Here is a 142,257-nt window from a genome sequence, read left to right on the forward strand (position 1 = left end):
GTCCCACTGCACCCTTCCCTTGCTTCATGCACCTCCATGTTGAGAGAAACAGGGAAAGGCTGTTTAATTGTGGGAGAAAGTTCACAACTGTGGAAGGAGTTCACAAGTTACACAGAGCAGCAAGTGATTTCTAAGCCTACTGGTGATGTGGTTTGTCGTTCTGGCTGGAGGGGAGGCGCAGGCTAGGGCAGAAGCACTTTAAAAGAGACTGAGGAAGTGAACCTGTGATGCCCACTGCAAAGCAGCCCTTCGGAAAAGCCAATTACCTACCCAGCCTCCTGGAGATTACAAGGAACAGCACCTTAAGGTGAAACAAAGGAGAGATGAGGTGGATGGCAACAAAAGGACTTGGCTGTTCATTTTCAGTGCAAGTGAGTACTAATTTGGTTATGTCCTCAAGGGTTGGGTGGGAGGAAACAGCACTACAAAGTACAAGGACTCCAGTGCACTTTGTATGTCTCTTTGTGTGTTTAGTGACGGTTCCTTTTGTTTATGGCCAGACAAGTATGTGTACCAGCTCTGTATGTCCAGACACACAGGCATCCCCCAAAACTGTTAGGAGTGGGAAAAAATGCTGTTCTTCTGAAGCTGTAAAGTGATTTTCATAAGCAATTTTATCCATTTCTGTTAATACAATATTTACCTCTGAAGAAGAAACTTCCTTTTCTGGAAGTCTCAGTGCTTTTTATCCTGTCTCATCTTGTATCAATGTTCCTACGCCTTAGTCCAGGCTTCAGACCAAGCTACACACATGGGAATTACTTGGAGTTTTTTACTAAAAATCCTGAAAAACCTCACTTCAACAAAAAGACCCACAAAAAAAGATATTCACAAAGTGTAATCAGAAAAAGTGGATAGGCTCCATATGCAATAAATCTGACTTGAGTCATGGCTGATGATCATTATTTAACATGTGCAATGCCATTGGTGTTCACTCTCCCTCCTCCTCACTCTCACCCTTCATGCTATGTAAATCAAGTATGGGAAACTTTTCAGAGAGAAATAAGTATGTAAAGTGAAGTTCTTTTTTAGCTTGATCAGAATCTCAGTTTATTTCAGCAAACAAAATATTCCTGTAATTGTATTAATTGCCTTTAAGTCTTTAATAACTACTCAGTAAATCAGTAAATGTCACTTTGATTTTTTCTTCCTTCATACAAGCACAAATCTCTAAGTTAAGCAGAGGGAGATAAAACCTTCTCAATTTCTTAAAATGTTCTAAACATACAAAGTGATAACACACAAAGAAGTAATTCTAGGGCTTAAATCTAGGTGACATTGTCTCTGTCTGTAGCAATATGTAGGCTATTTGTCCTCTCTCCTTTTTTGGAGTTCTTTCAGAATTTGGTTGCCCTCCCTTCTGCCATCTTTGAAAAAATTCTCTTTCCCCTCAGAAAAAAACCACCCCAACCTCTGAAGAAACCACAACTTTTAGACATGCTGACTATGAAGAGAAATGTGGTGAGAAGTGAGAAGGAGGAAATCAGCCTGAGTCTGACATCCCAGAATGAAATTGTGTTGCTTCCCTGAGAGAGGGAAGCTCTTTCTGGGATGCAGAAAGAGATGTGGGTTTCAAATGAAGAGCACCAGGAGCAGTGAGATGTGAGGGTGACAGCAACAGATGAATAAGTATCTTACAGGCTGTGCTTCACATGCAGTTGGGTTCAGCTGCCCCAACTCTGCCCCAACCTGTCTGGAAGGAAAGAAAGATCTCATTTATTGTAGGATTTGACTCATCCAATTGGAAGAAGGAGAGAAGTCTAGGGTTGGGGAGCCTCTTCTCTGTCTCAGGGCTGTGTTTATGACCTGTCAGTGAACCCCAGCCCAGTAGAACCAGTTTCTGAGGGACAAAAAGATCAGGAAATGGGTTTTGCTCAATCTCTTAGTACAGACAGTAGTGCTTTCCACTTGAATGCGGGAAAGCATCTCTATCCAGTCAGAACAAGCAAGGAGAAAGCTTTCCCAGGTGTCTCTCATCCGGAGGGCATATGAAAACAGCAGTCAGAAAGAGCCCCGGGGCTATGCAAACATGGCCCTTGCCCTGGGTGCTCCAGAGCAGAGAAAGATCTGGGAGTGGCTGCAATAAAAGCATGCTAGAAATACTTTGCCCTAGTTTCCTTCTCATAACTGTCAGCAGTTGTAAATGAAATAATCCCCAAGAGAACAGAAGCCACCCCACCATGTCACAGCGGAAGAAGTGAAAACACACCTTGCTAATGAACTCTGGGAGCCCACAGAACAACCCAGTCGTGGGGCAGAGCATGCAGACAAATGAGAATTTAGGCTAAAAGCAGATCCCTGTGCCAGCTGTTCCATGGCACCCTGTGTAATTACCTGAATGGCACCCCAGGTTCTTAGTGCAGTGACAACACCACCTTTTGGTGTTAACCCTGTGCTGTTATTTTCTAAGGACACTTGTTCACTGCTAGTCAGGATCCGGCATGCTCAGCTTCCTCTGGTGTTCACTCACTCACCTAGTGCACAGGGCTGCACGCTTTTCCTGTCTAGAAAAGTGGGTGTTCACAATCAGTTTGCAACTCAGGGTGGAATCTAGAAATCCTTTGCTCTGTCCTTTACACATTACACTTCCTTATAGATCTAACCTGGACAAAGATACGGCAGAATGAGGACCCAAAGTTTGTTATGTGGCAACTTTTCAGATTAATCCTCTCTAGGGAACAGTGACTCAGGTTTCAGAAGCAAACCTTCAGCACCACATGCAGCATGCCCCTCATGGGGTAAGCCCTCCTCCTCTTTCCTCCTTACTGCACCACATTCCTCTTTGCCATGGGAGCACCTCTGAGCAGCACTTCCTTCCTTGCCCGTTACAGATCTCCCAAATTATTTCCACAAATCATGGTGCCATTAAAAAAAAACCCACAAAAACACCAAAACCTCAAACCAACAAACTGTTAGGAGACAGCAGGTGTTTTTAACCAGGGATTCTCACAGGCACGAAGGTCACCTATGGCAGGGCAGACATAAATGTCCAGCTCAATTCTGAGAATAACAACGACCTGCCCACCAGGCAGTGCTCAGACATGATGAATTAAGAGCAAGTCAGAGGGAATTCAGTGTAAAATAAACACCTGCCCTGCACCCTGCATGCTTCCTCAGGGCACAGAGGGATTTCTGTTTTATTCAACTCTCAGCTATTCCTGTGCTCCAGAGACAGGAGCTGGAGTTCTTTGAGAAAGGTGACTACTACCTTACTCATTAAAAAAAAAAAAAAAAAAAAAAACGAAGAGCTTTACTTCCCCTGTTTCTTTCAATCACTCTTTGCTTCTCTAGGTTTTTCTGTTTTCAGGGATGAAAAACATGAACAGTTTTTGATTCCCTAGCACAAAATGTCACTTTTCTATGGATTTGGATCGAGGCAAGTTATTTGACAGTTTTCCTGATCCTTGAAATTTGACAATATCAGTTTGTTAGTTTAGCCTGAATCCTTAAGACTGCTGATGCACTTGTAGTATCTGTTTATCTGTCTCCCTCTGTACATTCTGAACTGTCAAAGGGTGTCAGTCATGCTGAAGGAGGGCTCAGGAAAAAATAAAACATCTTTCTAAACTCCATGGCAATATAGGAGTAGGTGAAGAAGAGGGAAGCAAGGAACAGAGAGCAGAGTTTAGCTCTAAACCATCCTGTGCAGCAGCTTCCCAGAGAACACATCAGCTCTTCCTCAGTGGGGAATGGCCTGGATGACAGGGAATGAGGGGTTATTGTGGCATGTAAGGAAGCCAAAGAGACTACCATGGAATCAGATGTTGTTATTTTTGCTGAGTGCAGCATTTATTCTCTTCCCAGTTCTGGTGTCTGCTCATGCCCTCACTGTAGAAGCACCTACAAGGCAAATCCAAGTGGCAAGAGGAAAAGATGTTACCCTGCGCTGTAATTTTAAATCAAACTCAGTTCCTGACAGAGGAGACCTGGTTGTCTGGAAGAAAATCAATAGCAAGGTAAACTGAGCTGCATAAAGAGACAGATGAGAGGGCATCCAAGAAGGGGCAGGAGATGGAAGCTGTGAGCGGGAATGGATGTTCACAGAAAAAGACTTCTTCCAGACTTCTTTAAATCCCAGAACTGTGCAAACAGAAATGCTGAGGCTAAATGGAATTTATCCCAAATCTACTGTATAACTCTAGGCAAGCCCACCCCTCTCCTCCTCTCTCTTGGTCTTACAGGTGTTTTCTGAGGATACATCACTGTATATACAGTGGGGTTCACATCTATTGAAACATGTGAAACACTCAGATAACTTTTAAAAACGTGCATATATATGAACATATATGTCTAATACACATTTCTTTATAGTTTTAAGTTGATGATACATGGAGAGATTCTTTAGGTCTCCTACATCCATTTAAAGGATTTGGGAGTTAAGAAACTTTTAAAAGTTCTCCTTGATTTCTTGGGAATTAGTGAGAGGGCAAGCAGCCTTTGGAGATTTTCTTGCAAGATGTGCCAAGGGTTTCTTTTCTGGAGATCCTTGCTGGGAGAGCTTGTGTGACCAAAGGGGAGTTTGACTGACACGGGACTCAGACAAGTCTCATGCTGTCCTCTCCTCATAGTGAGGAAAGGTGAATAAGCCCCAGTAAAAGGTATCAGCTCTCTCTGATTTCAAATAAGGTGGGAGAAGGGGATTCCAGATGGAAACAGAGATCCTTCTGAATTTTTTCCAAAATACTTTGGCTTTTCTCAAACTGGCGCGTTTAAGCTTCCAAGCTGCTCTTTAGGAGTGGCTGATTCATGGAGTTACACGGCAAGACTCCCAGAGAAAAAGCCAAGCCTGATGGCCCTCCCCGTGCCAGGTGGATGCTGTGACGCGCTATTTCGACGGGCTGGTGCAGTACGGGGAGGGCTACGACCATCGCATCCAGTTCAGCGGCGATGTTGACAGTGGGGACATCAGCATCACCATCAGCGCTGTGACCATGGAGGACAACGGCACGTACGCCTGCAGCGTGCGCCTCCGCGAAGACCCGCCCCGCGAGTCCTCACTGCTGGATCTGTTCGTCCTGGGTGAGGTGACACAGGCACTGCCACACCCCTGCCAGGCACACCTGCCCTTCCCCTAGCGCCCACACTGGTGTAAACGACAGATTCTCTCACAGCAAAAATCCCCAAACCCACCTTTGGTCTTTTCCTACTCCCATAGAAGAATGGTGGGATGTGTAGAGAATGCAACTCCCTCAGACACCTGCCTTTAGAACTGTACAGCTCCCTTTCCTAATAATCCAGGCATCATTCCAGCCCTTGCTAGCAAAGAATAGAACCCACAGATGCAGATGGGCTGAAACAAGAAACTGCTTCTGATTAATACAATTCCTTTTTTCTTCCTTCAGTTGCACCATCCAAGCCCGAATGCAACATTCTGGGGACAGCACAATATGGTCAGAACATCAACCTAACCTGCGTTTCCCACGAGGGCTCCCCAAGGCCCACGTACACCTGGAAAAGCTTCAATGTGCAAAATGAGCCCCGTGTGCTGCCACAGACACAAGGTATGGGGAACCCAAAGACACCAAGGTGTTGGGGTCTCTGCAGATTAGGGCTGGAAAGATCTTAAAAAGCAAATACAAAAACACTCTTAAGGCTTATTCTAGGATGTGCTCTGAACAGGATTTTGAAGAGTTGTCCTTTTGACACAAGACATGCTCATGAGTAACTTAGCAGGGGGAAAAGGACTCTTACCTGAAGTAAGAATGGTCAGCAAGACTTTAACCTCAGCTCTCCTCTGGTGAGAAAGTTGGACAGCTCTGGAAGCAGCCAAAAATAATTATTTTTCAAATGCAGGGGGTAAGGCATAGCATGAGGAACAACATTGAGTTTTCTAACTGTCTTTACATCCCAGCTTGCTTAACAATGAGCAGATCTCTTTCTAAATTGAAGGAAACAAAAGCTGGCTCTGGAAGCTTTCTTCCAGCAATGACCCCTCACCTAGAGGAAAGGGATATGAGAAAGTTACACCATTCCTGCTTTGAGCATGAAAAACGCTTCTGTTCTTCAGGACTGACACACAGGGCCTAGTATTTTATTTGCTCTTATTTTAAGTCTGAATCTGGAAGGAAAAAGGAGATGAATTTCCGCAATAGGACCTTGACAGAACTATTTATACAGCAATTAGGGTTTAATACTCTTTTAGGTGTATCAGTGACAGAGGACTCAGATTTATTTCATTAAACAGCTTTGTTTTTTCCTGGCCTGTCCAGCTTCAGGAATAGTAAGTGTCTGTACCTACCCTTCCCTAGTTTAAGGGAAAGTAAACTAAAGATGATGAGACTCCACAGAATATTCTGTACTCATGAGATAATTCTTGCATAAAATACACACAGTATCACCAGGGGCAGGAACTTTACATTCATTTCTCTGGCCACTAAGTGGTGCCAGCGCATCACGCACAGCCCCGAGCACAGCAGGACTTGTCACAGCACAGCTTCTGCTGTCACCCTGTCCTTCCCCGGGACAGGAGTCTCTGCTGGCCCATTGCCACCTCATTTCTGTTTTCATGGGAGCACCCACAGCCAAGCAATGTGCCCGCTGTCCCCTGTGCCCCAGGCTGGCTGCGCTCCCTCCTGTCACTACAGGCAATTTCCTTCTGTGCTAAGTTCCCACTGCTGCAAAGTTTAGAGAACCCCTTCAGGAGACACTCCAGAGCTGACAGTACCTGACTCACATTTTTCTTCATTTCACTCACTCAATTACTTTTGATTTATTAAGAGGATTTAAATTCCACTTCTAGAGTGAGACTTTAAGAGTTTGAAATTCCACTTCTAGATGGAGACTTTTAGAGGTACAAATATCACACCCCGCTGCCCCCCCCCCCCCAAAAAAAAGGAGGGAGACAAGTAAATACAAGGAGTATGTAGAGACACACACACAAAAATAAAAATCAAGCAAGTATATGGTCTGTCATTTCTTAGTTTGCATGCTCTTCTACTATATGGCACTAGGTGCCAGCAAATCCTAAATATAAAAAAGTGAGATCCTAGGGAAACAGTGAAGTCATTAAAAAGTATTCAGTCTCTTGCTTTCAGAGCAGGGATCTGGACCTCTCTCACAGGCAAAAAGCATGGACTACACACACCCACATCAGCTGGAGAGGCAACAGAGTGCCTGAGCAGACGGGCTAAGCTTCAGCCTGTGGTTCTGAGCTGTGTGAGGCTGGACAGAAAGCATCAGCATCACTGCAATTGTGTGACTGCAGCTCTCCATTTATTTACACAGCCTGTGTGGCTTTTCCCAGACTGGAAAACTATTCCCCCACTGGTAAATAATTCATATCTGACATCCTAAGAGCTGCAGGACTGAAGAGCTCTCTCTTGTTTAACAAGTTAATTCATCAAGATGGCCAGTTCTCAGAGCCAGGTCCTGATTTGGGCATCTGACATTTCTCAAAATCCAACACCAAAAAGAAAAAGCTTTCTCTAAGCACAGACACTTCTCTACCCTCCACCTACAATTTTGTTTCTAAAAGGAATGTTCAAATACCACATGTTCCCTGTAATCAAAACAGCACACTTCTGTTTATCCTCCCACAAATCACTCTAAAACCTAGGGATGAGCACAGCAGCTCCTGAGCAAGACAGAGCAATCCATCAGCTTTAATAACCTCTCATCACTCCAGCCACCCTGGGCTGCAACTGGAGGGCAGCTGCTGCCACCTCCTTTCCTGCTTTAATTCTTCTCTTTTTTGGCCTGATTTGTGTTTCACAACAGGGTCACAAATAACTCTGAAGAACATCTCAGCAGACACCTCTGGCTTTTACATCTGCACTGCAACAAACATCGTGGGAACGGAATTTTGCAACATGACAGTCAGCGTTGTGCCACGTAAGAGATGGGGCTGCCTCAGCAAAGAGAAGTACCAGAGAGAATGTCACAGCTCAAAGTATTAAAGGAGGGGAATGTTATCATCTGGTTTCTCCACACCGTTAAGAGAGACCCTCTCCACTGGTAGAGCAATCACCAGCTCATTGGGTTAGCTCAGAAATGACAAAAAAGCTCTACAGAGGCAGACAGCACTGAATTTGTGCTGGACAAAAAAGAGCAGTTGTTCAGAACCAGGGACTCCTCCCTATCAGTAGCTAACTGCTCCTGTACTACCCAGTACAGAATTATTTCCAGTTGCTGTAATCAAGCAAATGTGGCTTCCACTCAGTCTGGAGCTGGTGGGAGGGTTTGAAGTGCAGTGAGTGTGCTGATGCCATTTGACATCATTCCCCCTGCTAACTCCTCCCTTCCCACACAGCATCCATGAACATTGGTCTGTATGCTGGCATCATTGGGGGAGTTGTTGCTGCCATTGTGGTGATTGGGATCATTTCCTACTGCTGCTGCTGCCGGGAAAACAAGGACACTGACTATGAGATGACGTGAGTACCTCTCCCCACAGCAGTGAATGAACACATGAAGGGTTCTCCTTTTCCCTCCTGCCTCAACAGATGGGAGTTGAAAGCTGGGGAGAAATCTGGGAAAGCATGCACTGCTTTCTCCTTTCAGTGGGTCCCATCTCTCCTCAGGGGACATGCCAAGAGTCCCAGACACCTCTCTGTCTCTGAGTAGAATCAAATTATAAAACCTTGGATGTAAATTAGCATAAACGCTATGAAAAAAAAACCAACAACAAAACAAGTAGCTCCCACAACTCTTGCATCATCAGCAAGACTGAATTTGTGGACTTCACTTGGGTACAGTTCTATATCAGCTTAGAACAGTTTAGAAGTATCCTAACACAAAATCGCTTCAGAGAGGCTACTGGCTGGTTTTGACTAACATCTCTACTCTTGAACAATGTTTTAGGGAGCAACAAGACAGAAATGAACCCTCCAGGGAGATGCCAACAAGGCACGAGAGCACAGAGGAGGATGTGGAGAATGTGGAGTATGCATGAATGAAGCCACTGCCATCTCCAGGATCTGTTGAGGCACAGACATCACTGTAGAAAAGAAATCAATCCCTCTTTCTTCCTGTAAGGAGCTGAATTATAAAATGAAAGCCAAAGGCGCTGCCTTCAAGTTCTGAGAGAGAACATTATTGTTTCCCTGGAAAGAAGTGCTTGATGTACAGTGAGCATTAACACATACTCTGAGAAAAATGCACGTGGAGCACTGCTGCATCCAGAGTCATCCAAAAAAACAGTCTTCCAGACTTCCAACCTTCTGAAAAAAGAAACCAGTCAGGTTTATTTGAAGAACAGAGGAACAGAGCTGCTGATGTATCCCCAGATCCACAAAAGCTTTCAAGGTCACCAACAGCATTTCATCAAGGAGGGGTGGCCTTGTTTACTGAGTCATGCAAGTGTCACAGCTTTCACCACTGCCCAACACAAACTTTTTTTATGGAGGTTGAAGCAAGATGACTTTTTAAAGACTTCTAAAAAAATGTGTTCTTTGTATATATTATACATGCACATATAAATAAAGATATGGAAAAAAAATCGTCGATGACCAATGAGTGTCCTGTTTGGGACAAAAGTGCATATTTATGTCACAGGTAAGGTAACAACTCAGATGGGTAACTGGTAAGAACTAGAAACAATCTACCCTATTTACTGTCAGACTCCTGAATTTCTGAGTTCTAGCTCCCAGAGCTCCTGATTTTCATTACATTACTCTTTCCTCCTGATTGCTGCATATGCAAGTCAGAAATAGTCCATTGCTTCTGAAAAAACAACAATGCGAGAGCATGTACATGGCAAGTACATCCTTAATTTAAAAAAAAAGGAAGGGGGAAGGGGAAGAAAGAAGGAAAAATAACTTTTTATTCAAAACTGTAACAATTTCATCAGAAGCACTGCATTGTATGTGCAAGATTTGTGCAAATGTGGAGGGAACTCCTACCACTGGTATCTTTGGAAGAGAATAGACTGTCCACCCCAAGGACTATCAAACTTAGAGCAATGCCTCTCACATATCCTTTACCCCCTAACAGTTACTGAAATAAAAATCTAAAATTTAGCTTCAAAGTAGAACCAGCCATCCTCCTACACATGACCAGCATTTTCTAGATTTCAAACTATGAAAATCACCCTACCAGAACTGCAATTCTGGCTTGCTTTCTGGCTGCCTTTGTTTTACATAATACTTAAAATACAATTACTCATTTGTAGTAATAACTGCAAAGATCAACAACAGGAGTTCTTTACAAAAAACACACAAATCTAAATCTCTCTGGCAATGGACAACCTGAAATGCAAGACATTCTGAGGACCTTTTCTCATGATGCATGACAAAACACTGCAAAAATGGATGGCTAAAAAGAACACTGCACAGAGAAGCTGAAGGCAGATTAAAAAAATGAAGTGCATAGCTCAGAAGCAGAGCTGTAACAAACAAGTATAGCGTGAATTATCTACTTACCACTGTAACACATTTCTACTGTGAAACAAAAGCTATTTCTTTTATAAATGTTACAGACATTAGTCAGCACAACCTGTTTCCTCCATCAAAACCCTGTGGCGGAAGAAGGCTTCTGCTGAGGAATAACAGTGTGGATTCTAAAAGATCTTAACTGGAAAGTCCAGCAAAAGGACTTGAAAATTATCAGCAGAATAATGCCAGAATATAGCCAGAAACTGGCTGTGGCCACTAAACCATTCTAACACTCTGCTACCTGTCCCACACTCTCACTTTTAGGATATGTGAAGTTTCTGCAAAGTTCTACAAAGAAACCAGCCACAAAATACAGAGGTGTTTACAAAATGACCCCCAAACCCATGAATTTATTTCTCTGTAAGCAGATTCTGTACGAATGAGATAGGAAAAGCAAGAGAGTCCAACTTGACATTTAAAACAGAACTATTTCAAGTTCTGCAATGCTAAAGCCAATTCTGCACTGAGAAATAAACTAAGTGATAGCACATGGAGATATGGCTGAGATAATTCAGTGCTGCTTATCATTTTTGACCTTTTTCAAAATACCTTGGAAGTAGTGCATTTATCAGAGTGCTTTATGTGTTTTTCCTCAACTAATTCATTCTACTCTACAGTCAGAAATACACAAATACACATATTCAAACTCATGCCTTATTCAAATGTTTTCCTATGACTGAATTAATTTCCTGCTGTCTTGTATGTCTTTTGAAGCAGGAATAACGCCAAGAGTTACCTGTAGTATAGTCACAACCTTATGCAAAATTAAACCAGCAATAATGAATTTGGACAAATTTAGCTAGTGATACTAATTCCCAAGAGTTAATGTATGTATACTGAACTTCAATAGCCACTTCCCTCAAAAGGCAGGAAGGAGGGAGAAAATGTATGATCAGGTAGAAAAGTAAATTCCTACTTTATACTTTACATAGCAAACGGTAAACTACTGTTTAGTTATGTTCAACTTTCTTTACTCTCAAACTCAGCACAGAAAGCAAACTGGCTGCTCAGGAATGATTTTGCATTGGCAAATCCATGCTCTTTCCAGTCCCCCACTTCCCCATGCACCCAAAAACACATTCCAAGAGGGCTTGCTCCATGATTTTTCCAAGGAGTGCAGTGGAACTGAGCAGCCCAGGCTTTCCTAGATCACCCTTTTGACAGATGGGTGCAGTATTTGCCTCCCATTCCTGTGACCTTCCAAAGGTGAGAGAACAGCCTCAAAAAGGTGCCAGTGTGAGCTTCCTCAGCATTCTGGGATGCAGCACATCTGGCTGGAGGGACTGCAAGGGTCTGGAACTCCCAGGGCTGCTGCTCTCCTCCCTGAACCCTTCCTCAGTACAGATTTGCTTTTAAAACAACATTCCCACAGCCCTGGCCCATGTTTATGGATTCTTCCTTTGTAGCCCATACCTGCTTCTCCTTCCCTTACACCGCACTAGGACTAGGATGCAACCACAAGGTCCCTGTGAAAAGTCTTCCCAACCAATCTTCCTGCATTTCTGGATTGCTCTGGTGCTCAGGAGACACTGCCCTTACTGAATTGCCAACCTTAATCCTCCTGTACCCCACAGAGCTGGCCCCAGGGGTTCCACCCCTCCCCATTTCCCACACAACCACCAACATCTGCTCCCAGTGCCTTCCCCACTCTTCTCAGGATCTTGGCAAGTATTTCCAGTATTACAGACACACAAAAGCTGGTGCTGCCACAGCCCACTTTAAGATTCAGTACAGTGCACAATTCACAACTTGTCAGAAAGACAAGAGTTAATTACCTCACCATCCTTGTTGCTAGAGCAACTGCACTCCTTTTCTGTTTATTTGTATCAAATGTTCCAGGAAAGACACCGAGGCAGTGTTCCTGATGAAGTTCACACTACAATGATCAAATCTCCAAGATTAATTCTGGATGTGTTGGAGCTACTACTAAATTTATTACAGCCCAACATAAAGGAATTTGTAACTTCTGCTGCACTTCACCTGTTCACTAGGGATTGAAGGGAATTATTTGAAGATAGCAGTTAGAGGAGTTTATAGGAGCCTCTAAGAACCACAGAAAAGTGAGAGAACAGATAATACAGGGTTAGATTAATAGAAGTGTTTGCCAATTTCTTCATTTTACTAAATCATTGCAATAACATTTATTGGCTGGCCACTCTAGGGTGACAGTAAGGAATGATATTTCTGCAGAAGTCATCAGGAGGGCAGAACCTAGATAACAAACTTGTTTTCCTCCTGCTCCATCACAGTACATTTACTCTGCCAAAAGGAATGATGTTGTTAAAGCCTTTGCAGTCAGCTGCAGCTACTTCTATCAACCAGAAAATAAACCCAGTTTCACAAATACACTTGAGTCACTTCACTTTTGGGCAAAGTTTGAGATCCTTGCTAGCAAAAAGGGTTAGCACTTTTTAGTTCAACTACCACGTCCAAAAGCACAGCCCCTTATGATAATTATACAGGTTGTTTTAAAAACTTACAGGAAAAGAAAAATACAACTATTTCACAAGAAAATTTGGTTTCCTAGAACAGAGACTTTTCATTCACCCAGAACAAGTACTTGTTCAGAAGAATGTGACCTTCAGCACACGACCACCTGACTGTGACAGCTCACAGAATCCCTGAAATGGCAGCAAGTTTTGTAGTGGGGAATGACTCAGCATGGACCTCACTCTGGGCCCCTGGCACAGGACACACCCCATGGAATGAGTATCGGCTGTTGCTGTTTGATCCAGGATCACAGCACTGTTTCCTCCAGCCTCACACCTGACAAATCCTCCACCCAGACAACTCCCACTGAATTACCGCCTTGTTTCTATCTTTTAGGATTTGGATGAGTGGCACATAAAGATTTCTCTTACCTCAGACACAGCAAACACTCTCTGATAACATTGTAGTTATAATGCAGATCCCAGAACTGTCATCAGGAGTCAAGACACAGCATGAGTCCCTTTCCCACACATCCCTCACTGTCCAACTTCCTTCCTCACACTTGGGAGGTGGTGAGGGAGAGCTGCTGTCCATGTGCGAGAGCAGCTGGAATGCAGAGCTCCATCTGGGAACAGACACTGAGCCAGATGAAGCTCTTGGGCTGGACACAGAGGACAGGCCAACATGGGTGACATTCCAGGGGATGTCTGCTGCAGATGGCTCTGCCAGAGGGAAGATCTCAAGGCCTTCTTCAGACACCTGTGAGGAGCCTGACACTCCTGACAGAGGGACTGAGGAGCCAAGGTGGTCCCTGCTGGATCTCATCCTTATGGACAAGAAATAACTGGGCAGGGATGCAAAGGCCAGAGTGCAAATTTAACTTCAGTAATCATGAGATAGTGGTGTCTAGAATCCAAAGAGGGAGGAAAAGAGCAAAAAGTAGCATCACAGCCCTGGACCTCAGCAGAGCAGTCCATGCCCTTGTTCAGAGACCTACTTGGAAGATTCCTGTGGCACATGGTGCTGGAAAGAGGCCAGGCAAGCCTGGTGATTTTTCAAGTATCACCTCCTCCAAGACAAATAGCAAAACAAGCAGAGGCTGACCAAGAGCTCCTGACAGGAGTCACCCCTGAAAAGGAAACACAGGAGACAGCAGCAAGGATAAGTGACTGGGGAGAAACTCAGAGGTGCTGTGCGGGTGCAGGTATGGGGGCAGGAAAGCCAAAGCACACCCAAAGCTGCATCTGGTAAAGCACATGGAAGGCAAAACTGATTGCTGTGGGTGCATCTGAGTGAGAATGGGCAGCTGGTTGCTAAGGACAAGGCTAAGGCCACCTTCCCCTTGAGCTTTAATAGGAAGATCAGCCTTCCAGAGCAAAACTCACATTAAAGATGTCAAAACCAGGTTTTGCTATATCTACAGAATGTATGTGTGCATCTGAGAGAATGCTGGAACTTCTGTCACATCCCTGCTTCCTGCAGTTTATTGAAGGAGAAGGTAGACAAGCCAGCATAAGTAACAGTTAAAAGCAGCAGCAATTGCTGCTTACTCTATGTTAACATACTTTATTTTTCATTATCAGTTACATACTCTAAACAGAATGTAAAAGAGTAAGATTACAATGTACTGATGTAGACTAGATCAGCAAAGCTATCACTACACTGTTTTCATGACCCTCAGACAAAAACTGGCCAAAAACCTTAAGAGTAGCAACCCACAATTCAACCACTTGTCTACTACTCCTTGCACTTATGAAGTGGGCTAAGGTTTACTTTCCTTTACTTAAAGGAGAGAAGCATTACTTTATTGTGCTTGTTTTTCAGAATTATTTTTCCAGAAATCAACCGGAGTCGCAAATTGCAGAATAGCCAGGAAAGCAGAGCTACAAAACGAAAGGATTTTCTATCATCCTTCAACAGCTGTTAGGGCTCCCCCCTCAATAAATGCAGAATAGCAGTATGGGCTACTTTTAAGTTAGTGTACTCATTCTCATGGCACAGATCTTATGATTTTCACTACAAAAAAACCCCTCTAGAGTTGTTGGTTATTACAGTAAACAGTTACTGCCCCAGTTTACAGCCCACTGCCTACAGCATATAATTAGATCTTCTACATCTTAAGTGCTATTTTAATTTACAGGTGGTAAGGTACAGTTATGCCATGGAATCCTAATGGCATTTCCCCACTTCTGCTCCTGTGCTTTATCTCAGTCTTGATATGTAAAACATGAGTAAAAAACGTTCTTTGGTTTGTGTACTTAACAGTAAGTATTTTAACAATAATTTTTAATGAATTCTCTCCTACGTAAGAACTGAAACAAACTTTTATTGCAACAGTGAACTCTGAAAATACTTCAGAAACAATGGCTCTGTATATTATGAAGTATCAACGCAGCAATGTCAGTAAAGGACCTTGGACCACTCTATACAAACGCAGAAAAGCCTTTAGCACTACCAAGATAGACACTCTCAGTCTGTTACATTCCCCAGTGCTTCATTGGTAAATTTCAGCTTTAGAGCTTCTTTGTCCTTTATATGGTGAAAATTAGCAGGTAGGATAGCAGCCTCCAAAGAAAGGAAATACAGAATCAATTGAGGAAATTCAGTGATAAAGGTGAACTGTTAGGCAAGAATAGAAACGCTTCAGTGATCCTAAAATATTGGAAGAAAGGGTTCAACTGGCCTTACAGCAACTGGAACAGGTTTCAAACTAAACCAGCACTTGTCCCTTTCTGACACACTGACCAGCATGCTCAATAAACTTATTTTGGCTGCATTTTGGGTTTTGCTTGCATTTGTTCTGTTGGCTTTTATTCCCTTATTCAAGGGAATGAGCCACCTCATCTTGAGTTTCAGTACCTTCAAGGAACAAAATCTTCACACAGTTAGTTGCTATGGAAATAGTATTTCAAAACTGGACATCTGTTGGTACAAAATCTATGAACAACTTAACAAAATAAGCTCTTATTTCTGAGACACATGGACTAAGCACAAGGCTCAGAAAGACAACTTCTTGGGGATTAGTCCAACACTACCTCCATAAAAAGTAACATTTAACTTCCCTGGAAAATGTCACACAGTGTCCCACTTTTCTATGTGCCCCCAAATAATTATAACTGGTATCCACCCAGCCTGACTAAACTCTTGTGAAGTGTATCAGTTTGAATTTGATATTATTTCCAAAAAAAAAAAAATCCAACAAACCAATCCCTTAACACCTACACTTCTCTTCAGTCTCCAAGTTTGAGGGACAGGCCTGTCTTGAAAACTGATTTAAAAAAAAAAAATCTATGCTGTACTTGTTCTTGATCTATATAATACAGCCTGTGTCTCTAAGAACATTAAGATAGATAAATTTGCCACAGTATTTCTTTCAAGACATTTTAAATAAAATCTGCTTTTTTGCTTTGAAAGATCACTCAAATTTTTCATGGCTAAAATTGAAATATTACAGTAAACTTTTGGGACTACCAACTTTTAATTAATTCCCCTAGGGCAGCCCTTCACACCTTCAATGCTTTCCCCCCTGCATCTGTTTTTGAAGCAAGACTGTTACACTGAAATTCCATCTTCCACATGCAGGAGGTGGGAAGGCTATTAAAAAAGAAATAAAGCAAAAGTTTAAGTTGTTTAGTGACACTGGTCACTAAAGAATTCTTCTAATTCAATATAATTGAGTAATCAATCTTGAATTTGCACTCCATTCATTAAGAAAACAACTAGTACAGCATGCAGTTTTAAAGATGTGACTGTCAGTCTTCCTGTAGATACTGAACAAGATTTTTTATCTTCTTTAAATCCAGTCAATAGTTTTATCATTCTGACAAGAACTCCAACTGCCAAGGTTTGCACAGAACATGAAAAACTGCAGTCTGGAGAAACCATCAGTTATCTTAGGGAAACAGAGAAAATTAGAATTTACAACTGGCCTGGATGTGAAAGAGATTTTCAATTACTGAAAGACTTGGACAGACCAGTTGCACTTCTCAGCAATCGAATAACTCCTCTTCCTTGTACAACACTTGATCCACAAGAGGAGGTCTTCACACCACGTGGAGAACCACCTATTAAATTAAATACAGTTTGCACATCAAATCAGCCTCTAAAGCTTGCATAAATTAATGGAATTGTTCTTCATATGCTGTGGAGCTGAACCTATTCAACAGCTCTGCTACAGAAAGTCAGGCAGGTCGTGTCCTCCACAAACACCAAAGACCTTAAGTTCACAATTTCCAGGTGGAACAGTTTAATTCAGCATGAACCTTACATGCAAGAAATCAAGCTGCAAACTCTGAACTATTACAGTTATTTATTCTGCAAACCTGATTCTGTTCCTCTGAAGGTTAGCCATGAAATGCCCAGATGAACTGAGCTCAGAGGCCTTCTAAGTAAACAAATCTTCTGCAAAAAGAGACTTAAAAAAGTCTTATATGAGTTGTAACAGAACATTTGCAACAAGGACCAGCTCAGTCTGTACATACAAGGATTTGAGAGCAGGAGAGTATTTTAATCAAAGCACCTGGGTATGGGAATGGCTTCATGCAACAGAAAAGCATAAATTGGAGAGCAACATCTCTAAAAAACTGAATTTTGAGAGACATTTTTAACACTAAGATTTCTGTCCAGTAAGAAAAGGAAAGCTCTTCATGCTTTTTCAGTCTTCAGAAATTCAGTGACAGTCACATACAAGAATAAGCACAGCTCACACAGAGCTGTGCACCAGTTACAGGCAACATCTAAGCCCAGAAATTTGAAAAAGCAACAACTGGATTAAGTTTAAAGATCTTTCCACCTAAAAAACATGGAAGTTTCAAACTCACTATTAGAAAGGACAATTTCTTGATCCTGTCTTGGAGGACCCAAAGGTTTTTCACATCCAGAACTTGCAGCTTTCATGTTCTGTATGAAAAAAATATTCATAATAAGCTACATGTATCTGCTAACGAAATATATACCACTATCCATCAAACCTATGAATCATGGCAAAAGCCCTACAAGTTCATCAGTCTGCCCAACATGTCACAAAGGACAGCATCCAAAGACAAAACAGCTCACCCGAAATTGGCACCTGGAAATAAATCAGGGTATCAATTGAAAGAATCTGACCTGAGTATGTCCAGCATCCAGTTTCACAATCCTGGTATTTGTGCTTTGATCACAATCAGAGCCTTGCAGAGGAAGGTGAGCTGCTGTTAGTGGGACTCCATACACACTAGCAAAGGATTTACTGATGCAGTAACTTCACCAAGAAAAAAAGGAAAACAAGAAAAGTTTGGCTAAGAGGGCTGGAATGCTGATGTGTGGAAGCACAGCATTTTATGTTCTTCAATTGGCAAACAAAAGCAGATACCAGAAGTCAGAAGGACTTCATGCCTGCATCCTTCGAAGACCATCAGCCACTTGAACAACAACACATGAAATAAAAACAAACTGCTTCCCACATTATCAAATGCAACACTTAGAAGTGTGAAAACAACTTTTTTTTCAGGGCATAGCAGCCCATGATGAGGTTTTTTGAATGAAAGACTATTTATTACTGTCTCTCTAAGTGCTACTACTGCTGTCAACAGAGATCATAAATGGCATTTCCATGTTTCCCAACTATTTACTTTCTTCCTTACAGAACCTTATGTATCTACATTGTATGTCAGGGAGTATAGAAGTCTCCAAAGTAGAGATATGCCAGAGCATACTGAGAATGCCTCTGAAGTCAAACAGTGAATTCTAATTCTCACCATTGCAGTGCTAACAGAATAAAAGCCATCATGATGGAGACAACTCCTCAGCAATACTCACCCCATTTTCTTAGAGGATGCCAGAGCACAGCAAATGATATCTGTCTCCTCATGCCACTTGCACCTACATGAAATTATGTTCAGGCTTAGTTCAGAAGCACTGGCATTGTTAATCAACAAGAGCAGTTGGTCTGGCCAGATGAACAGGAACAAATATTAAAAATGGTATATTTTTGTTGTGGTGACCATGCAGTACCTTTAAAATTCCACAGAGTTCAACAGCTTTGCCCTAAGTAGTTTATGCAGAGTTTAAAGGTCTGCTTATCAGGCCATCGCTTCATGCTGAGATGGGGGGCAAGGAGAAATGAGAACCCTAAGAGACAAATGGAATTTAAACCATTTGAACCATTTCAAGTTTCCCATTAATGTGAAATAGTTCTCACAGCATAAACACCCTCACTTTCCTCTTCAAATGTGTCTTTTAAAGTACATTCTTTCATTCTCCTCAAGGTCTCCTTCTAGGGTGGAGACACTCATGAACAAAAACTGCCTGACTATAAAAGGACAAAGTGACAACGATGAACCCAATGGATCTTAAAAATCCATATTCCAAGCACATGGCCAAGAATAACTCACTTTTTTTTTTTAAACCTACTGAAATTTATGATCGAATTATTGGTTCTTTTCTTAAATTAGTAGCAGAAGAAGCACTAGAGTCTATTTCTAAATTAACTGCATAATCACCCAAAATGCTTCTGCAACACTGCAAGTAAACATTACTTTTTGTACCAACACAGAAGAATCTGCAAGCAGGCACATTTACACAAAGAACCACCCAACACACCTGGTATTACTGGAGAAATCCCACAGGCAGACATCCAGCTTTCTGTACACCCAGATCTTGGAGGGCTCCTTTTGGTATTTCCTCTGGTACAGTTTCATTATCAGGTCTTCTACAGCAAAAAGCTCACAGTGGCTCTCAATGCCTACAGTTCAGTGAAAATCCAGGCCAGGAGAACAGGAATTATTGAATATCCTGCTCAGCATATTTCTCAGTCAGTCCCTGTTCACTACCCAGCCTCTTATCACAGCATCAAAGCTCAAAGATATTCCACCAGTGGTTTTAATAAACCTGGCTTCCTAGAAAGTGGTGGGAGAAAGAAGGAGCATGCTAAGTAGTCTTGGCTATCAGCACCAACTTTTTTGAAAACTTTGAGACGTGCTTTTCAGACAAATACAGCTGTCCATGATTACACAGCCCTTATTTCTGGGGTAGGAGGGGAAAAGGATGGACAAAAATGACCCATTTCCTACCTGTAATGCTGGCCATTCGACCAAGACACCAGTTAATTCGGAATCTGTCATTAGACTGGAGGGAAAAAGAGATTTCTGTCATCTCAAAGGAGTACAGCACAAAATTCTGACACTTCCATGACTTCTGACTAGGTCTGAAAATGTCACCTCCAACCAAAATTGTTTGTGCAATGAATGCAATCTCCCTGACAACTACCTTGAACCAAATTTCATGCATACTTCTTCAGAGCCCTGTTTTATGGATGGAGCCCAAGATCCTGTCCCTCCCTACTTTTTGAAGATTAAGATGAGGTTGAATTGAATTGAAACATAATATACTGTTATGAAACTTAAACACCTCTGAATCCTAACATTTTATTCTGTTCCCTGGAAAATGAAACTTGAGCAAAATTTAAGACACATGCTGTTCTCATGGGGAAAAGAGTCACAAAAACGTTAAAATATCTTTTTAAAAAAGCAGGATTTATGACTATTATTGAGCACATCCAATTTAAGTCAAATCTTAGGAGCCCTTAACCAAAGTCATAACAATGTCAGAGAACAATAGACCCTGCTCATCAGTAGATTAGAGCCAGAAGTGCAGGCTGAAAATAAGAAGGCAGAAAATTAGGTCTCTGCTTTATAAAAAGGTTGGCTTCTAGAGGCCATTTCTTCCTGCATGGAACTGGGACACTTTTTCCAAAGTGCCTCTCCCCACTTATATGGACACTGATTAGGTTTTAGAGTGAAGTATCTCCTTAGTCACCCAACAGGAGTGAAAGCAGAAGTTGAGGTTTGAGCTTTGACCTTGACCATACCCTGCAGAAGAAGCGAGGCTGAGCACCCTGGCTGGCTGGGCAAACTCAAGGAGCTCCGCAGGACAACTGCGTAACAGGAACGAGGAAGGTGAAATCCAGATATGGGAATCTTATGGGTATCATCACCTAATGAGGGGAAGGGGACAGGACAAAAATCCAAAACCACAAAGTTCTGAAAGTCCAGCTTCCTTAAGAAATCCACAAACACACACACTCCTCCTGTGCACAGACAGGGTCTGTGTTTAAGTACCAAAACCTTGCTTTTGTCAGCAGCTCTGGGATGTGAGCAAACACACTCCTGTCCCTTTAAAGGCCATTATCCAAGTTTAGATGTAGGAAAACAGGGCCAAGTTGTTCCCTCTGTACACAAGGAGAGGAAATGTCTTAATAGAAACAAACTGGAGACTATAAACATTAACTGAGAGTCACAAAGGAAACAGGCAGGCCAAGCCAGACACAACAATGGGGTAGATATTTTAATTTTGTTAATATATGCCAAGCTGCTAAACATAACTTTTAAATATAAAGCAGTATCTTTGAGTTACCCTGTTGTTAATTAGCACTTCATGCCAGAGATACATGCAAGGATTATCAAGACTTAGAAAACATTTGACAGAGGTCAGATAAGCTGAGTCTAAAACTGCACACCCATTCTTTTTCTCCATTAATACTCACCAGCAGCCTGGCAGTGGTAGCGAAAACCACGTGGTGGAAGTTCTGCAAAAAAGAGGAGAAGGTACAGTCATCATCCAACACCACCAAGGAGATCCTTAACTCCTAGCTACACACCTCAGCTTCACATAAAAGGAACAGTTCATCCTCTCTTGTAGCCTTATAAAAGTGCCACAACTACTTTTGAAAAGTTATTTTCAGTTATATGCATTTTAAAAGAAGTGCATTGTAGAGTGTGTTTAGAGAAACATTCATGACATGAAATATAGCACAAACGTGCAAGTCCTCCTGGATTTACCTACACTCTTGGACTTACATAAAGTTCTAACAATAATTCTCTTCAGAAACAACCCAGCATGCTCTATATTTAAGAAGTCTGACCATCTATAATCAAAAAAATAAACTTGTCTAACACCAGTGGTCTAACCTGGGCAGCAGTGACTCCAGAAAGCCTCCCTCTCACCCAGCACCTCTCTGACTTCTTGGAACTCACCTGGATCTATGAAGTGGTGGAAATCAGCCATGATGCCATCTTGCAGGGAGTATCTGACACACCCAATCTCACAGGGAAGGAAGCGCTGCTCACAGTGGGGTGGCAGCTTCCCATAGCTGTAAATGTCCAGGAAGTAGAAAATGTCTGCAACCACATCTGAAAGAAAGAACAAAACCATCTTCAGACAAGCCACCAGAGGTTACAGAAGCCATGCTGATCTCGCCTCATCCAGGGAAAGCTTTGGTGAACTTTCTCCTATACTGGGTGAAAAGGTAACAACACAAAACACAGCTCTTCCTCTGTATCCAAGATGAGGAGGTAACAACACCTATGCAGAATTCAGGCATTGGTAGTGCTGATACACCTTCCAGAGATCCTACTGTGTGTAGAGATGGGACAAAAAACCCAACAAATATAAGCAAACAAAAAAAAAAAGCCAACCTCCAAACCCACAAGGTGTTAAGAGGTCTGCAATCCAACAGGAACTATTATTCTTTTTAAGGACAGGTCTCTTTGCCCTTTCAGAAAATAAGGTTAGGGAAAAACCAAATCAGTAGTTGCAAAACAGCCTCACAAGCTAAATCTGGCAGCTTGCACCACTTAATGAGTTGTAGTAATCCTGTGGGGCAAGAAGATGAGAAGTCTGCTACTAAAAGGATTGCTTCTCTTCCACCAAATGAGCTCCCAAAGAAAGCAGCAAGAATACTCAACACAAATCTTAAGAAATAGATTTATCATTCACTAATTAAAAAGTATCCAGCTATGACAAATATTTCACAATACACCTTAATTCTTCTCTTCATGACTGTCAGTGTCCTCAGTGAACTCTAACATAGCTATTTAATTCTTACTCTAAACTCCTGCCCCCCATCAAAAAAATCCTACTTGCTCTACTAGAGAGTGCAACTGTCTTCACACATAAATAATTTTGAATGCCAGACTTTAGGACATTTAACACCAGTTGCCCTGAGCCTGAAAGGTCACACTCCCTTATGTGGGTCTTAAGCTGTACGAGCTGAGGGGTCATAGGAAAGACACCTCTCCTACCTTACAAAAAATTGATATAGCTCCAGGGAACCATACAGAACTTTAACTGAGAAATATTAAGAGCAGCACCATGAAATGTATCTCAATTATCCTTTATCATTATGCCTCTCATTCAGCTGAAAGATCAATTGTGTCAACTCAAGCCAGCATGATCAGCCCAATCAAATCTGCATCACAATGACAGGAGAGCATGACCCCTGGCACAGGGGGCACTAATAAGCATTTCACTTTTTATGGAGCTACTGCTCTTGCTCCCCCATAACCATGACAACATGAAAACAGTTCAAGAGACTGAGGTAAAAAGCTGGAGCTGAGACTTAACCACACAGCAGATACAGTTAATAGGAACTGGCTTCTTGACTCACCTTGTAAGCACCACCTTTTATCATTTTTCAGAATAACATAATAGTCATTGGGTAGAAGACTACAAATGTGCTCACTACCCAATTCTAATTAGAACAACCATTTGAAGACAGGGTACAGGCTAGAAAGGTTAGTTCTCAAGAGTTCTTTCAATAAGAAAGCAAGTCAGGATGTTATAAGGACACTGACAGAGTGCATATTCCCTTTTTCATTCTCCCAATGAGGCCAGGCCCTTGTTTCATTTAATACTTCTATCATACAAATTTTGAACTTTGATATCTAACAACTCTTAACCCTTTGAAATCAGTACAAGTATTCTTTATGCTGAACTTGGATTAGGCCTTGTCAAATCATAAATGCAGGACTTGAAAAATTACCTTTTCCTTAAAAACCTTGAAACAACTGTCAAGAAACTGTTATTGGTTAAACTCCCATTCAGCTAAAAAACAGAATAGAATTCTTGGAGGTTGGGGGTGGAGCAGTACTTTCCCTGGTGTTCCTCTACCTTTTACAGCAGTAGCCCAGTAGTGTAAAACATCTAGCACACATGTAAACAGTCTGTTTAGCAATTTGTAAACAGTCTTTGTACAGGTATCACTGAGAATATCCTCAAAGGGCAAGCTCTCATCCACTAAGATCAACTGCTTTAAAATCACCATACCCTGATCATTCTTCCAAGACAAAGCAGAGGCATCTGGCAAAGGAGTAACACTGGGCATCTTGGTGGTCAGAAGAGCAGGAACTGGATCAGGCACATTACAAGTCTGGAAAAGATGAGAAAGTTAAAAAAAAAACCAAAAAAACAACAACAAAGTCTTCTCACCCCAAATAAAGTTATTCAGCAAAATCCACTAATAGCTGTGGTTACATGGAAAAGTTTATATATATAATAAGGGCCTGTATACTTGCAGGCCAGGAAGGCAAGATTTCTCTCCAGTACCTCTGTCAACCCATTACAGTTTTAAAGAACTACAGTTACATTACAAAATGTAATTTAAAAAAAAAAAGAAGGTTCAACCACTTGTCAGAGGCAACGAACTCCTCAAACTGGAATTTAAAACTTTTCTCAGTAAGTTTAACGAAAAAAGCACCTGGCACATGTGTTAGTTGTCTGTGACTAGGAAACAGGTTCATGAAAAGCTGATAAAGCCTTAAGGAAGTCATTGCATTGCTCTGAAAATCCATTCATTAATAACAAGCTTTTAATAGGATGGGAAAAGAAACCTGGCAGCCTTACAGAATCTGATCATTCAAACCCCAATTGGGAATAACATCCACACCCAGGTACACTGATTGCAGATAACCATCAGCCAAAGTCAATGGTTATCAGTTTGCACTATCTAAAACAACATGAGGAATTATTCCCATCTAAGTAAGCTCTGGCCACCTCCAAAAGAGGAGCATGAGCTTTCGCTACACAAAGTGACTGTGGCTGTCTGTGAACAGGGATGGGATTAATAAAATGAGAGCACATAATCTCATGTATCCATATTTGCCTATTTCCACGACACAGTAAGGATGGTGATCTTATGCTGGTAAAGCAATTATTCCTCTCCCTGAACAATCTTCTAAAATGCTACAACTTGTGGAAGGAAACACAGAAGCCTCCATTTGACTTACCTGCCATTTCACTTTGCCCTCTCTGACATATAAAAATGGAGTTTCATTAATTACACACACTCAGCCTGCTAAATGACACAACGATGTTTAAACATTTTAAACAGCTTTCTCCCAGACAGGCAGGCCCCCAAACCCAGAAAACATTGCCTAACATCTCCCTTCTAGTCTAGACTGACTAATTTAACTAATCCATTTTTACTAGTTACTCCAGACTACGATCATCCTGTCATTCCCTCTGTCATAAAGTAAGTGTTTTGAAGTCCAGGAATTTATCCTCACCACTAATCCACATAGTCACAGTCATTATCTAGTAACAGAGGCATTAAGAAGTAAATGCAGTATTATCCATTTACTCAGTCAGTAAATGTGACTTTCTTTGCTTGGACACACAAATTTTTACACTACCAACAAACTGAAATAAATAAGCTGACACCTCACATAATTCAAACTCTTAAGTAACTGTTTCAGAGAAGTGCTGGGAAAGGAAAAGAGACAAACAAACAGAACAAACACCTTTTCAAGGCAGTAAATAGCAAAAATCATCTGTTTAGCACCATTTCTGACCATAACCATATACACTTAACTGCTACTTCTCCATCGTTCTTCACAACTGTGCTACTACTCTCTCCCATACCAACTAACCTGAAATAACAGCAGGGTGTATTATTCTATTTGTGCATAGGCCACAACATTTCATTGACCTGGTTCACCACAGACCTCAAGAACAACGAATCAGCCGCTTCTATGATGTGGTTTCAGGCTACCAAACAAGAACTGCCTAAACCAATGACACCCACAAAGGAGAAGCTACATGAACCTTTGACAAGAAGTAATGCAAATTTACAGTATAAGTTAAAAAAAAAAAAGTCAGGTATGCAAAATAATGCTAAAGCTAGGGTGTTAAGAGAACTACATTTTACTTGGCAAAGAACCCAAAGGAACAAGATGTATGGTTTAAGGGGTATCAAGTATTTCACCCTCAATTCAAACCAGAACAATTATCTGCACACATGGCATGGACTGCTACTGCAGCCATAACCTCCAGAGTTGGAGGATGTGGAGAGCAGGTGGAACTTGCACAGCATCCTATGGAACTTCCACAGCATCCCATGAACTTGCACACAGAGCCCAATACCATTTACTCCTTATTGAGGGCATTCCATCTCAGCATTTACCTCCTTTACCATCTTCTGAGCGCGTTTCTTGCTGTTCCATTTACGAGCCTTCTCTGCATACACTGTTTTCTCTTGCTCCGTCAGGGCCTTGAAGGAAAATTAGCTGTTATTAAAAGGTTTCTACCGCTTCCTTCGAGCAGTCCCACAAACTAACAAACTCCACGCGTAAGAAATCACTGCTGCACTTCAAGGACCTTATCGAGCCTCACTCAAACACTCCCAGTCGCTTTTTTCCTAACAAAGCCACAAGCTTTGAAGACAAACGCACAGCAAAGCGAAGATGAGTGAGGGCAAGCCACAAACCAGAGCGCTCCTGGAATTACCCCCACGACCCAGGGATGCCACCACCCCACCAGAGCACACGAACCGGGGCTGAGGGGAGGACGGCACGGCCACCTGAGGCCGCACAGGGCAGCCAGGTGAAATGGCGCCGAGCCGCCCGCCGGCCCAGCCTGCGGGAAGGCCCCGCCGCCATCCCGCCCTCACCTCCCATGCCTGGGAGCAGTAGCGGACGGCGTCCGCCACACGGGCCACGGGCAGCCCGCGCCGCTGCAGCTCGGGCAGCTGGTCGTGCGCGAAGCACCAAAAGGCGGTGCGGAATCCGCCGGGCAGAGCCATGCCTCGCCGAAGGGCGCTGCCCACACGCGGCAGCGGCGCGGCCCCTCATGAGGGGCGGGCGGGGCGGCGCCCGCGCGGTGCGCGGCGAGGGCGGGGCGGCCATGATGGCGCCGCCATGACAGCGCTTGCCCCCCCATGAGGCTGGGCTGGCACCCGGTTTGAGGTCTGCGTGCTCCTTATCAGCCGTAAAGGAGATTTATCAGAGGGACAGATAGCGGCAAACAAGCTCCATAGAGCGTTCAGGGGTTGGAATGGACCTTGAAGATGATGTAGTTCCAGGGACGCCTTCCACCAGAGCAGAGCTCCGTCCAGCCTGAACGCTTTCCAGAGACGGGCGCGTCCCTGGGCAACCTGTTCCTGTGCCTCACCATCCTCACAGTAGGGAATTGCTTTCGAATATCCAACCTAAGTGTTCTGCCTTTCATAAAATAGAACAAGATATTGTATGTCAGTAGAACCAGAGAAGTGGTTAGCACCCCTAGGTCGAGGACATCCTGTAGCCAACAAGCTCTGTGGGTGAAGTAAATCAAGGTTTGATTGTATGTATGTAATATGTATACATTGCCAACCTGGCAAAATGCTTAAGGCCCGTGCATCCTTAGAATCCTAAAATCATCAGGGTTGGAAGAGACCTGTAAGATGATCCAGTCTAACCATTGATCCAGCATTATCCCTGTAATCCTAAAACCACACTATCCAGTGTCACATCCAGATGCCTCCTGAACATATCTGGATATAAGTGAACTACCTTCATTGTAATATTAAAAATCACCGCTCCAGGTCAAAAGAATCCCTGTTTAGGTGAAGAAGATCTTTCCCCTAAGCATGCAAAGGAGACTGGTGGGTTTATGTAATTTATGGTAATTATTACCAATCGTATGTGGGAGGTTACAAACACAACATTTTTGTGTGTAAATAATGGTATGGAAAACCCAGTGGGCTGTGCTTGATTTGTGAAATACCACCAAGCACCAGGCTTGTATAATTCCAAAACAAGTAAATAATCAATGTCTCTGAAGTGTGTAATTATTGGCTTGTTTGCACACCATATAGGTGAATCTGAATTTTGTGGACAACAACCTCACAGCAGATCTTGATGAGAGTGTGGCATGGCTGTTCTTATTTTTTGTGTGTGTGTGTGTTCGTTGGGTGCTCAAGGACAAGAAATATCCATGGGAGCAGAAGTTTGCACTAGGTTCAGGAAGGAGAAGGAGAAAAATTGAGACCAACTTCAAGGGAGAACCCTTGAAGGGTTTAGTTTTGAGATATATGGCAGGAAAGTGAAGTGAGCATGTGTGTGCTTGGACAAAAAAACCAAACTTGTTCTTTAAAAATTATTTGGGAGCTCATGTTACACAGAACTGAGGCTGCTGTTCAGACTCTCTTGTTGTGGTTTGGGCTTGTTTTTGTGGTTGTTGAGGTTTTTTTTCCTTTCATCTATCTCATTGACATAACTGACACTTCACTGAAAGTGCGTAGGGAACCACAGTTCAGGTAAAATAAATATAGAAATAGTCTGACCTGCATCATCTTGATAAGTGGCACAGAGCTGCTTCCTGCCTTAAGCTTTCTATTGATCTCTCTCAAAAATCAAATGATCTTCACTGGCCATAGTAAAAAAAAAAATAAATAAATAAAGAGAAGCTAGCAGAGCAATAATCACAGCAGGTCAATAATCAAAATTTAAAACAAAGTTTAATCAGTTTGCGGAAATCTGGTTGCCTGGAGCAGAGGTCCCTACATTTTGCCATGAGACAGGGTTACTGAAGTGGCAATACTGCCATAGGTCCTGATTAACTTCTGGCCTGGTTTTCCTTGGCCAGGCCAAGGATGTGATGTCTCCCACATTTCTCACTCTTCCCTTGTCTTTTGGGGAATCTCCCTCAGCATCACTCTGCTTCTCATGCAGCCATCTTCAGTGGAGTTATGCTGACAGTTTCCATGAAATAAATGGTGCAGCGCTGACATGGAAGATTCTTTGCAATTCTCTATCCCAGAATCCTCCTGAATTTACTGTAAACTTAGACATGAGGATAAAAACAGTGATGAGACACATCCATGCCTTTCCAAGCCACTGGTAAATCTGCGTCTTTTCCTCAATCTAGCTGCTTTTTTTTTCATCTCTGGGTAAGTCTGCTCATCTCCAAAGGAGGTAGCTGTTGTTCAGGCTTCAATTCTTTGACTTAGCTGGTTATGTTTGTCAGTGCTGGAACTGCTGTCGGATAAGATCAGACCAGATTGCTCTTGCATCTCCCTGGTGGCTGGTTTCTCTGAGGGTTTAAAAAATGCTAGCTCATTCTGGAGGCAGTTTTGTCTTGCTCAAATTTTGTGAAACAGTTTGGTTTGTGTTCCAGTTAGGAAGTTTGCTGTTAAACCTACAGGAGTAGTCAATCACATTGATAAAAATGTAGAAAATCATGATGTAGCCTCAGTGAGAACAGGTAAGCATTTTTAAAGTCACTTTTACTGCTGTGAAAATCATTTATATTCCAGTCTAGTTCCAGATGCGTTAATGCTTAAGTCTCTAAGGAAAGACTGCAAGAAATGACTTGTATCTTGTAAATATAAACATCTGCACAGAGCCTAGTTCTTTCAGGCAGAAAGGCAAGTGTTTTACTGTATTACTGTAAGAGCTGTTGCTAGGAGTGCATCTGTGTGCTTGTATTTTATTTTCTTCCCATCATATTCTTTTCTCTCGTGTGCAGCTTTGGGGACCCACCCTTCAGCAGCCCTTCCTTTCAAAGAAATTCAGATAATGTGTGCATCAACTGTTTGAAAACACAAGGCTCCAGTGATAGCTCTCCTAGGGCCAGAGGTGTGGTTGGAAAATAAAATTCATAAGCAGTAACGAGAGAAAGGATTTCCTCTGTGGGGTGGGGGTCAGATTAAACAAACAGGGAGCAGATGATCTTCAGAGCATCATTCCATCAGTATTCTTCCCCAGGGCCCTGAGGAGAGCCCAGTGCCTCTGAAGAAACTCATGTTTTCAATCTTCATTTGTCTGCTGTTTAACTCAGCAGGCAAAGGACTTTCCTGGACCATTTACAGTGATTTGAAAATAACATTTGTACCACTGGAGCCCTTCCAGCAGATAGCAACAAGTGTTGTGCCAGTATTTATGTATTACTTGTTGGGTTTTGTTTTTGTTTTTTCTTTTAAGCACTTAATTAAGTTAATTGATATGCCAGCACTTTACGTCCTCTGTACCTGGCTTTGGAAACACAGCCCCAGAATTTACAGAATCACAATAAATGGTCCAGAGAACTGCTCTGCCAGCCTGTGTTTTTTCCATCAATGCATGGAGTTTGCCAGGATCTCAAAATAGGGTCTATGTACCCTGGTGCTATAGGGACAGAAAAACTATCTGGAACTTTGCTGCCAGTAATGTATTTTCATTCATTCAGGATTCAAGGCTATAATCTTTCCTTGCAGTTTTTTTGTCAGAAAGAGTGAGCAAAGTTGTTCTAAAAAACATGGCAGTGACTCCATCTGCTGCTCCCACTTACCTGCTGGTCTGGGGCTACAGCACTCCCCCACAGAGGGAAATATTTGGTGTTTATATTGGAGGAATCAGGCCAGATCCATCAGCCCAGGAGAGGCTGATGCAACTCCACGCTCCCAGGTCCAAGTGAAGAGAGGTCAAGTATGTATTCCCAGCCTTACCCAGCTCCTCCTCTGGTTTTCCCATTAGAGATGAGCCATCCTCTCCCCCTCCCTGGCTCTCAGAGCACAACCTTCCCACAAGGAAGTCCAGCTGGATTATAACTAACACTGTCACCCTCCTGGCACCACTGACACGAGGGATTCTGGCTGCTCTAGGGGACAGTAATCCTGGTCCCTCCTCGGGCTCTCCAGCTGCTGGCACCCAGATCATCACTCATTCCAGTTCCTGGCCCCAGGGACATGCAGGGGCCATAGGACTGGCAGTCCCACTCCAGGTGCTGGCATTTCGACTTACTCCTGTCTGTCCAGTCACTGTCACCCAGGCACATGAGCTCTCTATGGCACGACTAGAGGCTGGCACCAGACCCCCATACACATGCACACACCCAAAACAGAGAGTTGTTCACTAAGAAAAAAAGTTATGAAGGAATTTATTAAGAAGAAAGGAATGTAGTGTACATGAGGGATAAGCACATTACCCAGAAAATTCTTCACACACAGCTGGCTCTTTCTATTATCCAGATATTTCTCTTGTTCCTTCCCAAATCACCTGGATCTCTCTCTTTCTTTGCCTCTGATTCTTTCCCTAATCATCCCACAAGGAGTCCGATGTAATCCTGAAATGCTCTTTCCTTGCATCCTCTAATTAGTCCTGTACCTGCAGGATGCAATCCCCCTCAGTCTAAAGTTGCTGTGGTGTTGGCTCATCTTAATAGGCTCCAGCCTGCACCCTGGGGCTGAGACTTTCCTGGGACAGCCCTGGGAAGAGCCTGAAACCGTTTTCCTTTGTTTTGAGGTTCTGTCTTAGGGTTCTCATCTGCCATTGTGTCCCTGTGTTTCTTTGGACTTGTGAAAATGGGCCACTGATGAGCTTTTGTGATGGGTGTGGGAGGAGCCAGGGCAGGGTTTTAGTTGGCTGCCAACCATTGAGGTGCCATTGTTTCACTCCTTTGTGTGCTTTGGAGACAAGCTTTTGTCACATAATCTCACGGCTGATTTCTTTCTCAGCCTGGTTATTGAGATTTTAAAACCTACAATTCTCTGGAGAGTGATGCAAAGTTTAGACCAGTAATTATTATTGTTTCACATGTAATGCATCAACATCTCAGGGATGAGAGCATGCAGGATTCCCTTCCGCAGGTTTAACCAGTCAGCTACATCTCCCAGCTTCTCTTTTGACCTTTTGATTTAGTGAGTCTTGGGTTTCTTTTTGAGCAGTGCCATGACTGGGAGAGGAGTGCACACCTCACCTAGATGTAGGAGTCAGGAGGCCTTTTTATGAAAGCTCACCCCGCATTGTTCCCATGCCCGTCTTTTGCAGGTTTTGCTGAGTGTTGCACCTATTGTGAATGTCCTGGACCCTGCCCTCTTGGGTGGTATCAGCACCTTTCCTCCAGGTTTCCCAGGGAACTGAGATGAGAGCTGATAATGCTTCTGTCTTCTCTCCAGAAATAGTAGCATTTGTGTTGGGGGTTGCAGTGCAGCAGGTCCTGGAGCTGTGGGATGCACGGGACTTTCTGGGCAAGTGCTGGAACCCTGCTGACACAGGACCAGCAAATGCCAGGACCACTAAACCTTGTACATGGCAACCAGCTGCCCAGGTGTGCTACAGCTGCATCCCCTCTATGCCGTCAGTCTCAATCTGCTGCTGAATGAGGTTTTTTTTTTAGATTTGAGTGCTCACTGTTAGGTACCAAAATTTTCCAAACTCTTGTTTTGGATCTGGCCCTAAGTGGGATGACCTGAGTTAATTACAGACCTGTTAGACTGACAGGGATCCCAGGCAAAAGTGTAGAATCACTGATACAGGGATTTGCTCCAATAATGAATTAAAGAAACTAATGTAATTAATGCCAATCAACATGGGTTTGCAGCAAATACGTTCTGTCACATTGGTTTGTAATTGCATCAAAAAGATATTAAGTGTGGTTACTAAAGGTAATGCATTCAGACACATGAAGCATGTGACTCGACCACACAACACTGAATCAAGGATATAGATTTATGATACAAAGACCAACCAGTCTCTGGCTAAAGCATTAGCTTAAGATGTCTCAAAATGTAATTTTAAATGAGGAAATGTAGTCACACTTTTTATGAAGATCTTTCTTTGGTTGTTTCTTCGCTGCATACTACTAAATACTTGTTGGTAGCTTTCAACAAAACATGTAGTCATCACAGTTACTTGCAAAAAAATACAAAGATTGAAGGAATACTTAATAAAGTAGGTGATAGAGTGAGATACTGAGCAAAGAGGAGCTCTCTATGTGATGCTATGTCAAGAGGACTAACAGCATCATCCCTGGAAGGATAAACAAATACTAAGCAGGGATGATGATGCTGTAATACTTCTACTTTCATACTTTTAGCCATTGGGCTTGGGATGCTCTCTCCAGTTCTGGTGTTAGCTCAAGAATATAACAAACTAACAGTCTGTTGAACTTACAGAGAGGATGTTAAGGGTGCTTTGATCCCAGCCTGCCATTACCTCTTCAGAAATGCCTTAAGACTACCTTGCCCTCTGGCTTGGCAGTACTAGAAAGTGAAGTTAGATTAAATTAGGGGCAGGGTGAGGTTCCTTCCCACCCAAAGTAATCTGTGATTCATTTTTGTAACATGCAGGCTGTAGTTCAAACTAATCTATGTAGTGTGACGAAGTGATGATATTTTATTGGGAAGGTTGGATTGGACGGGTTGTGAACTCCAAGTCCCTGAAGATGTTTGTGCTGCCCCCAGTTTCCTCTACAGCCAAAACCTTAGAGGATTTAACAGCTTGTTACCTCCTCGGTTATCTGTAAATATGCAAGAAGAGTTTGTCCTATTCTGTATTTTTGCCTATCACACAGAAGGTGGTGAGCTGGGGTGGTTCACTTGTGATCTTCCACTTTTATGATAACTTCACAAAACATTATTGCTGACATGCCATTGGTGTTTTAAATGAAAATTTCTGGTTCACTCTGTAAGTGTAGAAAAGGCATACTGTGATTTTTGGTGTTTAAAAAGGAGTCAGGAGTAGCATAGGAAAATTACACAGAGAGAGTAAATACTAGAGGAGGATGCTGTTCATTTAGGTTCTTCTTAATGCTGAATTTATATTACAGATCTGAAGGTTTATTGTAGTGAGAAAGCCAAATTTCTCCATTTCTTGGTGCAAACATCGTGATTAAAAAACAATAGCAGTTTATATATACATATCATTCCTGATGTTAATGGGATGTAAAAGCTTTGTATTCTTGTGCTATCAAATGTAGCCAGGCAGCTTGGGAAAAAAAAAAAAACCACCACAGAGAGTAAATATATTTCAACAATGTCTTGCTGTGAAGCTATCAAGGAGTAATAGGATATTTCAGTGTAACACAGAAAAGGAGGAAAAGTTTTACTTAGTAGCTATCTAAGGAGACTCACTAAACGCTATGAACTGATGGTGTGTCACCCAGTAAGTTCTGCGACGTGCTGATCTCAGTACTAAATCAAGAGAGCTGTGTCTAATGGCTGAGTCTAGCATGGCATCCCAGAAAAGCTGTTGAAATCACTGTTTCTATGGAAATTTCTACAAGGGAAATCCAGCCAGGGGGCTGAACGGCGTGAAAATCTTCATGCAGCAGAGTGGGTTTTCAGGGTGTTGTCGAGATGGGTCATTCTGCCTGAGGTGCTGGTGTAAATCGTTTCACGTGGTGGTAACTTAAAAGCTGACTCTGCGTATCAGCAGAGGAAACGACCACAAAAGATTGGTACTGGAAAATGAGACGAGGGAGGGAGGATTGAAGCACTTGGCAAGGAGAGAAAAGAGCCAGCAGCTGCCACAGCATGAGTAAGAATTTGTTTGTTTGTTCCCCATTGTTCAGCTGAATTTGTCCATGATCCCATGGCTTAGAGGACTCCTTCAGGTGGAGTCACGGTATCAGCAGTAAAATCAAAGTGTGGTATTCCTCCGGTTCTGCCTGGGACTAAATTACGTAGGGCAAACACGGGGAGTTTGCTCATCCGGTGTCAAGGTTGTCAAGTGACTAGGAGAGATGAAGGTTTAAGTCCATCAGTGTGTTGTTTTTTTCAAAGGACACAGGATCCCTGCTGGGCTGTGGCTTGAAGCCATCTGGCTAATTGCTTAGGAATTTCCCCACGTTTGAAGGTGCAGTGGGGCTAACTGCACTCATGCAGCTTTCTGTCTTGGGCTAAAAGGAAAGACAACATCTCAACATTAACTATTAAGCCAGCTCAGATGTTGCAATCAGGAGATCAAAGGTCTGCAGAGATCTGGAACATCTTTTCAGGGCCTGGACATCCATTTTAGGTGGCTGTATACAAATGACAGCTCACGTTAAATGAGAAAGGACCCTACAGTAAGTTTATGAGACTTTCAAAGCAGATATAAATCCAACGTTACATGTGAAACAATGGTGCTTCCTTCTATTGAAAATCTTTCCTTCCTTTGTCGTGAGTCAAAAGTTTAGCAAAAGTGATGCATGCCAAATTTATTTGCAAAAGCTGGAGTAGATTTTAAAAAGCCCAACAACCTAACAAAAATCCCCTCTAGTAGCTAACAATAGTGATGCGCAAGGGATTGTACTGCTCCCAGTGTTGAAAAGATAATATCACCATCAATATTGTCTCAGGAAACTCTGGATCAGAATTCTGGCCAGCTACGTTACAATAAAGCAAGGGACCAGGATTTCAGTTGAAACTTTGAGGGTTATCAGGAAAAATGGTTAGGGGAAGGAGAGAAAAATAGCTGTGTATTTACCTTTTAGGAGCCTTAGTTCATCACATACAAACTTCCATGGATTATATCCTACACATAGGTAACAGTGGTGAGGCAAGCCCTGTGCTGATGCAAAGTATTATATATAGTTCCATCTGAATTTTCTTGAACCACAGTTTGCTGGAGGCTGAATTTGTGGCCCTAATGAGAGTTTCTACTTTGCCTTCCACCTGCAAGTATGCACGAAGGCAGTGGGGTGTCAGATCAGTGTGCTGAAGGAGAGCAGTGCTGATGCACATATATATTATTTAGTGTAACAGGGACTTCTTAATAGTAAGTTTTAGCTAGTAGTGTAAAAAGTTAAATTCATAATGTATCAGGTCAAAGGAACATCAGGACACTGATTGGGGTGGGTGTGTGTTTTTTTTAAAGCAATGCTGAATAAAAATAAACTTCCATGTGAAAAATATTTTTAAATAACATTGAATAGGTCCAAATGAAACACTTAAAACAGATCAACTCCCTAAGGATTGTCTCCTTGCTTGATTCCATTTTAACTGTACTAACAGAGAGACTACACCTGTCTCAAAACAACCAAAAAATGTGTCAATACATCTTTTATCACAGAAAACATGTTGGTTTGGTTTTTCCTTCAGAAATTATTGATTTTTTTTCATTCACAATTTTAAAGAAAAGCTTATCTTGCCTGTAGAGAAGTTCAGTCTGAAAAGAGAAATGATAAGGAATCTACAAGCAACTGGAAAACACCTGCTCGAATGTGAACAGATTGTACAGATTCACTGCAGGCATCCCTATGCACCCTGCCTTTAGCAGCAGGGACACACCAAGCACTTTGCTTTAGAAAAATCAGAATCGTTTATGTTTTTTGGCAGATTCCAGATGAGATGAAGTTGCAGACTACTCCCATCTCTCATGTGAATCACTGATGCTTGCTGCATCCCAGCTTTGGTTACAAGCACCAGCCAAACCCAGGTAAGAAAAGTGCCTGAGGATGAGCAACACTCAAGGGGAAGCTGTGCTGGATGCTGTGAACAGGGAGAGCCATTTTGCAAAGTGTTTCTCTGCTGTGCTGAGCCACCAAAGAAAGCATGATCCTATTTTAGCCAGCTGTTTAGGCCCATGAATAATTCCATGGACTTATTAAGTTTTCACAGAAACTTTAAAAGTTTTAAGTACAGTTAATGTGTATCCACGTGGGTTAGCTGCGGCCAGGACCATTCAATTTCTAAGCAATTTCCATATTCTAAAATGTAATTTAAGCCTGCATGTGACCCCTTTCTCACAAAAACAACCCACAACAAACAAAAAAATTCCCATCCCCTTCCAGTATCATGTTGTCACGAAAACTTAACACCCCACAACTCGGCTGCCCATTATTAACAGCCAGAACACTTCCTCACCTAAAATCATACTCCTTTATCTAAAATTACAATAATTAGTTGCTGGAAGGGGAGACCCCAGGGAAATTTAGAACAGGAACCGTCCACGCTCATTTCCCAAGGTATCCATTTGACTAATTTGGGGAGGACAGATGATCGGCGGGGACAATTTTAGCGCTTACTAGAGAAGTTGTAAGAGCCCCGCTAAGGAGCGGAGATGCCGGGGGCTGAAGGAGTTGCAGAGGGACGTGCCGGGATGCCCGGAGGCTGAGGAGCGGCACCAGGCAACCGAAACGGAGGGAGGGAGGGCGGGAAGCGGAGCAGTTTCGGGAAGCCGCGTCCCCCTCCTCTCGGACAGCGGCGGGGGCGGCCTCGGGGAGCCGGCCCGGGGGAGGAGCGGAGCGGAGCGGAACGGAGCCACACGGCGCGGCCGCTCCGCCAGCCCGGCCGGCTCTGCGGGGAGGCGGCTGCCCGAGCGGGGCCGCCCCCGCGCCTCTCCCGCCGCCCCGCGCCGCCTGCACCGCTGGGAAGATGGATGGGCACGTCCTGGGATGGATCGTCCTCCTGTGGCTCGCAGGTAGGGCTCTAGTGTCCCCACGCCCCAGTGGGTTCGCGGCTTTCCTGGGGGCGAAAATAGGGGGGGATGTGGGGAGATGCTGGGGAAGGAGGCGGTCGGGAGCTGCTCGGGAGCGTCCCGCGGTGCAGTTGCGGAGACTTGGCGGAGAGGGCTGGGAACGGGGGGCAGCCGGGGGCTCGGGGCAGCTCCGAGGGGCCCTGGCGCTTCTCTCCGCTCGGGGGAGCCGGCCCGGGGCTCTCGGAGTGTCCTTGGCCGCCGAGCGGGAGGGATGGCGACAAGCCCCGGCTCCCCCCGCCCGTGCCGTGCCGTGCCGTGCCGGGAACAATTGCAGGAACTTCTCCTTTGCGCGGTGTCCTCACCGCACATGCCGTCTCAACAGAGGTGTGAGAGCAGGGGGCTGCCGTGCCTCTGCCCCGGCTTCCAGGGGGGCAGAATTCCAGGGGGCCCTTCCCCGTGACGGTGCAGTTGCGCTCAGGCCTTTGTGAGCGCAGGATGGGATTTGCCCCCAGCCCAGCTCGCCGCCTGTCTCGGCGGCTCCCGAAAAGGTCGGGCAAGTCACCCTGAGGGCAGGGGGAGGCGAGCAGAGAGGGCTCAGTGGTGGGGAGAGGGCAAGGGAGACAAACTGGAAAGGGGCTGGGTCTGGGAGCTGGGCAGTGAGGAAGGGAGAGGGAAGGGGTTACAGCAGGGTGAGAGCGGCGGGACAGCCGGGAACCGGGGAGAAGGAGAAAGCCGTGTCGGGTCAGAGGCAAGATCTGCCTCCTGTGAGCCGGTGCAGCAGCCAGGCACAGGCAGGAGCAGCAGGCTATAGGAAAAGCTGCAGTAGGATGACTTAGCCAGGCAGGCTGGTTGCAAGCTGAAAGAAGAAACAGACACACTTGGGTTAAGTGGCATATATTTCCCACTGTCACCTATGTATCCCACAAAAAAGAGCTCAGCCTCTTCCTTCTTCCTATTCAGATTTAGGATTCACAAGCAGTAAATTCGGCTTTTAGTCATAACACCTCTCTCCCACCACCCACCCACCCCTTTCCTTGCATTTTCACTCTGAGTCATCTTCAACACCGGTGCCTGCCTACTGCTCCCTTCCAGGGTTTTACGGCCTCATCTGGGGCTTCAGCAGCTCTCAGCTCATCCTCCCTCCCTTCTCTCCCTTCCTCCTTCCCTGCCATTTGGCTGCTTCCAAATGTATCCCACTTCAGTGAGTTGGTCTGGAGTGCCAGCGCACCCACTGCTACCCCTCCTTTCCTACTAGCCATAGTAGTGCTGATAAAGAGCATCCAAGGACCGGCAAAGGATTCTAGCTACAGGGTGTAGCTAAACATGACATTACATTCCTCCCTCTCTTTAAAGAGCTTCTTTATCTGGACATGTCAAGCTAATCTGGACTTTTTTATCAAGCTAAAAAGACCGGGCTGTTGACACTTTTCTCCTTCCACTGAGGGCAGTTCACGATTCCTGGCAGCGAGCACTGTTTGGAGCACGCAGGGTCAATGCAGAGAGTGAGAGAGGTACCGCTGCAGTGGGAAGACCTTCCAGTTTCCTCTAGCCCTGTGCTTTTGAGACAGGACTGCGTGCTGCCGGTGCTGGGGAGAGCTGGCAGGCACAGGCTTCCGGCAGGCAACAGGTTATCCATAGCTGTGTGCCGAGGGATGGAGGCAGGCAGTGCTCACCTGCTCCCCTCCAGCCTCCAGCCCCTGCTGCCCAGCCATAAATCAGGTGCTGGAGTCCTTTTGCACAGCCGAGAGCAAGCAGATAAGCAAAGGTGTGTGAGAGAGTGTGTGTGTATGCACAGCAAAGGAGGAGGGGGCTAGCAAACATGGATTCAAGATTTTCCTCTCCCCAGTGGCTGTGCAAAGGAATGAAAGGTCTGCATCAAGGTAAGGAGCCCTAATCCAGCCAGAGTGGTACACTCCACTCCGGGGAAGAGAAGTGGGGGGTGGGGAGGTGGAGGGGCCAGGGGACAGAGTGCAAGATGGGGAAGAAACAGGGAAACAAAAGGGAGCACCAAAGAGAAGGCTCTCGTTCCCTTCCCTCCCCTCCTCCCTCCTCGAGGTGGGCTGAGCACTTCTAATCAGCACTTTCAGTCCCTTTCCTCCCAGCAGTAATTCCTCTCTGTCCTTTGTTTGTCTTTAATTTTTGGCTCTTGCATTTATCTTTTGTTTGGTTTTGTGCATTGTGAGTTCTTACGGCAGTTTGAGAAAATCCTGTGTGAAGTACAATGGATTTGGTTTGGCTTCTCCCCCTCCTGCCCTGCTCTCCCACATGCCTAAAGCGAGTGTTTTAATAACAACAGCAAACGGATGAAGAGCAGGTCGTTCTTTATTCCTTCCTATGAGGTCACACGGGTTAAGATATGTGTGGGACTGTGCTCTCATTCTATAAAAAGAAGATAAAATTCGCCAAGTATCCTTAGTCCTTGTGTAAATCCTGTTCTTGTAAATTACCAAGTGCAGCTTGATTCTGGAATGAATCTTCCCCTTGTGTTTACCATTTTCTAATTAATGCTGTAATTTCTAATGCGTTTAGAACAAGAGCACAGTGCTGTACTGGAGGCTGAACTCCAGTTTTATGTACAGAACAAGCAGATCAAATTTTTTCTGCCTCACAACTTGGACTAAGCTTGGAAAATGACAATTAGAAGACTACCCATATTAAAATGAGCTCTCTTCTTCCTGATAAGCACTTTTCCACCAGTGATTTAGCACTACCCAATAAACTGTTGCTGTACCTGTTCTTTCCCTGCCACAGTTCAGGAGGGCAGGGAGAAGGGGCATCCTGGAGCACAGTTGTGCTTTACTGTTTCTGGCCAGCTGACCACACTTCTTAGGAAGGCAGGGAAATGATTGGACTATTTTACTTGTCTTGATTTAAGGTGTTCATCTGACTTCCCTTGCTTGGCTTACAGAGCGTAAGTGTAGCATAACTGGGAAGAAATTTCATGTTTTTCTTATTTTGTATTCCTGTCAGGTCACCTTGAGTGAAACTGGCAGCAGTGGAAATCCCAATGCCATCCCAAGGACAGGTATTATGGCTTGGTGTTACAAGGCTTGGAGAGACTCTTTGCATTTCTTTTGCTTTGTTCTCAGGCTTTTGATGGGTGATATTTCTGGGAATGATTTCTGGGATGCCAAACCAAGTCTAAATCAGGAGGCATCTGACAACTGTAGCTGATTTCAGACAGTGATGAGGCAGAGAGTGGGTTTGATCTGGTGGCCAGAGCTGAGATAATTCACCTGAGAGCATCCAGAGTGACTTTTGTGAATGTGTGTTAGGGGCTGTGGTAAGGGGGTGTAATGAGCACAGGGTGGCTGGTGAAGAAAATGAAGCAGGGAGTGCTTGGAGAAAGCACCACTGAGAATGTGGAATAGTCCAATGTCTACTGAATCATTTTGCACAGCCTGGGCTGTCTGACATGGAGTGTTTTTGTGTTGAGGTTATGTGCTGGGAGTGCAAGGTCATGCTTTTCTGCAGCTGCTTTGGGTTTTCCCCTTTCCAGGTTAAGGAGATGGAAAGTTGAAATTCTTGGTTTTGCTGTGGAATAACAGAACCATGCTTTCACCTCAGCTGCAGCTGACTTGTTCAGGCATTGGTTTCTTGCTTCCAAAAAAAGTTGACAATTAGTGGTCACATTGCTAAGAACAGAAGTCTGATAGGAACCAGACCAAGACATCCAATTAATTTCCCATAAGCGCTTGACACAATCTGATGGTGATGGCTTTTGCTAATAAATTGCATGGATTGGATTTAGTCCAACATGAGTAGGCAAGAACCTGTACAATACAATCTCAGTGATCCCACTGGCTCTCCATTCATCTGTTTACACATCTCTTTATCATCTCTGACTTTCTGATCTCAAAGCCCAGATATTGCCCTTCCTGATTCGAGCTTGATCCACGTTTGAAAGTGTGCCAGTATTCATCAGTGGGGGAGAGAACACTTTCAAATGATGCATAATTATCTAAGGTGCCAAAACCAATGATACTTTTGCCCAACAGCTTATTTTATTTGGGAGGTGGTATAAGCTACCCTGAGGGCACTGTCTCTTACCAGTGAGCACATGCTTTTCTGCCAAAGCCCTGAGGTAAAGTTTAGGAGTAGCTGTGTTGAGGTGCCTGGTTGAGGACCCAGTGATTTCCATTCTCCTGTGTGCACAACTGCCCCTCCTGTCAATAAATGTACATGAAAATGGGGGATGCAGTCTTTGTGTTTTCATAGAATCAGACGTAGTACCTCAGGCAAGCAATAGCATGAGCCAAAATAATTGCAAAGAAAGAGATGAGATGTGTGCACAGATAGGGAGACCAATGTGACCTGAAGAATAATGTGGGCTGCCTTCTCTTGGACTCAAGCCTTGCATGTTCCAGAAGGATGCAACCTGAGACATGTTCCACTGAACTACAGTATTTGGCTTTGCCATTACTTCCAGGATTTGGTGCTTCAGATAAATTTTATTTTTACTACGTGATATTTAAGGTCCTCTCCAGCCCATACCATGCTGTGATTCCATTCCTAGAGGCTGTGTAGTGAAGTTAAATCTTCCTGGGATTCGTTTCACCTCGGGGAGGCGTAGGCTTCTCTGGAGGTCAGTGACAAAGCAAGAGCCTCAGTTATCACCTCTCAATTGCCTTCTCTCTTGCTCAGGGAAGGGCTTAGGAAGATCAGGCTCAGAAGGCTCAAACCTGCCCTTACAAATATCCCCTCTGTAATCGCTTCCTGGAATTTTCTTTAATCACCAGTGAAATGTATTAGTGATAGCTTGTGTGTAGTGTTGATTGCATAGTTTGAATGCATAATCTGAGGATAGTTCAGGGAAGGAATCAGAGCAAGGAGACAAATGCACATTGCCAATGGAAACAGACAAAACCCATACAATTATATTTCAGAAGTGTGATTATTTTTAAGCTCTTTCTCTGGGAATGTGTGTATATATATTTGTACAGACACACAAACCCATGGATTGTTTTTAATTCCTAGGAGAAAGGATAACTGTGTTTATAAGATGCAATTGATTAATATTTTCAGACCTTTTTCTTTGGTTTTAGGAGAGCAAGAATGGAGGAAACCAAAATAATCACATAGTCATGAGACTCCCAGGAGCTAGATTTTTTTCTTGTGAGGCTTGAGACATTGTGAAATTCACAATGAACGGGTTCCTTCTCTAGAGTGCAGGAATTGCATTTCCATGATGATTTTGAAGTAAGGGCTAATTTTGCTCTGTCTGCATCAGTCAAAACATAGCACAACACAATTCAGTTTCTTTTTAGTCCTGTTTGCATTAAACTAGACAAAGAGCTACCACGGTGCTGCCACTAAGCTTCTCATAATTTTTCACATATTTCACTCTTTGTTTTTTTTCTCTGCTGTATTAACAACTCAGAGTTCTGTCCTTTTGCATATCTAAGGCTTTTCTTGTCTTGGCTACACTACATTTTGAGGTCAGCAGTTTCTTCTTGAAGGTGAGGAAGTTCTATAATTTTCATGCCTGGACATAACTGATCAGTGTAAAGCCACCATCTTGTCTGCAGGCAGTCAAACATCCTGGTGGCCTTTTTGGTGGACACTGTTACAGCGGTGACATATTACATGAATCAATTCCAGTAATGCTTTTTTGGCAGAGGAAATAACAGGTGTATAATTTCCCAATTCAGCCATATATAATTATATATAATTTGACTTAAATAGATCTAAAGCTTCCTCTGCTCCAGTCTCCCAATCTGAGGCACTGTGTTGCTCTTAAATGTTATTCCTGGAAGGAATCCGAAAATAATACTTAAGAAGTTAATAAAGAGCTTGAGATAGAATATAGAAGATGCCAGATAATTTTCTGCACATCTCCAAAATGCTTTTTTGGTAGAAAAATAATTCCTGTGTTTTCCCAAAAGCTTTTCTTTTCTTGATATGGACATTCACATGGGGGTAGGGTGGGGAAAGTTAGATGAGAATTTGCTAAAGCTCAGCTAATCATTTATTAAAGCAGTCCCTGGCTTGCCAAACTCATTAATCTCATTAACAGAGAAGGAGGGCTATGGTGCATGGCTAGCTGAGAGCACTGTGTTTACTAAGCAGCATACTTGGTTCACAAGGGAAAGATTTAAATATTCAGTGTGTCACTGTTTTATCCCTGAAGCTGAGGTAACGTGATGAGTCACTTGATCAGCTCATGCCAGATGCTGACTTTGGCCTCAGACTGTGAGGGGTCAGCTATGGAGCTGCCAGACACAGGTTTGACATGGACTCCTTGGTTTTTCAAGGTGTTCTTCATGATTCTTGTATTGAGATGCAGCCCAGAAAGTGTGAATCTCTGGAGAGGATGAGATGTCACCACTTGGTTCACCTTGAGAAGCAAGTGGTGGTGTTCCCTTAGTGCCACATTTTCCCTATGCTTGGGCCTTGGGTAAAGAAGCTTGGCAGAAATGTCACAGCTGCCACTTCCTGAATAATCTTTTGGCCTGTGTCTCAGGAAAGTGTGGGAGCTGCCTCATTCCCCTGCCTGTCCTGTGGGAGACCTCAGCTGTGCTTGGTGGCAGTCTGGAGAGCAGGCACACTTCAGCGTTTGGATTTTGGTCCAGGCACTTCTGGCAGAGCTGAGAACCTCCTGTGCAACTTCCACATGGCACAAGCACAATGTGCATGGTGCCCTGCATTCATTATATGCATAACACAGCATTTCTGTGCCAATGCCAGAGCATCCTTGTGCTCCTCAAACCTTCACATAGTACTCCCCGAGGTCAAATCCTGCCTAGATGAATAACTGTTAGTATCAGTGACCACCTTGCCTCTCTGAAATAAGCTTTCTCCTAGGTTCGTTTTCCTTTCCAGCTAGGACTTACAGACTTCATTGTGTTTTACAGTTCAGACAGTGATAACTTGTTGAATTTAATATTCATTGTTTTTCCAGCTTCTTCACTTTCCTTTGGTTCTGAATCCTGATCATGTAATCTCTGCTTGCTTTTGCTTTTCAGGTCTGCAACTGTCTCCAGCTTGACCTTGTCTCTTCATGCCTGCTGTTGTTACACAGTTGATGCATTTATTGCTCTCTGTCTGCTTCAAGCTCCAGTGCTTTAGTCTATGCCTTTTTTCCCCCATTCTAAAGATATCTCCTGTCATTTCACTTTCTTTTGCCAATATCCATCTCCTTTTCATCTCTGCTTTCCAGAGTGGGTGGGTTATTTTTGCTGACTCCATTTCCTCTCTTCTCTGCATCATTTCTGAATCTCCTGCAACCTGACTGCAGCCCTCTGTACTTATTTTTACCTGGGCTGAGACACCTTCTCCAGCTTCTTCCAACTGAATGCAGGCTTCTGATTGTCATCCTGCTTATCCTTCTGCTTCTTGTATCTGCTCTGATACTTTACCCTTACTCTTTTTTCTCCTTTCTTGCATTTTTCCTTCTCTTTTACTACTTGATATCAGGAAGTCTTTCTTTGTCCTCAGTCTTCTCATTCCTCACTAAACTTGTCCAAGTCCACCAGTCCCTTCTCCAGATCTTGTGTCGACTTTCTCTTCTGCTTTGTTGTCTTGAATGTTTCTTCGTATTTCCTTTTTTCTGTTTCCCTGTGTATTCCCTCTTTTCCACCTGTTCTGGGTAAGGTGTGTGGTAGCACCAACATTTTCCACACTGAACCTGATTCCCTTTTTCCAGTGTTGTGTGAGTGCTCTCAGACATTGCTGCCTGCAGCACAAACAGGGAAGCAAGGAAGGGCACACAGGGGAGTTTTGGCCTATCCCTGTGCTTGGATGGAGTGACTCACTCTCCCCAGGGCTGACATTGCTCACTGACACTCCCTCAGCTACACAAGAATGTAGCAGCAGTCCTCTGCATCTTCTCTGGAGCCTGAATGCATCAGGTCCAGGCTGCAGCTGTCCTGTCAGCTGCTAGATAAACATTACACGTTGAGGGCTCCTCCCTGGGAATGTGAAAAACTTGTGGGTTTGGGCCTTTTTCTCCACACCTCCCACATGGAGCAATTTCTCTCAGTGCTACTTGCCAGCCCTGGGAAGAGCTCTGTGATTTGGATCTACTGCTTTGTGCATGCCTGGAGTTTGGCAGAGCAGGCAGCACCAACTGGGCACCAGTGCAGAATGTGCTGGTGCAGGCACTGTGTGTTGCCTGACTTGTAAAGAGGAGGTGTGATGCCTCTGAAAGGGGGAGTGGGGTTGTCATGAGCTCAGGATCAGGCCCCTTGGCTGACCTGCTGTACTAGTGGAGCATGGCCATCCCCAAAATACCTCTTCCTTATGTTTGAACCTGCCACAGAAGCTGTGAATCATCGCACCATTGTGTTAGGGCTTCTACAGAATAAGCATGCTACGTTTGAACCTTCAGCCCCATCATGCTGTGTTTTTCTTTGTGACTGTAAGCTATGAGAAAGCAAACTTATTTCTGCTGCCAACATCCGTGCTTGCATACATTGAGGAGTGTTGTGCCCTAGCACCTGAAACAGATGGACAATTTTATGTATGTGGGGAGAATGATGCTGTGATAAAATGCAGTAGCTCCCTCTTCAAGCAGTACCAAGGCGTATGATACTCATGTTTTTGTCTTCTAGCTGAGGTGGAAGGGTTGCAGGTCACTGTGCCTGAGAAGAAGAAGGTGGCCATGTTATTTCAGCCTGCTCTGCTTCGCTGCCATTTCTCTACTTCTTCCACCCAACCAGCTGTGGTACAGTGGAGGTACAAATCCTACTGCCAGGACCGCATGGGAGAAGCTCTGGGTATGGTGACTTCTGGTTTGCAAACAATGAGCAAGAGGAACCTGGACTGGGATCCCTACCTGGACTGTGTGGACAGCAGGAGGACAGTCCGTGTCGTGGCCTCCAAACAGGGATCTGCCGTCACCATAGGAGACTTCTATAAGGAAAGAGACGTCAGCATTGTCCATGGTAACTCTCCTAGCCCAGTGATGCTTGGTGGGGCTGGAATGGACCCTTAGCAGTTTGGGATACTGGAGTCTGGCAGTAATTGCTCAGTTGACTCCTTCAGAAAAGGCTGTGGGAAGAGAGCTGTTGTATGTCAGACATTCAGGATTCAGCCAACCAATCCTATACCCAAAGGTAATTTCCTTTGGAACTTCCCTTCAATTGACTCCTTGTAGGTCTTCAAATACAGTGTCCTTTTTTCCCTTCCATGAAGTGGAAGCTTTTTATTCCTGATTTCTGCCTATTGCTGTGTGTATAGATTTTCCTTAGCAAAGGGGTGGCAGCAAGAGAGATACAAATACAGTTTCTGCAGGATAGGTTTTTCTTCCTTGCAAATGCCACTGATGCTTTCCTACTTCTGAAATACCAAGATTATCCTGCACCTCATGTTTGCTTAGCCACGGACTTCACCAGCTTACCCTGTCATGAACCTAAACCCACACACCCTTGGGCAGAGTGAAAGGAAGAGATTTCTGTGGGGTGAAGTCAGGCTGGGTGGAGATGGAGGATGGCAGGGTCTTTAAACATTTTTATCTGCAAGGCTGTGTGAGAGACCTTGTCCCTCCAAAGTACAAGGTGCTGATTGACTGGGGAGATCACCTAGCCAGGAGTGGAGACTCCTTGGTGTGGAGAGCATGTGATCAGCCTCACAGGAGGGAGTGTTTTTCTTTGTCTCTGTGTAACCCCTTCACAAACCTGTAGAGAAGACACTAACCTCTTCTTTCATGACATGAATAGTGTTGGGACCCCCTTAAGTGACAGGAAGGACAGAGAGAGACATTAGTGGCCCCTCCTGCTCTTGGCTCTTGCAGGGTGAACTGCCACTGCAGCATTATCTGTCTTCCCACCTACAGCCAGAAGTCCTGACCTGTTGTTTTTTCCTGAATACTGTGGGATTCTGGATAAGGTTAACCTTTCTTCTTAGTAAGGAAATGAAATGGATTTGGGACACAGAGAGGGACCCAGTGCATTCAACACTCCATTCTTCCTGTATTGGAGGGAAAACCTGACTTTTCTTTTTTGCCTTCCAGATGCAGACCTGCAAATTGGGAAGTTGATGTGGGGAGACAGTGGCCTCTATTACTGCCTTATTATCACACCAGATGATGTGGAGGGCAAGAATGAAGAATCAGTGGAGCTGCTTGTGCTTGGTGAGGCCTCTTGTCAGGCTGCATTTTCGGCAGATACCTGATGCATCTTTCCTCCTGCTCTCTCGCTGTCTCTCCATCCCCGTGCACCGTATTACTATAGGTGTAAGAGCTATGTAAAACAGTCCCTGCAGCACTGTCACCATTGCCTTGCACCTTGTGCAGTCATTCACACCTAGGCAAAGTGGGTGGCAAATGCTACCAAACCAGAATAGTAATGTTTACACCCACACTGCTCACACGCTACACAGGCGTAAATGACTGCAGAAACTGTGGGGCTATGGAAAGGCAGAACTCTTGTTTTTAAGGGATAAAACAAAAAATTGCAGCAAAATGAACACTTGAGACAGAGTCTTTTAACAGCAGACACCCAGAAGACATCAGATCCTGTGATGTTTGCAGTACTCATCCCACTCTTCTGACCTGTGAGGATGTCAAGAAGCATTGTGTTGAATGTGTCAGTTTGGGAGATTTTTTTGTGTGCCTGATAACACTTGTCCAGTTAGAGGTGCAGTTTCACAGTCACCCTGATCAGGTCTGAGCTGGTGCTGCCACTAACAGCACCTACCCTCTCTGTGGTGTGTGTGCTTGGCTCTGTGTTAAGCTCCCTTGAGCAGTGTGCTGAGCAGGATCAGTTTCTTCCTTATTTCAGTGGTGGCTTCCATGATGCAGCTCACTGTAAAGGTCAGAAAAGCAGTCATTCCAGCTAGAGGAGAAAAGCAGAGTGGAATGGGCCTTTCAAGGACTTTTGTTGACATACCTGGAACCAGCTGTAGTACTTCGACCCTAGATGTCCCAGGAGAGCAAGCTGAATTTTTCCCAACTTACCTTAAGACCTCACTGTGGCTTTTGTGAGTACAGATCTGTGCATCCTGTGATGGAAATATTAAAAAGCTTGGGTTGATAGTGTGTAGGTGATCTGTGGAGGTGTACAATTGAACACGTCTGTCAGGTGTTCTCTTGATCTGCCTAAGGTCAGAGTTTAATTGGTATTTATATTTGGAGCTGTAGTTATCCTCACCAAGTAAACCAGACTGAATGGGTGAGTGGCTGTTCACAGTGCCATTGCCTCTCCTCACCCCTTTAACGTCAACCAAACAATGGACAGTTGGAGTGGAAGGTCAGTCTGGTCACTCCAGAAAACAGTGTCACACAGCTGTGTAAATCCAGTGTGACTGTGTATCATCTGCCACTTAGTAACAGGCCCAGGACTGACCTGTGTGAGTTCAGGTGAGGTTATCTCTGCCAGGTGGCAGTGGTAGCTGTTAAAATCCTCTCCTGAGGTCCTGTGTCTGTGTAGTGATGAGCTGCTGAATTTTTGTCCCTTCTTCACCTTCCTGTCTGGGATTTGGTGTCTTCCTCTTGTGTATCTACAACTGTGCTCAGACACCAGTGATGAAATAGTGCCATGGTAACAGGAAGAATTGGTTTTTCAGTGTGTACAGAAGACTGTGGGGAGAAAACACAGAAATCCCTTCCTCTGGAGCTGCCTTGATGTCTCTGCCCCAGTTCATAGTGGTTGTGTTGGGGGACACATGTAGCTTAGGCTGCATCACCCTTGGCCATGTCTGCTTTCCTGTCTGGCCTCTGGGGCTGACCTTTCACTGTATGCAGCTCTCTGCCAAGTTTGGCAGCAGCATGAAAGCAGACTTGTCGTGGGCTTACTTCTGCCTCATGCTGTTAGGCAGCTTCTGTATATTGCTTTTCCTGGATAGAGGCAACATTCCAGCTTTTGGTGCAACTCCAGGGTTACCTACCTGTTTTCCTCCTTCCCTCTCTTCCCCTTCCCACCTTATTTTTTTCTTCTGCCTTTGCTGCTACTTATTCTTTGTTTTCCTGTATTTCTCCCTGCTGATGGCTAAAGGATGAAGCAGCCAGTGATGAAAATACCACTTCTTAATATTCTGCATATTCTGAGATACTTTTTGTTCCATCCTACTGCTTGGAGGGAGACACTGAATACAGATGTAGGTTGTAGCAATTCTGCAGTCCAGGGGGACATGTGGTAAAAGGATTTTGTTTACTGGGTGGACCCAGATTCCCTTTTGGAGAGGCTGAAGCAGCAGAGGGATAAATTTTACAATGTAAAATTTGCATTGCTTATTTTGGGGTTGCTGCATGATTTCAGCACAAATTAGAATTTTGAACAGAGCAGAGGTTCTACCCACTCATGTTATCCTTGGGGTGACAGAAAAATCAGAATGGAAAAGGAAACAGGAAAATATCCCTTCTAATGGTTTGATATTTATGCTAGGATGAAAGGGCAGTTTAATATCACATTGAAACCATGAAAGGATCGAGAGGCAAAAATGGTAGATACTGTACTTACAGCATCAATAAATTAATGGAAGTCTGATTAGCTAAAAGTGGAGGGTGCTGCTTTTATTCAGTGAATCATACCATGAAAAATTGATCAAAAGGCACTTTATCACAGTTTAGAGCAAAATCCAAAACCTGGGCAAATTACAGTATTTTTTTTTCCTTATGAAAGTGATCACAGAGACCTTCCATGTCCTCTTAAGTATCCAGAGAGCCTGGGTCATGATGGGATTGCATGTTGGGTTTTGTTACCTGGATGTGTCATGTTGACAGACAGACCTGCTGTAGCATCAGAGAATCCCATGTGCTGCCCTCATGTCATGCTTATTTCAGAAAAGCATACAAGCATTTATTTATATCCATGTGTGCTCAGCAAAGATGATAGGATTTGTAAAGCATGCCTGATGTTAGGCATGTGCTTATTATGTACTTTGCTGAAAAGCCCATTCAGTACCTTTGCTTAGTCAGGGACTTTAACCCTCTCTAAGGGAATCAGTGCAGATGAGGGAACAGGGATGGTAACCTCTGCCTCAGAAACACAGGTAGGGAACCTCCTGAAGTGTGAGGAGAGAATTTAAATTAAAAAAATACTATTGCACATTTATTATATTTTTAAAAATATTCTTTAGTCCTTATTACTCTACAGCTGTCTGAAAAGAGGTTGTAGCAAGATAGGGGCTCATCCTCAAGGTGTGCTGGAGGGGGTTCAGGTTGGACATCAACAGGAATTTCCTCCCAGAAGGGTTGGTTAAACATTGGAATGGGCTGCACAGGGAGGAGTTGAAGTAACTGTCTCAGGTGTTTAGGGAAAGACTGGATGTGGCACTCAGTTCCATGATCTGGTGTTTGGTCACAGGTTGGACTCAATGATCATAGAGGTCTTTTCCAACCTAAACAATTCTGTGATTCTGTGATGCATGTGCATTTTGATGGCATTTGGAATCTCCAAGCAGGATGTAGTGTGCTGGAGACTATATGAACTCTGCTTCTGCTGCAGAATTCCACAGCAGGAATCAAGTGACACTCCCTACACTCGTGTTTTATTAGAAAAGGAGAACCTTTGCTGACATTACAGCTGGGCTAATGAATCCATTTGCAAGTTCATACATTTTATTTTTTAAACTTTGTAATGTGATTGAATCTAAAAGGCTGAATCCTGAATTGAAGAGAGTCTACATTTCTGTTATGGTAGCTGGCAGCTAATGTCCTGCTTCTTGAAACACAGACAGTGCTATTAATCATAATGTTATTTGTAGCCCCTGTGTATTGCTTTTTTATATGAGAATGTCAATGGGCTTCAGCAAAGTAATTCATTGCAGCCTTTGTGAAGGGAACAGCACGTGTAGTGCAGGGATGCAGTGTGCATGGAGTGACCTTCAAACCAGAAGTACAGTGCAGTGTTGGTGTCATCCTGGCTTTGTGTCACCAGCTCACATCAGGAAGCAGTCCAGCTTCATTGCATGGCATTGCATACAGCCCAATGAGCCTTCCCAAGAGCCAGAATTTACTAACCAGCTGCAGGGACTGCTGCACACTGCTACACTGCTCCCTTCCCAAGGTGGAACAGCTACAGAGCAGTGCCTGTGCATACAGCCCAGCACAGCTGGGTACCCTGGAATAATGCATAGATCTATGCAAGCTCTGTGATATTTGCATTCTGAGATTCTACATAGCTTACACATGCTTCACAAAACAGTGGCTCCATTCCCCAGGACCTGTCAAGTTTCTGGAAGAGGCCAGAGAGTACTCCACAGCTGTTGGTTTGACACTTGGGTTAGTGATCCGTGCACTTCAGTAGACAGATATGGCCAGGTTTGTTTTCCATACAATTCAGCAGCTAATAAACTGTGTATTGGTGAAATATTATTATATGGTTAATCACAGAATCATGGAATCATTAAGGCTGGAGAAGACCTCCAAGATCACTGAGTTGAATCTTTGATTGAAGACCACCATCTCAACTAAACCATAGCACTAGTGCCACGTCCAGTGTTTCTTGAACGCTTCCAGGGATGATGACTCCACCACTTCCCTGGGCAGCCCATTCCAGTGCTTAACCACCCTTTCAGTGACAGAATTCCTCCTGATGTCCAACCTGAAACTGCCCTGGCACAGCTTGAGGCCATTTCCTCTTAATCCTGTCATTTCTTCCCTGGGAGAAGAGGCTCACCCATCTTTCCACATCATCCTTTCAGGCAGTGGTAGAGAGTGGTAAGGTGCCCCCTAAGCCTCCTTTTCTCCCGTTGTTATGTTTTAAATAACAACAATTAGCACTTGAGATTTGTGTTAATTTCTGGAGACAGCTGGCAACTAACATTGATAAATGTACATCTTCTGCAGTTTATATCACCAGTCAGTATCCGTATAGGGTAAACCCAAAATTTAAAAAGTCTCACACCCATAGTAAAAGTAGTAAAGGATGTAAAGTAAAGAATGTAGATACATATACACACAGCATATTGTACAGTAATTAATGTACTAATAGAGACATGTGTTGACTTTCAGTGAGGATAAATCTCCACTGGGACACGTGTGTATGGTGTGCAATGCTAATGAGGCAGTTCTTACTCAGCAAAGTGACTCAATAGCTAGTATAAATATAGCCAGGTTTGGAGTCTCTTCTATGCCAGGAGAGACTGTATAATAAAATTTGACATGATTTCGGAGATTGAAAAGTTCTTGGCAGAATTTTCCCTTACATGATGTTGGTTTTAGGATTTTGCTCTGATTTGCTGAAAAGCTGCCAGTAGCATCTGAGCCAGTGCTCGGTCACAGGAGTTGGCAGAGTTGTGCTGGTGGCCTTGTGTTGGGGATGTGTTGGCCCACTTCTCAGCTGGGAAAATGTCTGTGAGCAGCTCCAGGGAGAGGGCTCACTGGCCTTGAGCTGTGACCAAAGGTGGGTAGTGCCAGCAGAAGGAAGTGGCACAGGAGCCTTCCCCTTAAAAATGCTGGAAAAGTGTTGATGCACTGCCCCAGACTACTGTGCTGCTGCCTTTGTAACCCCACTCCCCTCGTCCTAGCCCAGCCTACTCCTGGTTATTTATTTCACACCGATTAGAAGTGCTACTTGTTGCCAAGGTTTTTTTACCCCTGTTTTCCTCCTTATTTGCCAGCGACAGCCACACGCTGCTCACAAAGAAGAGTGGTGTGATTAAAAGACGCGGTTACCACGGTAGCCAAGGCAACAGCCTCCTTGGAGGTCTTTGTTGCCTGCTAAAACTTTGATCTCCAAAAGGGGCTGCTGCTGTTTCTCTGTCCAATTGAAGAGAAGGATGGGAAGAAAGGATAAAGTTTACTCCAAGCAGAGGGAGCGCAGAGAAACTCATTGCAGAGCCGTGCTCCCCCAATAAATCTCACAGCTGCTGCCTTGGAAAAGTATCTGATTTACAAGGGCTACACTTCCTCTCCTGTGCTTTCCAACCTCTCCTCAGGGCAGTGTCCCTTGCCAGGGGCCTCTTGCTGTGGCATGGCTTGGCAGAGTTTTCCACCACTGAGGAGGAAATAATTCCCTGCGTAGTTGCTGTGTCCTGTGATCCTGCTGCAGCAGGTTGGGCTGTGCAAGCAGCCTTTAAACAGGAAAACAGTTCAGCAGTTCATGCCACAGTTACCCAGTATTTATCACATTTATGCGATTTCCAGGATTTGCCACGTTCCCATATTTACCCAATTGCCATGTTTCTGACTGCACCTGCGCCTACTTTATTCATGCCATCATTTCTTTTCAGCTGCACACTTACCCTAATTATTTTTGTGTCTCTTCTCTGCAGACTCTCTGCTAATTGTGTGCTTGGCTCCAGGTCTTCCCTGCTCTGCTGCTATTTGCTCACTGCTCTGTCGCCTGCCTGCCTCCTGTGTATTAACTCCTGTCCTCGCTCGCCTCTGCTGTGTGTCTGCACCTCTTGGAGCTGCTCTGCATCCCCTCAGCTTTTCCTCTCCCTGTGCTGCTCCTCCTGTGCTCTGCCAGTGCAGATGGGGGGCTCGTGAGCTCCGTTGCATTTCAAGGCTGGCTGGGGCCTGGGGCGTGTGAGGTGCCTGGTGAGAGGCCACTATGGGCAGGTAAAACCCTTCAGCAGCATGGTGGGAGTGGAGATGGCACGTGTCCCAGATCCTTGCAGATTGAGGACAGACTCCTAGCTCTGACACAGTCACCCGAGACAACCCTGGAAAATGGGGCCATTGTCTATTCCCTCTATCCCCTCGTGGTGAGAGCTTGCACAGAGGACACAGAGCTCTTGAGGGTGGGGGCACAGATCTGTGACTCAGCAGTGGTACCCAGACATTACTTGGAGTGCCTAGAGCCCTTTCTCAGGTGGGCAGAGCTGCTGTGGCCAGATGGACTCTTGGCAGGATGTTTTATTGGATTGTCTTCCCCAGCAATTGCTATCTAGCCCCAGCATCCGCTTTTAATTTTCCTTGAAAAAAATCCCAAGAAAACAAGAGAGAAGGAGGTGAGCTTAAAGCCCATGGAAGGAACATCCTAGGCTTGGAGAGATGGGTGGGTGCTGCCATGGATGCTTTGCCTGCCTCCTACCTACTCTTTTGGACCCTGCCATGGATCCAAAAGGATGCTCTACTCTCTGTGCTTTGGGCAATGTGTGCCCCACCACGGTGCTGCCCTGGGATCCCCTCTGTGGCCACCACCTTGCTCTGGGCTGTGCCCATGTGTGGGCCAGGTTTGCAGAGGGCAGGAGGTGAGAGCCAGTGGCAGTGCTGCCTCCCCAAGCTGTCCCTGTGTCCCTGTGCCCCTGTGCCCCTGTGCCTGCTGACTGACAGGACTGTGGTTTTTGCTCCACTTGTTGCTGGCAGCAGCAGCAGAGGGAGGAAAGTTGCCTTCAATGAGTGGTGGGAGCCTCTGGTTGCTGGGGCAACCACAGGCAGTCTCAGCCTGTTGGCTTCCCTGCAGGAATGGTGTGGGGAAGGGTTAATCAGGGGATTTATCCAGCCCAGGATGGAGAGGGGGCTGAGCTGTGGAAAGCTGCTTTGGGCACGGCAGTCTAGGGATGGGCATTGTGCTTGCTGGCTGGCAGCTGGGCTGGGCGAGGCAGGCAGAGCTCAGGAGGAGCTGTGGTGGGGTTTGCTCCTGCCTCGGGTCTTCCCAGGCTTTGTGCTTCCCTGCTGGGGCTCTGGGGCCTCCAGGGCTGTGTGAGTCCTATTGGCAGGGCAAGGATGCTAATTCCCCAGGGAGGTACTCTGACAAAGCCAAGTGAGGCTGCACAAGCAGGGAAGTGCTGGCTGCTCTTGGGTAGCACAGAGGAGCTTCTCAGGCACTGTTATATTAAGGGATGCTTTTTCCCTGTTGGACATGTGATTCCTCTTGGAGATCAGAAGGTACCCAGCACTAGCAGGGTTCAAGGCTCTCCAGGTAGGTTAAAAATAAAGCAGGCAGTATCCATTTGTCAATACCCATTTGAGAAAGAGTTTCTGCTGTTTAAAGGTGTAATTTCCTTGCCTTTTTTACCACAAATAGAAGCCCTAAATTAGCTATGTACCTCCAGCAATTTGTCCAGTGGCATCTGCTCTCAGACTAGGGCTGCATGTGAGCTTGTGCAGAGGTAATAACACATGGGAGGTGAGCTACATGCTCATGTCTGCCCATATTCTGCATGCAGGTGGTTCATGCTGTTCATATATGTACACAGAGCCCTTGTTTTACCGAAATAAGGAATATACTTAATATGAACATGGAACATAACATGCTAGTTGTGAGCAGCTTGGGCACTTGATCCTTCCAGGGAATGGACTGCAAGGAATGTCACGAAACTCTTTGTGTATGTAGATGAAAATGTTGCAGCAGACTGGTGGAGGAGTGGTAAATGGGGAGCAATTATGTGAAGCATCACCATGCTATCCTTTGCTAAGGATTCGGGACCACCTCATCAGGATGGGCGTTCCTGTGAGTACTAGTCAGCTTTGATGAGTTGCAACTGGCTGTCAAGCACTGCCTGCAGTCACAGGATATTCATTGTGGCTCCAGCAGGCTTCCTTGTGGATTTTTGATCCCTACAGAGTCTCTGCTGAAGCACTGAGAAAAAATGGATGGTGGGAATTTAAATGTAATAACCTTCAAGGACAGACTAGAGGCTGAGGAACTTGGAATGTGGTTCATCACTGTGTCTGAGTGCTGCACAGTGCAGGACCTGGAGGGCATGTGAGGAGGTTAAAGGTAGCTTTTTACCACTTCTGCACTGGCTTACCCATAGCTGCTCCTGTTGTTTTGCCCACTGTGTGTGTCTCTCTTCAGAGTGCAGCTCTCCTACTCTATGCATGTCTTTAAAAATCCCAGCAGGATCCTGGGAGCTCTGTGGAAGAGTTCACGGCCCAGCTGCACTTAGGGCTGTTCTGCCAATGCACAGGTGTGTGTAAATTACAGCTGAGCACTGTGCAGGATGTTTGCTGTGTACTGGAAATATCCCAGACATTCTGTGCCAAAACAAACAGGCACCAAGCTGCCTTTGGGCTTGGAGTTTGTTTGTTTGTATTTGGTTGTAAATTATAAATTTGAAGTTGACTTGCCTTTTTTTTTTTGTTTTGTTTTGTGTTTCCTTTTTCCTTTTGCAAAGTGATCCCACAAATTTCTACACTAATCATTCCATGGTTGGTTTGCTTCCATGGGGAGTTGACCTTTGTCACACAGTCTCGCCAAGATGCTCATGCATCTCCAAATAATTAGCACATATGCACAGCATTCCTTCAAGGCTCCTTCCCTGGAGTTGTCTGTGCACTCACAGAGCCCCACATGGAGAGCAGCATCCACGGGTTTTGGAAGCACGTGGCTGATTTATCAATAGCCCTGGGTTAAAGATGTTTCATGTCTGTAGAAACTACATCAGTACGTTTCAAAAATAAACTCTGTCCTTCTGTTTAAGGACTGTTGTGCATGTCCAGGAGCTTTTGCACGTGTAACAGAAAGATGTTACCATGTACTCCTTTTTCTTGTCATTTTGTGCCTAGATTAGAGAAGCTCTGTTCCAGATTCTTTCCTCCTAGCCCCACTGACAAAGATAAAATGCAAGGACACAGAAATTGCAGAAGTGCAGAGGCAGACACCACGCATCAAGCAGGATGACATCTGTGGTTGATAGGAATTCACATAACTCAGAGTGCAAGTGGGCTGATGAGGAAGGGAGCTGGAGGCTAAGGCAGGGGCTGGGGAGTGTGTTTTTCTTGCAGTAACCTCTCTCCTTCTTCTCCTCCTTCTGTCTTTTCTAGGCAGAACAGGGCTGCTTGCTGATCTCTTGCCCAGTTTTGCTGTGGAGATTATGCCAGGTATTCAGTCATTTCACCCTTAATAGTCCATTCCTCTGTCATCTTGTCTGTTTATCCTTCTGCAGCATCTTCATGTGGTGTGTGTTTCACTTGAATGTGCATTTTATCTGGGGATTTAAAGAGAAGAGTCTGTCCCTTGCTGGGAAAGTGCTGGGTTCAGACCTGAGAGCGCTGATGCTGGGCCATGCTGGGAGCCAACATACAGAGATGGTTGATGTCATGCCAGGATCAGTGTGAGAGCAGAAATGCCAGAGCTGCTCTGGGGAGGTTTTCTATCAAGATCTCTGCTCTCCCCCTGCTAGCACAGAGGAAACTGCTGGAGCCTGTGAGACCCCACAGCCCTGCTTGGCTCTGTGTGTCAGCTGCTCCTGTGCAGTCACTCAGCTCCACCATCACCACAGATGGTGGCACAGGAGGTGCTGGGAATGGAGCATTGGCTAGCAACCCATCAGTGGCACAGCCCCTCTTGTGCTGCACAGCCAGGCCATGATCTTGGTATCACCAGGTGGCTGTACCCAACTTGAGAGCTCTGTGCCTTTGATAAATCCCTTGCTAGCCAAATCTAGTGAGAGCCATCAATTGTGGCACTCAGTTGTGACAGAGGCTGTGCAACAGATTGTTTTTGAAGGGGAAAAGCTGTGAGAATATTTAGCCCTTGAGTCATCTGATCATTCCCTGGTGGTGCCCGAGGAGCATTTCTTTCACACGTTTGTGCAAAAATGCAACTCCACATAAATGTGTGAAGCTATTTTTGAGCCTGTCCCAGAGATGCAGAGAGAAGGCAGACACTCACCCACTTCCAGTGTAACCCAAAGCTCCCTAGAATTCCTGCATGGCAGGAGAGGGATTGGTCTTTTCAGCATAGATAACAGTTGATTCTCTATTGCCTAACACTTTTCTCCCCGTTATTTAGAATTTATATTTAATGGGTATAAAATTATGATGTGTAGGCCAGATGTCTTTCTGGTGCCCTCTCAGCATGGGTGGACAACAAGAAAGTGTGAAATGCAGCAGCAAACCACATTTCAGCTGTTGGTGTTGCCTGTTATATGAGTAAAGAAAAGCAGATACTTCTGCAGTCACAAACCAGTAGTTTCCAAACAGTGAGGACACAGAGTGTGTCAGCTTGGTAGTCATTTGAATCTCAGCATCACACAGTTATATCAGGAACTGGTTGAATCCCGTAAAGGAAGAGCCAGCAGGCTCTTTTTTGCTGTTTTCTTAGCCTCATTAGAAAAGGAAATGGTCCAACTTCCTGGGAAGTGAAATCTTGACTCACAGGTCTCTGTGGCCGGAACACTGATTTCAGACTTCCACTTTATATGCTGAGTGAGTATCCTGCAATGTGTAATGTACACACTAACCTGACCCTCTTTTGTATTCCCAGAATGTTTTCAGGGAGACCACAGATACACTTCTAATGGACTTGCTGTCTGTTTTTCCCTCTACCAGGCATCTATCCTTTATGGAGTGGTAGTAAACTGTTCACTAATAGCTCTGGAGATCTCGCATCTGAGTTTCACTGGATGGCTGTGGCTGGCCACTTGTGTCAAGCAGTACTGTTTCACCTCTTTCTCTGTGTCCATGATGGTTGTAGAAAACAAGATGAGAACACAACAAAGAAAAAGCCTCCAAGCTGTTGCTTACATTGGCATAGATTAGGAAGTACAGGGCTGGAAAGGATAGTCTGGCTCCCTATCTTGCATTCTGTCCCCAGCAGCATGTAATTTTATCCTTTCTATAAGCTTAGCAATTTTAGGAGTAGCCTAAGGTTTGGCCTTTTTCTTTCCCATTGGAACACTTTCTTTGATGGGCTTCTTTTAGCTTTTCTCTACATCACTTAACATCTATTTCTGTCCATTTATGTAAGATCTTCAACTATAATACCTGCTTTTCCTCCTGCATTTATCCTCCTACCATATTTATAGGCAGGAGCTACATCTTCCCTCAGCCTTCTGTTTAATAGAGTAACTCAGCAGGCTTCAGCTCCCCTGCTGCCAGGCAGGCTCCAGAGTCTCTTCATCCCTCAAATCCCTGCTCTCCATCAGCTCCAACCTAAATTTGCCTTTTCTGCTGCAAAGATGACCAGAGCTGTATAACATCAGTAACTTCAGATGAAGCAACGTGGAGAGGAGGCCGTGTGTGATGACATTGATATTTCCTTAACACTGCTGGAAATTCTTCCCTTATTTGGCCTGCATTTGCTATTTTTGGTGGTTGTATTGTGTGAGTGATGACAGTAATCCTATGGATACTGGATCATTTCTCTTGTTTTTTAGTTCTTTTCAACCACTGAAGTCCTGTTCAGAAAAAAAATAGTTCTTGATCTTTGAACCTGTGACACTGAAAGTATTGCTGCATTCTTTGAAATTCAGGATAATACTGCATTTCACATTTCCTATTGTAGACCCAAAGACAGCTGGCCCTTTGTATGACATGTCCCAGCCTTTAGTGACAATGCATCCCTACTGCTTACTGTCATGATATTTTAACACATTCTTATTTTCTGTGTCAAGGTAATTTCTGAAAATATTAAACAAAGCAGCTGCTACAAGCAGAACTTGAGGGACTTTGTCAGTAATCTCTCAGCTCTTGCTTTCCCATTCATGAATGCTTCCCTTCTGCCCTTTCCTTACTTGTTAGCTGAATTTTTCTCTGCATATAGTAGGTTCAACACCAAAAAATTATTCCAGAGGGACCAAAATTAAATGCAAATTTAAATGAAATTCATCTGTGTCAGCCAAAAGAGAAATAAAGAATTAAAAAAAAATTCCACTTCACACTTCTGAAGTGTTTTGATTTGCAGATGCCAGATCTTTGACTGACATTTTTCAAAGGAAATTTTAAATTCTAGATTTAAAATGGCATTTTTTAAAAGGATAATTGTTTGTAAAAGAGTTAAGGAAAGCTCCAACAAAATAAAGAATCCTACTTTTGTTCAAACAGAACACTGTGGATGGATCAAAAATGACACTTCTTATTTTTGTGTTGTATTAAGAACTAGGAAAAATTCTATTTTGAATGGTTTAAGTGAAACATTTTTCCTTGACTTTTTAGCTTAGCAACACAGGTGAGGGGCGCACTGTTTTTTCAGTCTGATTCTTCATGCACATTGCAATCCTTGTGTCAATACTTCTTCATCTCAAATAATAATGTACCAGCAGACTCTTTTTGCTGGACTTCTATTTGGAAATTGTGATCTGCTGCTTTTTTCCTCTGAAGTGGAGATAAACCCTTTCCCATTGCAAAGCAGCCCCACCACGTCTTTATTTGCTTTTTGCCATTTCTCCAAGGTGGTTGTACCTGGGTGCACCTGAAGTCTTTTCCCCACCAGCAGTCTTGCTTTGAGATAGATTGGTGCATTTCTCTGACATAAAACCAGCTCCAGGCATTCTGTATGTTCAGTCTTGTAATTTCTTGGTCCAGATGCGCTCACTGATCATTTCTTTAGTCTGTGGAATTCCTGTGTTGGCAGTAAGTGCTGCCTGGCACAGGCTGAGCCCTGCTCCCACCAGATTTTCCAGCAGCAAAGTTGGAGAAACCTTTTCTCCGTCCCCTTCCCCTTTAAGCCCCATCCTGGTTTTTGTGGGCCAGTTCTTGCTGCTTTCATTTGTAGGGTGTTTTTCAGCCCTTTGGGGGCCTGGCACACATCATCTGAGGCTTCAATGGGTGAGGAAAAAAGTGGTTGTTAGGTTTGTTGGCTGGCTGTGGCGCCTGAATAGGATGTTCATTCGGCACATTCAAAAGAGGCATAATTGCATGCGTAGGCCTGATGCGAAGGGGCAGGCCTGGCTCGTTTACTGGGCTATTTATAGCCTGCTTTTCACCATCCTTTGGCCCATTAAAACCAGAAAGTGGGTAGGGAACAAACACATAAGCAGAGCATGAACATGGCCAAGAAGAATGAGTCTTTGATGAGGTCCAAGTGCTAATGGAGCACGTCCTGCAGTGTTGGCGCAGGTCTGCTGTGGGGTGAAGGGTTTCTGCCAGGGGAGCCAGGGCTGCTGCCTCTGTGCTGTTCTCCTCTCAGCCAGCCAGAGGTGCTGCCAGGAGGGACCACATCTCTGTTGCTCATTTCTCACTGTCCTGTGCCATTTCTGCTTTGACACAAGAGGAGGAGTAGACCTAGTCCTAGACCCACGGGGAGTTGGTTCATTCTGTTATTCACCTGTGTGTTTTGTCCCCATGCTCTCTGCTGGGAGGATGTTGCTGACGTTCTCTTCCACAGCAATGTGCAGTCCTGTAAGTATCTCCCTTTCTCCCCTTGTTTTCCAGAGTGGGTCTTTGTGGGCCTGGTGATCCTGGGGGCGTTCCTGTTCTTCCTCCTGGTGGGGATCTGCTGGTGCCAGTGCTGCCCGCACAGCTGCTGCTGTTACGTCCGCTGCCCCTGCTGTCCTGAGTCCTGCTGCTGTCCCCGGGCACGTGAGTGACCCTGCCCAAGCCTGGTGCAAATCTTCTTCCCTTCTACTTCTGCTCTCTGGCAGAACAGGAGGAGAATCTGCTAATACTGCTTCCTTTGCCCTGAGCACTTTGCTTGACTAGAGAACTGGTTCTTAGGGAGTGAAGCATCTGACCTATTACTCAATGGTTGAATGCTCAAAGTTAATTACAAATGTAATTCCCCAAGCTCTCCCTGCCTTGGCAGCTGTGCCTGCTTTTCCAAAGTGTCATGCTCCCATTCCAAAGTTGTTGTTGTGTCAGTGAAATGTTGCGGGTCAGAGCTAAGAGCATCCTGGGAGGTTTCTTCCTGGCAATGCAAATCAACTGTCCTCTACAACAGTGCAAAATCCTTGCAACCCAGCAAGGTTCCTGGTCAGGCTCAGTCAGATCTGTCAAGTTCCATGAGCCTCATCCTGCTGCTTGAGTCATCAGTTATTTTTAAAGCTGAACTGCCACTAAATCATGGCAGCGGTAATGCTGGCTGTAACACCCGCAGTGTCTTTCTGGGCATCTCACAGTGCCATTATTATTATATGCACTATTATTACATGCAGTACAAATTTTAAAGTCTCCTCAGTACCCTTTGAGGCTTAGAGAAGTTTGGCTTGGTCCTTGTTAATTCATTGGTGTGGTTGTCTCCTGTGGGGTTGCATGTTGGTGCAGGTTTCATCCACGTGTCCAGAGGATCTGTGGGGGGCTGGTGTGTGATGCTGACTCTTGTTCTTTTTCTTTTTCAGTGTATATAGCAGGCAAAGCAGCAAAAGCTGGGTACCCTCCTGCAGTCTCTGCCATGCCAGGTCCATACTACATCCCCAGTGTTCCTGTAGCTGGTGTGCCATCTCCTGCTGTGCTGATGGATAAGTCACACCCCCCTCCCTTAGCCCCAAGTGAGGCCAGTGGGGGAAGCCAGAATGGTAATTTGCAGTGCCAGGCACAACATTCAGTCCTTTTACTGGGAGTAGGGCTGGGAAGGGGAGGAACAATTGTCAGTGATTGAGTGGTGTGAAGAGAAGAAACACAGGGAAACTGCATTTTCATCCTGTCTCTGACAATGACATTTGCATTAGGGCCACATGGTCTAACTTGTCTGGGACCATCAATGCAGAGTCAGTTTGTGGGTGCCTAATTAGGCCAGCAGGGAATGGGAAGCCAAGTTCCTGTGCAGGACCCCTCTCATTACTGCTGCAGATGTTCACTTGTAGAGGACAAAAGGATGAAGATGATTTCAGGAGAGCAGAGGCAGGAGCCATTTTCCCCTTAGAGCTGATGCTTTTCAGACTGCTTTCTCTTTGTAAACTGTCCTTCCAGCCCTCTGTATGGTGCTCCTTGGCCTCTGGCAGCAGTTTTTGCTGCAGCATGTTTTACTGTCCCCATGGCATTTTTGGGCAAAGTAATCCCTTAATATTTCTGCTCGAGATCTTTTGGGGCTGGACCCTGTCCTCTACTGTACAGAAGTCAGTAGGTCACTTTTTTTGTTCAGCCTTTGCATTTGTGAAAGGTGAGTGATGAAAGGCTTCTGACTAGAAAAGAGTTGAGGATGAGTGTCAGACCTGGAGTGTCAGTGTGATGGGGAGGGTCACTTCTGCTACTGCAAAGGAAGCTGCCATTAAGGAGAAAACAGGGCAGCTATTTAGCCACATGCATTTCAGGGTCAGAGTGGCTCTCTAAATCAAAAATTCTGCAGCAGAAATTACTCTCACCAATGTAGAGTCATCACTGACCCAGCTACATGTCTGATTTCAAAGCACCACACTAAGTATCAGTTGTTGAATTAACTCATGACAATGTGTTGATAAAACACATCTGAAAAGACAAGATGAAGTAGCATCATTAATTAAGCTTCTGAAACAACCCTGCACATGCTTCCGCTGCCCCAATCAGTATATTAACTTCTCTGGAATTACAAAAAGTATTTTCTTTCAGCAATCATACTTTTTTTTGGCCACTGAAATCAAAACAGAGCTCTGGAATGGAGCATTTTGAAATAGGAAATAAATCAATCACTGATCCAACGCAGAATGTATCCGATTCAAAAACCTTTGTCAGAAAATGATGAATGACACCCCAGTGCTTCAATTTCTTTCTCCTGTGAAAAATGTCACTGCACATAGAGTGTGGTGTTGGTTGTGGGAGCTCCAGGGATTTTTTAAGAGTCAGATCACAGCTCCCCAGTCTTGTCTCTGCTAACAGGGCACAAGTTCAGAATAAAAAACAGTGCATATGTTTGGTAGCCAAATGGAATGGCTCTTAGGACCCCATGATCCTTACACCTTAATATATAAGGCATCCAAATCAGGTGTCTGGACTCAACCCCTCACCTCAGGACTTGACAAGAAATAGTATATATGGCAAATAAAAACATTATCACAGAGCTTTAACCTTTGTGGCAAGACAACAGAGATTCTTAAACTTTAAAAAAAATTAGTTAATCTTTTTTGCAATAAAATGGACAAACCGTTGGACAAACCAATCATGGACCTATTGTTCAAGGTGCTTGAACTGTGGAGCTAAGGGAGAATTGTAGCCTGTACTCTGTTCTTTTGCTCTTAAGGTCCTCCACAATGCCAGAATATCCCCTAATGACAGGCTGTAGAAGAGAAAACATTGTGTGGCTTTTCCAAGCTATTTATTTGTTTGTTGGCCAGGCAGCAAGCTAAACAAAACAGGTAATGGTTGAGTTTATAATAAAAGCCTTTCTTAGAAGGAGAATAAAAAGCCTCTGTTGTCCTCCACACAGCTGCTGTAGGTCTGGTCTGAAATCTTGTATCTCTGGGACTTCCACCTTTCTGTCAAGTCCATTTTAAAAAATGGGATTGGAAGTGCTGGGGAACAGAGACTGGAGGATTCTGTAATTCTGGCTAAAATGGTATCCTTTACCCTACACAGATTCTGTGCTTATAAATGACCCCTGTGAGGAGATCTAGTGAGCAAACTGAGGCCTGAGGATATTTAGAAAATCTGTCTGGGGTTACATAAAAGCTATGTGGCAAAGCTCAGATTAAGCCTAGGAACTCAATCCTAAACTTACAGCTGAATGGAGAAAAAATAAACCCAAAACATTTAGCTCTCTTATTTAGAAGAGTGTTGACAACAGATAAGTTAGGATTTATGCTCTATTTTAAACACAGTGGTTACCTAGAGACTCTTGCATAGATCCTATAAACTCTGCACACAGGGAAGCTTTTGGTCCTAGATCTTCAAACTAAAAAGGGTATAAGGATGAGACATCATTTACTTCCTAAACATACTTGTCTGAAAAAAAATAATAGTTTTGTCCTTTCTGGTGAGGGAGACAGCTTACAGTTTTGGCTGAGTTGGTTCCACCCACAGAAAAATAAAAATAGTGTCTAGTTAAATACAAATTAAACATTAGAAATTTATGAACTGTTCAAGAGAAGAAAATATGGGAAGAATGTTCCATGCGCTTTCGCTTCAGCAAGTGGTTCTGGACATGTGGTCAACATCTCTGCAATTTTATTTCTTTGTAATTAAAATGGGCTTAAAATGATTCAGACTTGATTAAAGGATTATGGCAATTTACAGATGAAGAGTGTGAGGAAGAAACAATATCTTTGGTTCTCAGCTGAAGGAATAATGAAGAGATTTAATAAGTTGAACATTTGGTATAATTATTAGAAGTATTTAATAAACAAACGTAGAGACAAAACTGCTTCCTCTGTAGTGGAAAATACTTTTTATGAGCTATTCATTGTCATCTTTGCAGGTTAAAATCCAAAATTAATTTCTAGATACTTGCAGAACTAACCAAGAAATTAATTTGCCTTTTGATACACAGCTGCAATAGCAAGTTTAGTATGAAGCTAGCGTGAAGCTTAGCTAATTCTCCATCAGTTCCAGGAGCTATAGAGGTTGCACAAATTGATGTTTGGCACAGGCTTAGTGTGAGCAGTGGCTCTGGTGAGACAGAGTCTGGAAGCTGCCTGTTCAAGTTCCCCAAAGGTTATGAGTAGGTCAGAGTGGTTTGCTGGCCTGTGTATAAATGAGCACATTAGAAGAAAGAATGGTGGGAGGCCTCTTTCCTGGCACGGTACCAGACAGAAGTGAGGTACCAGCCATGATGGTGAGGTGGAGATTTGCCCTTGCTGCTCATTCTGAGTAGAGCTGTCACTTCTGAGGCCAGTCAGTCCAGCCTCACTTGAGGAGACCAGCTGTGTTTCCACTTCGGGAGGCAGAGGCAGGATTCCTTGTGTTCTGTAAACCACTGTCTGCATTTCCAGCCACTGTGCGCTCACCGGGATAATAAACCACACTCTGTTGTCAGCTGAGCTGTCTGGAGGCACATTAAAAGAAGGACCCTGGTAGACCCCTACTATATTTTTAGATTCTATACCATTCCTAGGTGCAGACACACAAGGTAATATCTCAAAATCATTTATCTTATACATGTGCAGTCCAAACAGTAAAGCACTTTGATCTGAAGCAATCTGTGGGGTTGTGGGAGGAATCCCTCTACCCATTGCTATGGCACAGCCATTCCTGAAGCAGAGCATGGTTATTTCCTAGTGCACAGACACATGCACAGCAGTTTAGGACAGGAGGTGCCTAAGAATACCTCTGCCAAGTCCTTGCTCAGCCCACACAGCACATACTATGCGACGTACTACCGAACCCATATGTTAATAGCTCGATGTGTTGCGGTGGTGAGGGATAAAACAGAAGGAACAGGTTGGCTCAGAAGCACTGTCCAAGTGTTTGAATTGTTCCTCAGCAGGAGCATTCATGAAACACTGCAGTATTCCCACAAGGGAACATGTTAACCCCTTGCAAGGCAGGCAGGCTCCATTTTCTAATGCTAAGTTAATTGTCCTTATGATGGTTCTCTAATAAGGCTGAATTTGAGGGGTTGTAGTCCTCTCTTGCTAGACCTGAATTTCTGTCAATCCTGAAATAGATCCAGGCTGAGACTTTTCTTAAAAAATCTGCTGTAAAAACCTTATTTTCTTCAAAGAAAGAGTGGAAATGTGGAGTTCTTGCTGACCATAGACCTGTCTTAAGATAGTCAGGCTGTTTGTAGCTATTGTTAGTAGGTGAAGTATGCATGGAACAAACCTGCAAGAGTTACATCTGCTTTGTCTCCAGGTATATAGGGCCTTCTTTTTCACACACAGGCACGTGGACAAGTGAAAAAGCTGTCCAAACTTCGCAGAAGTCAAGCATTTCATGTCTAAGATACATACCTTTTCTGTAAAGTTAAGCTTGTAAAGAATCCCAGAGCAGTTTCACAGCTACCAGTGACCTGGTTGGCCTCATCCCTGGAGTCAGGATAAATCTCAAAGCAGTGTGATGTGCTCTGTGGGACTTTGTGTTTCCTTCTGTATTCTCTGGAGCTTCTGCCACACGCTCTTCAACCTGTTTGAGGAAAATTCCTGGGGGGTGGGAGGGTGGAGTGGTCTTGCATTGTGCCAACTCCCAAGTGCTCAGCCACCTGCTTCTCCTGCAGACTGAGAGCTTAGAGGAAGTCTGATCTTCTAGGACTGCTTCTCCCATACCATGACAAATCCTTTCAGTAGTGCTGAGGAAGGAGAAATGAGTTCTGCTTTTCTCTCTGCCATCATCTGTGGGAGTTGGAATCGCTCTGTGGCAATGAGGGGGTTGCTTTTGTTTTAGCTGGGCAAAGAGGGCTAACTGCAGAGCAAGCCTGTCTCACACGAGGGAAGCTGAGGTGCTCTGAGGATGTCCCACCATGCTCAGTGACTGGATGCACTGGGTTGCACAAATTTGGCATTTGCAAACTTTTAAAATGATGCAAGTTCTTACAACTTCACATCCCACACTGTAGACTAATATCTTGCGAAGCAGCGACTGACTCAGTGTGTTTTGACGCAGCCTACCTGCCTGCAGACGTGAGCTCAACTGTAGAAGCAGTGTTGTGGGAAAGGCTCCTTACTCTTACATGGGTTTTCCTCTAATATTTTGTTTTTTCTCCCCAGCAGTGCGCAAGGGGTACAGGATCCAAACTGACAAGGACAGGGATTCCATGAAGGTGCTGTACTATGTGGAGAAAGAATTGGCTCAGTTTGACCCAGCTAGGAGGATGCGAGAACGATGTGAGAAACAAGCATGGTTTGATTTTTTTTTCCCACTGACCTAAGAAAGACTGGAAAATTAATAGTTAAAAGTTCACTTGCTTTGCCACAGAGTCAGCCCCCAGGATAATCTAATTGGGACGGATAAAGTCTAGATTTTAGGTATTTACAGGTATGTTCTGATTTTCAAGGTCTAGTGCTTACCTAATCATTTTTAGAGAAAAGTGAGGGATACTGAAAAGCTCATGAAAATTGTCCTCTCATATAATTAAACTTTGGGATCATCAGCATCTGAAAAGCCAAGTCCCTACTCATACCTCCTACAGCCTGTGGTGTGATAACAGCTGGGATATTGCTTTCACAATTTCTTCGGAGTGTGGTGTCTGTAAATTCCCAGCATGGCAAGATAAGAGAGGGATGATTTTATTGAAAGTGTGTTTTATGGGCTGCAGTGACCACAATATGGCTTGGAGGAAGTAGGAAGTTTGTTTGGAGTGCCTGTTGCCCTGCAGAAGGAGCAGGGGGGTGCAAACTCAGAACTGAGCTTCTGTGTGGAGCTCCTCAATGTCTTCCCATAGCCTCTTGTAAGCTTTATTTCCTTCAATAAAGGCCAAGGCTGCACTGAATATGTGTCACAATACAAATTCAGGTGAGGATTTTTCTACATTAGGAGGCAGAGGTGCAGAATGGGACAAAGTGTGTGGGGAGGGCTTGCAGTGCTGCCCCTTGTCCTGTGGCTGCTGTGTGCAGAGGACAGTGCCTCTGGACAGGGCTCAGTTCCTGTGGGCAGCACACAGATCTAACCCACGTTAGGCACTGCTAGAGGCTCACTTAAAACAGGCATGTGAGATCCTAAAAATCATTGAAGGGAAGGGCTTTAAGGAATGACACTACATCAAAGCTCTGTACAGATTAGGCATAACGAACAAATTATATGTACTTCTAAAACAGTCATTGCTGAGCACACAGTCTTCTCCACCCACAAGATTTACTATAAAAAGACCTCTGCAGATTGGTATGTCAGCCCTACAGATGTCAGTGTGCTTGATGAGGTAGAGACTGACAGTGATTCAGACAGACTTTTACTTTTCTCTTAATCTTTTTTTGAGGGGGTTGCTTTTGTTTTAGCTGGGCAAGTCAGGCCAAATCCAGAGGCAGCCTGTCTCACACCAGGAAAAGGGGAGGTGGCACAACTGTAGTGCTGTAGTGATGTCCCACCAAGCTTGGTGACCACCTTGGAAGGGCAGGGAGCTCACACGTGCTGCTGAGGGGAAGCTCTTCTGAAGGCTGAACTCAGAACACAGGCACCTCATGCCATTTGTGATACCCTCAGAATCCCTGCCTGGCTGCCATCGGGTGATGCCCATATAATTTGTTTCCTGCAGATAACAACACAGTGTCTGAGCTGAGCTCTCTGCACGAGGAGGACCTGAACTTCCGCCAGCCCTACCGGCAGGCGCGGAGGAAACCTCTGCCCCCCGCGGGGGACATGGACGGCGACGCCGAGTACTGGGCAGGAGTCGTGGGGGGAGGCAGCACCTCCAGGTCACAGGCTGTGTCTGATTACAGGGATGAGAGGGACAGCTATTGGCACAGGTAAGGGACACCACGTCAGGGGGCAGCTCGAGCTGGCAAAGTGGTAAAGAAAGCAGAAGGGACAGATGGAGTGGTAGCTGTCCCCTATTTCCTGCTGTCCTTGTTCTGCTTAGCGGGAGAGAGGGGCTAGAGAGAAATAGGAAGTGTGGATATGTCGTTAGATGAGGTCAGAATGAAGCTGGTTGCCACAAGCCTGCTGAAGCTGACCCAGCTAGGTAAAGCTAGGTACAAGCCCCAGTCCCAGTGGGATGTAAAGTGAGATCGATAGGGAGCCAAGCCACCCTTCCCATAGTGGGAAAGTGCAAATCTTTCTCTTGAGCTCTGGGCCTGATGTCTCCAGCACTTCCCAGAGCTGGTGTGCTTTATTATATAGGAGTCACATCCTCCTGCTTTGGTGCAGCTAGACTGGTGCTCCAGGCCTAAAGGACTTGAAAGAGAAATAGCACAACCTTCCCTCAAGCAGCCCAGTATCCCAAAAGCAATGGCAGGAATTTCCTTCCTTCAGTACTGGGCTATTCTACCAGCTCACTGTCTTTAAATCAGCTTCTAAACTGCCCTGCTGTGAGCTTCTGTAGCTGGGTTCTTGGGTTTTTCCAGCAGGAAATACACCTACAAGCTCTAGGATGAAGGAGAAGCAGGTCCAGCCCTGCATATTGGAGGACAGGGGAGGTGCACCCTGGGGCTAACCTCAGGTAACATTAGACATGAAGAACCTGAGCCATCTGCACTAAGCTGCCTTTACAGTCAGCAGAGAGAACTGGGGTTTTCCAGGATGTGACAGATCTCTTCCTATGGAAGATGATAAAAACAAGCTGAGATGATTGATGCCCCCAGGAGGGCCTGTTTCCCTGCATTGTCTGTGCAGGCAGCCAAGGGGATGAGTGCAGCTGGCTCCTGCCCTCTAACTCTGCCTCCTCCCCGTTGCAGCCAGCAGAGATCCAAGTCGGAGATGCTGTCCCGGAAGAGTTTCTCGGTGGGAGTGCCGGCCGTGTCCATGGATGAGCTGGCGGCCTTTGCCGAGTCCTACAGCCAGCGGCCGCGGCGGGCGGACAGCCAGGAGCTGCGGCGCTTCGAGCGCTCCGAGTCGCACGGTGGGCGCGGCGCCGGGGCGCTGCCCCACCAGGACAGCTCCATGGAGGAGTACTACAGCAAGCGCTGCAGGGGCAACCGGGAGCCGCTGACGGACTCGGATCGGGGCTGGTCCTACAGCCCGCCCCGCAGACGGGCCCACGAGGAGAAGCACCTGCCCCGGCTGGTGAGCCGGACGCCCGGAGGGAGCCAGAAATACGATCACTCCTACCTCAGCAGTGTCTTGGAGAGGAAATCGCGGAGCTACGACGAGAGCGGTGACCACTGTGCAACCCCCTCGAAGCTGAGCTCACAGCCCAGCCAGAGGGGAGGCAGCACATACTATGCCTGGTCACCACCCTCCACCTACAAAGCCGAGAAGTCGCAGCCGCCGCCGCAGCAGTCGTCGTCCCCCGAGCAGGACGAGGAGGAGGAGGACAGCCTGCCTCCCTACAGCGAGAGGGAGCTGAGCCGAGGCCCTTCCTACAGGGCCAGGGAACAGGCCTACCTCAATGCCTCTGACAAGAAGAGGAAAAAGGACCCCAAGAAAACAGTGAGGCCATGTCTGGTGGTCCTGGTCCAAATAGGCTGAGCGGAGAGCCACCAGGCAGGGGTTACTAACCAGAGTTGATGGGCAAGGGGGTTTTTCAGGAGGGTAATAACACTTGGAATATGGGTGTCACTCCCTGGGGGGTGGGGGGAAGGAACTGTGGGGGCAGAAAGCCAGAACTCCTACACTCCTGCTCCTGGCTCCTCCATGGAGCTCCATGGACACAGGAGTCCATGATGGAGGAGAAAGGCAGGTATGCCTGGGATTGAGGAGCTAAGGGATGTCTTTGGCATCTGTGGCCTGATAATCCAAGGTGGTGGGAGTTTATCTAGGGTTCAGGAGGATTGTGGTAGGGAAGTTACCCAGACCTTACAGAAATTATAGAGCTTTGCTTTGGCCTTGATCCTTGTTCAGGAGGGGTTGAGAGGCTCTTGCTTGTCTGGACTGGGACAGAGCTGGTAGCAGGGGATGATGTAAGAGACATCTTTCTGAAAGGGGTGAGATCACAGACTCCCATGGGTACATGGGCCCATGGGCTTCTGTGGGGGCCATTCATACCAAAGGCATTCCTCACCCAGCATACCAGCAAGTGAAGAACATCCTGCCACAGTCCAGGCTAGTGAGGACTGATGAGTTCGTAGTTGCTGGAGAAGGGAATCCCCCATCTAACCCAGCTGGGGAAGTCTGCATGAGGGAGACCTTATCAGCAGAGTAGCTTGGCTGTGGGAGAGAGGACTGGATTGTGAGTGGACAAAGCTGTTCCTGTTTAGTTGTGTCTCTGTCAAACCTTTGTCTGTCCCTTTGTCTCTTCCAATGAGAGCTTTCCTGTTGACATTTAATCTTCTCTCTTTCCTCTCAGAATGATTTCCCAACAAGGATGTCCCTTGTGGTTTGAAGTTGTTGTGGACCTGTCATGTTGATGGGCTGGATATCATGAGGTGACTGCAGTGGAGAAGATGCAGAGCAACAAGCAAGACATGCCTCTGTGAACCTTTGCAGCCATCAGCCATGGACTGTTTCAATTTTTTGTTTCATCCAGGGGAGCTGAGGCTTTTGTAAGAGATGGACTCTGTGGACAGCACTCAGTCTCAGACTTTGGGAGTCTGCCAGGAAAATGAGGCTAGGGCTCTCTGTGGCACCCTGTTTTTCAGTGCCCTCCACTCTGTATTGGACAGCCACATGTCTACTGTTCCTGCAGCCCTGAACTACAAGTGAGGCTGCCTTTGTGCCTCTTGCCCTGCCCCATGTGCAGAGGGAGGCATGTGTACCTCTTGCTCTGTCTCCTCAGTTCTCTGTTTGGATCAAAATTGTCTCCATGCTTAAAGCCTTTTTTGTATCACCCCCATGCTGGGAGGAGGCTTTGTTCTTACAACTGCAGACTGCCTCCAGCTGATCAGTCCCTAAATCATGAAAGAAAATCCACATCCTTTCAGATACTGTAAGAAAATGACTGATGAGATGTTACCTTGATAAGGGCTGAATGGGGAAAGAGACAATTATGAGCTGGTTTGTTCAATATATTTAGTTCTGTTCGTTGTGTGATGAGAGTTGCAGGTGAGATTGATGTATTGTTTTGAAAGTGGGTCAAAGTAGCTTTTATTGTGATGAGAGCATGATTTGTTTCCTCCCTGCCCCCAACTGTGTTTTGTTTTGATGCTGTTGCATTTCCTTGCAGCTCGACTGTGACCCTGTAGAGCTTCAAGCTGGAGTACCTACTCCACTGTTGTAACAGCAGTGCTCCAGCCGTCCTAGTGCTCTGCTTCCAGCACCACCAGACACCTCTACCACTGTAGTGAGTGGCCTTTAGGTTTCAAGGAAGCAAAAAGGGGACAGTCTCAGTGAAAGGGCAGCTGCACACCTTCATCCTGTGCCACTGGTATCGCTCCTTTCTGGAAATAGTTTCCCAGGAGAAACTACTACTGAAGAGAGCAGTAACATCAGTGGGAAAAGAATAAGCACTGTGGGTGGATACAAGCTTTGAGAGTCATCCTTTTCACTTAAAACCATTCCACTCACTTTGGCTGGGATGTGGTTTTAGTGGCTGTTGTCTCAGGAATAGCTTTATTTAGAAGTGAGTGCTTCACATCGTTTGGAAGCCTGACATTCTGGTTTTCATAGGGTATTACGCTGTCATTTATTTAGCTGCTAAAATCATCATGTGAGGGAAGATGATGGGAACATTTTAAGGTCCATTTTAAGGTGTTTCTATTAAACCTAAAAACAACTTAGTGCCCTGTTGTGTTATGGACATTATCAGCCTCTGAAATGACATCTTTATTGTTCCTCTGGGAATTTGGGAAGCTGTCTGACCTCAGGTGCTCATACTGGCAGTACTGTTTGGAAAACAAGATGTATTAACATCACTGCAGTTCTTCATAAAAGTGATACATTAATTTCTGTAATGCTCCTTTGCCAGATAGTTCACCCAGTAGATTTGATGACAGTTTTCATGTGAGAAGGTGAGTTGATGAAAGGATGATGTTCTTCTCCCACACTCCTCTAGTGATGACTGTAATTTCGGAAATCCCAGTCCTGGGTCTTCTTGCCAGAGAGGGATTAGCCAGCAGGAACATACAATTGTGGAATTGCAGAATTGTTTGTGCAAGAGGTAGCCTTTAAACATTCTAAGATTTAAAGTTTCAACCTCCTGCCATGGGAAGGGATGTCTTCCACATATGAGGTTGCTCAAAGCCCAATCCAACTGGGCCTTGAACACTTTCAGGGATGGGACATCTGCAGTTTTTCTGGGCAACCTGTTCCAGTGCCTCACCATCCTCACAATAAAGAATTTCTTTCTAGTATGTAACCTAAAATTACCCTCTTATACTTGAAAATCAGTGCCCTGGTAAAAAGTATCTCCAGCTTTCTTGTAGGTCCCTCTAGGCACTGGAAGGCTCTAAGATCCCCACAGAGCCTTCTCTTCTCCAGGCTTAACAGCCCCAACTCTCTCAATCTGTCTTTATGGAAGAGGTGTTCCACCCCCTCTGACCATTTTTGTCTCCCTCCTCCAGACCTGCTCTAACAGGAACATGTCTTTGTGTGTGTGGCCTCAGAGTTGAACAAAGTACTCTGTGTGGGGTCTCAAGAGAATGGAGGAGAGGGAAATTCCACTCTTTGGCCTGCTGGTTCCACTTTTGAACCTGATGCAGCCCAGGATGTAAGCATGTGGCTGGCTCATGTCCAGTCTTCATCCACCACTATAAAATCATAGAATTGTAGAATGGTTTGGAAGACACCTTAAAGATCATCTAGTTCCCCAAGTCCAGCTCAGGGCTCCCAGTCCATTCTTCCCCCAGTGTGTATCAATACCAGGGGTTGCCCTGACTCTGGTGTAGCTCCCCACACCTGGCTGTGTTGAACTTTGTGAGGTTCTCATGATCCCACTCCTCAAGCCTGTCCCAGGGTCACTCTGGATGGCATCCCTTGCCTCCAGTGACACTGAGCCATTGACTGATGCTCTGGATGTGGCCTTCCAGCCAATTCCTTGTCCATCAACTAGTCCATCCATCAAACCCATCTCTCTCCAGGTTAGAAACTAAATGTTGTGTGGGATTGTGTCAAAGGCCAGAAGTCAAGGTGCACGACATCAGATGGATTTTCCTTATCCACCAGTGCAGTCACTCTGTCATAGAAGGTCTCCAAGTAAGCAGGTGTGACTTGTCCTTGGTGAAGCCATGCCAGCTGTCTTTAATCACTTGTCTCCCATCCACATGCCTTGAGATGGCTTCCAGAAGGATCTTTCAGGGCACAGGGGTGAGGCTGATTGGTCAAGAGTTCCCAGGGCTGCCTTCTTTTATCCCTTTAATATAGGTCTAATATTTCCCTTTTACCAGGTTGCTGGGGACATGACTGCCTGAGTGCCACAACTTTTCAAACAGGGAGAGCAACCATCTACCTGTATTATGGAGAGATTAACATTTTAAGTATTTTCATCTTTTTTTTTTACCATTAATTGTGTGTTCTTAGGAAAATCACAGCCCAGCTAGCAAGATGTGGGCAGGTGGCTGCCATCTGAGGTCTCTGAGGCCTTGACAAAAGCTACATGCTGTTATAAATCAAACACTTCATTTCTGACATACGAGGATTCTAGCAAGTTGATGTTTTGTTAGTCTGAAAGCCTTGGCAACCCCTGTGCCGTGAGTTTCAAGGGAGCTTAACCTGCTTTCATTTCCATCAGACCCAGGAAACAGTTGACATAGAAATTTGAAAGTGCATCTGACTGTTCCAGAAAGGGGCCAAACCAGTGGTTTCACAGACTTTGAATACCTCTGTTTTTTAAATCATACTGGAAGCCTGAGCATTACAATCTTCTCATTTCAAGTTATGTTCTGTCCCTTATCTCAGTCACTGTAGTTTATTTGATCAAGCCCTCAGGAATGAGTTGTGTGTATTAAAAATACAAGTCTTCGTTTATTTGAGTCAATTTTGTTTGTTCAGTGCTGGTACTTTAGGGCATCTGTACACCATGTGTAAGAAGTTGCCATTTGTGTATCTAGCTTATAAATAAGTAGTTGCAAGCTAATTCTTTTAAGAAAACTGTTTTAATTGTACAAACAACTGTTTGTGAGAATTTCGAAATGTTTCTTGAATCCAAGTACCTGGAAAAGTATTGAAGATTTTATGACTAGTGATTCTGTGAATTTTACCAGATGATACAAGTTTCAGCTGCAGAAGAAAAAAGGAGGTGTTAATTCCCTGAAGTCATATCTGAGCAGCAGCAACCTTGCTCTAAAATTTTGGATTTCATATCTCTGTACAAATCTGCAGGAATTTTCAGTTACTGATCATGTCTGTCCTCAGGCCACCTTTATTTTTCCCGTTAGAAATGTGTCTGCAGCAGCAGGAAATGGACCAAATCGAGAAGTGAGGGGTGACTAAAGCATCTTCACAGCTGCACAGCCCTAATGACCTGTGACTCCTGCAGCAGGGGAGCAGGGGGCCAGAGACTGACAGACAGCCTGAGAGGAGCCTCATGTTTCAGGAGAGGAGTAATGGTATGTGTCTGTGCCATCTTTCAGAACACCTGCAGAATACTGGCCCTGGGAAATAATGAGCCTGGTTATTATATGGTCTCAAATTATAAGTTTTCCAGTGATGAGTTTTTATGGCTGGTATAAAATTAAAATCCTTTTCTTACTGGATATGGATGTCTGGGTCATGTCAAGGACATGGAGAGTTTTCTGGTCTTAAAATCACAGCATTACAACAGTGACTTGCTAAGAAAACAGATAATGAGACAATCCTGTAAAAATTTAAAAGAGCCCCTAGAGCAAAAGCAGGATCAAACTTTAGCAGTAGATTTGGCTGTGCTGTCAAAAAAAGAGATCTTGGCTACTGAAAAGAAAAGAGATTTTGACATAATGGAATGGAAAATAAATACCAATGCTAATGACTTCTCATCATTCCCTTTAATAATTCCTTTAAAGTACATTGTAAAAGTTCCAATGGGTGGCTTCAGTGTGAACATCCTCAGAACACTCCATTTCCACTGAAATGGAAAATTAACAAAATTAGTGCTTTGAATACTTTACATTTTTGAAAAACTCTCAACATTTATAAGCTGAAACAGGGAGCCAGAATCACTCAGGTCTTTGTGCTGGCATATGGTGCAGGGGACTGGAGCTGTAACATCTCCACCTTTGTTACAGGAGTTGGGTCAGGGGTGCAGTGCATCCCAGAACTGTATCTCTGAGAGATGAAGGACAGCTGCTGGGAGAGATCCCTCTCAGGAGCAATCACAAGTCAAACCTTGCCACAAACTGTTCTGGGTACATAAATGCAGCACCAGGGTGTTCATCATGCCTGGGCTATTCTGAAAATAGTTTTAATGATGTGGAGATTGTTGAGAAACTGCATGGAGCTGTCCTTTTCTTCAGGTAGCTTTCCCTCAATATGTGGGTAAGGATCCCTTCTTGGTCACCAAGTACAGCATTTGGAACATGAGGAAATAAAAGCCAAAGGGGCTTTAGCCCATTTTTTACTGGAGCAAACTAGAATCCAGGGGCAAAGATGCCTTTGGCATCTGCCAGGTGATGCAGATTTTCCCCTATAATTCCAGAAACCTCTGTGGTGTAGCATCTCCATCAGGCTCTACTGGCTGTACGTGCTTTCTACAATAGCTGTGATGCTGAAACCACCCTGATAGTAACCTGGGCTCCTGAAGTCCCTTTCTCATTTCCTGGAAGATCTGAAAAGGTGTCTTGCATAATGTGAAGGAGCAGCTTCCATTTTGATGTGATCTCAAAAATGCCAGCTGGATTTACCAGCATTAGAAACAGCAAAAATCTGAAGAATAAGATTAGCTAATGCTAAAGAAAGGAGCTTGCCATGATTCCTATATGAATTCTCTTGTGACCTTTATAATTCTTTCTGACATTCACCCCTGCCTGCACAGGGGCCTTTGCCAGGGGAGGCCATCACCTCCTCTCCCTTTTGCCTGTCATTTTTTTGTCATGCTTGTAATGTCTCTCTGACCCCTCTGCTTTCCTTTGGCTATTTCCAGTCAGCCTTCAGTGTGGTGCCTAGGGGTTCCAACCAGTTTGGAACCAGAATGTGTGGCATTTTGTAAAAAGGCACTCTTACCCCCATAAAAATAAAAATTACAGAAAGCCCACAACAAAACCTCAAGCTCTCCAGATACTCTCTCAAGCCCAAACAGAGGGGTTACTGGAAACATTTTAAAAATTAAAGCTGAACATAATTTCAAAGCAGGTCAGAATTGTTTTCAACCCCTGGGCAGTGCAGTCAGAGCTGTGGAGTGCAAACAGCAGGAGCAAATGCATTGAGGTTTCATTGTCTTTGGTGAGAGCAGTGGCAGAGAGGAGCAGCATTTAATGACTCAGAAAGCAAATGGAGTTCCAAGGTGCTGTTACCTGCATGTGAGTTAGAAGTGTGAGCTAGAATTCAAAAGGCTTGGCTTGAAAGCAAAATTCAGTCCAGGGAAATTCAAGCCCTGGCCCAGGGGTTCAATCCTCTTGCTGTTTACAAGATGGGCTGGGCTTTTTTCCTGCCTCTGTTTGCTGCCTACCACAGCCATTTCCCAGCCATTACACAGTGAGTGAGTGGCTTGCTTTGCTGCTGTTATTTTGCTTAGATTGTCCTCCCCTGTAATGAACTTTTTCAATATGAGGGGGTGAAGGATGCAACAATACTCTATAATGAAAATGTAACACTTTTATAGCTTTTTGGGAGACATCCACATCCCCAATTACCAAGCATTATACATTTGCCATGCCTGTAGTATTGAGGTTGTTGCCTTTGAGTTGTCACCATGGAGAATAAAAGCAGGAAAAGCTCCCACCAATCTGCCTTTTTATTATCCAGCAGGCAAATAATTTGCCCAATTTTTGTTAAGATATGAGCAATTTACATGAATAGTTTTCAACCCTTTTTTTTGATTAATAGGCAATAAACCAAATATTTTCCAGTGGAGCAGCATACTCTTCATAAATCTCATACTATTCACAGGGTAACATACAAAAACATTCTCCCCAGCATTTTCATACAAAAATATTAATGCAGGTACCCTATGGAGCCACACTGCTTCAGAGAAAGGATAAACTCTCCCCTGCTCTTGCAGATGTAAATTTTTTTTGGTCTTTATGTTCAGAAAACTTTTCATCTTTTTAGTCCAGTCAGATGCTTTTCTTTTGACCTCTTTGTCCTTAGGTCTGCACTCTGGACTGATGATTTTTGTGTCATAAACAAGCAACTTCATTCAGATCCTGTCTCAGTGTTGTAAATAATGGATTAAGACTCACACAGTTTGTAGGTGTAACCTGAACAGCATTTACATGTTTAGATCATGTCTGATAGGTGTCATCAGCAGTTAGGTGCAGGAGAAGCAGCTCCCAGCTCTGCTGTGTATTTCCCTTTGCAAGGCACAGCATCCCTTGGCTCTGAAAATTGTCACCCATCCTCTATTTTACCACCTGTAAAAATGCTCAGTGTTTCTTTGAGCTTTATCAGTCCTCCATCCATCCCTCAATGCTCCCCCTCTGCAGAAGTCTCCAAGCCGACATGGAGCAGGAAAGGTGTCCATCCATACCTTAAAGACCAGTGAGGGTGAGGGAGATCTGACAAACTGAGAGGTCAGAGCTCTGCAGGAAATCACTTCTGGATGGGAAAGTGTTTGTGCCAGCCAAGGCTGAAGTCCCCTGCAGCTCCCACTGTAATTCCTGGTTGCAACTTGCACTCTGCCATGCCCAGTCACACTCATCCATGAGCCTGTAGGTACAGGTTTGTGGGTCAGGGCCATTTCTGAATTAGAGAAAGGAGTCTGAAAAAATTGCCTCAAATGGCACAGGACCGCTTATGACAGCAGGTGCAGTGTTGTCATTTAGTCCTTGCTGTGTGACAGAGATCCTTTCTGCTTACATGTCAAATTGGTTTCCATCAGCCTCTCCAGAGCAGGTGGGAGTGATTTTCATGTCCCAGTTATCAGATCTCTTTGAACAACAAATCACTCAGTGCACTTGACTCTGAATAGGAACTCCAGGATGGTGAGAGGCAGAGCTCCAACTGGTTGCATTTTACACTCAAGAGCCTGCTAAATCATTAATTAATTTAGTCTTTTGAAGTTCTCTGCTTCCTGGCAAAACCAGAATATGTGTTTATACAGTCCTCAGGCCTGCTCACCTTGAAATTGCGAGTTTTGACAAGGACTTTTTAACATCCAGCCCGGTGGAGATCAGGTAAAGCAGTAGCACAAAAAGCTACATTGTGTAAAGTGTGTAAAAGATGTGTAAAATGTGTAAAAATTATAAAGACACACTGCCCACTGCTGTGTCCTTCCTAAGGACCATTATGCCTATTTGTCATTGCTAAATTTCTGTGCAATGACAGAAAAGACACCCATGGTCCTTGCAAATGGACCTCTGACAGGAGGATGTAGGGGGAATGTGGGTTAGAGCAAGTCAGCCAAGTGAGGATGCCCAGGGGTCTCTGGCACCTGGGACTGTGCCCTGCTGGGAAGGACAGAGCCCAGCAGGATTTTTCCTCAGGGAGCAGCCCTGCTGCTGACAGCATCCCTGACAAGGGGTTTGCAACCCCTCTCTCATCTTCACATCACTGATTTTGCAAGGAGCATGAGGTCACTAAAATGAAGGCTGTCTTAAACTCCTGTAAACTCCTGGTGGGTTTCTCTTTCAGGTTTTTGTCAATCTTAGAGTTTGAAGAGTAGACCTATGCAGTTTGAGCAATGCAGGTCCTTCATGCATGAGCTCGGCCACAATTACTGAGTGCAATACAGAAAGGTGTGTGGATCTGGTACCTGCAACAATTTTCTTCATAACGTGGACTCCCAGCTCCTTGAGCTGAAGCTTTCAGCACAGTCAGATGCTCAGGATTTCTGAGAAAGTCAGACTGCTCAAATTGGTAAAACCACAGTGCACACAACACCCCAGCACAGCCAATTTACAGAGACAGCAGTGTGCAGCTCTGGCAGCCAGAACCCACTGATGCAACTTGGAACTGCATCTTTGTGGAGCTGAGCTGCCAAGGCTTGCAGAGCACTTGGTCCCATGCACTAAAAGGCCTTCACCCCATGGACAGAGTGGCAGAACTCGTGTGGGTAGCAGCCTCTGACCCTAAGGTATGTTTTAATTAGTACTGGGGGAGGGAAAGGATTAAATATGTTTAGGGTTTTTTTTTTTTCTTTCTTCTTTTTTTCCCCTCTTTAAATAGAAATATATATTTATATATAAAATTTTTTGTCTTCGCTCCTCAGAAGAGAGATCCAAGGCTGCCTTCTGTTCAGGCCAGTATGGTGCCTGAATGAAAAATTTCACTCCCCAGTTTCAGTAAAGTGCAACCTAGGCTGATTTTTGTGAATAACTGCAAAAGGAAAGTTACTGTAGCAGAGCTCTGTAATCAAGAGGTCTCCATGGGCAGCCTGTCATCCTGATGAGAGACACTTCTTAATTAAGAGAAGATGCTGCATTGTAGATGAAACAATTCCTAAGTGTCCCAACTTCCCTCATCATATCAATGAGCCTGGAGTTACAGAGCTCCCAACAACAAGGGGCTTTAGAGGATTTCAAGAGAATTATTAGTCTAAAAGTTCAACACTCAAGCATGTGCAGCATGCAGAGAACACATTTCAAAATGTGTTTGAAGAGCAGAAGCCTAGTTTTGTTCTACTTCAAAGATCTTTGAAAGGCAGAGTGTGGATAGCATTCCAAGTATTTCTGGGAAGATCTGAGACCCACACGCTTCTGTGAAAAGCTCAACCTTACTTGCAAGAAAATCAATTAAAAAGCTGCCCTTGCAGCTAAGCTTAACTGATTTCTTGTTTCAGTATCTCAATTACACTTGTTTTCATGATTAAACTTGTTCAGCTTAATGGGAAAACAACAACAAAGTGGTCAAAATACTGGACTTTGCTTTGTCCATTCCACAGACATACACAATTGGCTGCAACTCCAGCTCTGAGACAAGAGACATCTTTTCAGCCACTGTATGGAGGCAGAATTACCATTCAGAATAAATAATTGCCTCTGGTGGCAATAGACTTTCTGGTGGGGCTGGGAATGCAGAAACAACAAAACAAAAATATGTCAGGCTTTTTCAGGTCTAGCCCTTCTTAGAAACATTAACAAAAAAATAGGAAGAAAAGCAAGAAAACTTTTAAATGATATATTTTTGGGAAATAACAGCAATCCTGGCCACATTATTTCTTTCCTAGCCTCTCAGTGGTATATTCCCTTCTCCTCATGAGCCTGTGGTCTAGATATTAGACTAATTGAGTTTGGAATGAACTCTCCCAAGTCTGTAATTTAAAGATCATGGATCATCTCATGGATCTTAAAGAGCACAGCCATGTGAACACTTACTCAGCACAACTGTATTAATTCAGGCTCTCAGGGAGGTGGGAGTAGAACCCAAATGATTTAAACCAGATCTGCTGCCAATGGAGCAAGAAGTTGTGCCCTTTGTGGCAGCAACTGGTGGCTAAGAGAGGCATGGATGTATCCACATTACTCAGACAGTAATTCCAGTCGTATTCTGGTCACAGCTTGCTTGTTTCCTAGGGATCCTATGCTCTACATGCTGGGCATTTTCTTTGCCCTAAGTGATCTCTCCTGTTTGGGAGCTCACCCCTGTGTGAAAGCTCAATGTTCACACCAGGCTCGTGTGTGGTGCTGAAAATAAAAAATTCTGCAGCACAACAGATTTGATGGCTTTGGTTTTTTGCCTGAAGCACACTGTGATTTCTTCCCCTGTTTGTCTTCGTGGGTGGAACAGGCATTTCAGTATATACTGCCACACTCATTACAGGGAGTTCTTCCATGCTAGAGATATTAACATCTTTGTTATTACTGCCAGTTCCCTCCTCCTCCCCCGTACCAAGCAGTCTCCTGAGCTCGAATTCCTATTAAGGACAGACTTCCAGTAGTAGTATTCTCCTCAAAGTGAAGAAGATCTCTTCAGAGGTCAGATCTTTCTGCTTTCTCAGAATCCTGCATCCCTCATGTTCCTCAGAAAGTAATTATTCAAACTGTCAAAACCACTCACAAAAACATCACAGAAATTCTCGGAATCAGTCAAGAAATCATAATTACCTCTTTGTACTCATTAACAACTCAAAACCGCCGTGTTTGAATTCAAAAGTTTTATGCAAGAAAAAATGTTTACATTTAATATAAAATCAGTTTGACACAGCTTATTTTTCAAATGCCATCATTTTTTCTGTTCATCATTTTCCTGTTCATTTTCAGTTCGTCAGACAATTGAAAAGGTCATCCTAAATACTTTTTAAAGCCTTATAAAAACATTCATAAAGTGCCACTCACGAAAGCACTAAACAAGACTGGGAGAAACACCTATTAGGGTGTTAGTTGAGTTGACTGAGGACTAAGCTGTCAGACAGCAGCAGCATTTGTGGAATTGTCAATTTAATAATGATACAACCCAGCAAACACTCTGTTGCATAGACATGGCCCCAGAACAGCATCAGCTGGGCCCAAGGCATGCACACAGAGGCATTCAGCACAGCGTTGTGGGGGTTTCAAATAAATAGATGCAAATACAGTCTAAAACCAAGCCTGCTGGCACGTGGGAGATGTGGATCCTATGGGAAGCAATCATCCCAGGCTGTGACCTTATCATGAGAGAAAACACAGGCAGCTTGTACAGGAAACAGGTACAAGTTTTAGCTGGTCTTAACTGGGATGAAAATCACTCCTCTCTAAAAACAACAGAAAAAGACACTGATTCTTGCAACATCTCTAGGTTCTCTCTGTCCTTGAATGTACCATACTGTGTAAATACCTTTCTGTTCTTCATCCCTAAAAGAGAGGCTCACAACAACCATTGAATGTGAATGTGCTCTAGTTTATTTAATTCATTCAGCAGTGGCCTCCATCCCTGCTTGAGTGTTTGGGCAGTGCTCACTAAGATTTGGATGAATCCAACACCAGCAACAACAACAACAGAACAACAAAAGTTTAAAAGAAATTAAAAAGGAAAAAAAAAAGGGACAGGCTTTGAGGGAAGAAGGAAAATGAACACTAAAAAAGACAACACCCTAAATCCTCCATATTGTCCCATATGTATTACTATACTATAAAAACCTCAAATTTAAAACCCATCACACCAAGTGTGAAAGCACACACTTCTATTTCACTACAATTTTAACTCCATCACTCAAATTTAGAAGCTTTTTCCAAGGTGTCAGGTCAAAAGCAGTGTTCTCCAGAGGGTCAGTGCCTGACAGGTCTCTGGGATCCAACAGAAAAAAAAGTATGTCTGTGATTCCCACTGGGAATTGGCACAGCAAACAGGCAAGCTGTTACCTTAGGAGCCTTGTTTGCACCATGTAGGAGAAGCAGGAAAGGGAAGACTGGGAGCAAATGGAAACCCATCTGGAGAGGCTCTACAGCCTCACCACAGCTCCCAGAGCAGGCAAGCCATGAACAGCAGAGCCAAGGGCAATGCTACAGGTGTCTTCTTATCCCCATAAAACCTTCACACATTCCTAATATTCCCTCTTCCTATACACCCTTACCTGCAAGCTGACAAAGGCAAGCAGGCTGCCTTCCCTGAGGGGAAAAAAGCAAATCTCAATGTGACCTGCATAAAATAGAGTGGCTCAAATAGCACTGAGGCAGCTCAAAGAGCATTTCTCTTGCTCTGTGTTTATAAACTTATGTAACTTGTTCCTCACCCATGTGTGTCTCCTCCAAGGCTTTATATTCTTGCTCTTCTCCTTGGTCTATCTGTGCAGATACATCAGGTTCAGCAATCAGGAACTCTTCTTGCAGGAGCAGACAAAGCAATCTTAGTTGAATATACAGCAGGAGTTCATCATAGTGTCTTAAAATCTATTGTCCTGCTGAATACTGGAAACAGTGGTTACATAAAGGAAAGGAGTCAAGCAAGCAACAAATATTTATGGACATCTTGTGCACTACTAAGGCATCTGGTGCCAGATATTTTTACTAAAGGACACTCAAGATTGCCTCTCTTCTGATAGGACATGCACCAGATGTGCTGGGCTCAGAACTGGTTAATCATAGATAGAGGTGTCAGAAAAGAGCAAAACCCAGCCACACTTACACTTCTTCAATAATGACAGCCAAAAGTCTAATGAGTCTCCTAAAATTAATTGAAATAGAAGACTACTTTTTAGACACTAGAACCTGATTTTGTATTTGCTGTCTCATCTCTTCTTTCTCCTCCAAGACTCTCAGGCTGAGGCAGACAAACCCAACAAAAAAAACCAATTTGATGTCTTCTCTGCTCTAGCTGGATTCTGTCTCTTCCCAGCCTGGCATCCCTGCTGAGTTCCAACAACCACCATGAATGCAAGTGTTGGGCAGGCTGCCCTTACAAATGCCATCAACATCCAAAACAAGAATTTTTCTGTCAGTATTTACTATTTTGAGGCCAAAACCAGCCAAACAGTAAGCAACAGCAGTTAGCATCAAGAGGGCTGGCATTAGCAGTTGCTGCAGAAAAAAAAGCTGAAGAACAGGGAAAATATAATGGTAGGAAAGATCCCATTTTATATTAAAAGGTAAGAATCAAAGATAGCAGGAAAAGGATGCTGGGAGGATAAATCTAGGAGCATGGAGCAACTTGTACCACAGCTAAAGCTGAGATCAGTCATGGGAATATTTTTAAGCTTTTAAGACCCCACTTTTAATATTTACAGTTTCTTGTTTTCATCACTTCAAAGATGCTGCACAACCACTCAAGCAGGTTCCAGATGGAACTGACTTTCTGGACAGATGGGCAAAACACTGCAAACTGATGTGTGCCCAGACCACTTCATCCACCACCAGCTATTTAATGATGGAAATGAGGGATTGGATAGTGTCAAAATCAAGGAGACAGCTCAGGTGAACAGAACAGTTTTGGACCTCACATGCCAGGGATTATAAAACCACCAGTCTTGAAATCTTTTATTCTCCCTGCCAAAGCTGGACAGACGGAAAGTGAGCAAGCAAAACAGAAAGGAAAACATAAACAGATGAGCAAAATGGAAGCTTTAGAAAAAAAAAAAAAAGAAAATAAAAATGCCTTAATCTGAGTCCCTACTTCAAGTATTTGCTGAATGCTGAAGTGGACCACCTGTGCAGATGGATGGTTTCCAGCAGTTGCAGTTCTAAGCTGATACACAAAGGGAGGCTGCTCTCTGCAGCCCTGCAGCGCTCAGGATTTTGCCACCCCTGAGCATTTCTGCTGCAACGCTTTGGCAGCTGAGCCAGCCCAAGCTCTTCACGAGGTGCACCAGACGGGCAGCCCCCACTCCAGAGCTGCACCCAGAACTGTGTCCACACACAGATATTTCACCACAAAGAGAAGGGTTTTGCTCTGAAAACTGTCAACAAACAGGAGCTTTGGAGGAGCAAATCCATCAGCATTTCAGAGGTGGTACCAGCATCTGACAAATGCCCATCAACCACTGCCCTCAGGAGCATCTCAGCAGGCAGATAGGGTAGAAGGAAGAGTTCCACTCTGACCCTGCAAAAATTCCTAGTTAAGGTTGCCACTGACACACTGCTAGGAAGAAAGAACTTCCTCCTTTCCCAGGACCACAGTGAAAGGAAGGCACAAACTGCATCAACAGACAGGACATTCCTGCAGAGATCTCATCTGTTCCTAGCAGAAGCATAGCCTTGGGTGTACTGAGTTATTGCTTGAACATGAAAACCAGCACAGGGAGATCATCTGTGTACGTGAGGTTCCTGTAGGCAGTGTCCACAGCTTTGCTGAGACCAGGTATGAAGGGTACCCAGTCCAGACCTCCACTGAGGGCTGTGCAAACACATAGTCCACCCCAGTGTATAAAATGGGGGTTTACTTGGAAGTGGGACCAATCTGGGCTCAGGAAGGGGGTAGTGAACAATTGCATTGTGCTCATTTTTTTCCTCTCCCTTTCCCTTTATATTATGATTCTTATTTACCATTATTATTACATTTTACTTCATTTTCAATCATTAAAATGTTCTTATCTCAACCTAAAAGTTTTACTTTTGATTGTTCTCCCCACTCCACCAGGCTGAAGAGGAGAAAGGGGGGTTCAGCAAGACTTGTGTGATGCTTCATTTTCAGCTGGGCTTAAACCAGGGAACAAGGGGGCACAGTGCTTAATCAGTGATAGAAAACAGGACACACAGGAGTTCCTTGTGAGGACACCATGCTGTGTGAGGTGGGAGAAGAGATACGAAGTCACTGTTCTGGAATTATTTGCTTTATGTGGAGTTTCCCCAGTGGAATGAAATGTACCCATGTTTTTACATTGTGGTGCCTGCTCTTCTTAATTTCTCCTGGTAACACATACCTGGAGGGAAGAAGGAATTTGACTCTCTGTGGTGGAAAATGTGAGAGCTTGGGTGTTCTCTTGAGATCTTCCCATGCTGATGCTGGAGAAGTTCGCCCTGCACAGGAGGTGATATAGGAAAGGGTTTGCTCAGGCGTGGTAACACTTGGGTTTCCCTGCCACCTTCCTGAGAGCAGGTTTGCAGGCTAAGGAAGCCACCCTGTGGCCACAGGTGTAAGATAGCAGATGGGTTTTTCCCGAAGCCCTAAAAAGCCAAGTTGTTTTTCACCTTGGCTCCTGTATGCCAGCTGATGAAGACATTGCATTTATGGGTGATGGTTTTGCTCCCAGGTTGTAATGAAGAAAATTACCCAGCCTTTATAGGAGCTATAACACCGAGGTACATAGTTTGTGCTTAGCAGGGATACAAAACAGGTTGGCCATGAGTTGAGGACCCGCAGGATGACAAAGAAAGGAGTGTTTTTGCAGGAATCTGAAAATCTTTCCTGCTAATGAAGAGAAAAATACTCTAGAAGCCTCCAGATTCCCTTTTCACTTCAAGCTATTGTTAGCAGGGCACGAACGATGCGAATTAGTCAGCAACCTTAGTCACTGTGTACCTTGAAATGTATGGGAATTGCAGCAAGAGACAAATGAACAGGGTTCAGTGTTGTCCTGCTGGGGCTTTGTTTGTTAAAATATCAGTTTGCATTAAGACCTTTTCAGTTGGAGAAGTGATGACTGATACAGGCTCATTAGACTCGATGGCTGTGTACAGATGGAGAAACAGTCGTCAACAAAATAAGATGGGAATACTAAAATAGAATGAAAGGGAAAACATAACCCCATCAATTTACAAAACACTACAACTGACAGGCACATTGCTGTATCCTCTTTGTGCTTGTGCCATGCAGCACATTTGCTTGGAATTGTGGAGGGCTGGAGATCACTGTCAAAGTAGGAATGTATGCAAAAGGAGAAAAGGAGAAACTGCCTGGTTGCTGGATCTCCATCACTGGAAGATTTTGAAGTGTGGCCAGACAAAACCCTGCCTAACCTGGTGATCATCCTGCTTTGATCAGGAGGCTGCACTCCAAAGGTTTCTTCCCATCAGCATTCTGTGTATTATTTTAGCAGTTTCTGAACTCTTACAGATATTTTGAAATGCGAGAACTCTTTTTATACCATATTGTCTCCATCCTGCAGACAGTTCAATGATTAGAAGTTGGTAATTTGGGAGAAATCTTCAGAAAAAGGTTTGGCTGTCCTGAAAATGCATAAAGCAATGAAGTGTACAAAATGGGTAATGTCACTGTATTTCAAGGAAAAGGGAAAGGAACAAAGTAACTCCAGGTTGATATAAATGACAAGCCAGCACTGACCAGATCACTATTAAAATAAAAGTGCCTGAATCTAGACAGAAGGTATAAAAAATCTTGCATTTCAAAATATTTGTAATAGCTCAGAAGCACCACCATGTCAAGCCTGGGCTCCATTTTTTACTACACCAGAGCAATTTCAGTCTTTGATTGCTTTGAACTTCAGCTGGCTGAAGTCACCTTTCCTTTGTTTTTGGTTTTGTTTTGACAAGGCCAATATATCAGTTTTAAAATCTCTATGCTTTTATTGTTAAAAGTATTTTGTCTTTAAAAAGTCCATGATGCTTAAACAGTTGAAATGACCAAACCCCAACGTTGGAGAAAAGCAATGAAAAAATCCCGGAGGGAATGACAGAGTAAATAACAGTAACAGAGTAAGACAACAGTAATGAACTGTTTTTCCATTTTGCAGCAAGCTCTGGCTAGTCTTAGCCTTTGCATTTCTCTTGGTATTGCAGTTCTGAAAGCAACACCATACCTACCCAGCAGCTTTTATAGAAATTCATTTGCACTGAGTGAAACTGCCATCTGAATAGAAGGAAGTTTAATAAAGACATTTGAAGAATTGTGGCTGCCCACCGAAGATTGTTTCGTAAACTTAGGTATTGATCAACCATTTTCACCTGCACTGAAAGAACTTTTGGCATGGAGTGATACATCAATCACTTATATGCAGAAAGCACCAACACTCTGAAGAGCTGCTAAAAGAGAAATAAACAAAGAGAGCAGTTTGCTGTCTTACTCTTCTTCAAGCCTGTTTGACAGGAAACTCTATTCCAGGCATTTCAGCTCCATCCACACATGCAGTTTTCAGTAGCCTGGAGAAGATTGCTTGTTAACACTGCAGAAAGTTAAGTGCTTTCCAAGCAGATAATGGCAGCCCTTGGTTTGGATGTGAAGTATTAAATCTTCCCCCTCTCCCAGTAGTTTATGATGTTGGAGTTAGACTCACAAGTTGGAAGGCACCAAATCCCTGTTGAAGCAGGGGCAGCCAGAGCAGGCTGCTGAAGACCATGCCCAGTCAAGTTGTGAACATCTCCACATCTCCATGGCATTAAAGGAGAAAAAAATGGCAGAAAGCAAAACTGACACCAGACTGATTGAAAAATTGGAAATCAAACAGTTGCTGTATCAATGCTAAAATGCAACTACCCTAACCTAGGCATGTGCTTGTGGGAAAAATGACTGAACAAGCAAACTGCCAAAAGCTTGGCAGCATCACCATGTCATGTTCCATTTTTTTGTAGTTCAGGGCACTGTGTTTTGAGGAGATGCATGTGCTTCACATCACAACAGGTGCCAGCACTGAGAGGATTCCATCTTAAGGTATTCATATAGTGTTTGATTAATCACTGCTGCTTTGAGCTTCTTACATTGAGGTGAATCCACTAGCAGCCTCAAAAAGGGGTGCAGGAGGAAGAGCTTTCTGTCAGGACACTCAAGGACATCTGTGACAGACTGGGACTGAGATGGCCATCAAAGTGACTACAAACATGTGGTAAGAGCAACAAAGGGCTGCCTCAAATTTCTTGCTAGGTTTGATTCAAGCTTGCCCAGACTGGATAAATAGCAGATTTTCCAAATGAAAAAAGATGAAAATGCGTGCACATCCATGGATCTGCTGTTTTTGATGCCCTGTTTTGTTTACAAATGATGATATGAGTTCCCTTTATGAAGAAATTGACTCTGTATTCGACCAATTACACATGAAATGCAAAATCAAGGTTATGTTTGTGCACCAGGTTCACCACTTTGGCAGGTGGTGTGTACTTGAGGAGATTTACTTTATTTTATGTATAATCCCCCCTCTAAAACACGGGGGGAGATCACTGGGGGTTTCCTAGGTACCCACTTGTGTACCAGCAGTCTGTAGCTGATGTGTGAAGGTTAATGCAGGAAATTTGAGAGGGATCCTTCCCTCATCCAGAACTGAGAGTAGCTGTCATTGTGTGATTTTTAAGACCCCTAAGTAAAATTCAAGGAAAAAAACTCTTGTAGACATAAAGGAGTGTAACAGCTAGGGGAGGAGAATCAGCCAGGGGCAGCAGAGGCATTCCCAACTTTGAGTAACTGGGAAAAAAAATATTAAAGAGAAGACCAGAATAAAGAACAAGTGCACACAGCAGTGTGAATTTATCAGAGCCAGCTGCCAAGACTCCAGGGACAGCTGGCCAGCACACTGGTTCATCTTGTCAATGGAGGCTGTGTTTGTATCCCCAGAAAAGTGTGTCTGTTACAGGAGTGTCTCCCTTATCTCAGTTCCTGATTGCCTAATTACCTCTTACCTGGATTTATGGCTTTGGCCAAGCACTTACAAAACCAGCTTTTCCCTGAAAGCTGGAAAAAACCCAGAAAAGCAACCAGGGAACCTGCATTGAGAAGTCTTTCACCAGCTGCTCAGTTTTGTTACATCTTTAGAGGACAGGCAACGTTTAAATAGTTTGCTGGTTAAATAGGCCACAAGTTGTTCCAGGGGAGGCTCAGATTGGATATTAGACAAAAATTCTTAACTGAAAGCATGGTTAGGCATTGAAAGGACTGTCATACTGAGTCACACTGAAGATCCTGCTGAAGGTGAAGGCCTGCCCATCAGAAAGGCAAGCTGTTGAGTGATGCTTCCTTTGTGAGACTCTTCTAAGTCCAGCTTACCTGTGCCCTGGCTTTAGGCTAAAGGTTAAGGTTAAGGCTTTGCTTAAAAGTTGTGCCCCCAGCTTTGTGTTCATGTGGTTGCAGCATCAGGGTTCTCTGTAATTGCTGTTTACATCACAGTTTTACACATTTGTTTATAATAGTGTTTTCCTTGTAAATATCTGAACATAATATTCTAGTAAACTTCTTTCTTGAGTTTCCTGCAAACAATACTACCTACTTAGCTTTAATTAAACTCAAAGTGTAATTTTAGAGATCTAGAGAAAGAACTCAGCATATCAAGGGTAAAGTGCCCTTAAATACGTGAGTTTTGCAGTAAAACACTGTGGTTATCCCTCATATTTTTCATGGAGGCATTTCAGACTGCTTGAAGCATAATGCAGTCTCCCTTACTGAACTGACATTTGCCTGTGGAGGAAAAAAAGCTTGTTTAAGGAATGTGGATGAAACACCCTCAAGTGAAAGGCAAACATCATAGATCACAGCCTGCAATTGTCCCTTGATTCTGGCATTGATGGAGCTTGCTGATGTCTGCCAGTGTGTCTGTAATACCCAGACAGATTTCAATACTGTACTTGCTGATTTGTGAGTCAGATCTCTCACTCTTTTCTGTTCCTGCTAAATGAATCAGGAGATCAGTTTTATTTGGGATGCAGAGTGGGTGTCAGAGCATTGATTAGGGATTTAGAAATAAACATGCAAAAAGATCATGCTGAGCAGCAGAAGTTAGGCAAAAGGAAGTGACCAGGATGCATTCTTTATTCCAGCAGGTTTCAGGGGAGTAAAGCAGTTCTGATGTAGTCCTGTGCATGGAAGGACATCAGGCAGTTAACAGTGTTGGGAAGCCCATCAGAATGGGTGAAGGGAGATGTCGTGTACAATTGTGGGAAAATTGGAAGGAGAAGCACGAATGAGGTGCTTGTTATCTGTGTTTGAAAGCTTGTTTTTCACCAGAGATAACTTGAAACAGTTTTAATCGCTTTAACTCTGCTTTTTTGACTTTTAAAATTACATAAACGTCCTGGGCTGTGTTAGAAAGCTGCATTTTGCTCTCAGATATCTGGGGAATAGGACATTCTTGTACTGAAGGGGTCAGTCTTTCCCCACTTTTTTCCCTCAGGCAGTGTGTTGTTGAATTACTTCATTTTAGATTGTGGCTGATCCAGGGACTGAGCTATATTAGCATGGTTATTTGTTTAAATATTTATTTTTCCCAGCCTCATCAGGGTAATTGCATTATGCAAAGTAAAAGGGAGCAGCCCTGGGTCCTGCTGCAGCTCCATTTCCATTGGGACAGATGGGCTGACAGGTTCCAGGTGCATCTGCCTACCCTGGAATTGCATGCACCAGCCTTATCTGCCCAAAGGTAATGGCACATGCAAATTACCTGGGCTGCAGTGGTCTGTGGGTGCTGAGAAGAAATGATTAACCATGATTATGAGACTACTGCTCTGTGAGGGTTTTGCACAGCAGCCCTGCCAAGGGAGGCTGGAGTTACTCAGATCAGGTTTTCTCCTGAGCCTTCTCCAATTCCAATCACTGCCTGAGGATCCAACGAGCAAAACAGAGCTTGAAACAAAAAGCTTAGACAGAGCTGCCTGTAAATATCTGCACAGGTACACAGCTCTTCAGAGCATGAGAATAATGAAGGGCACAGTGGTTTTGTTGCCTGGAAAGGCTGACCCAGAACAGAGACTAGACAGAGCAAAAGGAATAAAATAGGAACTTATTGAAAGGATTCACCTTGGGCAGTGTGAGAGCCTGGCTGGGGCTACACCCAAATCAAATCCAAGATGGATCCTGGTTTTTACACTTTTATAATTTTTGGTTCATCTACCAAATTGGTCAGTTGTCCAACCACAGCCCCAGGCCATGAAGTCTGAGCCCCCTGGCTTGCCCCCTTCCCTTTGCTGTTTATACTTTTTGGGTACAGGCTGTCCTTGATTCTTTAGCTGGGAAGGGATTGTTTTGTCACTACCCTGTGAAGAGACTTTACTAACACCTAATATGAAGTTTCAGAGTTACACACCCAGCAGCAGAGATTGTGAAAAATATAAAAGCTAAAACCCAAGGCATCAGTTTTAGCAAGGCTGATGGTGCCAGGCAGCATCTTTCCACTTGGAACCTGGTATAAAGTCATAGCTAAAACCCCAGCTAGCACTGCTCAGCAAATCCTGCTGCTGGTTTGGGATGTGCAAAGGCTCAGCTACTTCCTGGCTGCCTAATAAACTGCCTTGTTATCCAGGTGAGGAGGAGCATCCCCAATTTAAGGTGGCAGGAAGGAGCTGTGCTGTTGCCAGCAGATCTGCAGGAGGGTGAACGGATTGATGCCTCTGGGAACCTGCCCTGCTTGTGGAGGTTATTTAATGAACCTTTGTGTAGATTGGTGTGCAAGGATTAATACTGGGGAAGGCACCTCTGAGGCTGCACTCTGTCCATCCTTGTTAGAGCAAAATATTTTAATTACTGGTGCTCTCCTTCAGAGATCTTTGGAAGCTGAATGACTTCCAAAGTAATTTGCTGCCAATGGCACTGACAGACATCCAGCTTTTATCTGGTTTCATTAAGCTGCCTTGCTCATTTAGATCTCTGAGTTGCTGCAGGACTGCACATGGTTTAGAATTCTTGCATTTGCTGGCTTTTTGTGCTTGTTTCTTGCTATTTTAATATTTAATTTGGTTGCTTTTGTGCTGAAAGGAGCTGGTTTGTGGTTTCCCCCTCCCTTTTCTTACGAATATGCAATCATAGGTGATTTGTTTTCCAGGTTCTGTGGTTTTCACAAGTCTCCATGTTTGCAGAAATCAGGCAGTAAAGACTCACAAAGCTGTGGTCAGACACATCCCATGAAGGCAGCAATGAAACTTATGGAGACTCTGGTAAAGTCTGCATGTGAGAAGTGCTTGATTTGTTGATCGGATGACAACACATATTTTGAGTCAGGCTGAAATCTGGTTGCCTTTGAGATTTGTCTCTCATTTCTATGTATCTGTAAACAACAGCAGGTATTTTTTTTTTCGGATAGTCACTGTGAGGCAGCTGACATTTGTTTTATTTTAAGGCTTTTGGAAGCACGTTCTTCTCTGACCCTGAACTTGCTGAATTGGGTTCAAGGCACTGCCTGACAAGTAGGGAGACAGTCTGTTCTCCTCCTCGGGAGTTCAGTCTGTTTTGATGCTCATCCTGAGTGCCAACCCTACCCTATGTGCAGTTTTCCTTGTTCCTCGTTGATGTGTGCAAAACCAGGAGGCAGCAAAGACAGGTTCAATCAATAATTTGCTGCTCAAGTTGCAGCCTTGGTGCAATGCATGTGTTGCAAAGGGAAACTTCCTCCTGCAGGCTGCCTGTCAGGCTGGGAAATCAGATTCTGTGAGCTCCAGAAATAAATTTACTGTCTGAGATGGCTGCTCAGCTGGCAGAGAGGAGTTAGAGCCACTGGCTTCTCTAGAGACTTGCAGGAGTTTGGCTTTTCGCACATGCTGCCTTGGCATGTCAAGGAGAGCTTTGCACTGTCTCCTGTGGCTTCATGTGCCTTGTCACATCCACAGGCAAAACTGGAAGCTGGGGAGGATGCATGGCACTGCTTTGGCTTTCTGAATGAGGTTACACTATTTTTCATTAATTTTCTTTCCTTGGGGGAAGCTCTGATGCTGCAGGTAACTGTAGTGTAGGGTTTCTTCTGAGACATTTTCACACTTTTGCTGATAAATACACATCAGGCACAAACAGGAGCTTTGGCAGTGTTAGAGTATTTTTGCTGAGGGCCAGAGGAGCAGTTGCCAGTCCAGACATGCAAGTCCATCTCTAGCAATTAATCTTCCTTGGCTGACCTGTAACTACACTTCTGGGGTTTTTTTGGCTGTGAAAAAATTGCCTAACAAGGCAAATCTCCAGCATCACACTTGTGGCATAGAAAAAAGGGAAATTTACCCACAAGTTCACAGCAGACACTGCTGGCAGTTGATGAAACTGCAGGTGTTTTCTTTAAAATGGAACAGCTATTCTATCTAAAAATACTTGAAGAATACTTGGATCTAAGTTAATGGGATTTGAAGGTTTCCTGATGAACAAGCCCATGAAGAAATGTATACGTAATTGCAAAGAAAAGGCCACTTTTGAAGTGTTACTTATTTTATAAGGATTTTATAATTATTAATTTTTAATAATAATTATTAAAATATTTAATAATATTAAATACAGGCTGCACTGAGTGCACTTGTTATTTTTGAAGGTAAGAAAATGTATTTAATTCCCAGTAATTCCCTAGTAGCAGCATGTTTTTGTGCTAATCTGATTTGGAATATCAGGTTTGGCGTGGATGTGTTCTTAGAGGTTTAGGTTGTGGGTTTATTAGCTGCAGGAACAGAACAACATTTGAGTGCTGGGTTGAAACAAAATTGTGCTCCTAAAGTGTTTAAGCATGCTGCACTTGCTGTTGTTAAGCAGCCTCTGCCTGAAATTAATTCCACTGGGAAATAAAAGACCTCGGCTAATGGAATTACGTCAGTATATTTGGAATATGAAAAAGGCAAGCAATTAAAAATAGAATATTAATTAATTAAGCTTACAGCTTCCTCTTAAAGATTTAATGTTTGAAGGAGCACTGTAATAAACTCTAGCAAGATAATACTAATAAAACAAATATAATTTGACAGAGTTGGCTTATTAGATATTATTAATTGAGTATGAGTTGAGAGCTGTGTCTTAGTGTTTACAGAGAATAGGAATAGCTGGTTCATTAGCTGTCACTAATACTTTTTAACATCAGTTTATGCCATTTGGGGCTTTATTTCATAAAAAATCTTGACAGGAGTTTAAAGAAATTTCTCATTTAAGCTTTATGAAATTGCTAAGGAGGAAGCCTGGTACCAAGTGTTCTGTGCATAATGCATGGCTCTTGGACAAGCCAGGCTTTGGTGGTTGTTTAGAGACCGTACACTGCAGTAGCTGGATTTGGAAGTGAATCCCAGTTCTCACTTTCAAATCCCAGCCCCCAGGTGACATTCTCAACCCCCCATCACCACCAGAGTTTCAGCCTGATGTCTATAATCATGTTGAACTGTTTGTTAGGGACTTTTTTCCATGTGCTGTGTTTTCAGCTCACAGTAATGTGTCCATGATAGGTTGGAGCAGCTCTCACCAGGAAATAGGTCCTCACTGTGCTGGATGCTCAGGAACACTGAGCTTGGCCATTCCTGTCCTCCCTAATGGGACACCAGGGCTCTGTGTGGTTGGGAAAGAGGAAGGAGATGACACATGGCCACAATGTGCAACAGCTCTCACAGCTTTTTCTTCCAAAAAGAGTTCCAGGTGTGTGTGTGTGTGTGTATGGTGGGTGGGAATTCTCACTCTAAAGTCCTTGTCCTGTGTTGGGCTGTGTGGATCAGACACTTGTTTGTGTTATGATGTATAAATTATATGTTAAAGTTGGCAGCTGCTGCCTCTGTTTTGCAAGAAATCATCCAGGTTGGAAGAGACCTTTGAGATCATCTAGTCCAACTCTCAACCCAGCACCAACCAAAATCATTCCTAAACCATATTCCTAAGTGCCACATCCAGATGCCTCTAATGCTTCCAGAGATGGTGACTCCACCACCTCCCTGGGCAGCTTATTTCAATGCTGGTCCACTCTTTAAATTAAAAAAAAAGTGAACCTCTCTGTGCAAAAGTTCATGAGACTCCTGCATGTTGATTTTCTTGACTTAAGGTTTGTTACCCTTGCAATTAGCATTTATGTTTTTGCTAAAAGATTGAAAACAAGATGTTACAGTTAGACTTTTAAACCCAGCCATTTAAGCTCCGAAATGTGCTGAGTTCTTATTAAGCTTCCTTGTTTAATTATTGGGTGCTAATTTGAAATTCTTTCACATCTTGTTGTATTTTTTTTTGTCTCAATACAGTGCTTGACTTTGCCAGCTAGAAATATTTTTAAATATGTATTAACACAGATATTGAGGTCAACCCAGGCCAGCAAGGCTTACTGCAACTGCCTTAGCCTTCTTGAAGTCTGACCCACAGGGCAACAACTTGGAGATTCTGGCACCCACAAAATACTGATCAGGACTCTCCTCCATATTAAACTCCTGGCCTGTGAGATGTTACTGTTTTTTACCTGGCACAGAACTTTGAGTGTTATACCTGTCTTAACACCTCCCTCTGTTTGTGGTTTCAGGGCTGTTGGAGAGCCACAAAAGTAAGTACTTGCCTTTCTTCCCAATGACCTGCTGCCTTCCCAGTCTCCTTCCCCTCTGGTTCCAGCATTTTGCAGCTGGAATAGAGGATGACTGAGCTTCCTCCTTGCACTGCTCCCTTGATGCTGTCAGTACCCAGCCAAGCTCTCCAGCTGCCCTGCCCTCCTGGATGTCCAAGGAAATTTCATGTTTTGTGCTTCAGTGGCTTGAATTCCCATCTCTGACTCAAGCCAGAGCAATACAAGAACATAAAACAGAAAATGGGTTCTGCTGCTGTGTGCATCAGCATCTGTGATGCTGATGATGCTTTGTGCTCTTTAGTTAGTGTTCTTACTCTGGTTCCTGGAGATGGAAACTAGAGAATTTTTTTCTTTCCACTTTGGATGAGAAGGCAGAACAGACCAACAGGAGGCTGTTTGAAATGTGTCCTGTCTCATTTTGAAATAGCTGAAGGACTCAAATATCTTATGGCAGGTGGTTTCAATGTGGGCAGAATCTTTGCTAGTCAGAACAAAATAATCTTTGCCCAGAAGCAGTTAGATTTTTTAGAAGCAAGCAATTATAATTTGTATGGGAGTTATTTTCATTCAGACTACAGTAATTGTATAACTCAGACATGCCAAATTCAACTTATGACAAAAGGAGAGGGTTTGTTTCCGCTTCTGACATAGCAGCTGTTGCAAATGTCAGGATCCAGTTTTGTAGGGAAGCTGTTAAAAATGACTAGTTTAGTTTTTTACAGTGTCAAAGACAATATTCTAGATGTGTCCCTAGGCATTAATATATCTGGACACTGATTCAAAACACACTCTTGCTATGACTTGTGACCTCCCAGTAGGATTCTCTCTTTCTAAATCAAATCCAAGTAAAATGCTTCCTCAGCTTGACAAGGAAATGGACCTTCTTGTGGTGGGGGAACTGTTCAGGGACCTCATTTGTTACCTGCTGCCTTCTCACCAGCAAGCCCTGGCTGTGTAGTTGATAATTTGCAAACCTGTGTGGCAGTACTTCTAAGGCATTTGGAGATTTCACAAAGCAAATATGTATGGTTTCCTGTACATCCCTCCTGCACACCTTCTTGTAGTGAGGAAAATCTGTGTAAGCATGTGGGATGGAAGAAATGCTGTAAAAATGAAAAAAAAAGCAATTTCATTACAAGGTAAGGTATTAAAGCACTCACAGTGAATCTCTCTGTATTGGTTTCAGGCTAGTATTTCAAATAAATATAATAGAGGAAGAACATTTCCAATTAACAAGAGATGAAAGGAATAATCCTGCTTGTGGTCATTCTCTGTGGAATGTATCTCAATAATGAGCAGTTATGTTGTTCTTCCCTCAGGAGCATAAGCATTTAAAGGAATTACAGAACTTATTGGTGAATCCACATTCTTTAATCTAACAGAGACAAAGCTGAAACACTTCTTTCAGGTGGTCTGGAAAAACAGAAAACTCAGAAATGGCTTGGACAGATGCTTCATGCTTTTGGTACCACGAGGAACATGTGAAGAGTTCTGCTCTAGAGCATCTCAGACTAGGATGGATGCAGGAACATGAGGCTGGCAGGTTCCCAACAGAGGTAAATGGCAGAGCCTCTCCGTTCAGCACCAGGGTGTGATTTGCAAGGAGCAAAGGGAGCAGTCCCTGCTGGCACCCTGAGGTGTGGAACAGAAGTGTTCCCTGCACTGGAGTGCTGAGCACTGCTACACTAGACCATCACGTGGGGGCTGAGCTGTCCAGGGAACAGATGTGTCCTCTTGGGCTCCTTTCCTGCTGTGTTTTATAGCTCTAGAAAGTGATGGAGGTAGTGGGTAAAGCGAAGTGAAATTCAGATGTTCTGCTTGAGAGATGTGGCAAAGACTGAGGTTTCAATTTACACTTATTCTGAGTTTTCGGTAAACAGACAAATCTAGTAACTGTAGAAACTTGGCTTGAGCTGTGAACAGACACTTTTGTTTGCTTTCTGCTTTAAACAACATACTTCCTCGTGGAGGATGTTACTCAGCTCAGATTTCCATAATTACTTATGGAGCATCCTGTAGTTAGTCCCTACCACCATGTGAGTCCCCACAGTGGTAATTTTCCTGCCAGCACCAGAGTGATCAATGAGGACCTGAGGAAAACATGTTAGACTCTTATGGGAATGCATTGCAAGGGGAATTGTATGATGTTTGGGTGAAAATGCTTTAAAACTGCAGGTGCTGATCACAAATTGTCCTTGCTGGTGTTTGATGGCTGTTCTGCAGAATTCACTTACTGCAGCCTTCCAGGGTTTGAGGGTTTGAAGGGTGGCTGTGTTATTTTGAGATTTCTTAACTTCTGATGTTCAAAACTGACCACAATATAATTATGAGGTAGTAACAACCATGAGGTGGAATGTTGGCAGGTTGTTCTAAAGAGAAGAATTAATAAACAACAGCTTGTGTTAGGCAGTCAGTGGGGGAAGTCTGGAGCTGTGCCTGCATTAACCATGGAGTGGCAAAGGCAATGCAGAACTATGTGTGTGAAAATGCTGTAAAGTTCCTAAGTGTGAGGGGAGAGGGCAAAAATGTGTCTGTGTGCTGTCAGATGGCCATGCTAAGTCTTTTTTTAGTTTATAGTTTTATGTAGTTTTAGTTTATAGTTGCATACAAACTCCTTAGAAATCCCTTCTGATGGAAGGGTCTCATGATTGTGAAATAAACACTTTGTAGTTCTATTCTTGTGTCTCTTTCTTCCTCAGTCAACAAATATCTCAAATCTATTTTGCAGCATAATTCTTAACCCAGATGGAACCTCATCATCCACTGTTTGGCTGTGGCATCTCGTGGGGAGTGTCTAATCTGTGGGACAGGTGAGTGCATCTACTTCTGTCACTGGAAGCCAACCAGAAAGAGGTGAGGTGGTGGCAAGTTGAATTTCTGTAAGTCTACGTAATTAATTCAATTTGGAGATGAGACAAGGTATAGTGAGAGGTACTTCATTATCAGAAATCTGGAGTAATTGTAGCAGAATTGGTGACTACCCATGGGTTGTCAAGAAAAAGGACTCTGGATTTGTGTCAGGATACCTGTCTAGCTGTGACTGTATTTGGGAGAAAAGACCAAAAGGGGCCATCAGTGGACAGTTTTAATTGTGACTGCATAACGTGTTTAATGCTAATATTGAAGACCATTTCCCAGCTCAGACTGATGGATCTAATTACAATTTACAAGTCAGTCTTACAAGGTAAGGTAAAGAATGAGAGTAACACCAAGTTATCTCCTTAGTCACTGCTAATCACACAAAATCAGACAGCTGCTGTAGATGTGTCTCTGTTTCCTTTGCTTCCCATTTGCTCTGTCACTCCTCTGTTCCTCTTTCTGCACCTTCAACAGCTGTGCAAGCCCCCCGTTCCCTCTGCAGCAGTGGGGGCAGAAGCAATGGTGCCATTTCTCTGGCAGATTTGGTGGTTTGGCAAAATGTCCAGGCCCCAGGAACGAGTCTGGAGTGAAAGGCTCAGTAAGTGACTGGGGGAATTTTTACTGCATGTGACCCTTTTTGTTCATATGTTTTATGGTTACTGGAAACTCTATTTACCCCATAAAGAGAAAGTGTCGATTATGCAGGAAAATAGAGAACAGTCTGCTGGATGGTAGGACTGTGTGGGCAGAGCCAGACAGTTCCTATTACCAGACCAAGGCAGGATCAGATGCCTTGACATTATGCTGAAGAGGATTTAAGAAATGGTTAATGGGACAAAGGGAAAATAATGCTGACAAGGCATTCACTAGGTGGTGGACTGAACCCAGAAGCCCGGCAGAATTGGTCTTTGCTTGTCTCCTTATTTGTAGATCAAGTGACTCCAGATGCTAATCATCTGAACCAATGTTCAGATGGGAAGCTCATAGAGGAGATATTAATTATTGCAGCATTTGTGTGTAATGTAGGGGATGAGGCTAAGATAAGGCAGCAGAGAAAACAGCAGGAAGAGAAAGCTGGCTTGTTAGCAGCTGCTCTGCAAGGCAGGAATTTCACAGGACAAAGGGGTGATAATGGAAATAAGGGAAATGGAAATTTAAATTGGAGAAGTCCAAAGGATTACTGCAATAAAACCAAGACACTGGAAAGAGAATGTCCTGTGATCCTGAGACAGGAACTATGAGAGCAACAAAGCAAAAATCAAATCATTCGGAAGCCGAATGAAAGCGATGAACAATGATCAGACCAGACCCCCAAGTCCTTCCAGTGGAAGGAGATACAAAAGTAATCCCCTTGGGGGACTTTAGTGAACCAATTATAGATTAAAAAATTGGAGATGAAACTTAAGGCATGTCTGGAAGATAACAGCACAATTTTTGTGACATTAACAACCCCCCAGGAAGGATCAACAATTAAGGGTAAAGTAAATGTTGTATGAATAGAAGGTAAAGCTCCCTTTGTACCCAGGACATGATGGCACAGATACCTCCACAGTCTGACAATCATTCTTGTCCTGCTGTTGGAATCAGCACCAGAAAACTTGGAGGGGAGGCACTTGTCACACAATTCTGGGCACAGTTGCAATGCTCACCACAAGGAATTTGTGTGTTCACATTGTGACTCTCAGTGAATAATGCACCAAAACATCATGATGGGTATGTGACTGAAGGGGGAAAGAAGTACCCCAGGAACTCAGGGGTGTCCCATCCAGCTAGAAATGCAGGGAGGCAAACTTAAACTCCTTAAAATAACACCTGTTATCTCAGGAAGCAAGGGAAGGTGTAAGACCAATGATAGAGGATTTTCTCCCTTATGAGAAATGCTCACATATACTCCCTGTAATACTCCTGTCTTGCTGATTTAAAAAAACCTAAATTAAACTCAAATGAAGGTCAGTATATAGATTTGTCCAGGACTCTAATTCCTGATACTTCAGCAACTATAAACATGATGCTGGCTAATGCAAAATGTTTTACAATAATGTTTTACAGCTTGTTTCAGTATAATGGTGCATCCAGAATCTCAGTATAATTTTATCTTCATCTGGGAATGAAAACAGTAAAAGTGGACTGGATTTCCTCAAGGTTTTGCAGGATGATCAACTTTATTTTTGAAAATCCTAGGCAGATTTAGAGGAGAGTTAATCAATAACTTTGTATTAATACTGTGTGTGGATGAAGTGCTACTGGCAAGTACTAACAGGGAAAATTGGAATACACATGTAATGCTAGTTGCTTTCACAGCTAAAGGCTATCAGGTCTCCCCAACCAAATTACAATTCTGTAAAGAAACGGGAAGGTATTTGGGAGATTGTTTTTTTTGTCAGGAGAGGGCAGGAAGGTACTACATAACTGAACAAAACCTCTCCAAGATCTCACTCATTTCACAATTTCAAGGTATGCAGAAATTTAACCAAGTCTTAAAATGCCTCAATTGTTTGCTGTTTTGGCCCCAGCCAGAGCTACCTTGTTAAAGAATGTCATGACCAAGGACTTTTCAGTCTGTTTTTTAAGTCCTACTTGGTGTGTTGAAGCTATATTTCCAGCTTTGATCCTATAAAACCACAGCCTCTTTCAGTTTGTGGATCTCCTATTTTTTTTTTTTTTTCTCCAGTGCTGTTCTGGTGCCTTTACAATGAATTTCAGTCTGTTGTCAAGACAGCCATTATTCCAAATGTCTGCATTTTCCAACCACTTCTAGTAAGTAATACAAAGTTAAATGACCCAGGGATTTTGGATTGTTTTTTTAATCAAAGAATATTCTCTGCTGCTTGAAAGGAACTTTTTAAAGCTCTTGAATGCTATAATTTGTTGCAGGTATCATTGGCTACAGTTGCTTGTGTGTGGTAGCAAAGGTTCAGGAAAAGGCACAAAGTGTGGTTTTTGCTGCCTTTTTCAAGTTTTCTGGTTGTCACATTAGACTATTCATGTGCTGGAGTGTGACACATAGGGAATCCCTGTCACAACCACCTGCAGTCTTGTGGTTGTAATGCAGTTGTGTTGGTTTTTGTCCCCTTTCTGCACTGTAATTGAAGATTTTTTAAAATGAACTGGATGTTACCCTCCTGCTAACCACAGCAGGTGTAATGCTCAGAGCTGTTCAGTGAATCCTGCAGAGAATTTTAACCTGTGGTATCTCTTTGCCTTTGTAAATATAATGTTTATATGATTAGTCTGAAGGTGGCAACGTTAGTGAAATTTCCCAAGCTCACTTTTCAAGTTGGGGTTTAGCAAAGTCTGCTTTCCCCTCAAAATGAGGCCAGACAAAGCAAGGAGGAAGAAGAATGTGCTCAAGTTAAGCCTTGTTCATATAGTGACAGGATTGAACCCTGAATAGCTCCGCAATGAAAAACCATTGCGGTTGTTGTTTTTCTTTTCTTTTTTTTTCAAGCAAATGCAAAGCATTTCACCCTGCACGCAGCTAAATATAAATTGTGTCATTTCTAGCAGTTTTGTCCATTTATGGGCTCTTCTTTTTGACTTGTCATTGTGGACCGTGCTGGGAGAGCCGTGTCAGAGGAACTGTATGTGTTTGTAGGATGTTGGACCTTCCTTCCATCTCTTAGCAAGAGAAAGATGAAAATATCCATGGTATTCTCTGGAGAGGAGAGTGAGAGAGTGAATTCCTATTGGCTCTGACTCCTGCAAGTATTGGAAATGCCTTCCCCAGAGGTACTACAGGATGGAGAAAACAACATGAACCTTGTCCACAGTTAGGTCTGGAGCCTTCTGATCTCAGCACATTTCTGCAATGCCCTTTTTTTAAATTTGTGGGTTTCTTTAAATGTCCCTGTCATTGAGATAATCACCAGTAGTTGAGGCTCTGACATTAGCATTCACTTTTGTTTTTGCTTGCTATCTCTATTGCTGTGATCGAGAAAGATCTTGAAGATAAGCGCAGCTCTCTGGCTAGTTTAATGCAACAAAGAGTTCATAGGAATATGAATCTTCATCAGTCTCTGGGGTCCTGCTGCCCAACACAAGCATTTCTCTGGGCCTGTGTGTTTCCCCAGTGAGCACTGACACACATTAATGGCAGTAAAAATAGGTGTGCAGCCTGTGCTTACCAGCTTGTGGAAAGGGAGATGTGAGGAGGTGATATGTACAGATTTCTCCATAATATTATAATATTTCATGGGTTATTTCCTGCTTTACTTGCCAGCTCAGGTTTTCCCATCTCCCATGCTCCAACTATGGAATGAATCTCCATTCCCCTTCCATGAAGCCTTCAGCATGAAGGGGCAGAATGACCCTGTGAGCTTGCAGCTCACCAAGTGAAAAAGGTTTTAGTTCACCTTCCAACTGCAAATTCTTGGGTTTTTTATTTGGTCCACCTTCCCTCCCCCCTTTTACTACTTGAGATTTCCGTTGAGCCTTATAAAGTTTTTGTAATCACACGAAACTCTCTGTCTTCATATAAAAAGGGGAACTGAATTCTCTGCCCTGGCAAGGATGCTGTGAGCACTCATTAGCCCATGCTAGAAATTAATGCCAGATCTCATCTAACAGTTTCATTATATGTGAAGTTTGAGGGTGTTGCTCTTAAAAGAGGTTGCTGATTGATGACAACACAGACTGTGTGTGCGCTGTCATCTTTATCCTGGCTGTGATTCCTTTTGGGTTTTTTTTTTTGTTTTTTTTTAGCTAGAGAGGATGTGAGGGACAGAAGAAGCCTAATGGGACTTCATATACTGTGTGATGTATGGGGCACTTGCAGTCAGAAATATTGAACTCATAAATGTACTCATTTGCCCTGGAGTCACTGAGAGGGAGACAAAATGCAGGACACTGCAATGTCACAGTGGTGCAGAGTCACTCCTGTAACAGCAGAGTGGCAGCAGAAAGGCTGGATTTTTCTTGGGTTTTGCTGCAAACATGCACATGGACTCTGCTCTCACTGGCTGGAAGAGGAGCTGAACTTTTGCTGGATTAGTCTTTATGCAGACCCCTTTTGCATCCTGTTTTGCTGAGGTCCTGGACATTTTGGGGTGCTGTCCCATTTGGGGTGCTGACCCTGCACGTGCTGTCTGCTCTGTCTCGTGTCTCCACCACAGCACTGCAACCCTAAGCTCTACCAGCTTGCCCTTCAAGCATGAAGGTGAAATGAAGTTGAATGTGCACATTTGAGGCAGATGGTTAGCCTCAGTCCTGCAGTGGTATTTGAGAGAGATTTTCTTCATGTTATTTCAGCAGCACAGAAGGAAATGAAAGTGTTTCTTACTGTAAATACTTTTTTCTCTCTCCCTTCCTCTGCACTGCTGTGAGTGTCTGAAGACTCACTTCACTGCTTTTCTCAGAGAAGTCTATTTCTGTCCCATCTTAGATCAATTTAGGCCTGTCCTATGCACATATGATAAAGACAGCATATTGCTGTGATAGCCTTGAACCAAATTTGTAAGCTTGGGACACTGGGAGCAGGAGGTGAGATGCAATTGTCATTGATAATAAGTCAGGGTGGCCAAACCAGCAACTGAAATGTGGAATTTTTCAAGCAGAGCCAGATTGATTGAAAAACAGTGCAGACCACAAGGCAAGGGTTTTACCCACTTCTCAGAAGTGTGTGTGGAGCTCCCTCAGTGGGCTGTGTCTCCTTCTGCCCAGAGAAACTGCACAAAAGTATAAGGTTCCCAGCTGCATCCTGAACCCAGCTGTTGTAGTTATTCCCCAGCACATCTGCTAAGCTTCTGAAAGCATCCAGATGTTGGTTCTAATGCTGTACCAATTTACTTCCTTCAGTTCCTGTAGTGTTGTTTGTGCAACCCACCTTGGCAACACCCAGTGGGCTTTAAGCCGTCTCAAAACGTGCAAAGCCCTACCTGGCTCTCCAAATTACTGGTTCCAGTGTTTCAGGATTGGCTTTTCAGTCTCATCTCTGAGATTTTCACTCCAAACAGAGCTGGGGTAGCTTTTTGGGCTGCATTCAGTTTAATTTTGCAATTTCCCATAAGCTTTACTCTTTGCCTGGGGTGGCTGTGTGGAGCCTTTTCTGAACCACTCAGTCGCTAGAAGAGCCTGGCAAAGTTCACACTGGCAACACAGCCTTTGGGAACAGAAGGAGAGCCTTGACCCGAACCTCCTTCCTGCTGGTGAGATGTCAAGGAGTGATCACTTTTAGTATTTTAGAAAATCAGCTTGTTTTCATGTGCAGTGCTTTATCTGACTGGACTAAGTTCTCTTCCCTGGGTGGGGATGCTGTACTTTGATAAACTAGAAAAGGATGAAAGAAACAGGTGTTTCTCCTTTGCCTGCTCTTGACATTAGCATCTTCCTAAATGGGGTGAGCTGACCAGGAGATATTTTTGTCTCCCCTCACCTCTCAGCCCTATTCTCACACTCACAGCTACCTCTGAGCTGCAGGACTTTGCAGAGCACATTGTGGCTTGCATTGTCTCAGCCTGAGTTCAGTCACCCAAAACCTTGCAGGTCTATTTTGAAATATCATTCAATCTGTCCACTATGGACTCTCTTCTCTTTTTTTTTTTTTTTTTTTGTCCCCTCTTGCTTCTGACATCATTTCCCGAACACTTTTTTCACCGAGCTCTGTAGCCAGATCGTCTCCTCAGCATATGATGCAAGGAGCTCTTTGAAATGGATTTCAACTCTCCTTTTACTCTGCTCTGCTTGCTGGTGATAATAACTCAAGGTAAGTAAGGTTTTTCTTTATGGGGCTGGCACAGATTTGCCTAGATGAGCAGACGCCCTAATTTTGCTCCAAGATCTTTTAAGGGCGCTACCAGGTTTGGGATGACATCAAATAGTGTGGCTGCTAATGCATGAAAGAGGAGTCAGACCAAAGTAAGACAGATTCTTTTCCTACTAAACAAACAATAACTAACAATATTGTATTTTCTGAGTGTTCTGCATCTGTAGAAGCTTTTGAGTCGGGAATGTAAGGTCCTGGTATGCAGAGTGCTGGCTTGAGAGCGACATGGTCCAGCTCCCAACACTCACTGTGACCTTGGGTTAGTCCCCAGGCTGCTGCCACCCTGCCATTTACCCATCTCTGATTTACACACAACGACTTAATAATGTGCAAGTGTACTGTGAGACGTGCTCAGGTTAAAATTGTGATTTTCATCTTTGGGTGAAAGCAGCTGTGCACCTGCAGCTGTTGTTTCTGCTACCCTCTGTGCAAGGTCCATGGCACTGATGCCCTTTCTTTGCACAGTCTCTTATCTCTGACAGGGGCTGGTAGATGGTCATCTTAAATTTAGGGAGTGAAAAGACCAGCTTCTCAGCTTTTTGTTTCCTTGTGTGCATGGTGTGCACACCATTCCTGTGCTGTTGAGGTGGGGGCAAGTTGGACCTTATAGAAGGTGTCCCACTCCTCTGATTTTCAGTCACTGGTGATCCAACTTGTCCCTGGGGTTGGGTCTGTCCCTCTTATGTCTCACCTGGGCATTTTCCTTCCTGAGAAGCAGCCAGGAGGGGATGGATGGACATGGCAAGCTTGCTCTCCTTTCAGGCTCTGCCCTCCGGACTGGTGTGCTCAGCGGCAACTCAGCATTCTTTTCTGTGGAAATCCAAAGCCTGAAGGACTTGTCCAGTATGAGCAGGGAGGATCAGAAATGCTCTAAAACTACCATAAATGATACTTTGTTGGCCAGATGTGGCACTTCTGCCGGTAGATTGTTGAACTTAGAGAACGGCTCCCTGGTGCTGAGGAGAGTGGAGAAAGATGATGAAGGAAAATACGAATTTGTTTTTCAGAACACCAGCAAAAAATTTACACTGGAAGTACTTGGTAAGTGGCTTTCTTAGCAACAAAAAGCTTTTGAACATGTGAACCTGGTTGGAAACCTGATGCCTTGAAATTTAAGAAACTGCTTGAGCTTGCAGGAGCTATAGGTGCCTCTGGGAACCATGCCAGTATCCCTCCTGTCCCCTCAGAATTCCTGTTCCCTTTTGTGTGCCCACTCATCCATCTGCAGACAGCAAAGACAGAAACAAAGTCACTTCTGTACAGGATCCAGCTCATTGCTTGGGTTAACATGGAGAAGGCTTAGGAGGGTTTGTCCTCCTGGGAATGGTGCTGCAGGCAGACAGAGCGTTGCTCTGGTCCTCATCACCACCCTTCCTTTTGCAGGGCTTTCACTTACACAGGCTCCTAAGATAAATTGAAGTGTAGGAAACTGTAATGAAAATGTCTGAGCAAACTGATCTCAGTGAAGACAAATGAAGCCTTCCACCTTTTGGGTGCAAACAGGCGGAACTGCTGTGCACAGTAGGTCAAAGATGTGACTCCTTGGTACAAAGACCAGGGGCTTAGACTGGAAATAGTCAAAAACTGCACAAGGGTCCTGGGTTTAACCTCCATTTCAGTGCATTTACTTTGGGAACATTTGCCTCCTCCTTCTGTTCTGTTGCCACCCCTAAGGCAGGGAGAAACTTCCACAGCCAGCATGTTCCTGGAAGCAGGAAATTTTAACTAAAGATGACATCCTAACACAAGAAAGTGATTTCTGAGCTTGTTTCCAAGGATGGATGTTCTCAATGTTACTCCTGCTGTCAGAAAATCGTATCAGTTCTCTATCTAGTTTGTATTTGCAAAGTGGCAAATGTAGGAAAATGGGTTTGCTCCTTGTAGTAGACTGAAAGTGAGAAATTCAGGGAAATTCAGCAAGAGCAATGCTTCATTGATTCATTATAAAATGCCCTAGTCTGGGTATCGTATCTAACTGCAGGTGTCTTGTGTTTGTACCCCTGTTGGCCATGATTTGCACCAGTTCCACTCTGAAGTAGAAAAAGGGGCAGAGTGACAGCAAAAGTACAAACCTCTGGTGGAGGGAAGGACTGAGTCTCCTCCAAAGCTACGATTATTTGCTGGTTACAGAGGAGGGCTCTGGCTGGCACATGCTGTGGATGTTTCCACCACCCTCTCAGACCAGGGGCTTTTATTTATTTATTTATTACAGTGTCAGTTAGGAAAATGAAAACAGGATCCCAAAACAAGGATCCAGAGTCACTAGCAGTGTTGGTGTGGGCACTGTTAAACATTTCAGGGCAGAGTACAGGAACTCAGGAGTCTGGTGACTTGTTTCTGTGTGCCCCATATACAGTAAAACTGGGATTAGTGGGATTGCTGGTAAAAAGTTCAGCTGGTGTTCACTGCTGTCCTCTCCTCACCTCTGTCTTTCCTCCCTGTTCCTGTTGGTGTGTGTGACCAGAGCCAACCATTGGTATCCAGTGCTTCCCTGATGGGACTGCACAGCTGTCCTGCCATGTGGCCAGCAGAGACACCCTGGTCTTTCGGTGGCTGCTGAATGGCACCCACCTGAAGGCTGAGGGGGCTTGCATTAAGGATGCTGGGAAGAAGGTTCACCTGGACAAAACTGAGCCTGGGGAGTTTGTATGTGAAGTTCTGAAGGGGAACAGCGTCACAAGGACCAGGCCCATTACGCTGTCTTGCAGCTACGGTGAGTAACGGCATCTCCAGAAAAGTCTTCTTTTTGGCCTCTTGCACCAGCAAACTGAGGGGTTGTTTCAAAATATCAAACTCTTCTGTCCTCTGGCATCTCCCTTCAGAGTTACCAAATTCTGCCTTTGGAAAGCAACCCCTTGGCTTCCTTCTCTCTCTTGTGCCTTGGACTGACACAGCCTACAACCACAGATGGGATAAGTTTGTTGAGGAGGTCCTTTTACCCAGCTCTGCAGCAAGGATGGATCTCCATCTGTCTCTTTCCCCACTTTTTGGGGATGGAGATTTGCACCCTCCTGTGCACCAGTCTCTATGCAGCTTTAGAAACACAGGCTGCTTCCTGCTCTGAAGTGCTTCCATGACCCAGATGCCTTCCAGTTTCTGTGCAACCCCATAAAAACCCTTCCACTAGTTCAGCCCTGTTGCTGCTGGACTCAGTTGAGGTGTTTTGCCTCATCTCTCTTCCCTTTATCTAGGCCAGAAGCACTAAATATTTTCTGATCTATACAAATGTCTCTCCATCAGCCCTATCCATCAGAAGTGGGTAAAGACACAAGAAATTTACTTATGGAATGTAGAGTTTTTTCCTCTCAATATGCTTGTTCAGACATGTAAGTCTGCGAGAAGGCTGGGACTTTATCCATTTGCAAACTATTCATAAATGCTGAGTAGTCTGCTTGAATAAAGCCAGAGTTTAATGATAGAGAAAATCTGGATCCTTGGGTATGGTTTCCAGTAGTGAAGGTTCTTCCAGTTTCTGGCAGCAAAGATGGTTATCAAAGCTACAGGCACAAATTTTGCTGTAATTAATTTAATCACTTTTGCTGCTAGATAAACTGTACTGTAGCATTTTAGAAATTGTCTGGGACACTCCAGCTCCACGGCAGGTACTGTCTTTTCTTCTGTGCTTGGCATGCAGTGGGTGTGGAGCACCCCTCCTGACCTAGACCCTGTGGTGGCATTCAGGTGGAATGTTGTGAGCTGTGCATACCTGGTCCCACTGGCACTGCTGGCCAATCTGTGCACATTTGGCATTTGTGGCTGTGGAGCAGTGGCCTGAATTTGACCCAGTTAAATTGGTTGGAGACTGTTCAGTGTAGTCAGACCCAAGCTGGCTGAGGCACTGGGGAATGAGGATGGGAACATCCATGAGCTGTTCAGTCAAGCACTGGGATAAATCACACGAGTGCTGACAGATTCTGTGGTTGATCCTGGGAGGCTGCCCAGTCCCCTGGGTGCAATATCTGTTCCCCTCTTGGAAAACTCTTGAGGGAATTTAGTGTTATCTCTTTAGGGATGGACATGCAAATAAACACATATTTGGAAGGGTCTGAAAGAAAGCAAGTGGCAGCAATTTCACTTTTTAGTCACCAAATGCAATCACATTTGTAAAAAGTGAATTAAAGCAATTCTGGATACCAGCAAAATGAATTGAAGAGGGAAATGGGCTCATTTAATTTAATCGAAGGTTAGCTAATTATTTTTGTGGGTTATTATTTGCTCCAGGCAAAGGGCTGAATTTAGTTTTTCCACTGTAGGTATACAATCTATGTAAAAACATCCATTTGGGCAACCTGTTGGCCAATGAAACTGATTTTGAATAATTATTACCAAAGAACAATTTGGCAGAAAAACTTCCCAGGCAGCACAGGGCTCTGAACACACAGGATTCAGAAGTTAAGAAGTCAACATATATAAAAGACTTAAAATTAAAAAACATTTAAAATTCTTCCTAGTCTCTGGAGATATGGAGCAATTAGTGCTTTTGGGGGCGTGAAAATAAGCTCCAAATGAGCCTGTTGGTTGCTGCAGAAAAGGAGTTAAATTATTCAGAAGGGGATGGCGCAGGCTTACCTAAGGAGTTTTAAGGAATTTTTGTTAAAATGGAGCTGTTGGGGTTGTTTTGCATACAGCAAGAAGAGTTTTCCTAGAGGCTGCCCCAAGCTGGAGCAGATGAGTTCAGTGAAGGAGCATTGGAACCTTTGAAACAGGGAGTTTTGAACTTTCTGTGCTGTCAGGCACTGACCCCCAAACGAACGCTGCATTTGACCTGAGGCCTTGGAGAAGGCTTCCAAAACTGATGGATAGAACTAGAATCATTGGTGAGTAGTTTAATAGAAGTGTGCCGTGTCACAGGGTGAAGGATTTGGAATTTGGGGTTTTAGAGTACAGTAATAGGTATGAAGCAAGATGGAGGTTTTAGGGCAGAGGTTTTCTTTCTTCTTCATCATCTTCTTCTTGGGTATAGGTGGCACTTTTTAATTGGATAGAAAATGCCGCACTGTGGGTCACGGGTGTTTGTTCAGTGGGTCAAAAGTAAAAATAATTGAGGTGTTAGTTTTTAATTGGACTGTTAAGCCTTAAAGACCTTGTAGCGAGTGAGATCCATCGCCATTTCTCCATTTTTAGCTTGTTAGCTGCAAGTGCTGTAGCACTCACTGTAATTTAGATAGGAATTAATCAACAACTGAGACTGAACATGAAATTCCATCTTCCGTGCTTTTAATCCTGACTCTGACTGAAGAGAAAAAGATAAAAAGTGATGAAGGAGCAAGCCTGGATGGGTCTGTCTTGTGCAAGTCTGCGATGCCCTCTACCAGCTGCATGCTCAGCAGCAGCAGCAGCAAATGTGTGGCCCTGCCCCATCAGAGTGGCCCTGAGTCGAGCTGGGTGACAATCACCTCTGATCTGTGGTACCCCTGACTTGTGCTGCCCTTCTGCTCAGCCATCTGCAACCCTTGCTCCTGCTGCGTGTTCTGCACGCTCCTGGCCGCCCAGGGAACGGAGTGAAATCCTCCCCGAGCAGCAACAGAGTCCAGGAAGGATTTCTCCTACAGCTCTGGCTCGAGTGGCCACAGTCCTTGATGCCTGAGGCAGTGCAGGCTCTGATGGGATTTGCTCTAGGGTTGGTGCAGCCATTCTATGACTGTCCTAAGTGGATTCTCTGGTATGATCTCAACAGCTTTTCCTTCAGCCGGAGGCGCTTCCTCAGGTTTCCCTCCTCAGCTGCTGTTTTCATACTTGTTGAAAAGTAGTATTTTTTCAAACCACCATCTCCTCTGTTAAATTTGATTAAAACTTCCCTTAGATGTCAGTGATCAGAGGAAGCAGAAGCAAATGCACACAGCAGAGACCTCTTCTCTTAGTGAAACATTCCATTGAACAATGTTTTGATAAATCACAAAGTGCCATGGTTCAGTGTCAGCTGCCCTGATCCAAACTAAGGCAGCAGTGATGACAACAAGCCCTAACCTAGCTGCAGGGTTTCTCCCACTGGGAGAAAGGAGTTTGTGCACCACGGTACCTAACACTGCTGTGTCCTTCTTGCAGACCTGCTGCAGTACCCGGGGTTCATTTACATCCTGGCAGGGTGTGCAGCCGGTGTGCTCATCCTGCTGGTGGCTTTGCCTGCAACCATATGTTGCTGCATGAGGAGGAGACACAAGTTCATCCCAGTGCCTTCAGGTGAGTGGGGAATGCTGTGACCCCCTGTGATTAATTTTAGAGAGGACTGTTTGTGCAGGCTGTGGTTGACATAGAATAACCTGGTCTCAGCTGGGTGGCTGCTTGTCCTCCAGCCTGTCCTGCCTTGACCTGCTGGAGCAGAAGTCTGCTTGCTGATAGGCAGCTCTTACTGGGTCTTGAGTTAAACCTCACTTTTCCTTTATTCACCTCACCCTGTGCTCCTGGTGAGAAGAAAACCCCGCATATTTCTTATGGGCAATAAAATTGAACCTCATTCACGTGTGATCCTGAAATGACCTGAATGTTTCTGATGGCAGTCCTCTGTCAGCACCAGTCCCTGAGTGCAATCTGCCCGTGCCACCTCAAGCTGTGACCCTGCCAGCATGGCCAGGCAGGTCTCTGGCAGGCTGGCAGTGACCCTTGGTTCTGGCATCTGTGCGTGCCGGGAGCGGAGCCAGCGCCGTGCGAGGAGGGGACGCAAACACGCGTTGGGGGTCTGGCATCACAACAAACCTGCCAAAGCTGGGGTGTGGGGGGCCTCTGCCTTCAAATCTCAGGTTTTGGTTTCACAGAGGAGGAGAAGGATGATGGATTAACAATGTCAGTGGTGTCTGGTGAAGGCACGAAGAGCCCCCCCAACGGAGACCGTGTCGAGGCTCAAGCTGCCCAAACCGAGCGTCCTCCGAAGCCTGGTGAGTGCAGTGACCTGTTTAGTCCAGACACCTTGTCCAGGAGGGTCACAGTGTTTGTGAGTGGCAGTAGAGAGGGGCCTGGGACATGCCAGCACCTTCTCCAGGAGTTGCAGCGTGGCATTTTTCAGTACCTTACTCATGCCATGGGAGGTAGAGGCAGCCATTCCGTGAGCATCCCACAGAAGGTGCTGCCAGCAGGCTGCAGGATGTCTGTTCCAGTATTTCCTGTGCTAAATAAAACACACACCTCAAAAACAGCAACCCCCCCAAAACTCAGCAGCTTTCCTGCCATTTTCTCACCCCTCTCCCCTTCTCATCAGTAACATTTTATTAAAATTGGCATTGTTTTTGTGAGCAGTCATCTTCAGGACAGCAGGAGCCAATGTGCTGAGCTGTAAACACAGCTAAATCCCATCAAAGCCGGAGGCTGGTGCATTTTCTTAAACTGAGGCTAGAGTGAGGATGTGGTCACATTTTAAATTCTTCAAAGAAATCGAGCATAAATCCCCACAGCTTTAGCACAATATGGTCAAGAGAATGCTGTGATAAAAACCCTTTAGAAATCTCCTGTTCTGTAAGTGCTTGATATTAATACTCCACTTTTGCATTATGTTTCCCTCGGTTTTACTTCCCAAACACAAATGCTGGCAATGCCTTGCCTAGTAATGCACCATCATTAGCTGAAGTAGGTTTAGCAGATTCATCATGAACTGGAGCAGCATTACAGAGGTCACAGCCTGGTCTCAGCACTGCATTTCTGATGTCCTTCACTGCACTGTGCACAGTCTCCTGTAGCTCAGCTGTGCTTTATATCTAACCTTGGATACTCTTTGCTCTGCTTTCAAAATATTAAATGCTACTACTCATGAACATAGAGCAAGAAAGAGAAAAAAGAAGTCTTTCAGGTCATGGTTTAATATTAATATACTTCAAGTGTAGAGCTTTTAATAAAAAAATCACACATTATAAGTTTGACTAAAAAGTAGTCCACGTTTAGATTTTTTTACAATTAAGTAAAAAGCAGAGATGCATGTGGAAAGTAGGTGAGAACTGAATGTGTACTGTTAGCCAGCTTTAATTATTCAGATGTAAGTGAATACATTTGGCTTTAGTATTTTGGTACTAAAGGTTTGGTACTAACAGTACTAAAGTATTTTGGTACTAAGAAGCCAGATGGAGCACTTTGGTACTGAAATTAAGACATGATGGATAGCTCAGTAAATGAGTAGTTACAGAGAAAATTGAAATTTGACTTGCAGATGCCTGGGGCGAGCGGACTGAGTGGATTAAGGAGCCTGCAGCTTTAGGGACCGGGGGCGGGGGGGAGAATTTCCATCAGGGGGAGCCATAGTGAGGGCACTTACAAACCATTTCTCCCTTTTCCAGATGCTGCCCAGACTGGCCAAGGTGTTGAGCCCCAGCCACTGCCAGAAGAAAACTTTCCAGTGCAGATAGAAGCAGAGGAAATGCCAGCTCCTGAGGTCCTGGTTGACATGGAAAGCCAGGAAGATGCCTCAGACTGTTTCCCTGATCCAACTGATGACTGATCTGACATGCTTGCTGTTCCACCCTGAAACCTGTGACTCTTGTCCTTTGCATCCCATAGTCTCACTGTGTCTGGAAAATTATACCAGGGGAAAGGTGTTGTGAGGTGTTAGACCTTCTGACCTCATTTAAAAAGATAAAAGAAAATACAGAGAAAAGCACACACGTGGCTCCAAGGCTGCACTGCCGTGGCCTGACAGGTTCTTTGATGCTTTGCCTGATAACAGAGCTGCAGATAAACCAAGGAGCCCCAGGGACAGCCTGGAATGAGATGGGCAGCTCCTCCTGCTCCCTGCCCACCCCATGCCTTGCCAGGGGCAGGCACTACAGGCAGCTTGAGGTGGCCCTGCCAGACCCAGGCAGAAGCCAAGAACTTGCCAGAAATTTCCTGAGAAGCCTTCTCAGGAGACTTCAGGGCATTTCTTTCCAAGAGGAAACTCAAAGAAGGTCTCAGCTCAGTATCTGCTACCCTGGGTGCTTGTCTGAGTCACTCCTCTGAGCAACAGACCCTGTGATTTGGCCCTCACCTCTTGCTGCCTGGAGCAGGAGCAGTGGTGGGGGCTTGACATTTGACTTGCAGATGCTGTGTGCAGACCCGGGGTGATGCTGGCTTTACTCACCTCTTGGTGCCCCAAATGACAGAGGGCACAGGTTACCCTTGGTTACCTTTCACCAGAATCCTGACTGCTTGGGCTGCCCCTGAGCTAAGCCAGAGCTGTCACTCGCTTGCCTGCAGCAGGAGGGGGCTTGTGGCTGCAATTTTGGCAGAAACCTTGATTTTAACGCTGAGGTTGTTTATCAATGCAAGCATTAGTGCCTTTAGTGCAATAGTCTAGCTACTGCAAGCTGATGAAGCCATCTGCCTGTGCGTGTAGGCTTGTTGGGGGCTGTGTTAGCTGCACAGACAGCAGCAATTTATAGCATCTCTTAGGTAAGTCTTGCTGCTATGCATGTCCTGTTCTGCTCAGGGGAGGTTCTGCCTGTGGAGCAGCTGGGGTAGACCTGCAGGGAGGAAGGTTGTGGTGAGGAGAGGGCAGGGACTCTGTCTCAAAGCTGCCAGAGACCGCAGGGATGTCAGGCTGCAGGGAGTGCTGCAGGATGTGCTGCCAGAGCAAGGTATTTACTGTAGAAGACAATTGTAGCAGTCAGAGTGGGGTGTTAAATTGGTTTTTAGTGTTAAATTAGCCTGCTGAGCTAGAAAGGCACGGTAGTAAAAGCAGAGATGGTACAAACTGAGACCAAAAGGGGTGGGGAGGCGTGTACTGCATTCCTCCCCTCCCTTGTAGTTTCGCCCGTTTTATGTTGTGCTGACACTGTGAATCCCTTGGAAATGGATTTAAGATATGCCTGGTGAGTGCCATCCAAGGAGGGCTGTGAGCAGAATCCAAACTAAACTAGAGGCTTCTCTCCCAGGCCAGGGAGCTGGTGGGGTGGCTGCACCCTTACCTGGGACTCCTTCATCTCTGTGCACTTGCCAGGGCTCTGCATCAGTGACACCCAGCCATAGCTGATGGTTCTCGTTGTTTCCTTGTGCTGTGACTCTTTAGAAGACGTTTGGATCTCGTGTACTGTGTTGGTGGTGATTCAGCCTGTCTCTGCTTTTAAAGGCTGCTGTAGGAATCAGATTTCCCACGGTAAGAGAGAGGTGATAATTCTTGATAATTCTTTTCCTTACGGTGCTGTTCTAACTCCTTTCAGTATAAACATTCCTCAAAGGCTGTGAGCTGAATGACAATAAGGTGACACTGGGCGAATGTCACCGGGCCAGTGTCACCAAAACGAGGGGACACAGTCAGCATAACTTCACTTCTGCACTTTCTGGCAAGGGCAGGAGGGGACAGTCGACTCCAGCACATGCTTCAGAGGCTGAGCCATGCTCTGAGCTGTGAGCAGCTCTGAGCACCACCACTGCTATGATCCCGGTCCTGGAAGGGATTTTTCCATAGAGATGTTAGAGGTCTTTGTGAGACAGATTGAACCACGGCTGGTTTTCTGTCCTTTACCTCTGAAAGTGCCATTCAACAATGGGGCAAAATTTGTGTAACTGTGAGGTCAGGAGAGAAGTGATGCAGCCTGTGCTCTTCCTTTAACTGTGTGTGTTCATGCCCAGCTATTGTTCTTTTATTTTCCTCTTTCCTTCCCCCACCCATGATTAATTTTGTTCCAAATAAAAAGATCTGTTTTCTACCTTGTTTCGGAACTGTTTAAGTTTTGTTATTTAATAACTGTTTCTTTCTGGTTTTCACAGGAAGTACAGGCTTATTTTCAAATGAACACACAGCCAAATAAAGATGATAGATGACATTGCTGGCTAGAGCTGACTTGGGTGGTCAAGGGCACAGAGATCATGAGGACTTTGATCTGTAAGTCACCCCAGGAGAGGCTGTGGGACAGTGGCACAAAGCTTGTCCCTGTTGGAATGTGTGTTACTGTGTAAGTACATCCATGCACACCAAGCCCTGCTCTGGTGCTTGGACTGTGAGGGGCAGGGATGCAGGATGATGATCTGGTGTTACCCATCTGTATTTTTTGGTGCCACCTTAGCTGGAGAGAGGATACTGGGCTGCCTTGCACCTTTTGCAAGAAGGATGTGGCTCGTTCTCACCCTTAGACAAGGGGGCCCAGATTGTGGGTAAAACCAATGTCCTGATATGATTGTGTAACAGATTTATCCCTGGCAATGGGTGATCCTGCCCTGCAATTATGAACCCAGCACTCTGAGGATCCTGAATTTCCAGGCATTTTCCAGCCTGACTACGGTGCTGCATCTCCCAGGGAAGAGCAGGACACTTTCCACCTGGATCTGACAGAAGAACAGGGTATGGATGTGGCTGGTGCTATCAGGAATTTGGCCAGAAATGAAGGTGCCTGTGCTGCCTCTTTGGGGTTTCTTGTGCCTTCAGTGAGGCTGTGCCATGCCAGCTTTGCCTCCTCTGGGCTGCTGAGAGAATCCTTGGTGTCAGGGTGACTCCAGTAGCTCTGGTTTCCTCTGGGGAGCTGGTGCTTTCCAGGTGATGGGAAATGACCATCACATCATCCTCTCTGCTCATGACTGGAAGTAGTGCAGCTTCCATCCCTCTGCTAATCAAGTGCTGGCAGGATGAGGAAATGGGAAATGTGGATGTTTTGGCATCTGATATCCTCCCACCTGAGACAAACCACCAGAACAGAGATTTAGATTTGTATCCATGCCAATCTGTCATGGTGGGAAGAGAGGAGTTCGCCTGTGGCATGTGCTAAGCAACAGCTGACATGAAATGCAATATGTAATCTTTTCATCATGTAATTAATTTAGTTTATGAATATAAAAGGAGAGCAGAGAAGGAACTTACTTGACATAAGATCAAAGTGAAAGCAAAAGCAAGCAAGAAATGTGTTGTAGAAGGGTGAGCAGAGAAAATGGAAGGATCCCTTTAGATTTCCTCTAGCATTCAGGATGAGCTCATCCTCACAAAACTATCATGTCAGAAAAGCTCCCACATCCCAGTAATGAAACAGAGCTTTGTTTCTCAACCTCTACCACAGTGCCTGATGTCCCAGTGGTTGTGTATGTAGCTTTGGGGTGCTGCCTCAGAGCCCAGCATGGAGCAGAGACACCAGGGCCAGAGCCAGCAGTTCATGGGGAGCTGCAGGACCACCCCCACCCTGTCACCCTTGGCTCTACAGAAACAACAGGAGTAGAAGGTGGTGAGTCTGAGAGCAGATAATGGTCAGTTCACAATAGCAAATAGAACATGTGTTGTACTGAAGAGATGTGCAAACAGTGATTGTGTGTACTTCTGATAGAAATCTCTGTGTAGGTGGAAAAAAACCCCTCTAGATTTTAGGCATGTACATGGTAAGTTCATGTCACCTATTATGAATTATTGCAGCTAATTTCAAAACAAGCAAACAAGAGGTTCATGTGTAATGAACCTGTAGCAGGCAGTGTCACAGATAAGACATCTTTAAAGCCATTTTCTAAAATGAAACAGCAAATTCTGGTGGTGCTGTAAAATCCAAACTGGTATTATTACCACCAGGCAGGCAGGAGTGAGATGCCCTGAATGGCCGCATCACCCATTTCTGTCTGAGGTGGAAGCAGAATTCCAGGATCTGTCATGGCAGAAGCTTGGATTAGTATTTGGATACTGCCTGGGACCTTTGACAACCATTTCATCCTGCATTGATTTTGTTCAGAGTAAATGTTGCATTTCCTTTCTCTAAGATGACATGACTCATCTCCTTGGGCAGAGGATGTGGCTGGAGATAACAGGGATATCTTTACTGAGAACCTAGAAGGCCCTAAGCCCTTCTAAATTTTTTTTTTTTTTTTTTTTTTTTTTTTTTTTTTTTGCAAGCAAATAATAGAATCATAGAAAAGTTTAGGTTGGAAGGGACCTTAAAGTTCATTTAATTCCAACACCCTGCTGTGGGCAGGGACACTTGCTTATTTTTAAATTGATCTATTTTTCTGGTTAGCATATTCCATATCACACTTAGCTAATATCCATGATAAAATACTGAATGGGTCTATAGTCTAAAGTGTGTGTTTTATAGCTAATATAAATATAGTTACTATTGGAAATTCCAGGCAGAATTTTTAAAACTCATGATGGCTACTGATAGTTTTAGTATTGTCTAACACTACAGAAACTAAATGTATTACAGACCAAGAATTACTTGGAGGTAGTTTTCAGCAAATCTTTTGGAATTGCAAATGCAGTACTTTGGAGAGAATTATTGTCTATTCCCATATCGTATGCAAATGGAATAAAGAAATACAGCTGGGTGCCTATCCTCCAGCCAGCATTGCTGTCTCATCTTTGGTTTATACAACTTTCTCTTTGAGGGCAACACATATTTTCCCTAAACTAAGAGTGAAGCAGTTTAAAAAGCTTTTTTTAAATTTTTCAATACTGAAAAGTCATGTAAGATATCTTCAAACAAACAAACAAAAAAAAAGACAAAGAACTTGTGATGGTGTTTTTATCTGTGTGAGAGAACTGCAGTAGTGGCTTTGACAGCATGACTTGAAGCAAAGAGCACTAAAAGTTTGTGTTGCACTCCTGTGAAATCTTTCAATCACAGGGCAACAGGCATCAGATTTCTCCTCTGAAACAACTGGCAAACTTATGGCCAGGGAATTTGGGACAGCAGGGGTGGGATTCAGGGATGTGTCAGGTGACACATTCAGGAAGGTGTGTGAATGTCAACCCAATCCAACTTGAGCCAACTGAAGAAATTGGTGGAGGGTTTTCAGAGGGGACACACAGAGCCTGGAGCAGGAGCACTACTTTTATTTTATTTTTGTAATATATTTTTATATTGTAAAAGTTTCAATTTTAAATTTTTTATTATGTAATATTATATACTTTTATTTAAATTGCATATTAGTAATTTTAATTTTATCACTCCAAGGCCTCAAGTCAAAAATTATATTATTTTAAATGTCAGTGCCTGGCAACACAAGAAGTTCAAAACTCCCAATTTCCAAAATTCCAGCACACTGCTGGGTGGGACAGCCTCTGCTGCTGTCTCTGCTGTGTCAGGATGAACTGAGAGAGGGAGGGGGTGATGATACAGACTCAGTGACTGCTGTGCAGGATCCAAAGGGAAGAAAGGACTTGGGCTTAATGACTGAGGCTACAGAAGTGGTGGTGAGTAATGGCAGAGATGCTTTTTCTTCCCTTAAGTAGGTGGGGAAGCTGCAGGGGTGTCAGGCAAGGTCTGTTCTCCATCATCCTGCAAACTCTTCAGGCAGTACAGGACTCTTGCCTGGAAAGGCTGACCTGGCACAGAGACTGGGCAGAGGAAATGGAATAAAATAGGAATTTAGTGAAAGGATTCACCTTGGGCAGTACAAGAACCTGGCCAAGGCTACACCCAAATCAAATCCAAGATGGATCCTGGCTTTTACACTTTTATAAGTTTTGGTTCATCTACCCGTTGGGGTCAATTGTCCAACCACAGCCCCAGGCCATGAAGTCTCAGCCCCCTGGCTTGCCCCCTTCCCTTTGCTGTTTATACTTTTTGGGTACAGGTTGTCCTTGTTTCTCTAGCTGGGAAGGGATTGTTTTGTCACTACCCTGTGAAGGGAACTTACTAACACCTAATATGAAGTTTCAGAGTTACACACCAAGTAGCAGAGATTCTGAAAAATATAAAAGCTAAAACCCAAGGCATCAAAATGTTTTTTTTCCAGGAAGCTGCAGCTGCTGTTGCTTTCTCCTGGTGCCTGCTCTCCCTGGCATTTGCCATGGATGATGTTCCCCAGGCAGGAGCACTCCTCTGCTGGTGCTGCATCACAGCCCCACTGAGCCCCTCAGCAATGCTCTGCCTGGGGCTGCAGGGGCTCCTCACTCCTCTCTGTCTTTCTCCTGAGCCATTTGCAGGAGAAATGGCTCAGAATGTGCTGTGCTAATTTTGGTAAGCCCAAGCAGGGGAGTAAACCCAAATCTGATAGCAGCAAACAGGAAATAACCTTTCTTCTTTCTTCGCCTCCTCATTCTAGAAAATCCTTTCCAGCATTTTTATCTTGATGTCACTTTCTGGAATGGGCTTTGCTAGGTGAGGTGGGAGAAGAGTCCTGGAAAGGCAGGACTCCAGCCTGAACACAGGTGAGAATGCGCCAGCTCTCTTTCCTGCCTGTGCACAAGTTGGGCCAAGATTCCTCTTGCTGCCATAGGAGGTCACAGTGAAAGCTGTGCAATTTCAGCTTCTCTTTGTACACATTTCTGCCCAGCTGTTGAGAGTTTGGGACTTTTATTCTTCAGATGATTTAGTGTCTGATAAGGAGTTCTGTTTCCGTGCCTTTTGTTGACTTTTAAAAGCTTTGTTATTTGGCCAGTACAAAGATCTGTTTATAGCTTTCTCTGGAGAGCCAGATGCAGATGAAAAGGCCCTTCTCTGGTGGAGAGAAAATCAGGAGGAGTCAACACTGCCATAAATTTTATCTCATCTATCTTAAAAAGTCCCAATGGTTAAACAGCCTCAGCATAAGAGGAAAGTAGATGCCTGTTTTTATAGTGACTTACTGATGCTGAAGAGCTTAAAGGAATATCAATATAACACAAATAACCATGGCAGCTGTGGTTCTAACCCAGTGCATCCTATCTGTGAGGGCACAAGGCATGCACAGTAACTTTCCATTGAGGCTGCACTGCAAACTTCCTGCTCTGCAAAGTGCCAAAGTTCAGCAAATTTTTACTGAAAGCTGTATGTGGGGAACACGAGACACATGTGATTAACAAAAAGGTTGCTTTTCCATGATGGAAAAGTGAAGGGGTGGCTGCAAAGAATGGGGACACCACCTTACTGTCAGCAGTGTGGCAGAAGGAGCTGGGCTGCACGTACTGGCCTGTTGGAATACTGTGAAAAGCCACAAGCTGCCACCCATGTCCCAGGGCACACCTGCGTCACACAGAACATCCTGCACCTGCCTCTCTGACATCTTAAAAAGCAGAAATTCTCAGAAATGCCATGACACAGCACCTTAGCCACTGCTCTTCCTGGCAGGCAACAGCAGCTGTGGGATGTTGTTGGATCCCAGAAACCTGGGGTTTTTGAGCTTTCTGTGCTTCCTGGCTCTGACCCCGTGGGGAACACTGCTCTTGATCTGAGGCCTTGGAGAAGGCTTTCAAATTTGAGTGATGGAGTTAAAGTCATGGGTGTGTAGTTAAACAGAAGTGTGTGATCTCACATGGTGAAGGGTTTTAAATTTGAGGTTTTTATAGTATAGTAATAGGTATGAGGCAAGATGGAGAATTTTGGGTGCTGTCTCTTTTGGTGTTCATCTTTCTTCTTCTTCATGGTTTCAGGCAGTGGTTTCTGGTTGGTCAGTCAGTGTCACACTGAGGGTCATGGGAATTTAGTTATTGAGTTTAAAGGATAAATAATATAGGTGTTAGTTCTCTGTTGGACTGTTTAACTTTAAGACACCTTATAGAAGCTGGATCTTCCTTCATTTTCCTCACTTGTAGCAGGTGGCTGGAAGTGCTGCCGAATGCTCTGTACTTTTTGATAAGGTTTAACAAACAACCAAGCCCAGACACGAAAAAATCCATTTCCTTTGTGTATTTTTTAATCCTGGCTCTGAGTGAAGGCAGAAGAGACTGAGACAAACCCCTAATTAAGTGGTGCAAAACTCCCATCACTGTTACAGGACATAAATGTTTAGAAAGATGGGCAGCTTTGTGCCTGTGCTTTCCCCTGCTGTGCAAAAAGCTCTTTGCCAGCACTGGCTCCTGCTGCAGATGTGGTGTTCTGGCCCCCTTCAGCACTGAGCAGGAAAAGACTTGGATTTTCACTGGATCTTATGGCCCCAGGTACACATGGTGCAAAGGGCATCTGTATAAGTGGTGTGAAAGACACCAGGGCACTTTTTCTTGCTTCAGAGAGCAGCAGCAAGACTGTGCTGACATTCAGATATTTCTGAGAAATTTGATTTCTTGTAATAAGAGCCAAGCATCCCTACATCTATGCATAAGGCCACGTAGTGGGCTTTTTTTTTTTTTTTGCTATCACAGGTCCACTGTCTAATAAATAAATACAGACACTTTTAGGATCCACAGTGATGCTTCAGAAAGCATTTGCATTTGAAGGGAAGACTTTCCTTCTCTATGGGAACTGTATAAAGGCCATTCAGGGCCACTCCTAGGAATAAATGTGCTTAGTACTGAAATGTATTATCCAGCTGTTTGTGCTCAGTCTCCTGCATCACTTCTCAACCTCCCATCTACCCATTTCCAGCTCTCCTCTCTGAATTTATAATACTGTAGTAGAATAAAATACTGTACAAAACATCAGGTATACATGCATTTATCAAGCTGATGGTTTCTGGGGAGTGTCTGATCTTGTCCAAAAGATTACTTAGATGGTAGCAACAACTTGTCTTTCCTGGATATATTTCGAGGAGCAGCTGTTCTTCTATTATCCTTCTTGGGTAGCTAGTCCATCCACTGCCTTGTGATGAAGGGGCACATTGAAGTTAATGCAGGTCTTTGTGTATTTACCACTGCCAAGACTAGAAGAGGCTTTTATGGTCATTTATCTGGCTTCTTGTGTAAGACAGATTGATTGCAGCATGCCAGCAAGCCAACACCTTTTACAGCAGTAGTAGTGTCACTGAATTTACTAGAACAAGATGCTGGAAGTTAGGTCCTAAATCTAGGGCCATTACAGATGATGGAAATCATCAGCAAGACTGAAATGCAGCATCTGCAGGAATAACTGATGGGATGCTGCCATCTGCTCCAGCCTCAGTCATTGCTGAGCCACAGACTGCTTTGTCTAAGGGGGTTATGTTCTTTCAGACCAGAAATAAAGGGTGTTTTTTGTGAGGTTTGGCTGTTGACACGTGCTTACAGCTGGAAAAGAAGAAAATGTGTCTGAGAGAGAGCACCTGGGGCTAAAGGTTTAACGGCATGAAGCTGTGTTGGGGTGGGGGGTTTAGGTTAAATAGCAGGAAAAGCCCCTACACCTCCCCCTAGGAGCTTTTTGGGGCACTAGGTTGGGCTCACCAGGGATGTGGTCATAGCTCCAAGTCTGTCTGAGTTGAGGAATTGTTTGGATAATGCTTTTAGGCTCAGGGTGTGATTCTTGGGGCTGTCCCATGCAGGGACAGGAGGTGAACTTGGTGATCTTTGTGGTTCCCTTCCACTCCAGAATATTCTATGATTCTGTGTGGGATTATGGCTATCACAGGGGGATCATGTCTCCTCAAATAATCAGGTGAGGACTATTCTGCATGATTCATGGTTTGAAAATGTTCATTTACTGTTCTTGAAAGAAGGATAAAAAAGTTTGCGCAGACAACTGTTTCAGTATCAGTGATGTGTATGTGTGTGTGTGTGTGTCACAATTTCTGGAAGATTTCCACTGTGTACAGGGCTCTCAGTTAGCTCTGAGGCACTGAGTCAGCATCCCTGCCAAACCCTTGGCTAAAGCTCTGAGTTATTGCTCTTCATATTTCCTGCACTTTATTCAAGCTGGAGTTTTCCCTTTTTTGGCCCTGTGTGAGGCAGAATGTGTCCTTCATCAACCAAATGGCTGAAACTCTACATGGGATTGAGCCTTGGCATTTCATGGTGCAGGGCAACACCCCTTGCTAAGGCTGGCTTTGCTTCTTCCTTGCTCCACCACTGCCCACAATTCCTGCTGCTTTGTAAAAAGCTTCAGGAAAGGAGAATGTGCCATTAAGAAGCCCTGAGCTGCCATCCAGGGCAACCCAGACAGAGCCTAGTCTTGCAGCCAGGGTGCAAGCCCAGGAGAGCTCCCAAGAATCACATTAGCCTTTCCTAAAGCTTCCCCTCCACATATCACCCATCTGACATTCCAATTAAAATCACATTTGCTCTTCTCCTTGCACTCTGTGCCTCATCAAAGACCTGGTGAGAAATTTAGAGGTGTGAGGATCTTGGGTGGCGCTCAGTGCAGGATGTCTGACTCACATGCAAACACCACTTACTACAACCTAAGTTTCATACTAGAGAAGATGGTACAAACTATCATATAGGCTAGAAATCTTTTCTTAGTCTTCCTTTTCTAGTAGATCAAATGACAATATTTTTATAACTTTTTTTTTTCTGAATAAGCCTCAGGCATGAATGTTTATTGGCTCATCACTAAGTGAGAACTTGGAGCTGGGAACAGCTGCATGTTGTCTCTTGAGATGCTGCCTTCAGATGTGGGGGACTCTGTCACCTTTACAAGGAAATGTGAGTGTGATACTTACATTCCCTGTGAGGGAGCTGTGCTGTCTTACAAAGAGTAGAAGTGTGAAGGAAAGAGCAAGCCACAAAAGCAAATGTACGCGTTTAGGGTTTTGTGGCTTCTGAAGTGGAAACAATGCTGCAGAGAGAGAGCAAAGATGTGCAAACACAGCCCATTGTTGAGGCTGTGCTCAGTCCTCTGCTCTCCTGTCTGTCAGAAGATGGGGATGTAATGGGCTAAAAGAAATGCAATGGGCTAAACAGGGCTCAAGCATCCTTAGCTTGACGCTAAGGACAAGTCTAACTGAACCAGGCAAAACTTAGAGTGCTTCTTTCAAAGTAGCATCCAAAACATCCATTCCTTCTTCTAAAATGGGGATCAAAGCCCAGCCAGGACTGCAGCATGACATTGCCTTGCCTCTCAAGAGAGGAAGGGTAAAGCTGGCAGGATACTGATATTTCCCCACTTCTCATCTGGCAGGAAGCTTAGAGACATGGGCTGCTTTGTCTTTCTGCAGCTGGGTCTGAGGGTGCAGGAGGTTTCTGAGGCTGGTTAGATAAGGGGCTGCTTTTGGGACAGCCCAGGGACATGCCAGGATCTCCTGGGGAATTCTGGCTGCGGGTGAGTGATGTGCCCCTTTGCAGGTTTGGCTGTGCTTTTGGCTTTTGTCACTCAAAATCTTGCAAGTGGATTTTGTGCACCAAGTACTCAGGAATGCCAAGGCCTGGTGTCGCTTCTGTGATGTTCAGTGACCAAGGGACATCAGCCATTGAGTCTTTCTCTCAAATGCTTCTTCACTGCTCACAGTGAGCTCTTTTTTGAGCACATATTTCATATCCTTTACGAAAGGTTTCTTGCTCCTGCCTACCTGGTGCTCCAAAGAAACCAGGATGTTTGGTGGGATGGTCTGCAGGACCATGGGGGCTTTTGGTCTGACTCATTTCAGCTGTGAGCTTAGAAGATTGAGCATGCCAAACTGATTAACTTAGTTAATCACTAAGTAGTTAATCTACTAAGTTAACTAAGATAAGCTAACTTAGTTAATCACTAAGCCCACTAAGTAGTGACCTTGGTTATGAATACAGGGAATTCTTTCACACCTGGTTCTAACACTATGGAGCTTTTCCTGTCTCCTCTCTCTCACATTCACACATTTTTTCAGTTTGCATTCCATTTGTACCATGGACAATCCCCACCCCAGTGTTGGCAGTGTGAACATGCCTGCAAACAGACAACGTGCAGGGGTGCCCTGGAATCAGGTGGTGGTTTGGAGGGATGTTGCCCTGAAGAAGCAAGGAGACAAAGTTGATCAGAGCATAAACAGTGGTTTCAGGTCTGCTTGATGGACCCAGCAAAAACCTCCAAAAAACTGAGGAGCAATCAGGGTTGCTGCCTTTGCCCAAATTTCTTTAGGTGCTTGGTCTGGAAGCAGATGTGGCCAGGAGTTTGACACAGCTTGCCTGGCTGAGGAGATACCTGAGCATGGCAGCCCCTGCCCTCAGCTTGTTTCTTGCCACAAGGGGTGGAGGTCAGGCACAGAAATGTGATCTGGCTGCTGTTGCTTCCTCTCTCCTTTTGTGTGTGTCTGCTCTGTGTGTTCTTTGTAAGGAAACGATAACAGAAAGAAGGAAGAAAAGCTGGGTTTTCCTGCAAGGAGCTTTTTTTACCTCATTAGTACCAGTAAAAAATGATTAAGTGGGAGAAGGGAGATGTCTTACAAGGTAGAGGAATAACATGAACGAACAAAAAAAGATTTATCTACTATTGTACATTTCTAGTGCCACAGATTTTCCTCTGTCTTCTTTCTTGGCCTATGTCTGTGACAAAAAGCTGGAAGATTTCAGTGGCTGCTGTAGCAGAGGAATTATGCTGGTGAGGATAAGATTCAAAATCCTCACCACTCCATCTGTTTCATATTGGAATCAGGAATAAGGGCTCTATTAGCTGCTCACGTTTTTGGACCGAGCTCCCATGCTTCCTCGCTGTCTTTCCCACACCAGCAGCTTCAGGGCTGGTTTGTGGCTAGATCAAGGCTGTTTTATCATCCCCTTCCATGCTCATCCCTCTCACAGCTTGCTGAAGTGGCTGGCCCTGCCTGCAGGAAGCATTTGTGGCTCTGGCCAGCCCCTCACATGCCAGATGTTGATGCAAAGCTGATCCTGATGGGGGAAAAGCTGATCCAAGGGAAATGTGGCTCCTTTCTAAGCATTGTCCAACCTGCTCCTCACTGGGCTTGTTCTCCTCTTGCTGCTGCTGAGGCTGTGGGGAAGAATTGGGATTGCCATCATTCCCCTACCCAAAAACTGCATCCCTCCCACCAGGATGGATGCTGGAGCTGAGCTCTTCAGGTGGGCACTGAGGAGGACAAGGGCCCTCCAGCCGGGTGGACAAACCTGCAGGGCGTTCCTGCGTTTCAGTGCCCATTCTCTTGGTGCCTGCATGTTGCCTCCATGCAGGCAGAACACCCAGTTGAGACTGATTTCCGCCTCTGCTAGAAATGAGAAGTGCTGGAGGAGAGGAGGAGGGCACAAAGGCTGTGCTGACATGTCCCATCTCTGCTTGCTCACAGCAGAAAATCCTTTCACCTGCCAGGAACTGTCATTAGACAAAGCAACACTGGATTTTTTTTTTGACCCTGAAAATGAACTTTAGGAGGATTTTCCTAGTCAAGTGCATGCTGCTTTTATTTCCCAGTGTAAAATGTGAGTTTTTCTTACTGTTTTTTGCTCTTTTGGGCTGATGTTAAAATTGCATTTTAAAGCATTTACAACTTGGTGGGCTGCTACTGATAAGAAACTTGTTCCACTTTTCCAATGAGTGAAGACATCTGGGTTATTGCTATTATTTGATTTAATTTTCAGCCAGGGGGAGGGCAGGACCTGAGTTTCCTATTCCAGTTATAATAACAAGCTGTAAAGGGTTTTGGTTTTAAGTTAATGAGCCTTAATTTGACACATGTATAATGAGAAATGTCAGCATGCAGTTTGCTTTCTGCCCTCGAGGTAGCTTGTACTACATTAGAGATCCAGTTCACTGTGCATTATCGCATGTAATTTCCTTTTCTTATCAAAGATGTGCAAATCTTTTGAAAGTGCAATTTATATTCTTCCATAAATATTAACAGAGTGATATATTTCAGTGTCTTCAGTGGAGTTGAAGTCTAAAATGTGAAAACAACAAGTAACTGCATGCATTTTTTATAGTTTGTGTATTATTGTTGTCATTATTTTTTAAAATATTAATCTAAAAACTTAATTAAGGTGTTAACTCATAGATTAGGGAAGGTTTTAAGAGATGGAGACAATATGAGCCTGCATAATTTTTTTTTTCCTCTGTTTCATTCCACTAAGATTGTATGTATGACTGTTTAATGCTTTGCTTTTCCTTTGGAACAAAATTAATAGATAAATAAGAATTTCTTTTTTTTATATACACGGTCTATAAAACATCTTCCCCAACAGAAATACGAAATAATTTTCCTTGAATGGAAAATTGTTTCAGAGACTTCTTTCCTTCTTGAAAATGGCTATGGGAGTTTTTTCTTTTAACTCTTTCTTGTGACCGTAAGTGAGCTGTAGGCTCTCAGTTAAAACCTTTCTGCCCTTTGGAGCACACTTTAGTTGGTGTTTTTATCAGAAATGTTGTTTCATTAACTAAACAGATTTTTAGTATCTATGTGTGGAATACTCAGCTTTCCACTAAAAAGACTGTGGTGATCAGAACAACATCTAGAGCTGTCTAAGTGGTCCACAGAGATGCCACTGAATTATCCTTGAAAACTCAGATTACTTTTTTTCCTCTCCTTTCAGAGAGAAAATATAAGTAATGTCTGCTGGGCAAAGAAATCTTATTACTAGCTCTAAATACTTGTTCATGACTGAGCAGAAACAAGTATCAGAATTGAAATATTGGGGTATAACGTGCAGTGCCATCTGTGTGGGGCATAGCTGCTTCCAAGGTTGTTTAGTTGATAGCTTTATTTCAGGACATTTCATTAAATATGCCAAATACCTTGCAAGAAAGGCAATGCTGAAAGAACAACCTCTCTTTGGAGGTGCTGAATTGCCAGAAGCACTACAGCATTAATGCTCTTGTTGCAGAGGCATGATATTTTAGTTCTCTGATTATCTCTAATATTGTTAGTTTAATGAAATAGCCACTGGGTTTCAGTTTCCCCTGTGTGGTGCCATTTATCATTATCCTGGGCACAAGGAATGAAGGGCTGTAATAAAAATATGCATAAACACAGTTTTTCTCTCTGTGGGGAAAAAGAGCTTAAAATATATAAAATTAGAGCAGAATCAGCTTTGTGTGGTGATGGGGAGGGAAATCTCGTCCTGATTGGCTTCACCCTGTAAATTGAGGAGGAATGAACACAAGAAAATGGCAAACTAAATAAGCTGTGGCTCTGAGCGTGTGTTCAGGTGTCAGTGAGCTTATCCCACCTGACACTTGCATGCAGATTTCCATCTCCTCCTGCAGGTTTGACCCCCTGCCACAGGGGTGGGGACAGTGCCTCACTTGAAATGAACTCCCAGCAGATTTTCCCAAGTCCTGGCTGACCAGGAATGGGGCCTGCAAAGACAATGAGTGAAGCAGCCTGGAGAGGAGCACCCAGGCACTGCTCCAGGAGTGCCATCCCCACTGCTGGAAGCATGATAAATGTTTAGTTACCCTGGTTTTTATGAATATCCCCTTTGACAGCCCCCATGCTCAGGTGCTTCCCAGTCCTGCCACCACCTTTGGGAAGTTCCTACTCTTAACTGTTCTGGAGAAGGGACCTAGAATCAAAGAAAAAGAAAAGGTTTTATATTTATTTTTTTTTATTTTATTTTTTGGCAATTGCTTTTCTTGTAATGACTCCTGCACCCCCTCAGTTCACAGGGTAGCTGTTTCTTCTTGCCCTACTTGCCCCATCAGGATCCTGTGCTAGAAAAATCAAGTGAATACAATTCCAGTGGGGCAGATTAACTGGGGTGGGAGGCACTGCAGTGGGGGTGTGTCCAGTTCAGTGCTTCACATTCACTCACAGCTTGACATGGGCTACTATCATTAGCATCATTGTTATCTCTGGGGGTTGCTGAAATGATTCTGCTGTCCAGGGACGTGGCTATTTTTGCTGTCTTCAGTAATGTTTGCAGTGATTGACACTCTGGGTACCAGCCTGTGCCATGTGCAAAACACAGAAGTGACCCCTTCTTTTCAGGAAGGGCTAAGTTCATGTTAAAGTGAATGGGAGGCCATGATTCTTGGGACCCAGAGTCAGCCAGGGTATAAATTCAGCTTTTGAAAGCTGGACTTTTCACTTTCTTACTTCTCATAATGAAACTGAATGCTGGAATTTCTTATGAACAGTCAAGAAATGCTTTTGAGCAGGGGAAGAGGGTGGCAACAGTAAAGCAGAGAGGCTTGGGCAGCTCAGGAAGGGGTGGGGGGCACAGCAAATGACAATGACAACCTGTTGGGTGACTGCTGTAGCTGCTGGAGACAACTGGCTGTGCTTCCCTCCACAGGCTTCAACACCAGCTGGGTTTACAGGGCAGTGAACGAGACAGCTCTGCTCAGCATCGCTGCTCCACTGACCCCTGGGAACAGCTACTATGTGATATGGAACAAAGGTGGTCAGAGGCTGGTTCAGCTCAGAGGTACCAACACCAAGTACTTTGTGAACAGGGAGCAGTGCAGGTGTGCGATGCTCCGGAATGGGACTCTGCAAATCCAGCGCCTGCAGAAAGAGGACAGTGGGAACTACACAGTGATGGTTTACCAGGATGGAAAGCTGAAGGCAGAAGAAAAGACAATATTCTTTGTTCAGGGTGAATTTCTGCTTTTCCCATACCATTCTCAGCTGAACAAGACTTGGTGTTCTCTGCTCTCTCCTGCAGCCTTTCCTACTCAGTGCCCTCCTTTCTGATTGGGAGTGGGAGAACTTCTACAGGACATACCTTTCTCTTCCTGCCACTGACAGCAGTCTGCCTCTCTTCTTCCTTCTCTTGCTCTGATTGATGGCCTCAAATCCCTGGCTTCTTTCTGGCTCCCCTGTTTGTCAGCCAGCAGGGTTCTAGCTGTGCCCAAGAAAGCAGCTGTGAGCACGTTCACACTGACAGCAGGGTCTAACATAAAAATAGCCAGCAGTCACCTCCCCTGAGAAAAACCACAATAGGAGTTTAATTTGCAGTGGAAGAAGATTCCTGCACCCTATCCTGGCATAACACAACAAAAATTATGATTGTGCTGTTCAAAGCACAGCTAAGCACACGCCTGGGGATTGTAGCCTCAAAGCTCCATTCCTGTGCTGTATCTTGTCCTAAGAAATTGGAGCAGCAGCAACCCAAAGGTTTTGGGGTGAGTGGGGATGATGAGGATGGCTATTCTGCTCCTTAATAGCTGCTGTGACCTCTCCAGACCTCCAAGCTGTAGGACAGCATGGGTTTTTTCCCCCAATAAGGGAATAGCTTTGTTCTGTCCTTCAGTCCTCATGCACACCTTTGCCAACATCCTGAGTTTGTGGCATGAGGTGGGGTTACAGAAATGACGCCTTATTGAGGCAGCAAGGACAGCTGAAATGATTTTAGCAGAGATTCTGTGCAATGGGAGGCCCTGTGTCTAATGTGCTGCTGAGAAGTGAGGGTGTCTCACTGCTTTGGGAGCTATTACTGTAAACAGAGTCAGGAAGTCATCAGGCCCTGATGCTTCTTGCTCATGTTTTAAACCACTCTACTGTCATTGAGGTGTCGTCATTTCAGGTCAAGGTTAATGTTCCAGCCCAGCTGTGTGCTGCATCATTTCCTCTGCTGTGCAGCAGAGAGGTTGCCTTGCCTCTGACACATGGTTTTGGAAGTCCTGTAGTAACTGTTGGGTGCTGGAATAATTTGTCAGCCAGGCTGGCCCTTTGTTACTAGAGCTGGACAAACAGTTGTTAAAAAACAAAATAGTCCCTATGATATCCTCACACGACTCTATCACCAGCACCTGGACTCTAATGTTTCCCACTGGAATGTTTCCCTGAATAAAAGGGGTTCCAGTTTGCAGAGGAGGAGTGGGCTTAACAAGGAAAGGGTGGCTGCAGATGTCGTGGTGAGAACCCTGACTGCATGTGCTTTGAGCAATCCTTACTTACTTTAGAATTTATGATCTCTGTAACTTACACAGCCTGTAACTAGAGGTAGAACTGGCATGTTTTTGTTTATCCAGTCTTAAAGGTAGAAATAATTATTTTCTCTTTGCTGTCCCTGCCAGTTGCAGGAAAGCCCTGCAGGCTTTTCTGTCTCTTTCAGTGCCACCAGTGATAGAGAAACTGGAACCAAAAGTAAGCCAGTTGTTTGCAGGGCATAAGAAGAGAAAAACCAGTTTTGTCTGCCATAACCTCATGGAGAGCTGAAGTGTGTTTTGTGCTCTCCATTCTGGGTTGATGGCTTTCCATGCTGAGTGCTGTTGGTAGCACACAGAGCATCCTCAGCAGCTTTTTGTAGTTTTTTCCTGCTTTAGGGAAAATCTCTCCTGATGGACACAGGTGGAACAGGACCAACTTGACTTGCACCAAAGCACAGGGTCCAGATGTGGAGGGGGCTGTGGCTCTGAGTCCCTTCCATCCACCTGAGGACTCAATTTCCTCCCCTCACCTGCCTGGTGTCCAGCTCTGCTTTGCTGGGCCAACTGTGTAGGCTGCTGCACTGCTTTTTCTTTATTATTGCCTTGTTACTTCTGTAGTAGAGGTCTGATTTACTCTTCATTCTTCTGTGATCTCATTAGATGGTGATTTGGGGTTAATTCTCTCTTCTGCTTTATAATGAGGCTTTCAAGAGGAGAAACTCTCTCAGATGTGCCTGTCCCTTCCCTTCTCTTTCAGAACCTGTCCCTCAGCCAATCCTCACCTTTCGATGTGGGAAAAAAAATGTATCTGTCAAGTGTGAAGCAAAACAGAAGGCTAAGGATGAAGCATTTACAACAGAGCTGACTCAACCCAATAGAAAAAAAATCCAGAATAATTCAACAACGCTGGAATGGCATGGGCGGAACTTTGGCATGTTCAGATGTGTTGTTAAGAACCAAGTCAGTGAAAACATGGCTGAAAAAGTAATCGAGTGCCCAGGTAAGGAATCTCCTTCATCAGAATGTGCTAGGGTGGACCACACAGCCTGAAGCAGTTGCACACATCTGTAGGACTGGTCCAGGTGCCAGGAGTGCAGAGATCCTGGGTACCCAGTGAGTCTAATCCCAGCACAGTTATTGGGGTAGCCAGGATGCAAGTCATGCTTTCTGCCTGGCATTCTCCAGCCTTGCCACATCTCCCTGCTCCCCATCCTGCTGCTACCAGCCCCACTGCCACCCTTAAAGCATCCCTACTCTGATGGCAGGGTGGCAGAGCCATAACCATGTCTATGAATGTGGTGGTTGCCTGCTACCCATGGGTGTGGATGACTTCTCCCTCAAGGGGAAAAATAAGCTGTTGGGGCTCCTCAGCTTGGCCTGGAAATCAGGAGGAAAGCTATGGAGAATTTTGCTCCAGGGTTACACAGGTCAGATAAGCATGGCTCAAATGTACCATGGTTTTCCTATTCAGCTGAAGCCTCATCTTTCTAAACCACAGATACAGCAAAAGGACTGAAAGGATTGCATTTTAAATGGGCAGAGTCATGCTGAAAATGATTCAGTAGGCAAGAGGAGTCATCCCAGGTTTCATCCTCCCACGCAGAAGTTTTGAAAGTTAAGGCACAAAGGACAGATCGCACTGGGTGTGGTGTTCAGTTCAAAGTTCAGAATTCCAGTGCAGTGCTGGGGAAAAGTCCTTGAATTTGCCAGGCTTGGGTTCATCCCACCCAACCAGGAGTGCATTCTCTTACTCTAGATTCCTGCTGGCGCTGGTGAAGAGTTTGCAGGGGGCTCACTAGAGCTGGCTCAGTATTTCTAATTTTTACCTATTTCTGTAATAGTGAATTTAGGGAAAGTCCAAGTCTGAAGGACAGCCCATGCTGTGAGGAGGGAGGGAGCAAGTCTTAAGGCATAAAGGCTTTACTGAAGTGATCTCAGGTCTGCTGAGGCTGACTGAAGGGTGAAAAGCTGAGGCACAGGATGGTCTCTGCTCTCCTGTGCAGCTGTTGTCTCCTGAATAATCTTCCTGATTTAAAAAATAGCCAGGCAATGTATTTTTTTTTGCTGCTGCCTGACCTGATGGACTGCACAGTCCCATTGGTGTTAGCATTGGGAAGGGCCAAGCAGGATGTGGCATGGACTTTGGAGCCAGGTATGAAAGTGTGCTGCTGGATTAGGTCTGTTTAAGGCAGGGTAAACTATCCCAAACAGCTTGTCTGGATGAGGAAATTCTGCCTGCACTACTGCTGTAGGCAGACATTGGCCATTGTCTAGACAATTTTGATTTCACTTTTTCTCACTCCTGAGAAATGCTCTTTTTTCACAGGGTAAATTGCATCAGAGATTTTTTTCTTTTCACATCATTAACAGAGAAATACCAACGATCTTTAAGGTACAAACATAGCATTTCTCAGAAACCAAACCCCCCTAAAACCATGGAGCACTACTCTTCCTACCAAAACTAAATACCCCTCAAACTTTTCTGTGTAGTGGCAGGACTCTGCCAGCTCCATAATAGATTAAAAATCTCTCATCTTGCTGTCAAACCTCCTTTTAAACCTGCTACCCTCTGTAAACACTTGGTCCTGCATTTGAGGCCAATCACCTTGAATTTTGACCTTTACAGGCAAGGTACATTTCAGGTGGGCTTCAGCTCAGCCAGCTTTTCATGCAAGTGCAATTATATACGAATCTGTCTGGGCTGCTCTTGCACTCATCTGGGAGAAACGTGCACAGAAAAACAAAATACACCTAGATATAACACTGGCAACTAAAACAAGCGACAATCTGAATACAGTGAGCTGGCACACATAAGTGCTCTGGTTTCAGTTTTCTGCAGAACTTGAGTCCATCAGGGAGCAAACAAAAGAGAAGCAGCAACTTCCTGCTGTGTATGGGGAAAAGGCAAAGGGTGAGGTGTCCACTGGTCTGTCTGCAGTCAATGGAAGAAAATAGAGAATTCTAAGGAAATGTTGTGCAAGTTATTGCTGTCCATCTAACATCCTCTTTCATCCCTTTCACTAGGCAAGATGGACTTTTATCTCATCTTAAGCATAGCAGGAGGTGCAGTCTCCTTTGTCATCTTTGTGATTTGTCTTATTTATTGTATCAGAAGGAAGAAAGCAAAAAGGCGTGAAGTTTATGGTAAGTGTTTAAGGGGCTTTGTTTTGCTATCCAGCCACCTAAAATATTAGAGCTTCCCACTGACAGGAACCCTGTGGTGAGGAGCATTCTCTCTGCCTTGGCATGAGCAATAGCCTGGTTTTAGCATGTGGTGAATCTCTAGATTAGCTGGCATTTCCAACCTCACTTTCTGATATGTGCTCCGAGTGTTATTTTACATTATGGCTGCTCTCTTTGGAGCGGTACAGATCGCTGCCTCTGCTGTGCAGTGACACCATATCCTCAGTTCTTGGGCCTGGATTCAGCAGGAATTAAGAAAATGAGCCTGAGAAAATGAGAACTAATATTTTAGTGATTATTTTATGGTGCCTAGCCTCTCTGAAACAGTTTGCTGTGTGTCTAAGGCCAGCTTGGTGTCTCAAGAGGTAAATCCCTCAATCCCTAAATTAATACGAGAGATACTTCAGAAATGATGAGTCAGTGATCAGAAGTCAGATGGGTATGAATTTACTTTGTGTGAAAATGAATGCTGGAAAAAGGAATCTCTGGCTTCTGGAAATCCCAGCACAGGCAATGCCAGGGTGGAGTGCTCTGATGTCGCTTCCTGGGGTTGGGTCTCAGCAGCCTCCAAAGGGGACAGAGCAGCTCAGGCTGGGGGTGTCCACTGCTGCCTACTGGGGTTCCTTTGAAGAAACTGGTTCCCCCAACAGAGAGGACAGAGCTGCTCCTGATGCTCCAGGTACCTCAATCTCAGCCCAAAACTTTCATGTTGGCCTGGGGAGGTGCAGGCAGAGGTGATTCTTGCTGTTCACAGGGACAGCAGGAACACCTGAGAGCAGCAGCTTAAAAACCAATATTTGGCTTTTCCTTGCTTGGGCCAAAGACATTTCCCCGGCTTTTTTTTGGCTTCTTGGTGCACATGTGACTGTGGGGTCCTGCTGTTGTTGCAGAGGAGGAGCGAGCGATGCACACCCTGCCCGTGGAGCGCGAGAAGGGGACACGGGAGCTGCCCCAGACCCCATCCAAGGCCACCCCAAGGCAGCTGAGGGTGCAACAGCGCCCGCTGCCCCCGCAGCCCCAGGAGCAGCCGCTGCCCCCACGGCCCCAGCCGCGGCCCCGCGCACAGCCACGGACCCCAAACCTGCCGAGAGAAAGGCCCTGAGCACTCATCCTGGGCTCTCTGCTCCGCCATTCACTGGGGAAAGAAAAGTTTCCCCCAGCCAGGAGCCCCTCCTGCCCAGCCCTGCGTAATGCTCAGCTATCAAAAGGCAGCTTTTGGTGCAGAAAATTAGAGAGAGCGTCAAGTGGTGACGAGGAGACTCAAGGTGATGGGCATTAATCCCTGTGGCCATTTCTCTGTGAGTGTCTTCATGTTAGGATATGGATATGGAGCACTGAGCCCTGTGTCTTTCTGTGGTTCAACTTGTTCTTACTGCACCTTCTCTTCTTCATGCTTTTTGGATGGTTTTCACCAAGAAGAAGCTAAAGCTCTACTGGGACAAAATGGACCTATGGATCTCACAGGGGTTTAATCTCCTGCTACACATTAGGACAGCTCTCTGGCTTCAGCATCAAACACATCACCTCCTGGACCAAACAATAATTGTATATAATTAAATATTTTTCTGAAGTTGAAATGATTTGTGTTGTATAATGCAGAGAAGAAAGTACTGAAAGGATGTGTGAGAGCCTCAAGGCACCTGTGTGGGATAAACCAAATGGGAAAGGGATAAACTTTTCCCTTTCTCCACTCTGTTTAAAAAGAAACTGTGCTTCAATTGCAGCAAGAGAGAGTTAGGTCAGTATTTAATTTTTTTAATGTAATACTGAGAGTTTTCTGGGAGTTCTTCAGCATTGGTGTTTCCAAGAGTGGATGAGAAAACATTCTGTGAAGCCTCTTTGTCCTGACAAGGGCCAGGAGAATGTGCTACACAGCCTCTTCAGAGATCGTTTCAACTCAGTTTTCTGTGACTTTTAGGCAAATAAAACAAACCTTTATTCTCAGCATGAGTCTATGTGGCTATCCAGACAATTTTTTTTTTTTGCATAGCAGAGGTCTGGTCTCCTTTGGCTTGTGAAACAAAGCATTATGACCTGCTGGCCAGTAGGATTACTGGTGTCTGAATTGTCAGGGGTTTACACCTCAGAGGATGTCAGGGTTTACATCTCCTGCTGAGGGTCAGGGACCACATCTCTTGATTTTGCTGGTGCCACCTCAGGTATAACCTGGGGATGATGAAGAGCTGCTGAGAGATCTGCATCCCCAAGGGAGAAGTTGCATTGCAATAAGTGCACCTGCATCACCTTCCACATGCTGGACAGTGCTCACTCCTCTGGGCTTTGGGGGTGTCCATAAGAGCCTCTGCAGGACAGCTGAGGAGATGAGAGCTGTTTCAGAGCAGTGTCTGGAGGGATACCCTGACCCATCTGGGGTAGAAAGTGAAGGAGGAGAGAGCTACACAAGCCACAGAGCATGAGACATCCACCCAGCTAGCTACTGTGTCAGGCAGAGCACCAACTCATGCCTCTTGCAGGCTGGTGTGTCCCACATGTGCCAGGGGAGATAAAACAGCCATGAAATATGGTCATTTTTATCTTCTGATATGAGGGCAAGGAGGCAGCTTGTCAGGAAAAGCAAGTCTCTGCCTCCTCCAGAGCTCAGTCACTTCACTTGAACTCCAACAGCCCTGGAGTGCCACTTGCTCTTGCCTTAGCTTTCTGCAGCTGATTTTCGGGCTTTTGCTATTTAAAATTGCATTTGGTAAGTGCTTCCATAGTTTATTTTCTAACATACCATATGCTATATCCCTGTACTGAATGAATAAAGAGAAGACTGGGTGCAGAGGATCTGAGTTCACAGCTGTGCTGGTACCTCAGCATCTCACTTTGATACAAAGGAGGCAACAAAAACAGAAGCAGGGATGCAGGAGGTGTCACACCATCCCTGGCTGGTGCTGGGGTACCAGGAGCTGGTGAGCTCAGGATGGTGTGGGTGAACACAGCTGCTCTGCCTGTCCTGAGCTGCCAGAGCTTTACTGGTGCTGCTCTGTGGTTACAGGTGTGGGGGGTCCTTCCTGGGAGAGAGGGAGGGTTACTGGGGCCTGAGAAAGGAGATTTGGGTTGATTCACACCAAAACACAGCACTTGGCAGGCAGGCAAGAAAATACCACTAGTACAGAGCATGCCTGTGCAATGGAAAGCTTACCAGGGCAGTACTTGTATTTATTCCTTTTTTGATAGTCACCCTTGTTTTTGTGATGTCTGATTGTACAAGTATTGTCCATTGCAGCACATCAGGAAAAACGTGAGACATCACAAAAACAATGATGACTATCAATGCTCCATGACACATTCATTAAAAATGCTGACTTATAAAATAAGCACCAAACAGAACTTCATTTTTCTGAATGTGTTACATGGGGTACTCCAACCTCAGGCTTTTATGCTGTAGTGGATGTTTCAGTTCTGGAAAATGAGCTAACATTGGGACCTAAGACATAACAGGATGTGCCTGGCTCTGGTGGCTCTTGCTGTAACATTTTTTCGTTCTTCTTTAGTAAATGTGTGTTCCACTGAGTCATGAGGTGAAGTGTTTTTTCCTATTCTCCTTAAGGGGGATGAGATTAAATGAGATGATTGATGTGCTGGTCCTGTCCCTGTCTGTCTGCTGCCTCTTCCCCCTGTTTGGAGAGCTGCAATTCCTGTTGCCTGGCTATTCGCAGGGATTAGTTTTGCTTGGTGCTGTGCTCCAGAGCCAGTGCTGAAAGAAGGGAAGGGAGGTGCAGCCCTGTGATCAAAGCAGGTCTGTAGTTGTGCTGTGGTCCTGTAGCACCCATCAGATGAGCAGGCACCCAAAAGAGCAATGGTTGGTTCTGTAGAAGATACAAATCTTCTATCCCAGCATTAATCCTTGTGAAAGCAGCAGCACTTGCTGTCCAATCTTGGCCTTTCTAGTAAAGTAACCAGAACCTGCTTGTATCTCCATGGGCTATTAGCCTGTCCGGAGGGAGGTTCTCAGGCTTCTGGCACAGTCAGTGTGGGAGACAGCCAGATAATTGAATTTCTAAACTAAAGCTCTGAGCCTGTAAAAGGTCAAGTAGGAAACCAGAGCTAGTACAAGACTTTCTTGAGATGTTTGCCAAAATGATGCTATGGGGAAAATACACTCATTTTGTCCTTATTCTGCAACAGCTACCCAGGTGTTGATGTGGAGATAAACTCCAGTCCATCAGCTCCCTTCCCATTCTGACAGACAGGTATTATCTCATTGCAAAGGCTTAGCAGTGCTGGGTCTGTGTTTCAAGCTGCAGAGCTCAGCAAGTGAGGAGCTACCTCATGTCATGATCAGTTAGGCATCTGCCAGCTACTGTCCAGGGTTTCCAGGCTGGGATTTAGGGGCAGAGGAGGAGGGCAGGGATCAGCTGAGCTGGCCCAGAGAATAAGCCAGGCTCAGTGCATGGGGCATACAGTACTACAGGGCAGGTGAAGAGGATGGGTGGGCACAGAAAAGGCTGCTTGAGAAGATGAGCTGAATGACCAGGAAGCAGGATTTGAGTCACGTAACTTTGTCACACTCTCAGTCCTGGGGTGTGGCTTTTCTTTCTGTGCAGAGCTCCCATCTGAAGTGTGATGTACCCTTTGGGGAGGGCCATGAGCTGCCTGCCTTGCTGAGCCTCCTGCTTCCCCCTCCTTTTTCATCTGAGCACCAGCTGCCTTGTTCTCACCTCCTGTGACACTTCCCACCACTACTGTCTGTCTTAGTTTTCCTTTCTTATAAAATGCCCACCCTGGATGGTTTATTCTTCCTCTTTGAATGACTTTGCCTATGCACGTGTCAGCCTAAGGGAGGAGAGGGGACTTCAGAGCATGGTTCCTCATGATCATGCTTACCCTGAGAAGCCCCTCTCTGGGTTGCTTTGCTGTTGGCTGCCTTTGCCAGTGCTGTCATGAGCAATTCCTGGCTCTGGAAGGAACCTCTTGGCTGCCTGCTGCCATGGAAAGTGCACAGCCTGTGCCTACTCCCCTTGTTGGGCACACGGTGAACCCTGGGGACTCCGTCCCATGGTGTTTGGAGGTGTTTGATCCTGCCCACCTTCCTGCCACCAGCATTGACCTCAGTGAGATGCCAGAACCTTGCCTGCCTTCAGTTTGGGCGCTATTGTTCGACAGTTTCTGCCTCGGGCGCATCTGAAGCGTAGTTTTGAGATAACAGGAAGAGATAATGCCACAATGAGATGTTCATTGGTTGTGTTTCCCACACACTTTTTGTGCCTACATAAAAACAGAAGCCAAGTGTTTGGGGCTGCTGCCTGGCCTCCCACACAAATGCCTGCTTTAATTTCCAGCCCTTTAGTGTGGCAGGGGGCAGGTGAGGGAGCACGGTGCAGAGGCAGAGATGCGCTTGGTGCGGTCCCCAAGCTGCATTTCTGTGCCTTCTGAGGAGCCACTCCCTGCCTCAACAGCAGCGAAATGGGGGCAGGCAGCAAGGTTGGTGCATTTGGACACAAACCTCCCTTGTAGAGCCACAGGATGAAACGTCTGGGACTGCTGCTCTTAGCAGCTGGAATTAGGCAAACCCCTCTTCCTGTGTTAAAGCCAAAGTGAGCTTTCCCATGGATAATGGCAATGAAACAAAGGCATGCTCGTTTGCCAACAAGTTCCTATAGAAGGGTGCCCTGGTCTCCAGCTTTTCTTTCCCAAAACATGCATGCACATCACGTGCTTCCATGATGGGCTCTTTGCAAAGCCTGTGTCAGTCCCTTCCCCGTTTGGCTGGCTGCTCCAGAGCCCCCCTGGTTTTCTGGAGGATCCTGCTGGGCAGTTCCTAGAAAGAAACTCAGTGCCAGGGCACTGGGGGCTTGCCCTGCTCTGCCTTGGCTCTGCTCTTACTCCTGACTCATCTCACAGTGCCTGGTGTGTCCTGTCTGTCCCTTGTGACTTGCCCTGCCCTGAGCAATGGGCACATGGCAAACCAGGGAGAACAAGGGCAGTCCATAGGCTTGGGATTCTCCTGTGATGCTCCTCTTCATCTTCCTGCTGGGAATGGGATTTCTCCTCTTGCATGAGGAGGGAGTCCTTGTAGCTATCAGTTTGTCCTGGCACTGCTGTTTTCCTCCATCTCTGCTTTCCTGGAAGTTTTACAGCTGTTCAAGGCACCACCTGAGGGAGCTGTGTGTCTGGGAATGGCTGTGCTGAGGGAGCCGTGTCTCCAGGAATGGCTGTACAAACAGCAAGGGTGACTGCAAGGCCCTGTGCTGCAGACACACAGGTCACTGTGGTGAGCAATTCTAGTTGGCTTCAATGATTTCAGCAGCCAGGCCCACTGCAGTGCATGGCAGAATGAGGATGTGGTTCCTATTGCTGCTAGGAAGTGCTGGCATCTAAAATCCAAAATTTAACCAGCAAAACCTCCAACGGTCTTCTGCTGAGCTTACAGTTTCTACAGACTCTGTTTTTATTTTAGTCATTTATAAATGACAAAGCTTAAGACAAAACAAACTTAGCCTAAAGCTATCCACTGCAAAAGAGGAACCAAGTAACATGGAGATTTTTAAAAAGCACTGTCAAGAAGGAAACTTGTCTGCACAGCAAGTGACTTTAGGCCCTGTAGTGGAAACTAAATGCCAGTGTTGAAGGAGTTGATCAGAATCCAAAGTTTTCCAAAGGAAGGTGTGTTTAATAAGGAAGAAGGGGTCGAAATAAAAGGTGCCCCCTCCCTGTTTCTTTCAAGCATCCTGTCTTGCCTAGAAATTCAGGTCACAGGTGGGTTGCCTTGTATGATGCTGCAGGAAACAGCAAATATGTCCCTGACTGTTGCTGATAAACTACACTCCCTTATCAGGTTCATTCCTGTCCTCACCCCTCTTCCTTGGCACAGGCACAGTTTGGCTGGGGTATGTTCTAGGGAAAGCAGGCTGAACATGTATGTCTCTGAATATCAAATATTTCCTGCAGTATTCCTCCCTGTTGATGCTGGGAACATCACAT

At 44.6% G+C, this 142,257-nt stretch overlaps 5 protein-coding genes across 13 annotated transcripts; 4 read left to right on the plus strand and 1 right to left on the minus strand.

The window, feature by feature from the left end:
- Positions 1 to 223: 223 nt before the first annotated feature.
- Positions 224 to 9,344, plus strand: GPA33 (glycoprotein A33; the record flags this gene model as incomplete). The annotated part of the gene is made up of 7 exons (XM_033086275.1): positions 224 to 371; positions 3,805 to 3,956; positions 4,809 to 5,019; positions 5,343 to 5,501; positions 7,717 to 7,830; positions 8,249 to 8,372; positions 8,800 to 9,344. Coding segments are annotated over 7 exons (999 nt in total), but the record flags the coding sequence as incomplete, so codon positions are not given.
- A 5,756-nt stretch (positions 9,345 to 15,100) lies between these two features.
- MAEL (maelstrom spermatogenic transposon silencer) lies at positions 15,101 to 26,634 on the minus strand. Its single transcript, XM_033086289.1, is given in 14 exon segments — positions 15,101 to 16,864; positions 17,621 to 17,699; positions 17,907 to 18,039; positions 18,597 to 18,659; positions 19,380 to 19,521; positions 19,850 to 19,904; positions 20,647 to 20,675; positions 20,678 to 20,704; positions 20,707 to 20,772; positions 21,322 to 21,363; positions 21,812 to 21,967; positions 23,883 to 23,985; positions 26,017 to 26,103; positions 26,503 to 26,634. Coding segments are annotated over 14 exon segments (1,230 nt in total). The 3' UTR covers positions 15,101 to 16,748.
- A 10,233-nt stretch (positions 26,635 to 36,867) lies between these two features.
- On the plus strand, positions 36,868 to 72,340 carry ILDR2 (immunoglobulin like domain containing receptor 2). Of its 8 annotated transcripts, none has more exons than XM_033051385.1 (10): positions 36,868 to 36,973; positions 45,523 to 45,855; positions 46,923 to 47,042; positions 56,568 to 56,624; positions 60,900 to 61,046; positions 61,802 to 61,978; positions 67,016 to 67,132; positions 68,497 to 68,707; positions 69,635 to 70,328; positions 71,185 to 72,340. In XM_033051385.1, the coding sequence occupies exons 1-10, from the start codon at positions 36,928 to 36,930 to the stop codon at positions 71,218 to 71,220; spliced, it is 1,938 nt and encodes a 645-aa protein (XP_032907276.1). In that variant the 5' UTR covers positions 36,868 to 36,927; the 3' UTR covers positions 71,221 to 72,340. The 8 variants fall into 8 exon arrangements, with proteins under 8 accessions (XP_032907276.1, XP_032907275.1, XP_032907273.1 ...); XM_033051383.1 differs by lacking the exon at positions 36,868 to 36,973 and adding an exon at positions 38,547 to 38,850 and having other exon boundaries at positions 67,019 to 67,132; XM_033051381.2 differs by lacking the exon at positions 36,868 to 36,973 and adding an exon at positions 38,548 to 38,850.
- A 33,416-nt stretch (positions 72,341 to 105,756) lies between these two features.
- On the plus strand, positions 105,757 to 116,555 carry LOC116992588. Its single transcript, XM_033052366.2, has 6 exons — positions 105,757 to 105,886; positions 106,709 to 106,987; positions 108,411 to 108,659; positions 111,992 to 112,126; positions 112,699 to 112,818; positions 114,205 to 116,555. Exons 1-6 carry the CDS (start codon positions 105,832 to 105,834, stop codon positions 114,363 to 114,365), a joined length of 999 nt encoding a protein of 332 aa, XP_032908257.1. The 5' UTR covers positions 105,757 to 105,831; the 3' UTR covers positions 114,366 to 116,555.
- Positions 116,556 to 117,323: 768 nt separating this feature from the next.
- Positions 117,324 to 138,117, plus strand: CD2 (CD2 molecule). Of its 2 annotated transcripts, none has more exons than XM_033052363.2 (5): positions 117,324 to 118,050; positions 130,569 to 130,871; positions 132,905 to 133,147; positions 135,172 to 135,291; positions 136,221 to 138,117. In XM_033052363.2, the coding sequence occupies exons 1-5, from the start codon at positions 117,825 to 117,827 to the stop codon at positions 136,430 to 136,432; spliced, it is 1,104 nt and encodes a 367-aa protein (XP_032908254.1). In that variant the 5' UTR covers positions 117,324 to 117,824; the 3' UTR covers positions 136,433 to 138,117. The 2 variants fall into 2 exon arrangements, with proteins under 2 accessions (XP_032908254.1, XP_032908256.1); XM_033052365.1 differs by lacking the exon at positions 117,324 to 118,050 and adding an exon at positions 127,598 to 127,757.
- The last annotated feature ends 4,140 nt before the right edge of the window (positions 138,118 to 142,257 follow it).

This window comes from Catharus ustulatus, chromosome 2, assembly GCF_009819885.2.
Source record: "Catharus ustulatus isolate bCatUst1 chromosome 2, bCatUst1.pri.v2, whole genome shotgun sequence".
Lineage (NCBI taxonomy): Eukaryota > Metazoa > Chordata > Aves > Passeriformes > Turdidae > Catharus > Catharus ustulatus.

Coding starts and splice junctions, on each gene's coding strand:
- ILDR2 (XM_033051380.1), top strand. CDS start 38,790: ATGGATTCAAGATTTTCCTCTCCCCAGTGGCTGTGCAAAGGAATGAAA. Junction 38,851..45,522: donor AATGAAAGGTCTGCATCAAG/GTAAGGAGCCCT, acceptor TTTGTCTTCTAG/CTGAGGTGGAAGGGTTGCAG. Junction 61,979..67,015: donor CAGTGGGGGAAGCCAGAATG/GTAATTTGCAGT, acceptor TTTTCTCCCCAG/CAGTGCGCAAGGGGTACAGG.
- LOC116992588 (XM_033052366.2), top strand. CDS start 105,832: ATGGATTTCAACTCTCCTTTTACTCTGCTCTGCTTGCTGGTGATAATA. Junction 105,887..106,708: donor GCTGGTGATAATAACTCAAG/GTAAGTAAGGTT, acceptor CTCTCCTTTCAG/GCTCTGCCCTCCGGACTGGT. Junction 106,988..108,410: donor ATTTACACTGGAAGTACTTG/GTAAGTGGCTTT, acceptor GTGTGTGACCAG/AGCCAACCATTGGTATCCAG.
- CD2 (XM_033052363.2), top strand. CDS start 117,825: ATGTCAGAAAAGCTCCCACATCCCAGTAATGAAACAGAGCTTTGTTTC. Junction 130,872..132,904: donor GACAATATTCTTTGTTCAGG/GTGAATTTCTGC, acceptor CTTCTCTTTCAG/AACCTGTCCCTCAGCCAATC. Junction 133,148..135,171: donor AAAAGTAATCGAGTGCCCAG/GTAAGGAATCTC, acceptor CCCTTTCACTAG/GCAAGATGGACTTTTATCTC.